General features: G+C 39.0%; 5 protein-coding genes across 7 annotated transcripts; 2 read left to right on the forward strand and 3 right to left on the reverse strand.

Moving 5' to 3' along the window:
- Positions 1–20,489: 20,489 nt before the first annotated feature.
- On the reverse strand, positions 20,490–39,237 carry PLRG1 (pleiotropic regulator 1). Of its 3 annotated transcripts, none has more exons than XM_074147366.1 (15): positions 39,157–39,237; positions 37,209–37,315; positions 36,833–36,975; positions 35,741–35,794; positions 34,036–34,129; positions 33,539–33,629; positions 33,241–33,342; positions 30,923–31,015; positions 30,445–30,594; positions 30,227–30,328; positions 29,632–29,734; positions 29,065–29,173; positions 27,400–27,539; positions 24,391–24,584; positions 20,490–23,405 (listed from the first exon to the last, which is right to left on the reverse strand). In XM_074147366.1, exons 1-15 carry the CDS (start codon positions 39,163–39,165, stop codon positions 23,346–23,348), a joined length of 1,551 nt encoding a protein of 516 aa, XP_074003467.1. In that variant the 5' UTR covers positions 39,166–39,237; the 3' UTR covers positions 20,490–23,345. The 3 variants fall into 3 exon arrangements, with proteins under 3 accessions (XP_074003467.1, XP_074003469.1, XP_074003468.1); XM_074147368.1 differs by having other exon boundaries at positions 20,491–23,405; positions 33,542–33,629; positions 35,768–35,794; positions 39,157–39,165; XM_074147367.1 differs by having other exon boundaries at positions 20,491–23,405; positions 33,542–33,629; positions 39,157–39,165.
- A 5,348-nt stretch (positions 39,238–44,585) lies between these two features.
- On the forward strand, positions 44,586–51,992 carry FGB (fibrinogen beta chain). Its single transcript, XM_074147792.1, has 8 exons — positions 44,586–44,710; positions 46,249–46,452; positions 47,722–47,905; positions 48,496–48,723; positions 49,338–49,451; positions 50,021–50,143; positions 50,329–50,614; positions 51,511–51,992. Exons 1-8 carry the CDS (start codon positions 44,636–44,638, stop codon positions 51,737–51,739), a joined length of 1,443 nt encoding a protein of 480 aa, XP_074003893.1. The 5' UTR covers positions 44,586–44,635; the 3' UTR covers positions 51,740–51,992.
- Positions 51,993–54,358: 2,366 nt separating this feature from the next.
- On the reverse strand, positions 54,359–61,134 carry FGA (fibrinogen alpha chain). Its single transcript, XM_074147969.1, has 6 exons — positions 61,084–61,134; positions 59,146–59,274; positions 57,864–58,047; positions 57,436–57,581; positions 55,416–56,496; positions 54,359–55,068 (listed from the first exon to the last, which is right to left on the reverse strand). The coding sequence occupies exons 1-6, from the start codon at positions 61,132–61,134 to the stop codon at positions 54,359–54,361; spliced, it is 2,301 nt and encodes a 766-aa protein (XP_074004070.1).
- A 6,849-nt stretch (positions 61,135–67,983) lies between these two features.
- FGG (fibrinogen gamma chain) lies at positions 67,984–73,317 on the reverse strand. Its single transcript, XM_074147994.1, has 10 exons — positions 73,189–73,317; positions 73,053–73,097; positions 72,464–72,647; positions 72,268–72,361; positions 71,168–71,298; positions 70,373–70,506; positions 70,062–70,246; positions 69,101–69,378; positions 68,573–68,742; positions 67,984–68,206 (listed from the first exon to the last, which is right to left on the reverse strand). Exons 1-10 carry the CDS (start codon positions 73,261–73,263, stop codon positions 68,192–68,194), a joined length of 1,311 nt encoding a protein of 436 aa, XP_074004095.1. The 5' UTR covers positions 73,264–73,317; the 3' UTR covers positions 67,984–68,191.
- Positions 73,318–82,041: 8,724 nt separating this feature from the next.
- Positions 82,042–143,631, forward strand: LOC141464970 (uncharacterized). Its single transcript, XM_074148145.1, has 20 exons — positions 82,042–82,245; positions 82,573–82,673; positions 83,050–83,119; positions 84,019–84,149; positions 85,817–85,905; positions 87,398–87,497; positions 89,184–89,227; positions 90,480–90,557; positions 100,210–100,406; positions 102,704–102,768; positions 104,960–105,066; positions 108,338–108,449; positions 114,541–114,640; positions 124,708–124,747; positions 125,833–125,884; positions 128,777–128,888; positions 133,726–133,809; positions 135,343–135,466; positions 140,455–140,545; positions 141,691–143,631. Exons 1-20 carry the CDS (start codon positions 82,080–82,082, stop codon positions 141,763–141,765), a joined length of 1,938 nt encoding a protein of 645 aa, XP_074004246.1. The 5' UTR covers positions 82,042–82,079; the 3' UTR covers positions 141,766–143,631.
- Positions 143,632–144,179: the final 548 nt, after the last annotated feature.

Here is a 144,179-nt window from a genome sequence, read left to right on the forward strand (position 1 = left end):
AGCAATGGGGAAACAATGGTTTCCGTTAACCCCAGTGATTTTTTTTTCCTACACTGGATTACAGAGATTCCGTATAAATGAGTTTTCTGGCAAAATTGTGGGGCGAGGAAGCACTAATATCTTCAACTATTGCAGCTGGATCTAAGAAAGGATGTCTGTCTACAGCCTTACTGGCTGGGGTCACTACGAATATTCAGCCTGGAATACGTGATGTATGGAGAAAGTGTTAACTTTGCAGAGCATCAGGTGTTTCGTTATTTATAGTTCCCCAGGCACATGTGTATTGATTTCAGCAACACCTCTTCGAAGGACTATCAGCTGCACAAAAGATTTGCTGGTGACCAAATGAAGGCTGGTCACAGTTACTATAATAGAAAGCTATGTATAGGACTGCTTTCCTTATAAATGCAGTGAAATGTAGTTAAGAGCGATATTCTTTTTTACTGGTAGCCGTCCCTTCCCTCTTGATCACAAACTGATTTGCAGAACTCATTTTGCTGTGTGATAGATGCTTAGCCTTCACTGATGAGGAATAATTTTGTTGCCAGAATCTGATTGGAAAAAACATACCTGAGTCTGCCTTCAAAAGGTAGGAAAGACTTTCATGCTGGTTTGAGAGCGGTGAGGCTATGCAATGAATAGTAGTAGCGGGTTTTTTTTTTTCCTTTCATTCCAGATGTACTGTGATGCCTTCACTCCATCCATGGGGTGGGTGTTGCTGCCTCCTTCTGTGGGCAATTATTTCAGAATTTGTGACTCAGATGTAACCATCTAAATAGGATTACCCAGATCAATATTTTCACATTAACTTTATTTCTAGTTCACTTATCTCACATGCCATCATCCAGGCCTAATCTTCTGTCCTGATGTTGTGTTTCTATGTTACAGATCTTCATTAATCTCTTTGCTGTCAATCCCACTCTTTCTACTTGACACCGTCCCAGCCACAAACCCAAATGTCACATCACTTGTCAACTTGATTGCTCCTAGCTGCCTCGCAGAGAGCACCTGGGGTTCACCAAAAGCCTCCTCCTGACTAACCTGAGGGAAAGTAGCAGTGTCATGAGTGTTCTCCACCACAGTATCACAAAGAACCCCAACCCAGCTCAAATATGTTTGGATCTGCCTCAAAAATTTGAACATATTTTTCTGTCCACATTATATTAATCCCACTATCCCCCTGCAGGATGAAGACACTTCTTATTTATGCATAACACATAACTGATCCTTTTTAATGAACAAAGCTTCTTGAAAATGGAAATAAAATAAAATATGAAAATAAATATTAGTGGAATTAAATGAGATGCTGCTAGATAGGTGTTCATTTAGATTTTGACATTGTATCCATTTATATATATACATATATATATAAAAATAAGCTTGGCCACAGATTTTATTACTCTAGCAAAAGGATTTCTAGAAAAGTAAAAGATGCTATTTTTGATTGCTGTTCACTTCCTCACGTAGTCTTCAATATATATGATAATTAAAATATTATAAAGTTACCTTTAACACAGAAGGCAGCTGTCTTTCTTCTGCTGTCTCTTGTTCTGACAAGCTGGTGCAGATTTGAGGCAATCCCTTTGAGATGGCAAAGGGTAAACCCTTTTGGGCCAGGAACAAACACACAAGAACTTTCCACTACATGGGGTTCATTTCACATAAAGCTGTCTTTTGCCATCTGCTTGCCACCCCTGAATCCAGAGCTTAGTGGTCTCTCTAAAACTTGGAGTTAAGCTCCAGAAAGCTTGATAAGATATAATACTAGGCCAGATTTAATACTTCCCTTGACTACTGTATTGAATTTTCACATAAAATGTATAAAACTATCCAGATTATCAACTTTTCTCACACGACAGGAGATCACAACCTGCAGTCAGATCCATCTGTCAAATTCCATGCATGTAGGAAAAGAACAAAAGAAAAAAAGATGAGGAAGCAAGAAACAAAACAGGACTAAATCTTGTCATCTTGTTTATCTGAACTGCGGATGATACCAAAAGTATGCAAAGACGAAATGTAGTTGCGGGAACTCTAAACGCACAGATAATCTTCATCCAGATGCAGCCTCTTAAGTCAGAGACATGAGTACGGCATTAGAGAAATTATTCCATGCCTAGGGGATACGGTATCCTAGCATTTCCTACCCTTCCAAAATCCCTCTCTCTATAAACTTTGAAGCTTTGAAACGCAAAAGTTGGCTGAGAGCAAGCAAACCAAAACCATTATAGCCATATCTGAAAACATAAGAAGTCATCAAATAGAGGATTGCTGTGAATTAGCTCTTCCCTGATTTCCCTTCCGGGATGTCAGTTAGCTGACATTAATGTTGGCTAACACAGTGCACAGCACCACTGGTGCCAGCAAGCCAAAAATACAGTAGTTGGGAGTTAAAAGTCAACACAGTTCAAACTGCAAACAAGATGCAAGTGTCAAGAACGATTGCAATGGCATGCCATGGGATAAGATGCATTTTCTGCCACTTGCAGTCTTTAAATCAAGGTTAGATGGTTAACAGACACGTACTATTTCAGCCATAAGTGACAGGGCTTTAGGCAGGAGTTACTGAGTAAAATGAAGTCAGGCTAAATGATTAGTTTCTCTCTGGCTTTCACATCTATGAAAATCTAGTTTCCCAGGGCAGCTGCCCTCGTTGCAGAAGAGCAGCCCACACAGCGTGCTTGAGATCTGGGAACCTGCTGCTATCACTTCATCAGTTGAAGTCCCTGCTGAGGGCTCAAGCTTGTGGCACTGAGAAGAGAGAGAGTTGACACATAAAGCTGTATCTTAATATGCTAAGCCACTATGCCAGCTGATTCCCTTGCCGTTTTGAGCTAAGTAATTATTTGAAATAGCTATAAATCGGAAAAGGACTTTACTTTTAAAAGCAAAATATACTGTAATCCATGTGTGAATTAAGGCCCCTGGCTATTTTCTCTCTCACATGCACACTCACACTAAAAGCAACTAGTTCACCAGCAGTTTTTGAGCCTTTGCACTCCTTTTCCAGATGATAATTTCATAAGGAGTTTGGATGCCTGAGTCTTGGCTGCTGTGCTGCAACTGACACTACCGCAATTACAGTCCTAAAAGGTTTGCCTGTTTTCTTAAAGAGCCTATTAAAACAAGGCTATAAATACACAAGAACAAAGCAATCCTCCTTGTCCCAGTACGCAAGCACCCTGACCTGCTGATTTTCAGGGCACACGGTGTTATGCAGTACTAGGTGCGTTTCTTCAGGGAGATGACAGCTTGGAGGTGCAGCTGTATGGGGTAAAACCCTCCAGAAGCCATAGGGGAGTGGATGTTTGTGTTACCTCCTGTAGCATGTTTGTTTTGGTTAGCAGCTGGCAATAAACTGCTGCTGGCTAATTCTGCCTATTTTGGTTCAGTAAGTGGTAGCAGAGCACCTAGCAGCTTGTGGCTAGGCACCCATTTTTACTACGTGTGAAAGTACATTTGTGCAAATCATAATTAATGGACCCTATTTGCTTGAAAGGAAGCCAAGAACGAGTGCTGGAGACTGAAGTTAATTCCCTATTTTAATTTAGGACATACAAGCTGCATCCAAAACCTGTTCTGCCAGCTTCCTCCAGTCACTCCACAGCTAGTAGGGGGAAATCTTATTTTTATGGTGCTCTTACTGAATTATCTAAGATCCTCATCCTTTTTTACAGAGTTTATCTTTACAGAATCTTTATGGGGCTGAGAAGATTCACTGTCACCATTCCACAGAGGCATGCACGCATATATTAAATCACGTGTCCATAATGCACATTTGCATCCTGCAACGGACAGAGAGCCTAGAGGTAATGCTGGCCCTGCTCTTCAGCTAGAGATGTCGTAGCACCACCTCAGGGTCCCAAGCCTGAAAAAAGAGACCCAAGGGGCATGTTACATGCTGGAAAAGCCCCAACTGTCTCACCATTGTGATTTCCAGTGCTAAACTAGTGTCTTTGCACAGTGAATGCACTGGGATGAAGATCCTTGTGCTGCACGTGAGCTTGGTGCCTGTAGACACGCAAGGAGTCAGCAATGCAACCTACACCTCCTGCATCCCAAGATAGGGCCTTGGGGCTTGCTTGTCCCTGCTTGCTTTTCCCAGCCTGCTCCAGCTCTATTTGACCACTGACTTTTTTTTTTTTTTCCCTGGTATGCTTAAGAATAGAATAACACAAGCTTTTACCAATTTCAGCTACGTATCTTCTGCTCTTGTAGCTGGAAGGTCAACTATCAGATGCTTGAGATCCCAGCAGCACAGCAGTTGTTTTAAAGTTTCAAGCATGGAGAGCACACTGTTACACAAAGCAGGTTGTTTCCCAACATAAAACTGTCAACGAAATCTCTTTTTTAATGTCTTTTCACCGCTCCTAGTTGTATTCCTGAATATTCACCTCTTTGACTACATTATCTTTAACTGTTCATGGGTTGTAACACTTTCATGTGCCACTCAGTAGTAGATATAGAAATCAGTGTTTGTATTTCAGAGTGAACTCAGCCAAAAAGGACATGTAGGAGAAGCTTCTCAAGCCTTTAAGTAAGGCTTTAAGATAAACTTCTGTAATATATTTAGAGGAAAAAGGAAGACTGCTAGGCATCTGTAAAAGGAAAGCTGCACTTCTAAACCCATATACATACATGCCCTAGAATGCAGCTACAGGAATAAGAAAACATCATAGGAAGACTAAATTCATACAGCTAATTTTAGGCAAGAGCTCTCTGTAGACCTAGCTCGCTATTTCATTTGCACTTGCCATGTGTTCATGCCTGACTTGACCACATCATTGCTCCTGAATTCCAGTGTCAAAGGCTTTATGGCTGCTTCTTTCAAAATAATACGAAATGCATCCCTTTGCTGAACTGCACTGAACAATGCCATTGGGAAAATGAAACCGGATTCCTAAACCCACTTGTCAGAGTGGGCGTCTTGGGGCCAGCACAGCTGGGGATGGACCCTCCCAACACCGGGATCCCGCTGGCCTCAATCAAACGCTGAAACTGGGTGCCAGCGCTTTGGGGATTAGAAGAGTGCATCTATTTTAAAATATATTTTTTCCTAACAAGAGTTACTAGCCTTTTTTAGTACATCGAGGAAAATAAGTACTACTAGGGTTTTCAGACTTTACCAATACAAAAGATATGACACTCTTAAAACAGAGTTGTAAAGTGTTTCTGTGTAGAAATGGGTGAGCAACAGATTGCACTCTGCAGGAAGCAGGCTTCAGGCGGAGAGAGGTGTAACTGCCCAGGAAAGGAGGAACATGTTTATACCAGCAATCCTGGTGTTGCTCACCTCTAGCAGAAACAAACCAGTATGGAGAAATATACTAGAGAATTCAAATGCCATCTGTTCCTGTGCACCAAAGTACTTAATTAACTGAAAATTCAGAATACAGAGAAACGGGCACTCTGCTGACTTTGTGCTGTGCCCAGGGCATCTTTTTCCCTTCACATGAACCAAAGACCATTCTGCAGCTGGTCTTAGGGCTGGTCCCCAGGAGGGGACCTTCCTCAGGGATGCCATAGCCACCCTGCGGCCCCCGCTCTCCACGGGAAGAGCGGCTGCTGGGTCGACACACATGGGCTCCCCAGTGCCACACAGGGGCAGGGACACCAGGCTCCACACTGTGCTCACCTCACTTTGCCTTTCAGCTTCCCAGCCTTGACCACCATGTCCCTCCCCAGGCCTACCACATCCCTACATCTGCCCACCACCTCTTGATTGAAAACAGGCAGGACTCTCAGACCACCACACAAACCCAAATGGTTACATAGGGCAAAATGTCATTGTCCCCTCATTAAAATCTGGATGTTTTACCTCTGGTTCCGTCTTCAGTTTATTGCATGGTGGGGAGGAAAGGAGAAGGATGCGGAGAAGACCATTGGGCAGCAGGACTCGCTGGGGGCTGTAGGTATTTTTCTAGGTCTGGGAGCAGTTCACAACTTCCTCGCTGATGCTAAAGAAAACAACATGCATGAAAGTGCTCCTCTGAGGCTCAATATAGGGTGTCTCTCAGGCTCAAATCTCAGTTTACACCCATAGAAAAAAACATATTGCCAGCATGAGCTCATGACACAGTGATCTCTCTCTGAATGCTCGTTTTGGCTTACGCGCTTGGAACAGCCTGATATTTTCTCTGTAGCTCAGTCGTGTGATATTTCACCTCGCTCTTCATCAAGAACCAGGAGGGGTCCGTATTGCAATGGAATGAAAAAATAACAGCAGTTTTAATTTAACGTGTATTTCTTTTATGAGAGGGCCTTTTTAAATGACAGCCACAATTTTTATTTTCATACACAGAGAAATTCTCTGTAAGGGGAAGAGTTCAGGTCTGCATTTTCTCTTTTTCTTTTCTCCTTCTGTCATGAAAGAGCTGCTCTCTGTTTTTGACACTGGCTGTCAGGATTTAGTTGCACTAAACAGATTGTTGGCAGCCAGTGGGAAGGTAAAATGAATTAATCTACACTGAAATAACAGTTTGTGCTTTAAAAAGTGGCATTTGTTTGCATGTCCTAAAGCTTTCTACAGATGTGAATAAATGAAGCTTTATAGCAATCCTGTTGGAGGGGTAAGCAGAGCATGCACATTTCATTCCCAAGCACAGAAGGCACCTGACTTGTCTGAGGTCAGACTGAATGTACCCGATCCAAAAATCTGCTGAAATCAATAAAAGGATTTCCTGCAACTTCAAGGCACTCTGAGCTGAGACCTAAACTAGTGACAGAAATAGAAAATAATTCATGACTCTTAAATCTCTCTTCTAATTGCTATTTTATGCTACTTTCCTTCCTTCTGTTTTAGAGCAGAATTAAACCAGAACATCAGCCAAACCATGATAATTTATTATAAGACAATATGATACAAGAGAACTTGTGTTAAAGCTTTCCAGCAAAAATTCATATTTCAAGGATAAATAATAGTACTTTGTGGCCAAGATAATCTTTAAAGGAAATCAGAATGAGTTGAAATATCCCCATGGGCTTCTTTGCTTGAGCACTAAAGCACTTATCTGAAACGCTTTATTTACTGCAACAATTTCATGCCATTATTGCCTAGATTAATTGCCTGACAAAGCTACAACAGAAGTACCAACTACAAGTTAGAACTCAATATTGTGGTCCAGGGAAATGAAAAAGCTGGAGCACTCAGAATTGCACACTGTTAACCTGCTAAATAGATGCAAGTCTTTTGCAAAGAGCAATTAAATCTTATTAAAATACACCTCTTTAATTGCATAAATAACAGCCATGTAGTCATAACTGTAGGATCCATTTGGAAATATAGACAGCTCTCAATTACCTAGAAGTAAATTATGGTGGCTGGGAATTAGTCATACCACAGGTACGAAAGACATCAAAGTTGCTCTGAAAAAATAAGCTTATTTATTTGCACACAGTACCACCCACCAAACAGCTTTAGTGCTTCCACACCTGAGCTGGGCAATGGGGAGTTGTCAGCAAAGGTTTGGGACTTCTGCACTTTGCAGTCAACAGCGTCACTGACATTTTTCTCCTACCAGTTTTTTGTAATACCTTCTCACACTCTAATTTACATAAGCTTTATATTAGCTATGTTTTATTTTCTCTGAGTGGCCGCTTCTTACTCCACTGAATATTTAAACTGATTGCAGTTATGGTAATGGAGGATTCCCCCAGTGGCCTGCCGACAATGGTCTTGCAAGAGAAAATAGCATGACATTAGCTTCATCCTCTGTCTGTCCTTGCCTAAGCTCCAAACCACATATTCACTCCACCCGAGACATTCTGACCAAGAGAAGAAAGTGAGTTTCCAAGTCAAAGATCTTAAACAGAAAACGGCTCTCCAGCTACCCCTTTTTTCTCTCACATTAGCAGCCTTCTAGGCCGAGGGCCAGCACTAACTGGTGGCTGGGCCAGGAAAGGACAAGCTCCCTCGGATTGCTGGAATTTGCCGGGCCAAAACTAACATGTTCAAATCAAGACAAGAGGTAGCCAAAGTAGACTGTGGTGTACAGGCACTACACTCTCACAGAGGGATAAAGCCAGCTCATAATCTCCACAGGTAACAGTTTCTGATCAGGTGGAAGATGCATCTTTGTAAGGAACATGTTGAATGAACCTGCTCTTGGGAGGTTTAGGCCTGGATGAAATGATAGGATCCGTCTCCAGAAGGATTCCTCAGAATCTCCTGGCCAGGCAACAAGCAGAAACAACAACAACAACAAAAAAAGAAAGGTTGTCCTGGCTACTAATGCTGCCCTGAGTATTTAGAAATCCAGCCAGAATGAGACTGGAAATCCAACCAGGCCTTTGGATCGCAGACTTGGAACAACCTAAGATAGACACGCTCAAAGGGCAAGATACTCTCTTTGCTTTCTCCTCAGGTTACAAGCCCCATCCAGACAATATCACCTCAGCCCCCTCCAGATCCGGTTGCAGACATTTTCTTCCCATCTGTGCTCCTTTCTCAGCTAAACTGTGTAATGCTGCTGTTGATGGATTATACAAAAGAGAGATATAAGATAAAGTATGTATCGTTAATGTAATAAAGACTCACCCATCTGTATCTCTTTCCAAGAACCCCAATATAGCAAGCAACAAATGAAGATTACTCCCTCCAAGGTAGAGAAGAACAATCCTTGTATATTCTCTACAGGGATTGTTTTAGTTCATTCATGAATTATCGTAATATATAAAAGCATATGTAAAAAGTATTGGGTGAAACGCTGGCCTAACTGAAGTTAATGGCAAATGTCCCATTTACTCTAGTGGGACAGGATTTCATCCACTACGTTCCAAAATAAACCTTTTTTGTCTACATTGCCTTGGATATGCAATAGCGCATATTAGGCAGATGCTCTGTGTTTGCTCAACACCTAAAAAAAGTTATGCCTTTCCCCCAAAACTTTCTTCTCTCCCCCATTAGAAAATAGATTTGGAACAGTTTCTTCAGAAAATAACACCAGATTGTCAGGGTTTGTGTTGTCTAATCTGGGTTTGGCATAACCAAGTGAACTCGCTGGCTGCTATCCCTGCCGTTAATAGCGTGTAGCAGCACACGCAGTTTGGGACCTGTCTTTTGGTTTTCCACTGGTACTCATCTCTGTGTCCAGTTTCAAACACAGTCAATCATGGAATACAGAATAAACTGTACAGTGGAAAGGTTAAGGGAAGGGAAACGTATTGAAATTTCCCTCAATGAGTAGAAGGGCAATTACCTGAGCACCAGGGAGAGTAAGTTGTGGCAGACAAAAATGTTCAAAGAAGATGCCTCGCCACCACGGCAGCAGCGTGAGACTTACCTCTCCCCACTTCCAGCTGCTCCTCCGCACGGGCCACTGCCCCACAGCCACAGGACGAGACCCAGGCCAGCATTTCATCTGCTCCAGTTCATGCTCCTATGAGTAAACATTTAGCACTTGGATTTTTACTAATAAATGGGCTGGGATGTAGGTGGGCTTCTGCCAGCATCTGACTCTGGCTGGGGCACTGCAGCCAGGCAGGTACAGGGGTGACAACCCAGGGACTGCAGCCCATTCCCCCATACACCCAAGTCAGGGGCAGCAATGTGGGATATCCAAGGACATCAAACTGTTGCAGATAACAGGTGAGCAACCCCCCAGGAGGGGGAGATCATTAGGAAAAAAATTATCTTTTGGGGAAGGAGAAAGAGCATTAAGATTCTCTCCTAGGAGACTTTGATTTCCTACTAAATTACTCTTCTCCAAACTCGTGCCTGGCTTTCTCCCTGCTCATCAATTCAGGTATTAAAAAGCCTCACCAGAGCTCTGGGAGATGCAATTCCCTCTTCAAAACCTAGATCTAAAGCAGCCATTTGATGCAGGGAGTTTTTGTATGCCTAAGTTCAGAAGCCACTTCATGTGATCTGACCTCTCTGTTAGAAAGGCAAAATGCTTGGGCTAATATCTCAGCCTGGGGATTTTTCCCCTCTTTGAAGAAACACTGAGAAAAGGCTCAGGCACAAAAATGAGAAAATGGTTCAAACTGGAGTTTTAAATAAGTGTTTAGACAGAACAAATATTGATCCCTGGGTCCATCACTTTCTGAGCTGGGGAAGGACATGAAAGAACAAAGCAGTACATTAATGCTGTTAGAACATTTTAAAAGGAATGAAAACATCCCATCCCAGCACTCCTAGCTTACCCTCTCTGCCTGCCTCACCTCAATTAATATTAACTGATTGTAACAGAATATACTTTGAAAAATGAAACCACTCACTATGGTAGAAATCAACTCCCCTGTTATTACTAGTACAGCTTCAAGGCACAAATATGACCGCAGAATTTGCTGCAAAGGGCTTATGACCAAAAGTACTGGCAGAGAAAAGACATTTTAGAAAATGCAGCCATGAGGACAATGTAACTTTTTAATTTCCCCGCAGGTGCATGTTGGGTGGATTTATTGACCTTTAGGCTATGAGGCAAGACTTATCTATTGGCTTAAAACTTTGCGAAGGGGAAAAGAGCAAAAATGAAGGGCTTGATAGAAGAAGCTTTACAGTATGAAATTTGGAACTCTTGATCCTATGGTCCTAGTTCTGTGGTGGGTTTATAGGTCACAAAGAACACATGAAAAAATCTTACTTCAACATTATTTCTCCATACTCATTCTCTTGTGCCCTCCGACTTATTTTTTTTATTATTATTTCGTTTTTTACTTCCTTCTGCTAAAGCAGCAAAACCCCAGAACAGATGTGGAAAAAGTAGAGATAGATGGGAAGCGTGTTAGGCAACCAGCCGAGGTAGATACTTAAAAGATGGTAATGCTGCTTCTTAACCACTACTTGCTCTTTTTACCTATCAACCTCTTGTCCCTGGTAACCTCCAGTGTCCTGTTCCCAGCACACGTCAGCTGGGCTCTCCCTGAGAGAGTACATGGCAGACTTGGGCTTACGGTGGGAGAAAACAGCAAACCTCTTTCTCACAGTTTGTGTGCAGCACAACTTACGTGAAAACACATTAAACTTGGTATGTGGGCAAGCAAGACTGGCTCAAAGTAAAGGAATGAAACAAACAAAAAAAAAGAACAACATGAAGTGATTAAATAATCTTCCAAAAATTTATCAGACCATTGAAGGAGTGTGTTATTTTTTCATTTAAAATGCAATATTTAAGAATAATAAGAAAGAAACTCATCATATTAACTGAGGCAACTAATGGAAAACAAATGCATGGCTCCAATGAGACAGATAAGGAGAAAATGCCAATGAAGAGATTTTGGCAAGACAAAGAGGACTTCGGAGCAGAGCATATACAAGCAACACTTCCTCTCCTCCCATTATGGGATGCAGCAGCATGGATCGCCACACACACACTGCAACTCTGTCCTGTTGCTTCATTTAAAATGAGAAAAAAAGAACGTGAAATAGGAGTTGCAAACTTAGCTTCCAAAAATTTATTTCCTCAGGAATGTGCATATGCTTTATTTTTCTAGCTCAATGTCCATCATGCAAAGTAGTTGGTTAAATTATGGTGCATGCTAGGTTTGGCATAAAGATCTCATGTCTTTAATGAAAAGGGAGATTGGGCTGGGCTTTTTGAGTGGAAACTGTGCTATTACAGACATTAGCCATGGCCAGTTGTGTCTTGGGGTTTCACTGGAGCCGGAACTGACCTTGTGAGAAAACAAAGGATTTCAGTCCTGGAGTCCAGAAGGTACACTGCTCCAGAAGCAGCAGTGTAAGTCCGACATGGTGCCCATCAGTGGCACTTTGGAACTTGGTGGCCACAGACTGTCGCTCCCAGGTGCCTGGTGGAGCTCTGTTCCCCAAACAAGTTTGGCAGTGCAGGCCAAAGCGGTGGCCTGGCTGGATCTGATGTGTTTCATTTGGCCTACTGCCCCTTTCCCAGAGGGGAGAGGGAACAGATGATCAGGAAGCAAAAAGCCCATTTCCAAATAGTTGACACTGCACTCCTAAAGTTGCTGTTGCTGCCGCTTGTCCCTAGGAAAGTGAGACAAGAGGTGAGACACGTATGGAGTAACACAGGTGGGCTCTACCTCTGTACCACTGAGGAAACCTCCAAACCGGAACATGGCCCTCAGTGCTGATAGGGTTAGACCACCCTCAGCCCTATAGGGAAAAAAAAAAAATAAACCTTTGAACAGCAAAAATATTTCAACACTAGCATCTTGGACCAGCAACCTAGGTGCAAAACCATCCTAGTAACCATCAGAGACAATGCAATAACAAGTTTTGCAGATAACTATAGTCAGAGCTATAAGAGCAGGATCCCCTGGTGCTGTGCTTAGTTACTGCTCAGGCTGTATGTTTGCTTGGAACAATGATTGCTGTAGGGGGGCAGTGAGCAAAGCCAGCTACATCTTATGTTCAGCTGTAGTTTCTTTTCCCTGAACTGTGCTCATCTCACCAAACAAGATTTATAAACCCAATGGAGTGAATCAGCAATGCTGCCCAGCCCCATTTCAAGGGCAGAAAACTGCATCAAACTCTTTGGAGGAAAGCATATGAAAATGCCAACTCCACACTCAATGCTCATTGTGGCAAATGATAGATCACAAACATTATTTTTATTGTTGCGATGCTTTTAGACAGGAGAAACAGTCAGCAAGGCACTTTTAAAGTTCACATTTCTAGGAACTCCACATTGAATTTTAGAAGATATGACCCTATAAACACAGCTCCAGTGTTTCCAGCAGGTGGTCCCTCTAAGCACCAAAGAAAAAAAGAAAACCATTCCTTCTTTCCCTGTGATATGCTTACCTCCCTGATGGTCTCCAGTATACAGGAGGGAAAAAACAGATTATCCTTTTATTCTGCTGATGAACAAACAGGAGACAAACAGGCTTTGGGCACGACAGAAGGAAGGGGAAGAGCTCTAGGTTGGGAGGAGATGGTCATGGCTAGGCTTCTGCCCACCACCTCCCACACCCCTGGAAGGGGCAGGCTGAGGATGAGAGAGGACATGGCATGCCCAGGAGGAAGGAAAGCAGAATTTCACTCTGCTGCACCAGTGTCCTAATCAGCCTCAGCATGGGGGGAAATTACAGCAGCCTAAAGAAATCTGAAAGCATTGAAAAAGAATTTTAGAAGCCAGAGACATCAAACGCATTTTTGCAAGGGGCTTATCTGATTATATCTACTTTATGTCTGCTTACCAACAAAAAATGAAGCTAATACTTTTTCATCTTTCCTAGGTAAAGTCCCAGGGAACATTACTTTTACCCTCCCTTTCGTAATGCTAATTTTGTTCCCCTTCTACTGGGGCAGAGAAGTGACTTTACATGAACTGCATGTGAGAATGTGCAGGAAAACATTTCAACAAAAGCCATGGGAGAGAGAAGATGAAAGAGTATGAGGTTTCCTGTTCTTGGCAAAGCATGGTGTCCATACGGGAAGATTTCTAAATTCCACCACATATTACTCCGGCCCTGTCTACACCAGAGAAACACACCATGTTAAAAAATGTGTGAACCGACATGTCTTAAAACTACGACAGTGTGAAAACACAGTATTGCCCTGAGGTATCAATGACAACAGCTGTGTAGTTTTAAAATGTGCTGGCTCCTGGTGGTTAATTGTAAGGTGTCTCCCACAGACAATCACCAGTTTTGTTTTTCACATCCAATGTGCCTCTCTCCATAGCTATCAGTTATCATCATAGTCATTTCAAATGAACTGCCTCACTACAAACAGGGTGTAAGGCATACATTTACAGAACAGCATATGGACATTTATGATCTGGCCATTCATCTTCTCCACACACCCCCACCCCACCACCCCTCCTGTTTTCTCTTTGAACAGAACAACAACATTCAGGCTTTTTGGTCTCTTTTGAAGACATGGGTGGAGATGCAATATTCCAACGAGCAGAAAGTTCTCCCATTTCCTCATTGTGACCATTATGGATAGTGGCTTTTTGTCTGTGATTTATTAAGAGATACCATGTTATTGCAAGCCTTAAATGTCCTCGGATATTCACAAGGACACAATTTTAAGATGGTTTAAAAGTTCTGACCACAACTTTAAGACTTGAATTGCCTACAATACTAGATCTCTTTACTACACTATTCATAGCAACTTTTAATGGGATTTAAGAAATTAAGAAGAGTAAAGAGCACCATGTGAAAGACTCAGAAGCTAGGCATTTTCCCATCACAACAGCCTTTCACTAGCAGACATATTTTGACATTCCTCCACATCTTTCCCTGCTCAGCTTCACCAATACAAAGGATTTGCCAGGCCAGTCTCAACTTATCCTAGAGGAAGCTGAGGCTGATAAACTGTTACCGAGCATGATGCTGAGCAGAACAGGAGGTTAAAGAGAAAAAGCCCACAGACATGATCTACTTGAACATCTTTCTGACTTTGGTTTAGGTCTCCTTGGTGTGCCTCTCATTCAGTCTTAGGCTTTACCACTTGCCTTTATTCTGCCAAGAATGTGAAAATTGTCAGATTTTGTTATTAAAACCAGTGTGGGCCATCACTAGCAACAACTAGAGCATTTTATATACAGTATGCTGTATCACTAGAAGGATCACTCAAGAAAAATAAAGCGGGGTGAGAGGAACTGGGAGGATGGAGGGAGAATAGTCATCTGTCAACATCAGGTTACCTATCACAAGAGAAAATAAGATTTTATCCAGTCAGTATTTTCCCATCTCCAAGAACAACTTCCCACCACAAAATGCTCCCACTGCATACTTCAGTCATTGTGTTTGATGCAGTGAGGCAGAGCCATGGAGGGGGACCTGGAAGAGCAATCCATAGCACTGCACACTGTGCCTGGACAACATGAAGCTCTCCAGAACAGCTAAGGATCTCACAGGCTCCATGGGGATGCTGTTGATGGAAGAAGGCCAGGACAAGTTTTGGGGAAAGGAAGAAAAGCAAGGAGTTACCATGTCATAATTAATCAGGATGGAGATAGCTTCCAATTTCTTAGCAGTGTTTTCCCCATTAAAGGCTACAGTTGCCTAAAAAAAAAAAAAAAAAAAAAAAAAAAGGAGAAACTGAAATCTGTGCGAGAGAACACTACTTCAAAAAATGCGCTGCCATAGACCACAGGGCTATGTTACTGGAAAGCGCATGGACATTTTCTTCAGGGTGTGAAAGTTTGAAACACACTGTGCCATTTTAAGCACAGTCACCCTATTTTAATGGCTGGAGAAAAACTGCATCATTGACGTGGCAATCACACATACCAACACCACTAAGAAGCCGGATAACACCAGAAGCAGTTTTCCTTCCCCTTAGGTAATTAAAGGACATTTACAACCTCACTTACAAATTAAAAAAACAGGTTTGCCCAGGAAGTGAAATACACTGCATTTTACTTCATTTGTTTTAATTAGCAGCAAGTACTTTTATCTAAAATTTCATTTACCTACCATGATGAGTTTGACTTGTTAGTTACTTTTGAATTTCCTGTTAAGCATTAATTTAGAGCAACATGGAATAATAAAACTAATTTAATGTGATTTTCAGTTCCAAAATAGAACAAAGTCATTAGCAGAATTGATCAATTCCGGTAGGTTTGCATCGCCAAGCTTTCTTTGAAAGAAGCATGTTCATTACCATGTTGCATGGGAAGAAAAGAAATTGAATGAGCAGGAAAGAATTAAGAATTACAGGACATGAAATTTGACTCATCTGGCAGCTGAAGCCATGTTCAAATTTTGTATGGAATTTTTCTATTCATGCTCTATATTGCTGCTTTATTGAGAGCAGATCTCTAGTTGTCAATGCAGGAAGCTTGCTTGTCAAGGGGATTTACTTGGAAATAGTTAAGTCAAGTTAAGATTCGTGGTGTCTTTTCCTAGAGAGGGGAAAAAAAAAATGCTGTTGGATGCAGCACAAAAGTTTTTTCTGATTGCCCAATCTACACCCTTATTTATCGTGATAGCCTCCCAAATGGAGACTCTGTGGCTATAAACTCATGCCTCATTCTACAGTTCACCGTTTACCTGTCAGAAAGAAGCGAACTCAGTGCTGTAAGGTAATCCTTACACTCAATTGTAAAATTAGCTTCACTATCTTCTTAAGCTACCCACAATGCAAATTTTGGCTTCACTCTTCACACTTTGCTCTTAAGCCTTGTTTAGAGTTGTACTTGCAAGTGCTTCCTCTGTAAAAATCCCACTGCAGCAGCAAAACCCTCCAGACTCCTCACTCTGCGTTGCTCTGCAATTCTTCATGTGCCAAAGAATTTTCTAAAGTATCTTGAGTTATACTTCAGAGCATGAGTCCCAGAACATGCAGATACATACAGCACCAGTGCTTCTCAGAAATGCATTTATAGGCTGCATTAGGATGCTCATGTTTTCATTTTCAGCATTGGCTTCCCCCACATTAGCACATTATCTTCTCCCATTCCTTCTTTTATACCCATTCAGCATTCATCTAATCCAGAAATATCTCCTCTCCTCCCACGTGCCAGGTAAACGTAGCATGTTTTCAAATATTTCCTTTCAGATGTAATAGCTCTGGTCTCTTCTAGTTTTAGTTTTTCTACTGTCCTTTTCACCTCCCTGAGAGATTGCAGTTAATTACAGCTCTTTCTTATCTAGTCTCTAGGAAGTCTCTCACTCCTCTAGGTGTAGCCCTTGGTATTCATAATTCATACTGATGCTGCATTGGCTCTCCCTTGCTCTGGAGGACTTAACCCTTCAGCCCTCCCCTTAGCAATGCATCAGCTGGAGGGAAAAAGAAGAAGGGGGGGGAGGAAAAAAAGCAAAAGACGTTTGCAGCATCCAAGAATTGTTCGCTGCAGCAGAAAGAGTAAAGTTGAGGTGTCTTGCAAGGGACACACGCTCTCCCTAAAAATAAAGCAGAAAGGTTGCAAAACATGTTGGCAGAAACAAGTGCTTCACACACGTTACCTGCTCTTCTCAAACACAAGTGCAAAGTGTGGGGGTTTTTGAGGAAAGGAAAAAACCCAACACAATAGATTTTTCCCAAGTCTGTGCCAACTTAAGATTTCTTATTTTCAACTGCAGTTTCCTTGTCGGTGATTGCAGCCTTCCTCACCCGGAGATAAACCTTTAGCTCAATTATTGTTTATGCTGTTGAGGTCTAGTTTGCAGGCAAGCGCCCCAATTAAACCATGCTTTAGATACACATTTGGGACTGGTGTACTCAAAACAAAAACCCCAAAGTTGGTTAACAGAAGCCTGGTGATAACATCCACCTGAAGTTAACATGTTACTGACTTAAAGGTTCACAGCTAAACATTACAAAGCTGGTGCTACCGAGTTTCCATACAAGCAGCCACAAGAAAACAGTAACACCTAAGGGTTGATCCATCAAGTGCCTCCAGGTCTAAATCTTTAAAAAGGTTTTCAAAAGAACATTTTGGAAAAAAAAACAATAAAGTTCACATCTAGAAACTCCACAGTTCCCATCCAAAGCAAACCCTATGGAGTTTTTCATACATCTTTAAAAATATCTGACTGCTGCTTTACAGCAATTGGTAGAATACATACTAATTAAGGAGAAAATTCTCCTGACTAGGTTTGGTCATTTTGCCAGAAAACCTCACAAGCCATTTCCAACATCAAAATTTGTCAATGCCTACACGGATATTTTTCAAGCTACTGACACATCCTAGATGAAATTACAATACTCAATGACTCCTGATGAACTTTTTTTAAGATAAGGAAGCATAGGAAAGATGCATGTGAAACCCTGCAACCAAGAGCTCAGTTACAGAAGCTTACTGAAAACCAAGACGAGAAATGCAGATTCCCCTCTGTGCATCATCTTTAGACAGGGATAGCCATTCCTTTTGCATTCAACTTGCCAGTTTTCAGCCAGCTTCTGAGCTGCTAAGCAAAACTGGTTCTTAGTGGCTGCTATTAAGGAAACATCAGATGGAGACTCCAAAAGTGACAAGCTCTACATAAATGACCACCAGTGAAGTATCTAGTTCCCCATCTGCCATCCCCATCTAGTTCCCCATCTTCCCCATCTGAAGTATCTAGCTCCCCAAGTTTTTGAAATACAGGCAAAAACCAAGTCAAAAAGCTTCTCTCTCTTCACACAGCTTTCAAGCTCATTTCAGCTGAAGACTTGCTTTCAAAGGAGTGAAGTGATTCACCAACTGCATATTCTGCTGATGGAACAGCTTTCATAGGAAGTCATACATATGCTAATCTAGCACCACATTTTATAGAACAAAATTGCAGGTTAACCTTTTTCAGCTGATCAGGATTACTAGCATTCATTAATTTCCAATTCCTCACCATTTTCTTAAGTGCACTAATAAAAATTTAGAAGCCTCATCTAAAAAAGGATGACGTACCTTGTGCACAAAATAATGCACCTTGTGTGGATAGTTACATACATGCTGCGCCAGACAGATAGTTTTTTCCAACTCACTTGAGGGAGAAAAAAAACACACCCCAAAACACCCCACTGTGGTGAGTTGACCCTGCTGGGATGCCAGGTGCCCAGCAAAGTCACCCTATCACTCCCCCTCCTCAGCTGGACAGGGGAGAGAAAATACAACAAAACGCTTGTGGGTTGAGATAAATGGAGGGAGAGATCATTCACCAATTGCTATTATGGGCAAAACAGATTTTGGGGAAATTAATTTATTGCCAATCAAATCAGAGTAGAATAATGAGAAATGAAACCAAATCTTACACCACTTTTCCCCCACCCCTTTCTCCTTCCCAGGCTCAACCTGACTCCCTATTTCCCTACTTCCTCCCACCCGAGCAGTGCAGGGGGACAGGGAACAGGGGTTGTGGCCAGTTCATCACACCTTGTCTCTGCCGCTCCTTCCTCCTCAGGGGGAAGACTCCTCACACTCTTTCCCTGCTCCAGCATGGGGTCCCCTCCCAGGGGAGACAGTCCTCCACAAAACTTCTCCAACGTGAGTCCTTCCCACGGGCTGCAGTTCTTCACAAACTGCTGCAGCGTGGGTCCCTTCCATGGGGTGCAGTCCTTCAAGAGCAGACCACTCCAGCATGGCTCCCCCACAGGGTCATCAGTCCTGACGGCAAACCTGCTCCAGCATGGGCTTCTCTTTCCACAGGTCCACAGATCCTGCCAAGAACCTGCTCCAGCACAGGCTTATCACAGGGTCACAGCCTCCTTCAGGTATCAGTTATCCTCCTACTCTGGTGTGAGGTCCTCCATGGGCTGCAGGTGGATATCTGCTCCACCATTAACCCCCATGGGTTGCAAGGGGACAGCCTGCCTCACCATGGGCTGCAAGGAAGTTCCTGCTCCAGCACCTGGAGCACCTCCTCCTCCTTCACTGACCTTGGTGTCTGCAGAGCTGTTGCTCTCATTCTCACTCCTCTCTCCAGCCGCTGTTCCACTGCAGGCTTTTCCTCCCTTAACTATGTTCTCAGAGGCAGTACCACCATCGCTGATGGGCTCAGCCTTGGAGCCAGCTGGCATTGGCTCTATTGGGCATGGGGGAAGCTTCTAGCAGCTTCTCACAGAGGCCACCCCTGGAGCCCCTTCCGTTACCAAAACCTTGCCACACAAACCCAATACATTCCACTCCTTGACTCCGTGAATCACATATTTAAGAATTATCATTAAAATCCACAATCATCACACAATCTTCACAAACTCCATTCACATGAACAAAAAAGAATTCCCCACACCAAAATCAAAACATCATCATCCCACCAAAAAAGTGGATAATTTACACACAATCTACTCTTCATCCCTTCACCACAATTGCAACAGGAATTCCCCACTGTAATTCCACTTTTCACTCTCCAGCTGTGTAAGTCCACATTTTGCCCATTACTATCCTTATCTCAAATTCCTCATCCCCCAACTTTTGGCACCAAGAAAGACTGTGATGGGTTGACTCTGGCTGGACACCAGGTGCCCACCAAGCCAGTGTCCTGGCTGTGTCCCTCCGCCAACCTCTTGCCCACTCCCACTCTACCATCCCTAGCTTGGAAAGACAGCACTGCTTAGCAGCTGCCAAACCACTGGTGTGTTCTCAGCTACCAATACAGAGCACAGCACCGAGGGATGCTGCCGGGGAAATGAACTCCATCTCAGCCAGACCCAATACACCCCCCAAGTGAAATCTTGACTTCAAAAAAAAAAAAAAAATCAGTGATAAAACCTCACATTGATTTCACTACGAACAAATTTTCAGTTGTGCCATGGACAGAAATATCCCTTTAATTTGCTCCCAGTAAGACATACTAAACTTAGTTTAACCGTAAGCTTTTTTCCCACTCACAGAGCTCCCATCCAGAACCTGTCCTAGACCTCATACTTAACTTCAGAGAGGTTTCAATGCTTTTTAAACACAGAGAAAATTAAGGAACAATTCTGCATTCATTTTGCTAATCCCTTCACCAGATAGGAAGCTCTTCATAAAACAGCCATCTACTTCCTCTATTACAGCTGATCTGCAAAAATATTTGTTACTGTACTATGGGAAACAGTCATCAATTTTAATCCTAAATTACTTTCAATATATATTTAGTTACTTTTTGTTCTTCTTACTACAAAACCCAAAATGGAAAAAAAAGACATGAAATCATATTGTATTGAGGGTTTTATTGATGGTTAAATTGCTGTCACTTAAATCAGGCATAGCACTTTTAATTCTTAGAACAGGATTAAAAAGGAACTGGCTATTAAAGATTTACTTCTGTAAGCCTTTAAATTGCCAAAGACATACCGTTCTGCACAACTTTCATGCTGCCAGCAAATGACAGTGTTCCAGCTGCATAGCTTACCTTGTATGTTATAGTATACAGCAGTGATCTTAAAATTTATCACTTTTACCAGTAACTTTTCTGAATTATGTTACAAACAAAAAACATCTTCTCACTTCTTTGCAATTATGTACAGTATAAAACAAAACCCAAGGTTTGTGGTAGAAATGCGTATGATTTGATCATATACAGAAGACATCGAATTCTATGAAATAAATGAAAACAATTGTTTTCTGAGATTAGACTCCCGTTCAAGACTACTTTAACTGACATTGCAGTGTGGCACTTTCCAGAAGCACAAAAAATACATCCAGTGGACCAAATCCTCCTCTTTTGCTTCACCTTATGACTTACATGGACATATCTACTGTGTGGCTGTCCTATGCAATCAGATATATGTGTATCACAATTCACCATCTAGGCTTACTTTGCACTAGAGAAGCACTTAAATGAAATCTGATAATGTATCATCAACAATATTTATAAAAGTATATGTAATGATATTCACATTACTGTCTAGTGAAGAAAAAACTGCAAAAACTGCTTGGGAAGGAAATGAACATGCAAATCAAATGTTAAAGAACACAATTAAAAAACCTCACACTTAGAACTGGGACAGCATATAATACAGCCATAAAGAAGTATTATTCCGAGTAATAGTGCGTAGCCTTTAAATTGCAAACCAAATTTTTACCCAGGGCACAAAAAGAATGCCCTGCCAAGCACTGCCCCATGCTGCCAGATTCCTGCAGAAGTCCAGGGAAGAAACAGGTTCTGCAGGAGACTTTGTAATCTCTCTTCAAAGCAATAAACAGTGGAATAAATGCAGTTTTTAAAGGGTGCCCGTAGAGAGAAGATGTGCTAGAACTGTGAGCCAAAACCTCTCGTTTCCCCTACCTGATTCCAAATTATCAGAAGAAATAGACACTTTTACAAAAAAACACAAACAATAAAAACCACAACAAAAAACCACCCCCTTTTTCAAGTAAGTTATTCTTCTCCACTCTGGTTTCCTACAGAGGATTCCACTATAAGCAGGAAAATTCTGTGTAACACCAATGCTTCATGGCTTTCTGGAATGAAGCATTAGCAGCAGTATAAAATACACATAAGCCACAACCTGTGTTTTTCCCTGTCATGTTAGTTAAAATGAAAACATATGTAATAAGGATCTAGAAAAATTCAAACTATCATCCAAATAAAAGATGTTCAATCCAACTTGTAAATACCAAATACTCCCCTCCCTTTTTTGTGAAGATGCTTCAGACAATAGCTGTCAACCAAAATTCAGTCATTTATGCAGCACGGAGTCCCTTAAAATGTCACTGTCAAGCATTCAAATTATAAATACAAGACCTGTGCACCATAAAAGACAAGACTAAAATTCTCATAATATAAACACTTAGTTTGACTAGCTTTTTGCAAGATACATTGCAAGCAACTGTCATTTCTCTAACACAAATCTCAGATTTGAAAGAAGTCAGACTGGCACAGAATTGAAATAGTTATTGTGAACTGCTTCCTATCAATGCCATGGCCACAGAAAAATTCTCAGCATCCGCCCACTACAAAATTTGCCACTGCAGCTATTAACACTACTAGCAAAGTTGCCAACAACTGAACGGTCTTGACAACTTAATGCTTTTCTCCTCCCAGTGAAGAGAAAGTGCTTTACAGCAGCAGACATCACAGATAAGCTGTAGCAAGGAGGCTTACATGTTTCCTGCATGTGACTGTAAACACAATGAAAGATTTGTCCCTTCAGGAGTACAAACTGTCTTTCAGTAATCTTTTTTTATTGATTTTGAATTCCTTCATAAGATCATGGGAAGACAGCAACATGTAAAGTTAAGGCTGGTATGATTTAAGAGCTTTTTCTCTTAGAGCTCAGTTTTAGAACTTCGCTGTACTCTAGTGTCATATATGCTTTGGATAAAACGAAAAAACAAACAGGGGATTTACAAAGAATATCAACTGGTCATAACCCTGTGAACAATGTGATCTGACAGTGGTCCTGGCTATAGAAGGTCCGCTCTGAAGTGAACTCAGTAAAGACAAGTAGTTGCATATGAAAGCTTTCCCAGGGAAAGAGACACTTTGAAGATCCATTACATTCAATAACACAGCACTGGCAATGCTCAATGGCTGTGTTTATAAAGCCAACTACATTATTATTATTATATTGTCCTGCTTTCTTGATTACTTTACTACTCTGTACTTCAGAATATATACTGTTCCATTACAGTATATACTTAACATATGTACAGTAAACAATACTGTTCTAAAATCTAGAAGTGTCACTCAAGAAACTTCCAGTAGATGGCTTCTATGCATAAATTTGCAATTAACTTTTGGAGTCAAGCAAAGGTCTTTCAGAAAACCTGGCTCAAAATATTTTTAGATTTACACTCAATAGATTCATATAAAAAAGTAACCACCTGCACATCTATCCTTTCCAGGAACTATACATGCTCCACAAAGAGAAATTGAACAGCTGCATCCGGTTTGCTGGGATCACACCAAAAAAAGACAAAAGGAAAGAGAAATAGAATTTATTACAAAACATGTTGAAAAAGCAATGACTTAGCCGACTTCCTGCTCTGCTGTTCTAGGCAGAACAAAATGTGACTGAATGCTTTCAGAAAGCCAAAAGAAAATTACAGCATAGGTGTGTTCCTGCACTAAAATCGCTTTCTCTTGATAATTTCTGGTTTCCAGCTGACAGGATGAGTTTCTTCAGTCTAAAATGAAAAAAAGAAATCTCGTAAGGATTATTTTTAACCTGAAATTTACCTGTAATTAGGGTTTAGTTTAAAATATTACTCACGAGTATATATACTCTATTTCATATGTCACATTAATTACCTAATCTATGACGTAATTAACCCAAATGCAACTGTATATCACCCCACTGTCTGAAGTACATGACAAGACTTGTTTTGGATTATTTTTTTTTTTTTTGCACAAGGACAAAAATCAGGCATTTCAGAAACAGCATTGTAGTGATCAAAGTACAGGAACAGGAATTCTAGAGACAGTCCTTCCAGTGATATCCACATCAGTACTGGCAGACACCAGTCTATGGTTTGCCCAGTTGCAAAATGGATAAAACATTCCTTTAGACTTGGAGCAACTCTTGCATACAATTCAATGCAAAAAACCCCAAGGTTTAATAAAAATCCTTACGTTCTTTATATTGAAGACATATTCCAATAAACTATACAATAATCTACTGTCTTCTCCATTAGTAAATGGATTCAGATTTGAGAATAACAGTAATTAATAGAGAATCAGGTATTTACACTGAATTCTAAAAATTGTCATGGCAAATAACTAATCTAGACCATATAAAGTAGTACAATAATTCATTCATATTTAATCTTTTTGCTAATCCTCGTGTTTTTGATGTGTACAACCACACACAGTCCTCTACTAGCTTCAAAACACAACATACATTATTGTATTAAGATTTCTCCAAACTGTATCATAAAGGACTTTAGCAGAAGAATTGATGGACCTGAGACTTATTTGTACTAGAGCATATAATAAGAAATTAGGAGTGCAAAAGACAGCTGCTGTCATCTTCACATTATTACATACACATTGCTTTCAAATGTTAATAAAATGGATTACACAAGTCTGTACATATTGCTTATTGATATGTGTAACATTTGTTTGAAATATGTTGATTTCATGAAAATACATTAAAAAGACACTTCGACATACCGCAGTATCATCTTCTTTGTATACTTTTATGGTTTTATCAGCTTCAGCAGTTAGCAATCTGCTTTCTGACTGGTCAAAAACACAAGCAAATATTCCTGATTCACTGTCCAAAGAGCCTGGCTGTACAGCTGCATGTACTCTCTGGAAATTGTATCCAGTTCTCCAGTCCCAAAGATGCATAGTACCGTTATCAGCTAAAACAGACAGACAAACATATTTTGTATTTTAACCACTTAATTTGCATTGATTTTCTAAAAACGGTATCATGAACAACTAAATGCATCAGGAATACATCAGCTATAAGGTTCATGTAGAATAGTTCAGTACACTTTACAAGGTTTCCCATTTTCTACTGGTTTCCTTCTTAGTTAAGAAAAGTTAACAGCAGCTTCCTCAATTTAATCTAGTTTTGCATCAGATAACCCAGAGAGATGATATACTGCATCACAAGGCAATTGCAGCAAGTTGCTTTGGAAGCAAAGTAAGGACTAGCATTCTGAATTTCAAGCTGCCTGTTCAGTATCTCCACAAAAATTGAACAAAGAGGTATCATCCTGTCGAACAGATGACAGACATTAAGGAGTCTGTAATGGGACCTAGAACCTTTGCAGAGGTTCTATTTCAAATACAGTTTAAATCACTGCCAGTATTACTGCTACTGGCATCAGCTACAAGGCATTCACAGCAATCTGAACTCTGTATTCAGAAGGATACTCTCAAAGCAATTTTTCAGCAACAAAAGGCAACCCCCTCCCAAAGCATTATCTAGCCAAAACAGATCTAACTAAAAATTCCTCCACAGCTGCCAGCTAGACAAGAAATCCACATGCTTCAAGAAGGGCACTTTTACAGTAAAATACTCTAAGGTAGCCTCAACTTACTTAAAATCAGCATCAACTTCTTTGAAGTTGCTGTAGATAGCATGAGGATGTAAAGGGGTGGGTGGGAATCAACATCCAAATTTTATCTTTAAAAAAAACCTCACAAATAATATTGCTGAAATGATAGGATTTTTTTATGTAGAGAAGGAACACATTTTTCTAAAGCCTCAACTACTACTAACACAAAAATGACCTACAAAGATATTCTAGAAGAGTCTTCAAAATAATACAGAATGAAGTATGAGCCCAGTCTAGTATTTTGTAAAGTTCTTGTTCTCACTATGAATGCACCAGTTGTCAAATACAGCTTTATCCAAATTGTAAAATCAAGAGCCACCTACATACTTGAAAACAGCCAAGTAAAGCTGACAATATAATTAGCTATCTTCCAACTCTTGCTTTGCCCATTTCCGTTCTACTCCACATCCCCAGCCTTCATGACATACTGTATCAAACAGGACCAAGAGCACATGGGATGAAATGGGACCAAACAGATTTCAGTATTTCAAAATGCAACTTAACTCTTACTTTTGTGTTTTGGGGTTTTTTTTTTGTTGTTATGGACTGGTTACAGAAATGTTTTTCATAAGTATCTGCTTCTGCAAACTCACAGAACCCATCTTAAACTGTTTCATCACTTGTAATACTGCGAACCGAGTCCCAGCCTTGTTTACAGCTGTCCAAAAGATTAGACAAACAAAATCAAGATGTGAAAACTCAGGCTCTGCAAGTCATGTGGAGCAATACAGTCTAGCCTCTTAATTCACTTTCCTCTGACTGCTAGAGCTCTCCCAGGACAATCTCGTAACTAACCAACTGGTCTAAGACCTCAAAGATTTGGATTTAACCTCGTGCTTTAATTCTGTCTTCCAATGCAATCTTGCAGTTTTCTCTAGAGCTCAGCTCTCAAACTGTAAAATTAGCACTTCCTTTTTCCACGCTATTTACTCATTTCCTGTTTATAACAGGATCCACCTTAAAAACACACTTACCATCTCCCTACTATGTAAAACAATGCCTTCATCAAAAGATCTGATTTCAGCTGGGATTTCTAGAAGGTACTTTTAAAAATGCTTGTATATAAAAAAATGTCTACATACTTTGTCTTGTACAAACGTGAAATTCACAGAAACATCACAGATTATGTTTTAGTAACACATAGTTCCAGCAAAATATTTTTATTACAGTGCTTGGGTAACTAATATATAGAAAAATGCTACCTGCAATATGAGATAAATGTTCCTAATGACATTATTCATGATCAGATACAGTAAGCATTCAGAATCCTCTTCTTACTCCCACAACACAGATATACTAACACAAGCTAGTAGTTCCCAGACTTTGGGGGCTCACAGGCCACTAACAATACTCTAATGTATCAGATGATTATTAAATTATTGAAGCTTTTGAGTGAAAGAATTAAATCTATGTGTCACAACAGACACAAAATCTTCGTATAGGCACTGCAGCCAAGTGGCTGGTTTCTTAGTTTCAGAACACTTGAACATATAATATTGCTGAATAGACATGGCTTTGATTCAGAGAGCCAAATAAAATTTGGAGATTAGCCATCAATCTTTTGAAAAATGCAAATAAAACGTAAGAAAACGCGTGCAAGTAACTTTGAGACAACAGAACCAATGCATTTGTGCTGCATAAAAAAAACAGGGAAGATTTCAGATTTGAATGGTACAGCAAGTTTTAACAAGATGTTTCTATATCCTCCATCCATTCTCACTGCACCAATGTGTTACTAAGAGAGCAGCCAACAAAGAGCCAGATGTCTCCCAGGCAGCTTCCAATTTCCACACCGCTCCTGAGGGGACACTAATGATTCAGACTCAGGAGATCACAGAGGATGGACTCTAGAGCCTTTTCGCAGCAGGAAGGAAACCTCTTCAGTGCTGCAGATTGAAAGTCCTTTCAAGTACATTTTTGTGCATGCAGCTTGGCAACACTCAAGAAAATGAAAGTGGCCCTACTCACTATAAAATGAAGTTGTATGCTGTAGCAAGCTTACAGGCCCGAATAAAGGAGAGCTCAGCAAGCATCTTTGTCTAAGGACCTCCATCCATGTCTACGTGGGGGAGCGGAGAAGGGAAATAGGAACATATATTTCTCATTTTACCTCCTGAGACCAGAACACCATCGGAATTAACAGCCAGCGTGTTGATAATAGCATTGTGACCAGAAAGGTTCTGAATGAAATTTCCATCTGGGAATTTCCACTGTTTAATATTATCCGGAGAACCAGATGCAAATGTGTAACTGAAAGAAAGTAAGTACAGTATATTAAAGTTCAAAATAGCTGTAGAGATAGCAAATATCCTTGATTGAAACTACTGCTAAATGCTAGTTGCAAAGTCACTTAATACTGAAACTGCTTTTCTGACATTTTTACTTTGCATAAAGTGAAGCAATTTTATGAAGTCATGAACTACCTGTCTGTTTCCTTTCTGTTCCACAGACCACCTAAACTTTATAAATCCTGTGCCACATAGGATGTTAATAGGCAAACAAACATTAAAAATGCACATTAAGTACATTAAGTCAGTTGTTATTCTGGCAAATTTTCAGGTATAAGGGCATCATCAGCAAGGTATCAGGAAAAAAATAAAACAAAAAACCCCAGTATTGACTAGTCCTCTAAAACTACACAACCAAGGATAAAGCATTGCAAAAAAGTGAACTATGAAAGATGATTTGTTTTACTGAGTTACCCTAAAATAATTGATTCCCTCATTTTAACACATGGAGGCAGTTAAGAAGGTTATTTGGGTAGCACATATAAAAGCCTGTAGGAATATTTTCAGTTGCCACTTCTAAGCCATTTGCTGTCTATTTAGATTCTTCAATAACAAAACAGATTATTAGGAAAAAACACTGGAATATTAAAAAAAATTGAAATAATAAAATATAAAAACATTAGGCTGACAGTTGCTCCTGCTTGAAAAAAACACTTCAAGTTCTTTTTCAAGGAGGTATGACTGATGAATCTGAAACAGGGTTGGTTTTTGTCAGGATTTAAGTAAAACTAGGTTTTTTTCTCTGCTATGGCTAACAGGCATAGCATAAGATTTTTACAGCTTTTTTCAGACACAGATTGGATCAGAATCAATTCATATCAAAGATTCTGAATTTCTCCACTGACGGAATTTCATCTTAAAATATTGAAGGTGCAGAAGTACTGCACTTCTACACGAATTCCTTTTCTCCATTGTCTTAATGGGGACTTATCTGAACAGGCAACTGTTGATACATCAAAATACAGTATCTAAATTCAGAGCACTTCCAACAATACCTGCTTTGAAGATTAAATGCAATAACTGACCTTAAAATTAAACTTAAATTAAAATGTCTTGTTTAGTGAACCACATATTAAAAAACCCCCATTCTGTATTAATCACTGTCTCAGCCTTAGTCACACACACACTATTTTACAAAACTACTTCACTTTCTGCTAACCATTATTCGGTTATATATTTATTATTAGCCTTACAAGCCCGGTGTCATTAGTTTCTCAATGACTGCATTAAAGGCACATACATAACAAAATCTGTGGGATATAAGACATTCTCAGGATTGCTAAATTACACCAGTGCCAATACTTGGGGAGCACAACCAGTGTAGTACGGGTATTTAAGAACCGATATGTACATTTTTACAGCATTCTAAACTCAGTAGCTTTTCATGTTATTTTGCCCTACCATTCCAAATCATCAGTCACATTGGCTTTCCATTGTCACCCAATGTTATGAGCTGTGAAAGTGTAAAAGGAATGAGGAAAGCTTACTGTCTTGGATGTAGCACTACTGCTCTTACAGATTTCTTGTGATTTGTTAAAGTAACACGAGTTTTTCCTGCCACTAAATCCCAGAGCCGTATGGTAGTATCATGACTGCCTGCAATGAAAATTAAAAAAAAATAATCATAGAAACCATCATATTGATTCTATCATAGTTATTATTTTGGTAAGGCAGCCAAAACTTTATATGTGAAAGAGACAAAAATAGTTAACATTTGTCACAAAAATACGATACTAATGCCACCTCAGACAAGAAAAATGTTGGATTGCAATATTCAGAAAATGCAAGTCTCAATACATTACAACAAGAAAAAGTGAACACCTGAAACAAAGGAAGGGCAGAAAAACATTCAAGCAATGCATAGCTATATTTTCTTAAACATACCATTAACAGTATAAAATAACCATTGCATGGCCCATTTTCAACAGAAAACTAGTAAGAGAAATTGTTAATTCATTCAAAGATAACATCATGAACCTCACATAATTACTGAATAATTACATTCATGATTATGTTTTACAATCATCTTGCTTATGAAACCATGCCCACTATACCTGTAATAATTTGGGGTTCTGCAGCTTGGCATTTCACTGTCGCTACTGCATTTGTGTGTCCTGATAGTGTGTGCACACTGGCTTTTGTCCTCACATCCCAAATCTATGAATTCAATGTAAATAAATCACAGAGGTCAGCAACAGGTGCATATTCAATGTATTTTAGGCAGTGGCATTGATTACATTAATTCCTTGCCACAGTTCTACAGATTTAGCAATTGCTTTTAGGTAGCCTTTTTCATCCAACAATTAATCATATAACTGCCTCAGATGGCAAATTTCAAGGGGAAAAGGGAACCTGCCACTGAATTTCTAGACATACAATAACTTAAAGTCAACATAAAACCATACTATCTTCTAAATACAACAAAGCAATCCTATATATACACTATGTAGTCTAGCTACCAAATTAAGAAATAAAACATTCTCCTGAAGTGACACCACATTTCTGTGTATTTGGGCTTCAGTTTTTATCACCAACAAGATAAAGATAACCCAAGCAATCTTAGTATTTTCATCTTGATTCATATTAACTTTTGGTGAGTATTCACTTTTACAAATAGAAGATGCCGAAACGTAACAATGCCATACTTACTCGTGCCGTTGAATCTCTGCTACATGTTACCAGTACATCTATTGTTGGATGCAAGTCCAAACCATAGACAGCACTTAGATGACCATGGTAATGTCTGATAACCTAGATGAATAAAAAACGCACACACACTAAGTAGATGTTTGAAAGAATATTCTAAATGCTTTGATTTTTATATTTGCCACCATTAAGTAATTCCAACTAAAGAAACTACAGTTTACCTTATTGTATTCAAGATCCCAGCATTTCACTTGTTTGTCTTCTCCACAAGAGAAGAGGTATGGACTTCTTGCACTTACTATCACCCCTCGTACAGTACTGATGTGTCCCGTCAAAGACAATTTCAATTTGCCACTAGCAAGGTCCCAAATCTGTATCAAAATAGGTATTGTGAGGTAAATAGGTAAAAGCTACACATTGATAGTCTGGGTAAACAGCCCAGATATCACTGATCCTGCTGCATTTTAAATTCAAAATTACAATAGCATAAACTTTTGCCCTCCAGCTACTAACATGTCATAAATAAAATCTCAAGTAGAAGTAATACTCCACTAATCCTTTATGATTAGGGTAAGAAATTCTGCAAGCAGTAACCAAGAAATTGTTTCCAAGAGCTGAAGACTTTTTTTCAATAAGACAAGGAAAAAACCCCACCCCCAGCAAACTCCAGGTTGTCAGTGATTTCTTCCAACCTCTTACCTTTATAGTTCTGTCAGCAGAGCCGGTAACAAACCACTGATTTCCTGGTTCTACTGCAATACATCTCACCCAGCCCAGGTGACCACTGATAACCTTTAGAAAAATCAAATTTTTTTCTAAATCAGAAATACACATATATCTGTCAATGTAATTTTTGTTCTCCAACAATGGAATTTGTTAGTATTCACCAAGAAACACATGCTCCCCAAAAAGTCAAACATCAAATTAGATACAAAGAGAGCTTGATTTCTACTTTAGTTAAATGAAGAGACTTCTAGAAATTTATGTTATACACCAGAGTTGGGGAACTTGCAGTATAGGAAGACCCTGCTCCTGTAAGCAACTTCTCCAAATGCTTTGAGAGTTCATAACGCTGTGGCTCAACACCTGAGGCTTTGCAGAGAAAGACTGTATTTAAGTACAAGTTCTTTACGCTGCTGTATAATGGTTATACAACAATAGTTAAAGAACAATTATATAAGATCTTGGCTATTAAATCACACTTACCATAGAATAGCTACCTCTTAAAGCACACCACCACCTCCTTTTCCCCAAACAAGGGATAATATGAGTATGTTGGAAACTTTCTGGTAACAAACCACTGGAGACAGACCTCACAAGAAAAGCTCTATGAATAGATGGCTTGCTTATAGCAGCCTGTTTCTCTAATTTTTCTTGACATCAGACAGCTAAAATCAAAACACATATTTGGTTTCACTGGATGTCATATTTCATGTACAGCTCATTTCAAAAGATCTAAAACACAACAAAAGTTCTTAGGTAGAAATACTTTGGAAAGCTGAAGTGGATTCTTCTGACCAGATGAGACCACAGCCACATACACTTGAGATAGCTGTCTAGATTCTTCATAGTCTAGGAATAGAAACTGGCATTTACAGGGAAAAAAAAAAAACTAAGAAATAATTTATCTGACCTATTTTAAGTCACCATCTTTCACAAATGGCTTCAAACCAAGCTTAGGAAGATCAGCTTAAATGTAGATCTTAAGCAACAAATAAGATGAAACCTACATTTGGTGATCCAGTTATGCTTTTATTTCTGAGTTGCTTGAACAAGCTTTTGTCTTGTTCAGCAAGCGTTTTGACAGCAAACCTCCACTACAACTGTTGACATGTAGAATTAGTACAGTGACTTGAACTGTATTAGCACTGTCTCTCAGAAGTGCTCCTAACAAGTAGGCATTTTTGTCTACCATAAGTTTCTCATGAGTTTACTTTGGTGCCTTTTTTTCAAATGGCATTTGCCTTTATTTTTATATACAGCATGTTCTAATATGACTGTATTTAGAAAACCTACATAGATATTCCTTTGAGCTCAAGAGTTTTTTTAAAAAAAATTACTTTTTGAGATTAACCTTAAGATATATGACCAATACAGCATTCAGGACTCTTCTGAAGATCTAAACACCTACATATGGTGCTCTATTTAGATGAACAGTGCTAAAAATAGAGTTCTGATACTAGAGTATGAGATTTTTAAATATCAGCAAAGCCTAACATTCCTAAAATAATATTCACTCTCTAACAAAATATGAAATTGCTTAAATTTCATAGTAATAATCAGCCCCTCAGGAAAAAAAAATGTACATATTCAAACAGATGCATCTGAGAGGTTAAAAAGATCTGAATCAATACATATGCTTTGAGATTTTCCCTTCAACTCAGCTACCCTGCCATACTCATCACCAATATGTTTGAAGATGATAGGAGACTTTGGAACAATGGCTATTACCCCCTAAGAAAATTAAAAGGAAAATTAGACTAATCCAAAAACAAGACCAGAAGTCAAGCAATCTAAATTGCAGAGATACTGTGATTAAAGTACTCAGGTTTTTTTTGCCCATTTTCACAGCAATTAAGAGAAGTCTGGCTGACTTAGACACTGACTGCCTTTAAGTATTTTTGGAGACAATTTCATTACGCTAACGTTGTTGGAGTATTTCTTTACCATGTTATTCATTTTAAATTTTGCACCTTGTCTTTGAGTTCCTCTACCAAAGAATCTAACTAGAAAAAAACAAACTCTGTAATGAATTTATAATACAGCTAAACCTATGTAAACAGAAAGGTAAAGTTTGTAATATTCACAAAATAAATTTACTAAATAGAATGAAAAATGTTTGTAATCTGATCTCTTTTGTTATTTAAGGAGAGAGTGTACATGTACAACTCAGCTGTGATCACATTTCATTTGATTTCATTTTTGTGAATGAGAAGAAAAATTATGCTTTGAGGTCTCTATAGAACATAAAATACTCACTTTTATATGCAAGTTCATGTCATACATTTGTAACTTACTCTGTACAGTTTCCAAGGTGGATGCCACTGAGGTTTGGGCATGGTTGGAGCCTTCTTTGCCATTAACGCAGAATTTTTGTTTCCACTAGCTTCCACCATTGCCTGTACAATAAAATGAAGATTACTCTTATGCTTTATAACTTACCTCTTTGCCTAAAATCTAAAGCCTTCTCGTTCTGACATCTCAACACTGATTAAATTTAGTCAGTCAGAAGATCTCCATACAACACACAAAGGAATCCAGAAGTAATCTGGTGAACACTATATACTTTTCACATTAGATGTGCAGCAGACTCACCACAGACATTCCAGGAGGCTGCGAGCGCTCAGAGATTCCAGCATGCCTGTAAATATCACCCACACCAGCAGCTGTCCGATTTGCATCCAACCTAGGTTGAATAAAAATGGTTAATGGATTGGAATCAACTTTGTCTTTCACTAAGGAAGTGCTAAGGTACACCTTCAAGCACGGAGGCTCCACAAGCTCTCCGGGCAACCTGTTCCAGTGCCTCACCACCTCAAGGTAAAAGACACCACAAACAAAACCCCACTTTTCTCTCTTGTATCTAAACAGAATTTCCTCTGCTCCAACTTCTTACCATTGCCTCTTAGGACATCCCAAGAAAAAAGAAAGTATAGAAAAATGATGCCTGGCAACACTAAAAGTAATTTCTTTAAACGTTTTATGAATTAGAGCATTCAGAATACTCAAAGTAGCTCTTATTCTGACTTCTGTGGTTTGTCTTGAAATTCCCCATAGATAACAAAAGCATTAATGACGTAACCCAGCAGTACCTGGACTGAGAAGCAGGAAGTGCTACGGCTAAGGACTGTGCTGCAGATTCACTAGGCATCCTCTGGACCTTAGTATCTGCTGTCAGAGCCACACCTTGAAAAAAAAAAAAAAACCCACAGCAAAAGCAAAGACAACTCTATTAAAAAAAAAATCCAGAAAAGAATATTACACAAACACATATATACAAGTATACCTGTGAACAAGGGCTTCTCACACCCTTGTAATATTAAATCCCATCATTCAATGACATTATTTTTCACATGCAAGTCAAATCTGCTGAAATTTTTGTTTTGGCCCAAGTTCTTTCCATCTTGATTCTACTACATAAGTAGGTACAGAATTTCTAGAGTAGCAAATGGTATGATTTGTCATTGGAAACAAAAAAAAAAGCACCTAACTAGGAGTAGCGTCCATCTTTTCATCCAGCTTCAACTACTATCAAAATCCAAATATCACAGGAAAAAAAACATGTTCTTGAGAAGTATTTGCTAAACTAGGTCCTTTAGTGCAGTTTATTATGCCATCCCTATGTGGTGGCTGGTATAATGCAGTAGTGCCAGAACTACAAAAGGCTTAATCCTCCTGAACTGAGAATTTCAGACTATCACTTATAACCTTATCCTAAAAACAACAGATCACTCTTTAAAAATCTAAAAACCCTTTGCCAAAGTGTAGTTTTGGTGCTGACTGGTGAATTTATTCCACTCTCATTTCTGTTTTTCTTTCCCTAACCAAAGTTTTGGCAATTGACAAAGACAACATTTGGACGAGATATCCAGGTTAAAACAAGAAACAACAACAAAAGAAATCTGATTTTTAACCATCATATATCTGATTCTATTAAAAGAACACTGAACTTGCAGAAACATCTGTGAGCAAGTCTTCTCCCCACAGTTACAGTTAACTAAGCATGTTTTTTTAATGGCTGAGGGTCCACCGAATACTCACGTTTGTTAACTTAAAAATCATGCCACAACACATTTTGCACCATACTTGTAATAAACTTAAACACTAACAGTAAAAGATCAACAGCTAAAACGAAACTGCTACAAGGAGAGAGCAGGATTGTTGAGTAACAGTGACAACTAGCAACGGCCAGTATCTCCAACACAGAAACATAACTCTTCAAAGCATAGACAAAACCCAAATGACACTAAAATTATTAGATCCTAATATCTCCCAGAGCAAGGTGGTGATACCTTTCTCCTCTAGTGAGGAAAAGCAGGATACATTCCCTTTTGTCATTCAACGTCCTTCTCCCCCTCCTTGTTCACAACAAAATTTTAAGACCAGCTCCATCACAACAGTGGAAGCACCAAGGGTCTGAGGGTCTTGGCAAGCTCTCCAAGAGAAAGTGGACCAAAATATCAGAGAGGCAATTCCTAGAATATTTTTTGATGATGTTACCAGAAGAGGTGAAATATCACAGAAATGAATGACATCTCACAGCAAGCTCACATCCACTGAGGCTTACCAAGAAGACACTATATCTGTACCTAAATCCTTCTCCTACCTCCTATCCCAGAACTTTTATCAACCATAAAACTCTCTGCATCAATACCATGAAAGACTTCAGTGGCACTTTCCACTACTATCAGCTATGGATTCACAGCTACAGGAAGCACGCCCCTGCTAGAATGGAGGATGCCTAGTTCTGACAGGAAGGCAAAGATTCCAGGCAAACCCTCACAGAATTTTACTTACCAGGTCCAGGTGGGTATGGATGTGTACCAGTTATCATATACTCAAGTTCTTGTCCTAAAGAACAACAAAATTTCATATTAATAATTAAATTTTATACTGCATTGCAAATGATGCACTCAAATAGGAAATACAGGAACAGAGCAGGTCATATACAGCAGGATAAACTAGCAATCACTTCTAATGAACTACACTTAAGACATTTCTTACATTTATTTAATTTGTTCTGGCCACCTCAGTTTTCAAAAACTCAAGAGCAAAATAACATTATTAAAAACAGTGATGCCACTTGTTATCAAGAGTGATTTACTCTCAAGAGAAAAATCATCATACTGCCAAAGACAACTTTTTAAGTAGATAACACAGAAAAGGATTCAAGTACTCAAAGTGCATGTGTGACTGAAGCTAATCACAACAATTGGCTCTGTGTGGTATCAGAAAAGAAAAAGGTTTTTTTCTTAAAGTATTTTTCACTATCTCTCAGTATCTTTTATTCTCAGAATAACTCCAAATAAAGTACCTTGAAAAAAAAATCATGTAAATAAGGCAGCATTTGGCATTCTTTAGAAAAGAAGTTTTTGTATGGGATCTGCCTAACACATACACCTTTTACATATAAACAAACATAGGCTGTAAAAACCCCAGATTTAAAATAAAGATTTTCCTGGTTTAATAGTTACACCCTAAAAAAAGTCTGAAAAAATCTATGAAACAAAATTAAAAAAAAAAAAAAAAAAACAATAAAAGAGCATGTCCTTGACCATCATGAACTTGTAAAAAGAAATACATTATTGATCTTTCTCCTTCTAGCACTTAAGTACAGCACACACTAAAGTTACCATAAAAATTACTCATTTCACTAATGAGTTAGTGCAAAAAAATTCACAGTACTCTACTACTCTTTTGTTAAAAAAAACTTCCTCCTTGTTCTGAATCACCTCCTGTGGACCCTAGCAAGAAAAATACCAAACAATGAAAAACATGGTATTTTGATTTCCGTCTTTACCTCCGATGCATTAACACTGGACTTTAGATTTTACATCAGTGAGACTGTCACAAAAGAAAGGACAAATATAGCACTAAGAGCAAACTAACCTTGATTTCCAGAATACTGTTTGTGTCCATAAGGATCCCCGGTGCTTGGGCCTCCTTTCTCTCTCAAGTTTTCTTTAAGAGTAGGCATGTGTAACACTGAGCCATACTCAGTACGCAGCTTGACTGCCATCTTTACTTTGTGACTGTTGGAAGAGTAAAGCATAATCCTGATTAAACCCTGAGTCTGGAATTAAGTTTTTAAATACTTTAAAGAAGGTTTTATACAACTTGCTTTACAATTCTAATATTTTTTCTTCCTTCAAGACTACACTCTTAACTCTACAGAAACATCTCAACTTCTGACTTGGTTGGAGCAATCACTAACATAATTTAAAACTCTGAGGCACACCAGTAATTCACTGATTGCAGTACTTACCTTTCTTCATCTAAAGGGATAGGCTTGGCGTTATCAGCTACAAACATATCATGGGTTCTCTTCAAAGATCTGAACACAAGTGTGTGCACGGAATGCTTTTGGACTTCCTAAAATAAAGAAAAGAATATTTCAATAAACGTGGACATAACTAAATGAAAAATTCAAAATGGAAACAAATTGAACTGAGTACAATTTCATATTTGAGTACTGTTAGATGATAGAGCACAATTTAGTTCACAGAAAACACTGCTCTTCTTGGAAACTAAAAAATTAAGTTTGTTTGTTAACTGTTTTAATTCAGTTCATAATATTCCTTTTCTTGAAAACCGTCAAGACTTTGAAAAGCAAGCCAAAAACTGTGATCAAACTTTCTGCACTGGCATCTACATGACAAATCCATGAGTGTGCAAGCTTTTTCCCTCGTGCTCTCCAGTTCTGTTTTTATATGTAGGCAATAAAGTAACAGATTCTGAAAACATTCCTGTATATTTTATTTTACTGCCACCACAAAAAGAACAAGGGGAATCACCAGTTTCTGTGCACAGTGTCACTTTACATAAGCACAGCACAGTTTACCGAGATAAAACTTGGGATCAAACCTGACAAAACTTGTTTTCCTTTTATAACTTTTATTTGTTACTAAAATCAAAACATACTTAAAATCTAATTCAGGAACGAACAAGAAGCATTAAAAACCTATTAACTTATATAGAATATTTGCTTATCAACAGCACAATTCAGTTTATTAATATTTTCCTTCCAATGGACAAAAAAATCATGAGAAATCTCAGCCTGCTTGCTTAGGTACAGAACCAAACTCTCTGCGTGCCTGTATTTGTTCTGTACATTACACAAATAATGACAATAAACTGGAAGCTACATTAATAACGTTTGGCATTGGGTATCACTCAGCTGCCCAGTCTCCAAGATGCATTACACAGATGCTTTCCCTCTTAAGCTCTTTGTAGGTTGTATTTTTCTGCCCGGGAAACAGTCCGCTCGTCAACCCATTTTGTGGTGACTGTTACCCTCCTAACTCAGTAGTACCTACACAAAGTTTTTGCTCTGGCTCAGTGAGCTCCTGCAAGTTCCAGGTATTAAGTGAAAGAAAAAACAAAAACAAACCAGCATTTGGAATGGGGTTAGGAATTTCATACAACTGGAGAAAGAAATAAGAATTACAGTAGCTAGTTCCTATTCAACAATAGCAGCCATCAAAATCACCACACAAATAATAGGTAACACAAAGCCTCCCCAATAGGGAAGAAGCATCTACAAACACGTTTTGACAGAGACACCACTCTGTAAAAAACAGCTAGTAGCGTTACATGGAGCAGCTGTCTTTGCATCTTCTTCCATGCTCCTCATAACAAGACTTACTTTTAGAGGTGCATGATATTCACCTCACAGTAACTATTCCACAGCCTATACAATCAGTGGCCTTCTCCCCAGCTTTACTTCCAAGCCCTCCAAAAAATGTTACCATATTCTTGACTAGCTGACAAAGCCAGTAAATCACCTGCGGCTGGCCATCACAGCATCTCCTCCCCAGCACCAATTCCGCACCCGGCGTTAGGTCTGGCAAAGTAAAACTGCCGCCTACAGCTTACTCCTGCCCCAGACCCACAGAACTAAGGCCGCGGCCCTCAGACCGGCGAGAAATACCCCTCTCGCCTCCTGCGGGCACCACGGGGCAGACTGGGCAGGGGCTGGGAAGGCGGAGGAACCGCCGTGGTCTGTTCCCACAGAGGCGTTTTTGTGCCAAGGGGGAACAGAGGCTGAGGAGGTGCGGTGCGTGGCTCGGTGGGCCGCAGCCGCCCGGCCCGGCCGGGCCCAACCCGCCCCGCTGCCCCGGCAGCGCTCTCCAGTCTCGCCCAGTGTGCCTCGTCGGGGAGGACGCGATGGACCCAGTGGCGGGCCGGGCCGATTCCCCCCTCCCGCCCCTCACCTCCACCATGGCGCCGGCGAAACCCCCCGCCACAGCTCCCTGCCGACCGCTATGGAGGCACTTCCGGCGCCTGTCCCGCGCCGCACCGGAAGAGACACGCGCGAGAGGGGCGGGTTAGGTAAAGGGGAGGGGACGTGGCCGAGCCGGAGGGGCGGGGCTTGTCAGCACCCGGGCGTCGGGCCAGGCATCGCAGGTTCGAGTCCCGCGGACGCTGTCGGAGCGCGGGGTCCAACTCGAGGGGGCGGCGACCACGCGGGACACATTTACGGTCCGACCGCCCCCCCAGGCACCGCCCCCCGCGACGAGAGCGCTGCAGTGACGGGTACCGACCAGAAGAGCGCAATATTCAGCTGTGTGACAGGCGGCTGGTGTCTTCCCAAGCCTGTCCCAGAGCCATGGGGGGGGTAGGTGACATCCACACAGTGGTTCCCCACGCTGGGGGATTGAACACGCTCTGGTCAGCCTGATTTTGTAGAAATCCGTGGCCTTTGCAATTGTTTTGTGTCGTGCGGCTACAGCTTTTAAGTGTTGTTTTCTTCCTGAGTTCTCAAGGATAAAGCCTGTTCAGGGAACCACACAAAATGAGGGGGATGTGGAAAAATAGTCCCAGGACTGAAATGCAACCTCTAAACAAAAGAAAACAGTGTGATATGGGTTGCTAACCGTTATACCAAGTAACTGCCTTTTGCAAAAAGTATCTTTAGTTTAGGTTCCACAGAACCTCCTTTTGATGGAGAATGAAGTTGTGCGTGGAACGAGCTGAGAGCCCCTGCGCTTCCTGGCAAGGTGTGTACGTTATGAAAGGGCAGAGGTTGGAGTTCTTTTCAAAATGTATCCTGATACTCTGACAGATTTTTCTTTTGCCTTCGTAAGCAGAATAATCAAATGCATCTGTGCAAATAGGCACCTACTTTCTTCACATATGCTCATTGGCTCGTAAAGTCAGGAAGTCTTGTCCTCCCTCGCTAAAGCTGGGGTTTGACAAGCACATCTTTTGCACCTCCACCATCATGTTGCTCTTCTTTACCACTAAAGCAGCCACTTACTACCTCTGTCTCGGTGCCTGAGCTGCGAACAGTTTGCAAACTGATTTGGGCTAAAAGTAATCCGGTGCAACATCTGTTGGTTCAAACCTCTCCTCTTTATTAGCTATAGGATGGCATTAGCCAGGGATTATTTCTGGCGCACGAATTGCCTGCTTGACACAATGACCATCTCTTCTATTTTCTGGAGCTTGATGGACCATTTCTGGTGGCTGTGCTGGTGGTTTATATTTAGTTATTTGAGATATGGTGGTAGCTAGAACTGTGCTCCAAGTGGCTTTGACACCCAGTGCCTGGTCCGGGGTCGAGGTGAGGGTGACATGTCCATTACTCTGTGCCACTAAGAGTGGAGGAGCATTGCCAGCTCAGTTTCAAGCCGAAGTAGTCAGGTTTCGTGTTTAACATGAGGACCTATTTCTGTAGTCCCTCCAATGATGCCGGGAATCCCTGTTGGGTTTCAGAGCCTCTGGTGAAGGTCAGCATGGCACCTCGAGGAGGGGAAGCGTTGTCTGTCCTTGCTTACAGTGCAACTTAGAGTGCAAACTCCACGGGACAGTGTGTCAAAATGGGACAAACCTGTTGTGTCCTCCAGGGCTGGTGAGGTTACATTGAAGATACACAAGGTTTAAACGGAGATTTGTGGGGAAGGGATTTCAAATAGTTGGTTTTTTAAAAAAGTTTACACACAGAGTAGTGTTTGCCAGTTGATTGGTCAGTTGACTGATTGGTGGATTTGATGTGTGGAAATGGTTTAAGGGCTAATCTCTGGCAACATACAGTGTCACAATACAGTTGTTTCCTTTCTATGGTCTATTGAAAGAAATCAGGCTTATTTTTACTGCCTTTTTAAAGGAAACCAAATTTGCAATACAGACTCTTGTAGCAGTCGAAGAAAAAAAATCTCCATTTATATTTTGCAAGGAAACTTCACTCATATGTACTGTTTATTATTATTATTATTAGTGTTCACAATGGCCCTGTAGTTCTCCTTTTTTTACAAGTCAACATTACCCTTAGAAATTTATAATCTCAGTTTATTTCCTGGTGTTCTTTTAATGCTTTAGAAAATCAGAGGACAAATTAATCTCTTAATATTTTTTTTTTTTTCTAGAAGATGTAGTCTAAGGTGAAATTTAGTCCCAGAACTTCAATAAATCATGTCAGCAATATTAATTAGAATATGCACTTTATTAATTTTCTTTATTATATGAAACTACTTGTTGTCTGCTTGCATGTCAGCTGCAGCTGCAATTCTGGAAATAACAAACTGTGATTTTTTTATATAAATCCCTACTTAGAAGAACGTGACTAGTAAGTTGCATGTGCTTTTAGTACAGTATTAAGGCCAAAGTGAACCAGCCCATTCATTAATGTTTAAGAAGTTGCTTGGTCCCAGAACATGAAGATAGCATTAATTCTCCTTTATGAGAAACCTTTGAAGTAATATTTGTTACCGGTAAAAGCAAGAAATGAGAATGTTAATCTCAGCAGAGATGAACATTTATGTTTACAGTATTCTTTTCATAGTATGACACTATTACAACACTAGTTGTTTAAAAAGGACATTTCTAAACCAACTGCTATTTTTAAATTTAATTTAGTAAACATTGCAGCTCATCGTGGCCCAAGAAGGTTCTGTTCCCCAAGACCACCTCGAGGGGCACATTCAGCTCCAAAGAGCCATGATCCAGTGACCGTGACTCGCCCGAAGGGGGTTTGTGTAAAGAGGGTTGCACCACTGATGGGCACGGCGGCACAGCAAACACGAGGGGCAGCAAGCAAATAGCCATTCCTCAAACCACACACATACGCCTATGCCAGTAACTGCCTTTTCAGTACAAAAATACTGTACAAAGGGATATCCTGGAACACCAGCAGGTCCATGTTGTATTATTTACAGGTTCTAATAGCAGGTGTGTTGTGGTATCACTACCACGTTAACTCCAGGAACATCTTGTCATTAACCATGTGAGTTGGAAGAGGCAATAAGATGGAAAAAAGAGTAGGTGTCCTGTTTTGAAGAAAAAGCTACTTTGATATAATTTTTTAGAAGAATTTTAAACCATGGGGTTTGATGTTCATAAGGCTTTATTCAAACCTTAGAAAGTGTCAGCCTAACTGTAATGGTTGCAAGCACGAGAGAAAAATCACATCTTATAACCAGCATGTTAACTAAAGTCAATTATAATCTGCTACCAAAATGTTTTTCTATATACGCGTATGTTTGTCAGTATAAGTTACTCTATTCCAGATTTGGACTTTTTTTTTTTTTCTGATAAAACTCTTCAGCCAAAACCTTTGCAGCTTAGACAAGGCCTCCGCTTACCAGAGGAGCTATCGCACCATCCCCATCCCGGGGCATCTGCTAATTTGACACAAAGCCTCAAACCCGCTGTGGCATGACATGTGTGCGTTGTCCCTGGTAAATCCCCAGGGAGACACAACCGCTCTTGGGGAAGCCAATGAAACTCACTGGAGCTGGGAGGGTCAAAGGCTGAGTTTCAAAGGGGAAATCCCATCTGAAGGCAGATGAAGCCTGGGGTTTTCCCATGCTGGGACTGTGGGGCAGGCCTGGGGGCTCCTGCGCCAACCCCCCGTCATCGGGTCCCCGACACCCTTTGCACAGCCACCCCTCTTCATAAGGAGGTGAAAAGTACTTAATGCTGGAAGAAGCACACCGAAGTTATTGCAGAGCACAGTGATGGTTTCAGAATAGATTTAGGACAAATATCATGCATTTAATTAAGATTTGTTTGGACTGAGCCAGGATAATTTAAGACTAAGTTTCTAGCTCAGGACTAGTGAGACCTTGTTTTAATTCCACTGTACCACGAGCTGCCTGTAAGCCCTGGGCAAAGGTTCAGCATCACTATGTCCCTTCCTTATACCTAAGGTAAGGGTGACTGAACTTCCCTCAGAGGTACACAACAGGGAAACTGCATTGAAGGTTGGGAGATGCCCAGAATTAGTGATAATATCTCGGCTAGCATCTTTAAGTGGAAATAACCTGTTAATGATGTCAGTTTTGGCCTTAGGCAGATTTCTTTAATGCCTGTAGGGAGAAGTTTGTATTCTTCCAAATCTAATAGTATTGGTGATGTCCTCATGCGAGGGATCAAATTCAGTGGAGTCAGAGCTCCTTGAGCCACGGCTGATTTTGGTCCAAGCTGTTTAATAATTAAACCAGTCAGGGTAAACAGTTTTCATGTTTCGGGAATCTCCATTTTTTACAAGAATTCTGACAACAGCACAAATACAGGAAAAAGGCCTAAACCAAGCAATTTTAGCTGTTCTCATCTTTTTTACCATAAAATCTCCCGCTTCATCAAGTTGGTCTTTGAAATGGAACCTCAGCCCATGGTTTGCGTCTCTTCATGTCTTCAGACATCTATATGAATAAGTTCAGAAAACTCTGCTGGCCCTCACTCAGCCCATTTTATTTAATTCAATATATTATGATAATTTATAATGCATAAGAAAATCACAGGGTATAAAGACACTGAAGTGTTAAAACTCTGCTAATATGAGAGCAGCGATATGCCATACTCTTATAAAGGATCAGAAAGCATGTTTGAGTATTCCACTATGATTACAAATAACTTCATGCTGTATTCTTTTAAAAGCTTATTAAAAATATTTAAATAATGTTTGACATATCCTTTTTGTATTAAGAATGGGAAGCAGCAAATTAATATGTAAAATTTAATTATTTTACTTCATTTATAATGTCATCTTGCTGAAGTAATGGAATAGCATTATTTTGTTCTTACAATATTCATCTGATCTGATCTTCATTTGATCTGAATTAGATCAAAACAATGTTTTCATTCAAAATTACTAATGTAATGAACATAATATGCTCTTTATTGCTCTTGCACTTAAAGAGACCCAAAGACTTGCATACCTATCCAGGCACCATCAGAACTATTTAGAAGAATGTAGCAATCTGTATGATGTGAATTTAATTCAAATTTAATATTATATTTCTGAAACATTCAAATTTTCAGCAGAGAGAAAATAAAGGAGACATCACAGTGTGACATCTGATGATGTTTGTTTTCTTTGGATGTTCACCTTTTCAGCTGTTTTAAAAGACTTGTAATTTTTGAGAAAATGGTAACCTTGTGTAATCTAAGCAGGAGGTACTTTTAAGGATTTAAACATCTATTTGATACCAGCATCAACAGAGGTCTCTGGGACACGTAGATAAGAGTTGTCCAGAGAAATTGCTCAACAACAAATGTATTCAGGCACACAGTGAAGAGAAAGGTTGAATATTAACAGAGATATAGTGATTGTTCAGAAAGGTTGGTCCTATCACTGTCAAGCTGGGAAATTAGGGCTGCTGCCTATATATATAAGGAAGAGAGGGGACCTTTCCCCGTCAGAGCTGCTGATGGGACAAGGTCACTGAGCCGTTCAAGCAAGCCAGCACCATGAAACTGCTCCTGCTGTTCCTGCTCTGTGTTTCCTCAGTTAAATCCCAGGCCTCTACTGACTATGACGAGGAGGTTGTAATACTGATCATAATTAATAATAGTAATAGTAAAAATTATTAATTTCATTTAATTGCATGCATGACTTACTCAGCTTATGTGAGTTAGCTAAGTTAGAAGCTGTGGGAAAAAATGATCCAAGTGCATGTTTTTTTTCTGCTTGAAGTGTTCAAAGAAATAACCTTTTTATTATTTATTCATGTATCTGTAACTGCACAATAGTTATTTTCTGAGTTTGGATATATTTTCTTCCTATTTCTTTTCTTCTTTTTCTGTATGGAATGAAGAACGTCTGATGGTAAGATTAGTTATTTAGCTGAATTTATTTAAGGATATTAATTTAGCAATGTTGACATATGATGTTACAGACAATTAATATCAGGTTCAGAGGAGTAGAAATGTGTAATTAATCGTGTCCTGTCTCAAAGACAGTAAAAACTTTTTTACAGATTCAGTAGACATTGAAAAAAAAATTAACTGCCCATTCATATAGTTTCACATTGGAAATGGAGAGGTAACAATTGTTAAACAAAAAGGCAAGCAATGAGGATCAATCTAAAATAACAGTTTAATCTATATTTAGTTTTATTTAAGTAAAATATTTTAATGGGAAATACAATTTAGAATCTCAGTACAAATCCCTGCAAAAATGAAATAGGTCAGGGTAATCAGAAGTGAGATTATTTTCTGTTATACTATCTAAGCATTTGTACATTGACTATTGACGACTCTACTATCCTAAATAATTTTCAGCAATTTTGTGATTTGTATGCTGCCTACTTTTGAAACTACTTGAAGCCTCTGATCCTTACAAATGGTTGTTATTTGTAGCTAAGTCTGAGTGGGATTGGAGATGGTCAAAGATCTTGATTCAGTAGTTCAAACAAGTACTAATTCAAATGGTTTAATTTCAAGAAGTGCTTAGGGACCAGGCCTGTTTTCCTTGCTCGGCCTCTTAGAGTTTTCCATTTCTGGCAGAGATGGGGAATGTAAGGATCAGAGGGAGCTCTAAAAACCTACCCTGAGCGATGTTCTTGAATGATTTTCCTAATTCCATCAATTCATAGCTGGCATGTGGCCTGTAGACCTGATGATGTATTTGACTGATTTTCTGAGACCTTACAAATTTTCCTGTAGCCCAGTGAAAAACTGGGACACTGATAACGTGATGCTGAATATTCTTCTTAGCCCTAAGAATGTCTAATTATCTTTTTTTTTTTTTAAATCCTACTGTTTCAAATTTCTTGGTGCTTAGTGGCTCTGAACTGTATAAATGTTATTCCTTGGTTAGAATGAGCTAATGAAATATTGTTTTGCTTTAGTTTGAAGGCTAGGTAGAGGGAATGTGACTAGTCTTACAAGGGAGGGCATAGCAATGACTTTTATGTAATGTCAGTATAATATTTCCATTATTGCTTTTTCCATTCCATTCCATGCTTTTCCTTGCTGTTTAAAACACTAAAGAGTGCTGAACAGATGCTTCCGCCCTGTGTCTAGCGTTTTACAATAGCAATTCCAGATTCAGAGAGTTTCCTCTCCTCCTGGCTTTGCAGGATGACAGCCCTCAGCCCGGGGTTCGAGGCCACCGACCCCTGGACAAAAGGCGGGAATTGGCCCCCACACTCCGACCCGTGGCACCTCCCATCAGTGGAAGTGGGTACCAGCCCCGGCCCCCAAAGCGGGTGAAGCCAGGTGACAAGAAGGAACGTATCATCTACCCCGACGCTGGTGGCTGCAAACATCCTCTAGAGGAGCTGGTGGGTGTCTGCCTGTCAATGCAGCTGATAACAGACTGTGCTTTTCTTATAGTGTAACCAACATGGAGTTTTTGTCGCCAAATAAGGGATGGTCGTTCATTTAAAGTAGCCCACCTTTGCTTCATTTTGCTTGAGTTTGATAGGACTGCATTCAGAAGAGTATTGCCCCAGAGTCCGTGGGATTAGTCCCAGAGTCAGACAGCCTACAGCGAAGATGGGGAGATGAGATTCAAACCGTAAATGAGGAAATGAAGTATCTGTGGGTTAGCCTGTGCTTTCCAATAGGTAACTATTAAGAAGGACAGAAAAAAGCTCCACAGAAGCACTGGCTTGAATTTCAGATAATCTCAAGGAACCCTAGGGATCAAACAAAACCACCTTGCATGTCTTTCTTAAAATTGGTTTCAAACTGTAATTGTGGTCTACCCTCATCCCTGCCCCAACTCTTATAGAAGAGCGTTCAAGCGTGCTGAGACCCAGCACACTCCTCACCACCTTGCAGTAGTCTATCACACTGTCCCTGCTGTGGTCTCTGCCAGAAAATGCAAGCTGTAGTGGTGATGAGAGGCATCTTAGTGTCTGAGAGCAAATTTGAGTATGGAGGTTACCAATAAATGAAGTCTGTTAAAGCTTAATGAATACATGGTTGAGGTAGAGTCCCACTGCTGCCTGGGTATTTTGGTTTTCACAGGACTTCACAATTCCCCTCCTCTTTTCAAAACATTGCTGTCCTAAAGGGTGCAGTGATTGTTGCAGAAACAACGGTGCTCAGCTTCTTGAGATGATAATTTTTAAATTAATCGTATGGCCATTTCATGAGAGATACATATAACAAGATGTAGAGAACATGGTTGATTCTCTGAGGCTAGTGAAAGAGGAAAGGGGTAGATATAAACATTCACAGACACCAGGTAGTTGCTGACAGGCTTTAATCATAGTTCAGGTAGCTTAAGACCGTGAACATTTAACAGTGCAGAAAAGTGAAAAGTAGATAGTAGACCAAAAAATGTGAAGAGAGAGGGCTTTTCCCAAGAGCTTCAACAAAAGAGCCCTCCTGGGGGACTCGGGGCTCCTTCCTGACCTTCAGACTGCAGCTTCTTTACAGAAGTTGAATGTCTTGAGTCCTTATCTAGATGCTTAAATATCCGGTCTCACATTTCTAACTGTTTAGTGTGTTCAAAATTATGGTCATTCACTGATGGGATTAGAAACTTTTTATCTTGACTTTATTCACAGTCCTTCTTGGTTTTGTTTTTTTTTTTTTTTAAGGGAGTGTTGTGTCCAACTGGATGTGAGCTGCAAACTACACTGGTAAAACAGGAAAAAAATGTGAAAGCAGTTGTTCGTGATCTAAAGGACAAAGTGAGCAAGCTCTCTGACAGCTCTACAACTTTCTATGAATACGTGAATATTCTAGACGATAAATTGGTAAAGACACAAAAACAAAGACAAGGTATGCTATTTCTATGAATTACTAGCGTAAATGGTGTCGCAATTCTATTGGCATTGCTACTGTTACTTGTTAATTGGACTTACTAAAAAAAAAAATTTAAAATGCAGTGGTATATCTAGCAAAGTAGGGTTCCATGACCATGTCATCTTAAATCTTAAAAAAAGTCCTTGGAGAGAGGCAGAGGAATGGATCTCATCCGAAGGCAAGATTCATATGAGGCCCCTAAATGGAAGGGTGATGTGTTCCCCCTTTACCTGCTTTCCCATGTCCATCCAATCCTTTTATGCCAGCTCCTGGCTTGGCACCATGGCTCCCTGGAAAGAAGCTAATTATAGTTCTTCAGCAGAATATAGCACCACTGATAAATCTACTAGCTAGCAAAGAAATAACAATACACATGTACCACTTCCCTGAGCATCTCTGCAAAGTTTTTGCACATTGTGGAAAAGTAGGCAAAATAAATCCCTGTGCTTCCTCTGTGCTAATGAAAGAAGTGGCTCTCAAATTATGCTTACAGATTGCTCTTCATTATTTCATAACTGGAAAACATGTTGAAAAACAATCTGCTTTTAATCTCTTTGCTTTTCTAGACAATGATGATATACTTTCTCAGTACAACACAGAAGTGGAATTGCATTATAATTATATAAAGGATAATCTGGACAACAATATCCCATCTAGCCTCAGAGTCCTTCGTGCAGTTGTGGATTCTTTACACAAAAAGATACAAAAACTGGAAAATGCCATTGCAACCCAGGTGGACTACTGCCGTTCCCCATGTGTTGTTTCTTGTAATATTCCAGTGGTTTCAGGCAAAGGTACTCATTCAACTATAATGACATCTCTTCTCCCATTTATATCACTGTGCAATTGACAGATGAACCATTCAATTGTTTTAAACATGCCTCTGAAGCTTGTGTCATTGATTAGGATAGCAGAAAAGAAGAAAAGTGATCCTAAATGAAAAAAATCTTTTATGGACGCCTATACTAGTCAGACCAAAGACCCTCTTAACCAATATCAGTCTTCACTAGTGGCCAGTAGCATTTTAAAGAAATATGTGCTTCAGGGTCTTTGTAAGACAGAAGTGATACATTTGTGACTATCATAGTTGTACCTTTCACTTTTTCAGTCAAGGAAGGTTCTTCTTTCACAAGCTTTTCCAGTTCAAAAAGTCATTGGAGAGTATAGTGTTCCATCACTCAGTTTGAACTTTTAGAAATTCCTATTTGGAAAAGCAGAACAATGTAGGTGCACTGTTCTTTGTTCCTTGGTTCTTTCACATGACGTATCATAGAAATCAAAATGGAAGTAGAATTATATATATATTTTTTCAAATTGTTCCCTTATAATCAGCAAGCTGAAGGATAAGAAGATTGTTGAAGAAGTTCACAGCTCTTTCAGTAACAGAGTCTCTGGTTTGTTCTTGCAGAATGTGAGGATATTATCAGAAAGGGAGGTGAGATATCCGAAATGTACCTCATCCAGCCAGATCCTTTCGTCAAACCATACAGAGTATACTGTGACATGGAAACAGATAATGGAGGTTAGTGTGAAATAACTGTGTTGTTAAAATATTAATTTATATGGATACTACAAAAAAATAATATTAGTAATTCGCATTTTATACAAACTAATATGGAGTTGTAACTTTTGTAATTACTTGAGAATTGTCTGATTGAGTCATTCAGACAAGTCTTGTTGGACATCTTCAGATGCACAGGGGGGTACAATGAAACTGGAAATAAATTGCTGGGATAGGGTTGGTAATTAAAAATGTGTCTTACTATGACTGGAATGGACAATGTACAGGTGAACAGACAAGGATGAACTGGCTTATTTCTTACCCTGCTACTATGTGCTAGAGAAAAGATTGGGTCAGTCCTTCAAGTTCTGCTTTTTCCACCTTTCCTTATGAAGCAAGGCACTATTTGAGTGTGAGTAAAAATGGCAAGGCTGAGCTTGTAAGCAGTGAAAACTCAGACCTGCTGCAAGGAATCCAACAGGAGCAGGAAATGCTCCGCTTATCTTGAGATGAAGATAAAAGAGGTGTATCTTAATGTTTCATGCTCTTTTCTTAATGGCAATTTAATCTAAATACTGTCGCTCCTGCAGGCTGGACTTTGATTCAGAACCGCCAGGATGGCAGTGTTAATTTTGGAAGAATATGGGATCAATACAAAAAAGGATTTGGAAATGTTGCGAAGAGTGGAGGGAAGAACTACTGTGATACACCAGGTAAAACACCGAGCATGAAACACAAAGAGCTCTTCTTACTGAAACAGTTTTCTTATATTTCTCAAAGTTCTTTGATTTTTTTAAATTAACTAATGCACTTCGGCAGACCTATAGGCAAATCATAAAGTTGCCTTGAAGTATATTGTGAAGTCTATCTCACAGAGCTCTCACTGGTTGCTTCTCAGGTGAATATTGGCTTGGAAATGACAAGATCAGTCAGCTTACCAAAATAGGGCCCACAGAAGTTTTAATTGAGATGGAGGACTGGAATGGTGATAAAGTATCAGCTCATTACGGAGGTTTCACCATACAGAATGAAGGAAACAAGTATCAACTTTCCATTAGTAACTACAAAGGCAATGCAGGCAACGCGCTAATGGATGGAGCTTCACAGGTGCATGGAGAAAACAGGACAATGACAATTCACAATGGCATGTTCTTCAGTACTTACGACAGAGACAATGATGGATGGTATGTACTTGCATTAGACATTTTAAATAAAAATAGAGCTTAAAATAGAGCTGAATGTAGAATATTTCTCTAATTTGCTGTTAGTTTTCACAGCATTTCATAGTATCTTGAAATATGTTTTATCCCTGCAAGTTACCAGCCAAAAGTCCATGCAGTTCTCTTGGCTTAGCCAAGGGCAGGTAAAACTATATATTAGGTTAGTGCTGCTCAACAACCAATTAAGAATCAAGCACACTGGATTTTATTGATTCCATGAATGAAGTTACCATAAACAATTTAGGAAATCCGGATGCAATAGGTTCGTTGTCAGAGACTGATGGTGGCAGTGCTGAGGACACTGTCTTGCTTAAGTAGGAATACTGGTACTTACTCCAGTAACACGAGTCCCGAGGAAAGAGCCAGGTAGCGTGGCCTGCTTAAAAACCAAAGTTCTGCCTACTCAGAAGACAGGAGCTCAGTGGTAAAGTACATAATTTAGCACTGTATCTTAATACCTGATTACATATGCATGAATAAAGGAATTGTTTAGATAGGGGAAGGCATACATTTCTCATTGGTTTATATCTTTCAGTTGCATTGATATTGCAATTATCATTATGAACTGCAGGTAATTGTAGTTATCAATTGGTAAACTGAAATGACACTCCCAAAGAGATGCAGCTAAAATTTGACTTGTTTTTCTGAGCTGCTTCACCAAGTGCAATGTGTAGCACACACTTGTGATGATCAGTCTTTTACAGAAAGTTCAGAGAGGATTTTAAATGTTTATTACAGTTTGAAAATTTGAAAGTTTGAAAGTTTGAAAATTGAAAATACAAGGGCAGGTGTATGTACTCTGTTGATATGTTTGCTTACAGTTCAGCTGTCACTCTTAACACTTGCTTTTCCCTCATCAGGTTAACCTCAGATCCAAGAAAACAGTGCTCCAAAGAAGATGGTGGTGGATGGTGGTACAACCGCTGCCACTCAGCCAACCCCAATGGCAGATACTACTGGGGAGGGACCTACAGCTGGGATATGGCAAAACATGGTACAGATGATGGTGTTGTATGGATGAACTGGAAGGGGTCATGGTATTCAATGAAGAAGATGAGCATGAAAATCAGGCCATACTTTCCACATTAACCATTATCAAAATGTACAGAATCAGGGATTTTCATTTAATATTTGTACATGGTTATCTTTTTAGCCATGGTATTCAGGCTTGTCTTTACATATGAAAACCAAATACTTATGTACAAGCATATTGTGACATAAAGTGAAAAGCCATGTCAACTGTAAATCAAAATCTGACCAATGAAAATAAGTCACAAATGTATTTTGTTCCATTTTTCATTTGTTCACAAGACAGAAGTAACTATTATGGAATAATGCTGATAAAAAAAAAAAAAAAACAAACCAAAAACAAAACACAAAAAACCCCAAACAAACAAAAAAACCCAAAAACCCAACAACCCAACTTGTTTCACTCTTTTTACAAAGGACTTCTCTGCCACATTTGAAGAGGGAAGGGATTATTTTTAAAAGTTTTCTAAAAATTAAATAAAGCCTTTAAACTAAAGTTTTCTTCACATGATTCATAAGTATTTATGCATTATGTTGGGAGAAGCAAACACATTCCACTAAATAAGGGACAGTCATTTTTTTTTTATATTATAAAGGTGATGGTAACTACCTCTGTAACATGTTGAGAAGGAATAAAGTGAAAATATAGTATCTAACAAATGGGTAGGTCACCAGTCACTTACTTCAAATCCTGGGTAAGATATGCCTTTCCCTGGGACCTGGCTCACATCCTGTGCCTCTTAATATCCCTTCCACCATCCCACATCCTCTTATCATAGAAAAAAATACAGTATTAGAAGACCTGGCCAGTATGTCTTTCACACAATCACTATTGTCGGACCAGAGCAATTAGTGACTCCAGTCATAGGGCAGGTGGAGGTTGTGTATTTCATCAAAGCTAGTGGTCTAGGCTCCTTCTGTAGCCAGGAGCAGAGGTTGTCCCAAAGACAGGACTTTCCAACCCTGGTAGGCAGGATCAAACATCTCTCAGAAGGGACTGCCTTCCTCCACAAAGGAAGGGACCCAGATCCCTAGCGACAGATGGATCCTATCTGAAGCTTCTCATGTTGATTTAACCCATGGAGCCTAGGAGGATAAGGAGGAGACACCATGGCAGCACCTCACTACATGAGCGCAAATGTTTAGCATCCCCACAGGCAGGCTTCCACTGAGGCTAGAGAACAAAAACACGAGGCATAAAACAGAAGCCCCTTTTCCAAAAGCACAGACATTTTGCTGCACATGGCTGTAAAGATGTCTTGGCTCTTCAGCAGACTCTCCAAAAAGGTTAGACAGTGGCTGTGTTTGAGAAGCACTGAAAAAAAGTCTGAAAGTGAGCTGCTTTGCCCACATTTGATGATATTGTTAAATGGTATGAAACATCCTGGCCAGTGAGATTGGAGGCAAGGAAAGTGTGCTCACGCTTGTTTCTCAATAGAAGCACAGACATATTAAAGAGAGTAAATACTTGTGTAATTTTATGTCATGAGGTATAAAGGTAAATACAGCATGCTCTTGTGTAATTGTGTAATCAATATATCTGTTTTTCCATGCACAGAATCACAGAATGGTAGAGGTTGGAAGGGACCTTTGGAGATTATCTAGTCCAACCCCCCTGCCAAACCAGGTTCACCTAGAGCAGGCTGGACAGGAAGGCGTCCAGGTGGGTTTTGGATATCTCCAGAGAAGGAGACTCCACAGCCTCTCTGGGCAGCCTCAGTGCTCTGGCACCCTCAAAGTAAAGAAGTTTTCCTGCTTCCAGATTTTTTCTAAAAAATCCTTACCACACGCTGTCAGCATGTTGCTGATTTAACCCCCTTATCTGTAGAAGAATCCTTGCTTCACATGTGTGCTGAGGAACATTCTAAACTGAGGAAATATATACTGTAGCCATCCAGGTGCTCCTCGTCTTGCTTGTACTGGTTACAGTCATAACCTTTTAGTGGTCACTAGAAAATAGTAGGCTGTTTTGGGAATTGTATTTTGATGAGTTATCGTGAACTGTCTTATTTCAAAGCTACAGTATGCGGAGTAAACTACCTAGAATTCATCAATGGGACAGAAGGTCCACCTCCATATTTGTAAAATCAAAGCTTAGGATATCCTGAAAAGTCAGTACTCATATGCATGCATCATTTATCAAAGTGTACTCCATGTTACGTGTGTCTCACGTCTCTGCCTGAGAACTGACTCCAGCTGCTATTGTGTTTCCCTTGAAATGGAACTGAGAGGAGACGGCCTGGAAGTGTGACTGTCAAACTCCATCAGACTTCCGCAGTTCCTGTTACTGAAGGCAGGAGTTCATAGTGAACATACTTCTAAATTCTTTTACTTCTTTAACATGCTTAAACAAAGTTAATAATTCAAATTATAAATATTTTTATCTCCAGTCAAGGTGTAAGCTGCCATAGACATAGACATAGACAAACACATAGTCAAAGGCATAGACAAAGTTTATATAAAAAGGGTTTTAAAATCAATATTTCCTTGAAAAGGTTTGTCAGTTATAAATAAGATGAAAGAACTGTTTTGTTAATGATTAATCAGTGTTTATTTTTTAAGCCACAGATGTGTCCAGTTGCTTTCAAATTCACAGGGTAAAGATACATCATACACATATACATATAAAAAAATCTTTTAAACTTCTAGTTGTGACATACGTATTAAAAGTCAGTCTTTCTACAGCATTGCTATGGGCCTGATTTTCATTCTAACAATTTTAAGGGAATAGTCAGAGGCTCTAAATGGCAGCCAGACCACACCATTTTCGATTTCATAAGGAATATTGTACCTGGGGTCGTAGTGGCCCCCCAGGTAATAAATGCCATTGAGGTTGGCTGCCTGGCAGCTGTTGTACCACCAGCCCCCCCCGTACATCTCCGCACAGCTCTCCTCCCAGTGGTCCTGGTCCCGGTCGAAGGTGCTGAACCGCATCTGGGCATGGGACGTGTATTCGGTGCCCTCCTCCAGCCAGCCAGTGATCAGCGCATCCCCGGCAGTCCCCTCGTAGGAGGACACGGCAAGGGCATACCCTTCTGCTTCAGACCCTACCTGTATGATATACTCTGCATAGACAGCATTTCCATCCCAGTCCTCCAACTCTACCCGAAGGAGAGTGTCATTCTGAGTCAGCAAGTGTATGTTTTCATTGCCCAGCCAGAACTCTCCTCGCCCTCTGCCATCCACGCTGCCGAAACCTCTCTTGTAGTCTTGCCAGGTCCGGTTAAAATTCACTGATCCATCCATTCTCTGTTGGACCAATAGCCATCCTCCCAAAGTGGTCTCTTGGTCGCAATAAACTGACAAAACCTTACTGGATCCGGCTGGCTTGATTTTGAAAATGCCACTTTTGGCACCAAAAGTGTGTTTCTGGCGGATATCATCACAGTCTAAAAAAAAAAGTTGATCTGGTTTGACAGGAGTTATCAGCAAAATTTAATAAAAGGTTCAGAGGAATCCAAGTACCAATAGCTCTGAGGAAAATTGTTAAACATGTCTTGGACTACCCTTGGTATAGTGACAGGCAACATTAAAAAGAATTAAGAAAACTTTACATACTTCTTAAATTGTGAATTGTCTATGTAATACCCGAGTATTAATGAAATATTTCCCTTTTTGTTTCTGAGGTGGCAACAAACGGACACAGTGCTTGCATTTTATCATTACACTGTCAGTTTGGTTATGGATGGAGTTTGGCTCCGCTACCTCAATAACTACTTGTGTGATGCCCGTGTACCTTTCCCAGTGCTGGCTGTCCTTTGCTTCACTCTTGGCGGTCTGAAGCTGCGTGCCTGAAAGTCTGGGGTATCCTCTGCACTCTGCTCATGTTGCACCCCACCTAGCTGCTCAGTTATTTCACGGGTCTTTAGTGATTTGGTTTCGAAAGTGGAGCCTCCCTTGTTGAAACTAGAAGAGGAGCTGGTCACTACAGCCTTGGAGTGACTTGCACTGCCAGATGGGAATCCAGATGGCTGAAGGTGAAGTCCTCCAAAGTCATCTTCTTCCTCCTCTCCTAAGTCTGTAAATTTGCCTTTGCCCCCATAAGCCCCTGAATGACTGGATACTCCAGTACTTAAGTGACTACTGCCTGTGCCAGTTACGTGGCTGGTAGATGAAACGCTGCTAGATGCACCAAACTGCCTACTAGCAGTGGATGGAGAGTCAGGGGTAAAAAATGCTTCTAGGCCGGGGAATGAACTCTCTAGCTTGTGGAAGACATCTGTCCCACCAACATGGTACCTGCTCTCTTCTGCCCCAACATTTCCTGCTCCTTGTAAGTAGGAGCAGTCTGAGCCATCAGAAGAAACTGTTTTCTCAACTATTTCTTCTCTAGGGCCATCAGGGCCAGTGACCATTTTTTTGGTGATAGTTTTGGTGCACCTACGAACAGTAGAGGAGGTTTTGTCTCCCAGACTATGGGTTTCTCTCCCATGAGTAGGAGTAACTGATATGCTGGTGTGTGAAGGTCCATCCCCCCTTGATTCTGCCATGGGATAGTAGCTGTCACCTCGGGAGGGATTCATGTCTGTTTCTGATCTTTCTAATACCGCTTGCATCTGCCTGATGTTATTAACTATGTTCAGAGCCTGCATTTCAGGCAGAGGCTTATGCTTAAAATGCTCAGGAACATTTGAGTCCTTAAGTGGCCTCATTTTCAGTGTGCTCAAGGTGGTTGTTTGAAGCTCTGGGTGCAAGTTGATGGAGTTCGCTTGAGTAAGCTGCCTGTGGATGTTGTCATAGCTTTCTTTATCCAGATGGTAATCAAAGCTTTTAGCACAGGTTCCTTTGCAAGCTCGAATCTTAATATCAATGTCCACCTATATAAACAGAGATAAATAATTTGGTTAGGGAGCTCTCCTGATTTTCTCAAGCAAGTGTATCCTTTAACTGAACTGGGAAAAGGTGGGAGCTGCCCTGGTACCTCCCACCTACAGCTGAGCTTTTCCAAAGCTCAGCTTTGAAATTATTCCTGGGTTTATTTCCACTGTAAATACGACACGTGCAATAGCACAGTGCACATGAGCTCCATGGAGAAGTACATTGTGGTAGGTTCCCAATTCTGCTCCCTTTATTCTCAGGGCGTAGGGGTGTCTTCCTGGGTTTGGAGGGAGTGCTGCAGAGCTGGGCACACTCCCTGGGAACTGGGGCAGAAACAGGTCCTCCAAGGAGAGGGGAAGTCACTGGACGTGTCCTAGAGCCTGTTGTGGCCCTGCTGTGAGGCCTGCCATCTGGGGACTATCATAGCTTGCCCAAATGATCCAAAAGCTGTATCTCTGATCCAGGGATCAAAATGGGCTTTTGAATGAAACCACTGCTTCTGCCAGGACTTTTTCTTGCATGACCATCAGCAGAACTGGCTGCAGCCTGGGAACACGGGCTGTAATGCCAGCACTGGCTGTGGGCAGCAGTGGCAGCACTGGGGATGGACAGAGCACATCCCCCTCATCCTAGCTGCTCAGCAACTCCTTACAGGAGCAGAAACACCTCACACAGAGCCAATTATCAGCAGATATAACATCCTTGCTGCCTGTCTGAGAGAGCAGATGGGACCAGGAGTCCTCCTGAGCAGGAAAAGAAAACCAAGCTGCACAGAGAACATCTCACTTGCGGATTTGCCTCAGCAAGTCAGGTCCTGTGGATGTTGCATCATGTCTTGTTCCAGAGGAAGCACTGCTGACCACGAAGGGTATAACAGATAGATGCTCTTTCTCTAGCTAAGCCCTGGAAAGAATGGAAATTACGTAGCAGCTACCTACCTCTAAGCGTTTCATCTCCACCACCTGTTCCTGGATGCTGCTCTGCAGAGCTTTAATTCTGTTTACTTGAGTGATAACTCTCTGCTTCAATGTCACAATTCTCCGCCTCAGTTCTCCTGACACGTGACCGTAAGTCTCATCAGTCTCTGAAACAGAAATGCATCACATTCACCTATGCACATGTGAATGCTGTAGTTTAAAATATGTAATTAAAACATGTAATTAAGAACCTATTTCTCATAGTACTGAGCAGGTAAAAATTTCATTACATTTTACTGGTTAGCAGTTAAGAGTTTTTTATTACTATGTTTATTCTGGCTTTTGATAATTAGGTCCAGTGCAGCATATATTTTTCATTACATATTGCTTATGCACAAAAAAAAAATATATTCAGCAATGGATAATAAAACTGGGTGTGAGATACTCACGCTGAGCACTGTCCAGGTTTGGTTTTAGTACATTTATGGTTTCCACAATTATCCGATTGGATTTTTTATAGTTGTTTTGATTTTCTGCAAGCAGCTTCTTGATTTTGTCAATTCTGTGTTTATAATCCTGGTCTGTTTCATCAATCAGTCCTTGCATTCTGCAGCCTGATGGACATTTTGTACCCTAAAATTGGAAGAGGGAAATAATTGTCTTAAAATCTTGAGTTTATTTATATAAAATATAAAATATATTAACATATATTAAATTATGAGTAAACCTTTTTTTAACATTATGTTTATTATGGAGACTTCTGGCTAACACTGAAAACACATTTAAAAAAAAAAATTAGGTCAAGATTCTGCAAGTTCTCTTCAGATGTCCTGTCCTATTCATCCAATGACTTCACCAAGGACTTATGTGACTTAGAACAAGCAACCTGGGGGCTGATCCTTTACCTCCGACACGTCTGGCATTGGTGTGATGGAATCAGTGAAGCGTATCCTCAGAAACCTGCCATAAGGAGGGCATGAGGAACAAGTAAATCCTTAATTTTTCCTCTCTGTTCCTCTGGGTGAAATAAGACATACATGGATATATATTTCCCAAAGGGCTGCTGTAAGGAGAAGCCTGTTGTCCAGTTTGAGCAAGGATGTTAGAGGCCAACTTATTTAAGCCAAATTTTTCCTCAGATAAGCTTAATGTTCTTACAGACTAAAGCTCTTTGCCAAGATGTTGTCAAATAAATGTAGAATAGAGATGGACTGAGATGCAAAAGGGAAAAGAAAAACAAATTAACAGTTTATACACAAAGATATCCAGTCAATCATCATGAATCTTTTCCTGAACGTTTTGTCATCTGACTTCCTAAAAAGTAACTAGTGAAGTATAAGTTATTTCTAGCTACTTCTTTTCTTTGTCACGCACCTTTCTTTCCATTGCCTTTCTTTTACCAACTCCAAAAGTGACAATATCAAAACGCTGAAAAGAAATCTTTCTTATTTTTTTCTAGGGATAGCCCCCTTTTATTTCATCTTTCTTTTCCTGACTTTCTCTTCTGATTCTGCACCCCTGCAAACTACTCCCTCTTTCTTTCTCCTCATTTTTTTTCTTTCTTCCCCGCAGATCTCTCCAGGATGCCCTGATGTGAAGCGTTACCTGTCCTCCCTCAGACCTAAAGCCCCACTGCGTGCTGGCTGCATGGCACCCATCGTAGTTGTCCAGCTGAGGTCCATGAGCATTCTACGGACGGACCCCGTTTCGCCCCCAGAGCTCGTTGCTCACCCAGTCATCGTCCGCACAGATGGGCCAGTTCTTCTCATACTGGCAGGTGGACTGGGACATGTGCTCCACAATCCTGGGACCACGCACTCCTGCACCCTCCATTTCAAAGGTAGTCCCTCCACCTTGTGCCTGCCAGGAGGAAAAAAGGGAAAAGTAAAACTGAGATTAACTAAACGGCTGCCAAGACAACAGAAATATAATGCTGATGTCCTCGAACACTCAGCGGCATAGCGGATGTGTGGCAATTACAGCCATCTGGAAAGCATCACACTGAACAGTGCAAGGATCTTATTCCTGGCATTTCTTGTAAAATATGATTTTGTTTGTTTTGTCAGAATAAAGTTTTTCATCTCTTAAAATCAATGCTGCTATGTAGGGAACTGGGGAAGCTCAGGACATGTTATCATAATATCATTCTACAGAAATCTTTTGTTCTGCATGTTAGTATACAATGAACTCAAAATTAGATTTAAACTGGTTACGTTAAAGCAAATACTTAAAAAATCCTATGTTCTATTTCCATTTGCTGCAATATTTCTAAATTTCTATTGTCATTCTACCACCTTCAGTCTACACAAAAGTGGCTTAAAGATGTATATGAAGAGAGTTTTCCTATTAGCGTTTCTGATTTTAATCACAGTGCAAACTGTAAGCTTGTATTTTGCCTGGCATAAAGAACAAGAGAACTAATAACATCATAATAAAAATAATAATGTCAGTGATGGATGGATTCCACTGTGCTAATGGAAAGAAGATAAATAAATATACTGAGATTTTCTTCAAACCTGAGAAGAATAAGTACATATATACGAACCAATTCTAAGCAAAAATACTGTAAGGATTCCTACTGTGTTATCACTTAGTAAAAGAATATCACTTAGGAAAAGAATTCTTTTTCATAAAAGAAAGCCCTGGTTTAGGTCTTGGGATGTAATTAGGTCTGACTGGATTCCTCTGCATACCATATGTTCTTTTCAAGCAGTATAATTAATTCTTGAAAATATTAATGATTAATTACTATTACAATTAATGCTTAATTCTGAGGAAGAGACAGTTTTCCTAATTCTAGCCTCCAGGGCCAGAACCTCAGCCCTGGAAAAGTGGAATGTGGTTACTAAAATCAGCAGATTGATGCTGGTTTGATCCATCCTGATGATCTGGCCCAAGTGCCTCTTAAAAGTAACAAATAAAAACTTTACTTTTAGGTGGTCTGTGCCCTTTCAGCACTGACAGCTCCAATGCAATTATTTCTCTTTTGTCCCATCTGCTTCCTGTAATTTCTGTCATTTGTTAAAATATGCACATTCTTCAAAAAACAGTCACAAAGAGAAACGTAAATAATCTAACATAAGATTATGGCCTGACACATCAATAAGAGAAGAGCAAGGTTATATTAGCATAGTTGAAAATCAAGTCTATCTCTTTCCTTATCTAAAAATTGATTCTTACTTACTGTTGCTGCCACAGGAATCCTTTTTTTTTTTTTAATGTGTATTTTATAATAAAGGTATTGTGTGTCATTTGTAGGTGGAAATCCCAACTGAAGTACCATCCAAAGAACAGTAGAATTCACTCTAATAAACATGAAAATTCCTGACTGTCTGGAGCCACAAGCATCCACCCAGTCAGTTAGGTTTAAGACTTACAGCATCACCTATGAATCTATGAATTCATGTTAATGTATATGCTTTGCTGCTCCTGAAGCCAGGCAGATTTAGAAAAACTGAATAAAGCAAAACTAGAGCACTGGATACTCAAGAACTACTGATGAAAGTCCAGCAGTGAAGTGGTTACAGTAACACTGTGCATATGTGTGTGCATTGAATTTTACGAGAGAGGTGACAACAACAAGGTATCTATCTAATGAATGAACATTAAATAAATGCTTACTCTTCAAAACAGAAAGATATGAAAACAATTAAGTAAGCAAACTCATACCCAGGCTAAGTTGAGGCACAGCAACACACAGAGGATCCTCATTGATATCATCTTCAGGAGAAGAGCGAGCAGAACTCTGATTGAAAGGATGCTCTTCACTGGTCCTTTGGTGCAATTTAAACCTTAATGTGAAGCTTAGATTAATCATTATGCTCCATTCTGTTTGGAGATAAAACAAGCCAAATGCTCCCCTCCCCCTTAGGTGATTACTTAAGGCCTCTTGCACAAGTTTCTGATGTTATTTGCTCCAGATAAGTTTGTACAACACCAACATGCAGGCAACAACATGTATTCCAGGAAAAAATGTGTCTAAAGCTCAGTTTCTCGTAACTGGATGTTCAACTAGATGTGTGCAGGACCTAGCGGGATCCAGCAATGCTTACCTGCTGGAAAACACACACTCTGTGTGATGGGCATTTAGCTAGCATAATCAAAGAGTTGATATTTGGAAAAGGAAGTAATTGGTTTGCCCCTTCTGTGTGACTGTGTTCCACTGCTGTGAAATCCACTGGCCTTTCCAAAGCCAGTAGTAGTCTAAGAAAGGTTGATACAGTCTGTCTGTTTGTGTGGTCATCAACCAAAATAAATTCCTGAGGAGTGCAGAGCCCAGTTTACATCAGCTCTTACTGCTAGACTTTACTGGCATTTGTGTAATGCATGATGTGTTTAACATTATGCTCTCTCTTACACAAATGGTATATTATAATTTTTTATCAAGCCAGATTTGTTTGAAATGAACACATATTTATGAAGAGCACAGTAGAGTGGTACTTGAAAATGTCCCCCCACAGAAGTTAAGCGTAATTAAATCTTCCTAAGGAGTCATATCTCCTTAAATTTTTGTATAATGGGTACAGTTTCTGTGTGGCAATAGATGATAATGTGCTGCTGCTGCTGTTACTGGGCAGTGTTGTACATGGCTGTCAGACACTTGACAGATGCTGCCCATCTCAAAAATTGCCACTGCAGTGAGCAGGAATGAGCAAGAAAACCCTTGCTTGAGCAAATGTGGGCCTAATCAGTTGAAAAAACAAAATTCTTTCTTGGCTTTTCAAAACCACATGACATTCACAAAAGTCTTCGTCATCTACAGGTTGCATATTCTGCTTTAGTGAGACATGTTTAAGCTTGACTCTGGCATTTTACAACATATTTAATTCAAAATAGATTATTTTAGCTTTGGATCCATTCCAGCAGCCATTCCTAGGTTTTGTTTTATCCTCCTTTCCTCTGCTTTTCCTCTTGTTTTCTGCCCTCAGGAGGCTTGAACCCTTTCCACATAAAGTTCACTGCAGTTGAACGGGAGCCTTTGTTTCCTTCCATTTCTGTCTTGAATTTCATGCTTCTCTTACTTAGGAAACCCCTCGTAAGCCTAACTTAACTTATACCAGTATCACTAATAGTGAGTTATATCCTCAGGTAGCAGAAGAGCTCAGTAAGATGGTGGTACATTGATTAACACCTACGCCACCAGTATTTGGTTTGGCATGACAAAGGATTTCTATTATATTTAAGGCTTAATTGTATCTTAACTGTGAATATTCTGAAACAAGATGTTTTGTTTATTTTATTTCCCTGTTACATGCTCTGTAAAGGCTTCTGTTGAATCCCAAATCCCATGCCAGTAATACTATGATGCTACAAACCTCTTCTGATTTCAGCAAGAAGACAGCCCAACTAACTTCAGCAACAAATGTCCAAACAGACCACATATTGCCTTGCTCAGTTTGAAGATCAGCCTGCCATGGCTGTGGTGTTCAGTTGATAACTGTCCATAAGGCAGCTCCTGAACTCAAAGCAGATAATAAATATACTTACACACCAAAATGCTCAGCTGCCAGCATCGGCAGGGGTAAGACTGGTGATGCTTCCACACTCCAAGTCCTACATAGTTTTGTTCAGGCTGTTGCAGCAGTTCTTTGAAAGAGCTATAAAAACCTCAGAGGACAATAAAATGCCTAAAGGGGGGAAAGACCACAGTGAGAGGAAGTCTTGCAGGATTAGGATTAATTATTTTACAGAACAGAGTAAATCTTCATCCAAAATATACTGGGGTCCACGGAGAGTCTCCCACTTCAACCAACAAGCTCTAATTTAGCCTCCACAATAGACACAAAACTCTGCTCAAAGATCACAACCTCAGGACCTCTGCGCTCAGGTACACAAGAATTGCTATTACAACCTTCATGTGCTCTCCTTGTGCGTACGCTTGTGGACTGTGATGTCTCTTCCACTGAACCCCTTCCTCCTCACATTGAGCATGGATGGTGCTCCACAGGCAAGCAGCTGCCCAGCGCTACACACTCTTTTAATTGTATGATGGTGCTCTGCAGACTGTTTCAAGTTTCAAAGATTTTCCTATGGTGCTCGTCACTCAGCTGCCCCAGTGCTTTACAAACATTCATTCCCTGGGCACAACTTTCACCTTTTCACAGCTGCAGAAGCCAGGTGAGAAGGTTAAGTCAAAAAGCAGTTATTAATTTTTGGGATACCTTTTGATAGTCTGAGTCTTCAGAGCATGCCATATGCGCAGCTGTAGCTTTGTACCTGCACTGAGCTGCACCAAGGAGGAACATCCAGCAGCCAGCTCTGAGACACCTGAGTGTCTTGACTCTAGTCCCAGATGAACCAGGTGATGAGAGCAGGAATAGCACGTAATTCTGCAGGGTATCAGCTGTAAGTTAGAGACAACTGTGCCCCACCTCGTCTTACTCACTATGCGCATTACAACCTATGCGACAGCTAAAGCATCCTTCATGATTCAGACATGATGTGACACGTCGCCTTAGTGCTGGCTTTTCCCAATTTTTAAGAGGTTGATTTTCTGATCTCCAATAATATATGAATGTTATTTTTGTAATTTAATAGGCCTTAAAAATCAAGAGTAGTCAGAGCACATCAAGCAGAAGAATTTCTGCCTTTTCAACCATGCTGACAGAGGATGCAACAACTTGCTAGGTGGTGTTCCAGGAACTGTCTACCAGTGTAACACTAGACACAACAGTAGCATGTGCCAGGCCTTCTCTGACCCTGATGGAGGGTGCAGATCTCTGGTGACCTTCAAATACAGAAAATTTAATCTCTGGTCCGAGTAAAACTCAGCCACCAAGGCTAGAGGGACTGAAAAAAGCCGACAGCTGATCATAAACATTCAGTAAGCTACGAGGGGTTTCCTGCTTCATGCGAAGGGAATTGCTGGGTAAAGCTGGGGTGAAGGAGGAGCTCCTTAGGCTTTCCAGTTGAGGGTCGTACTGGGCCTGACCTTTAGTCCCTACCTTTGCTTTCATGTTGCAATCATCCAGTCACTTCTCCCTGTGTTTGTTTGAAAGGCTAAAGGCCAAGAGCTAGATAAACTTTGGATTTAACTTTAATTCATGGTCAAAGGACAGAAGTGCAGTTCACTACTTCAGCTGCCCTGCTCTTGGCAAGTTGCCACAGTAATAGTTGAGGAGTCTGGGGTTTAACTCTGTTTTGTGTGCCCTAGATGTGAGGCAGCCCTTGTTCGCCCAGCACTGCCCCTGCCTCCGGTCCTACCACCAGTACCTGCCACCAGTTTGTAAGTGGTGCCTTCTTCTCCTCTAACCTGGTCATTCATGTCCATCCTCTGGATGCCTTGGCTGAAACTCCATTCTCCTTTAGCCCCAGCTCTCTACTCCACCTTCTCTTCATGTGCTGCTTGGACTACTTAACTCTTTTGAGTTTGTTACTAGCCAGTCCCAGCACCTGGCCCTGCATTTTCCCCATGCAATGTCCCAGGGACTGAGGGATCCAGCAAGTCCTTAACCTTTATTCTGCCTCTGTCCCCTTCCTTGTCCAGTTTTTTTTTGTGGTTTTTTTTTTTTTTTTTGCTTTGGAGGGAGCATTCAAAAGAGAAAGTAAATTCCTCTGTTTCGTGCTACAGTGGTCTCTGGAAGAGTGACTGCAAGCACAAGGTATGAAAGAGAAGCAAACTCATTGTAGCCACCAAGTCCTATAATGAACTTCTATAAAATCGGAGGGGGACGGTTTGTCTAAATACAGGTGACTTTTGCTACAGTATATGGTCTGAGGGTCATGTATGATAAAGACGGATTTAGAAAAGAGAAATATGACCTCTCAGTATACAAAATAGGGGCATTAAGTCAAATTGCAATGTATTTGCTTGCAAAAAAATAATCCTGAGAGTATTGTTCTCTCTCTAAGGGTCAGAAAAAAGAGGAGGTCTGTTCAGGCCCCTTTCTGGTAGCTAAAGGGTTGGAAACAGCAGAAGGGAGCCCCAAAAGTCGTGAGTCTTGCCAGTCTTCTTTCAGGGCCCAGAGAATCTAACTGTGGGCTGGGATCCTGCAGACTCCCTGATGAACTCTGGCATAGGACTTCTTTGAAAGATCAGGCTTCTTGGATTCAATAGCTCTGATCTTCCTGACCACTGGAGCAGATGGTCCTCTCCAAAGAGGTTAAAGCAATTTGTGAAAACTTAGGACATCAATCAACAAATCAACTGGAAGAATATGCCAATCTTATTTCTGATGAGCAAGCCATAAAATTCCAGCTCACACCAGGGAAATGTGTGTAGTTACAGCAGATTATCATCAAATAAATCATTGTGGCCAAAAGCTAAACCTTCGGAGAGGCAAATCACAGTTCAGACCTGGCAGAGCGTGGATACAGAAGTCAAAGTGACAGAGGGGAAAGAAACATTTTTAATGCCATGTTGCAAATATATAAACAATAACAAGCTTAAAGTCATGTCATAGGTGGGATAAACTGAAGGCAGAAAGTGGAAGGGACTTGGCCAATGCCGCTCAAGTGGCTGTTTGCAGAACCAGGATCAGACTGGGCTTGCCAGCCCTCAGCTCACATCCTTCCCCCAGGCCTCTCTGCACACACTGCTTCAGCTACAAGGAACCACAGCAGAGGCCTCATGCCACAAAACATTCAGGAAAACTGCTTTTCTTGGTGAGGAATTGGGTGTCGAGGCTGGCGGTGAGCTGTGCAGCAGGGCTGCTCACATGGGTGCAACAGAGCCATGCAAATATACCTGTTCAGTGGTGTGGAGGGGTTGTCCCTCATCCCAAAAAGTTGTTAACCCTGTGCTGAACCTATGCTAACGATGGCTTCTTCTCACCTACTTCTGAGAAACCTGCCTTTCTTTTAGATTTTGGCCTGTGGGAAAAGCTTGAACTAAGTCAAAACAAACTCAGTAAAAATGACAGAGGGACATCAGCTTATCATGCTATGGAGAACTCAGATCCAGGGAAAGAGGCTCTGCAGCAGCCTCACAAGAGAACTGGGCACTAAAACTGGAAAAGTGTTGAGGTGGCATAAACTGCCTTTAAGATATGTCTAATTAGTGTAATGTCCCCCTACCTTTAAAATAAAGCATTTGAATGTGTTATTCAGAAATAACAGGTGAACTTTTGGCCTCTCACTAGTAGCTAAAAATGTCACTTCTTAATATTTCAACTTCAGATAGATATAGAAACAGAGACAGAGATATAGCTAGAGATGAAGATGATAGAGATTCTAGTTCTGAGTGTATTTTTTGTTGAGCCATTTATCCACAAACCTAATTTGATTTCCTAATGCACCCCTCAAATGCACTCATCAGATATTCTGAGTGAGTACATTCAGACAGCATCGCAAACTCTTTGCTCTTCTTGATCTGTGCTGTGAGTTTGCTTATGTGGATCACGTGGGAAATTATTACTAGAACTAGAAAAAGAAAAAGCAAGTAAAATACCATTAATTTCTCCTGCAAATTTGAACTATTTTTTTGGCCAGACAATGGCACTAGATATGTCAGATTAAATTTTAAATATTTATGAATAAAAAGGAAGTATTCAGGAATAATGGTTGCACTGTGTTATACTACCCAGAAAGCCAACCACATCCTGGGCTGCATCAAAAGAACCACGGCCAGCGGGTTGATGGAGGTGATTCTACCCCTCTGCTCTGGTGAAACCCCACCTGGCGTACTGTGTCCAGATCTGTGGTTCCCAACATAAGAAGAACATGGACCTGTTGGAATGGGTCCATAAGAGGGCCATGAAGATGATCAGAGGGCTGGAGCACCTCCCCTATGAAGACAGGCTGAGAGAGTTGGGATTGTTCAGCCTGGAGAAGAGAAGGCTCCAGAGAGACCTTACAGCAGCCTTCCAGTACCTAAAGGGGGCCTACAGGAGAGATGGGGAGGGACTCTTTATGAGGGTGTGGAGCAATAGGAAGAAGGGTAACAGTTTTAAACTGAAAGAGGTAAAATTTAGATTAGATACTAGAAAGAAATTTTTTACTGTGAGGGTGGTGAGGCGCCGGAACAGGTTACCCAGAGAAGTTGTGGATGGCTCATCCCTGGAAGCATTCAAGGCCAGGCTGGATGGGGCTTTGAGCAACCTGCTCTAGTGGGAGGTGTCCCTGCCCATGGCAGGGGGGTTGGAATTTGATGATCTTTAAGATCCCTTCCAAGTCTAACCATTCTATGACTCTATGTGCTATATAGCAAACAAAACTTTTATTTTGGGTAGTATTTGAGAAAATTGTTGATATGTATGCTCTGGAGTAAAATATCTATTCTTGGTCATTGATAGTATATTTCCTAACACATCCTGATTGAAAATGCATTCATTACTTCACAGTAAGCTCAATTAAGTAGCCTTCAGCAGTAAACTAGGTTGCTATATACTTTGATCTATGTCAAAAATCAATTTCACCAGAAAACAGAACGAAAACTTTTGGAAACAAGCCACATTTTATGGAGAAATATCTCCAACACTTGCCTCTAAACAAAGAACAGCAATTACTGGCGTGCAATTCAGGAATGACTGAATCAAACAAGTTTGATCAGAGTAACCTTCCAACCATCATAAAGTTTACTTTGTTTTGTTTGGCCAACAGTCGAGCACAGATAACAAGTTCAGATATTTTGTAATAATCAAAAATTTATTGAGAATTTGTACAGAAAAAAAAAAACCATGTACAGATGTAAGCACTGCTCAGAGAAGAGGCTTGGGCATTTTACAGTGAATGGTGTTTTATAGTCAAAACTGAACTGTGTAATGTTAGGTAATTTCAGTGTCTAAGATATAAAAGATTTGTTTTCCCTGTTGAGACCAGTCTTTGTGAGATTGTCCCTTTACGAGTCTCCAACCTACAACAGAAAAAAAGAGAGCATTTTAATATTCTTCTAAAAAGAAGTACGTAAGGCTATGATGACATGTTGATAGTGTTCATACATAGTTATACTAGTTGGAAATTAAAAATTCAGCATTTAAAATACATGAAGGCAAGGGAATATTTCTGATCATGAGACTATCCACTTATCTATCTGTTAAAAGAAACAGTAATGTGGAAGTACTAAAATCAAAGTACAAATATTTCTCTGACAAAATGGCAATAAATGCCAACTTCTCTAAGATGCAGTGGGCTTAACACTTCAGCTGTCTATGCTTAGTGTTTGAAATTATAACTATGTTCTGTTGTCATTTTAAATATCTCCTTGGCCCTGTGGTCGAACCTGTTTGGCGCTGCCTAAGTTGTGCTGCTGTCCATCTACTGACAGCCTGTTGAATGGGATGATTTTCATTGCAGTTTTCTTCATGGAGTACCACCGGTCACGCCAGGTTGCCCAAATAATGCCGTTGTCATATCCAGATGGACCAGCATCTGTTGATGTGTACACACCATCTAAAAAATATCAGTTGGAGCAAAACAGTTAGTTGCTTTCTAAAATAGTTAATGTGGCCATACAATTTTCTGGTACTAACACCTCCATGGCATCCCTGAGCATGCTACCAGGCCCCGCTCACTGCCCTTCTCCCCCTGGTTTGCTTCTCTCAAGACTGATTCTCCCACTTTGGGCTGGAGAGCAGCCATAAATTCCTACTGCTGGTGTTAACAGTTATTGCAAAGAATGGGCTATGCCAGCTTTGGGAAATCCAGATAGCAAAACATACTCAATGAAAGTGACCTATTTTTCTTTGTCACTGAAATGTGACAAAGAACCACAGTGACCTGTGTTATAGGTATTTAGAAGACACTTCACCTATATAATATTTGCCATTGAGGTGGCCAGCATGGCATCTATTCATCCACCATCCAGATCCATCTTGCTCAGCACAGTTGCCAGCAAAGTTATCATTGTCGTTGTCATAGGTACTGAACCGCATGCCGTTGTGAGAGGTAAAGGACTTGTCACTGGGATCGTCTCCAAAATCAAAGCCATCAAAGGCATCCCCAGCTTCGCCACCAATAAAGTAGGCATAAGTCAGTCGATACTTGTCTTGTTCACTTCCCACTTTGAATACAGCATAGTCAGCAGTGCTGTTAATGAAGGATAACAGTGAATACGAGCATGCTGCATTCCCAGTACATGCACAAACAAAAAATACACAGATGTTAGCAGTGCAGAGAAGGCATTTATGGCATCCTAGCATTTGAAAAGGAATTGGTTTTGTGTGATTTTGTGCTTCAGTTCAATGACATACATCCAACCAACTTTTGCGCTCCAGCATCAGACATTTCCTGACTACTTAGTCTGATGAAAAATCTACGTTATATAAACACATACATATATATCTCTCCCAGGTTCATAATGCTTAGGGTTACTTAGGTCATGAGGAAATTCTTGTTGGGAGGAAGGAGCATATGTCTCAAGAAACAGCAAGGATAGTAAGCCCTCCTGGAGAATGGCATGAATAGACTAGACTAGACTAGACTAGTTCAGTTGGAAGGGACCTACAACAATTCACAAGATGCATCAGATGTGAGGAAACCTGAAGAGAAGAAACAGATTCCTTCTGCCAAATAAACTAGAGCTGGCAGCACATGACCTTCAGACATGCACGTGTGCCTGGCAGCAAGTCACACACAGTGCCAAGGCAGTGTCCTATGCATGTGAGCAGGTCTAAGGGCTGATCATTTTTTCAGAGAGCTGTATAAACTGATGCAGCAGTGGGAGCAGTAGGTTTTAAGCTGTCATTTTCATAAGCATCATGAGCAAGTACCCTTTTTTGCCACTCCAGTCCTCCAGTTCTATTCGTAAGGTGTATGGCAGAGCGGACTGTGTAGTTATTAAATGAATCTTTTCATTGCCCAGCCAGTACTCGGTGGTGTCGTCTGGAGACAGATGTCCAAATCCTTCCTTATACTGAATCCAACTTTTCTTGAAGTCCTCACTCCCGTCCAGTCTCTGGGGAAAACAACCCAAAAACAAAAACAAAACCCTCAATCAAAAAGTTATGTATCTTATGTAGGTAAATAAAAACAGTGGTGAGGGAATAAGCTTGCACATGGTAGTAATACATAAGTGGCATACCCTCTGTAATACTGTCCAGCCGTTGCCATATGAGTCAATCTCACAGTAGACTAGGAATGACTGCTTGGCTTTTTGAGGCTTGATAAAGTAAAGGCCACTTTTTCTGGCACCTTTATTTGCAACATCTTGACAATCTGAAGTAAAGATATTCAGAGGATTGTTATTAATCTAGCTACAGTTCTACATTCACATTTATTTGATACTGTAACTTTCTTCGCGCAGGAAATACAATTCATCTAAACGTCATTGTTGCAACGTTAGCTATTTAATCCACATACTTTAAGGTCATTTCCATAAAACCCTACCAAAGTTCACAGGACTTGTATAAGATGAGGAGGAATTTAGTCTCATATACAGCTTAAGCAACTTATATATGAAATACAGTCATTGCATTAATTTCTACAGCAACAACAATTTTTGGAGCTAATAGAATAATTATTAGTTTTTTTCAGGTGACTCAGTAGAAATGTGATACTTAATTACCTTCTGTTTGTCTTAAGTCCATAGAAACTCTTTTCCTGTCCCTCATGTTTAGCATATATTTTGGGATAAATATATTTTGGCCAAAAAGGCCAAAGGAGCAAACGAGACCTCTGTTCCATCTGAATGCTCTGCTTGCAGAGCATCTACCTAGCACTTATATTGATTCAAGCATGGGTTTCATAGCTTGCAATCTTATATACCTTTGCAGAAATCTATGGTCCCTGACATTATAAATAACTCATCGCCATGATGCCAACTGGTGATACTTATAACTGAATTAACCCTCCACTCTACAAGAAACATTTTGTGCACCTCTTCCAGTTGTCTCCTGTATTTCAGTCGTGTCTCTGCATGGCTCCTGACAGTGTGCCTCAAGCTGGGCGATCTTCTGTTTCAGCTGTGCGATCCTGTTGCTGTTCATTATATGTGTATCTGTCAACTGTCTGGACAGAGAGACATAAAAATGGCTTGTTGTTTCAGCTGTTTCTGAACATTTAATACACATATCCCTCCACTCATGCCTCACCTATGTAGCATGCTGCTACATACACCCCTGTAAAAGGAGGTGCCTCTATTAGCACTGGTATTTAAAGATAAGGAAACTAGACAAAATTAGAAAGCGTGCACTTAATCTTATGCAAAACTTGACTTGAATCTAGTCAGCAAAACCCAAACCAGTAGCTAATATATGAATATAAGTCTATGAAAAGTTTTTCTTTGTTCTCCTGAAGTAAATGATAAATTATTCCTCTTTAATTATGGATGCATTTGTAAAACATAAATGCTGTAAATAAACTGCTGCAAGTGTCAGAATACCTAAATTGTCTTTGATATAATATTAGACAAGTGGAGATTTTTCTACATTCAGGTCAAAAAACATATCCTTAAAATCTAGAAAAGTTAACGATGTTTTCAATTTTGTTTTCAATTTTATTTTCAATGTCAATTTACAAAAGACTAAGTTTATAGTTACTTATGATTTATATCAATGTAACTGAGCTGATGTACATGGCTATATACAGTAAAGTTAGCCAGAGTGAATGGTTGTACAAATATTCCACACACTCTGCATTACAGCACTAACTTATATTAACAAAACCTCCAAAGGTCTTGAAAAAAATTTTAGGAGTAGCTGGCACAGCAAAAGAAACATAAATAAAAATATCACTGTGCTTCCTGACATTCTTAGCTTGCACTTCTTGCGCAATTAATGGCTTATGCAGATGAGCAGAGAACGCAATATCAGATCCTCATGATCCTTCCTTGCTAGGCAGCTACTAATGACAGTGTGGGCGCAACGGTCCACATGAGCACAAAAAACCTTTATGAGGGAGCCTTAGCTGCACTTGCTAAAAGAACAGAAAGAAAATTATTTGGATTGTCAAGTGATACAAAAGGTGGAGGATACCTACTGTATAGTACTTTCATGGGACAAAATAGTGTTTTCATATCTGATAATTTCTTCAATTATTTTCTTGGACTTTTGAGTATAATCAGCAATTGTATCTGTGAAACAAAGGTACAAAATTTTGCAATTTGGCAAATTAAAAACCACAAAAACTACATAAATTCTATTTTTCAGTTGTGTAGTTATTTTTATATTCTCACTTGGTAGTTTCTGCTTCTCTGGAGGATAGAGGCCTTGGATGTGTTGAATCAAATGTTCTACAGTTGTTGTGGAATTAGTAATTTGCTGCAAAATTCTCTCCATTTCCTGCAGTTCATTATCCATAGTGAGGTGGTATTTATTAAAGAAATCTGCAATGCCGCAGGTTGTTGGGCAGTAGCTACCCTAAAGATGAAAAAATAATAATTGGCAATGTTTCAGCAGCAAAAAAAGGAGAGCAGATATTTGTGAAGGGGAACTTTCAGGCACTGCTTATACAAGCGATTGTGGATAAAAAAGGGCAGGCATTTGCCACTTTGCTGTATTTGAATTTACAGAGGCAGCTTACTTTCACACTGTGTGCACACATAGCAAGAAAACTCTATTACTTGTAGCATCTTCTGGATATATACTTTCATCAACAGTGAAATTTTCACCAAGCATATACCGCTATTAATAAATAACAGGTTTAAGCACAGCACATTTAATAATTATCAAAAGTGAGGATCAAGTGATAACGGTAGTTACTAATCAGCATAGAAAAGCTTTAATTAGACTCTAAAGATAGAAGAAAGTTGTTCAGGTACTTACAAATCGCTCATCTAATATGCAGCAGTTTTCTCTGGTAGCAATGTACTGAAGAGAAGAAAGAAGACCATTTTCAGTGAATTTTCTCCGGCAGCGCTTTCTGCGCCGAGGTGTTTTCTAACACCATCTCTTCACTTACCGCCACGCTGGTAGAAAACAGCAGGGAGAGGAGAGACCCCAGGGGAGCCCAGCTGCCTAACCTCAGCACCATCATGTCTGTCCCACCTGCTGCTCCGTGCAGTCAGGCAGCCAGCAGCCGAAAATGTTCAACCCAGCGCAGGGTGACAGCGGTTTAAGGGAGCAGACTGAAGCTGGGGGCGGGCACTGGGAGGTGGCGGGAAGAGGTGGGGTAGGGGGCTGAGGTGGATTCCCAGAATTTGAACACATCTCTTACTCCTCCCATTTTCAGAACCTGTTTCCCACTTGCCTGCTTGATCTCTGCTCCAGCTGGGAGGTCTCAGGGGAGATGGGAAGGTGAGACAGGGCATGGAGAGGCTACTTCTAGTAACATCAATGTTAAGAAAAATCACACATGGTTTTGGGATGGGGGCTGGCAAAAGTTTCACTCAAATAGCACAAGGAAAAGCCATAGTAGCTATCTGAATTATGTGTAACTACTGATCACCTAACAATAAATACTGTTTTGTGGTTATGTAGCACTTTCCCACCACAGAATGCTTTGTAAAGAGAATCAACCTCATTCTCCCTCTTCTGCACAAGACAAAACTTAGGCAGAGAAAGGTATGAAGTCACATTGGGCAGTGGCAATGAAAGCATGAATCTCCCTAGCCTTCAATCCAAGGAGTCCATTGGAACAACTTTGATCAAAGCTTCATTGCTGGGGAACTAAGGTTGTCAGTATTTGCCTTATTCAATACACCTAAAAGACTGGTGACGGGCTCCCTCTTCTGCTACAGCCTTTATCCCAACCAAATTATTTTATGCATGTGCTCCTGCTTACTATCTGTATAAATAGCTTTAATAGCATTCTACTTATGCTCTGCACCTGATGTTTATGCTGCGGCTTCTCCAGAGAAAGCCTGCTTTTCTGTCTGTACAACAACCCATGTGATGGGACAACATTCAGTGAGGCTTTTGATGTCAATACATTTGACCAAATGATGAAAAGAATGGTGGGACTGGGGCTCACTGCTAGATCTGTTGGGGATGGCTTTGTGATTTCAGGCAAATGACTTCACCTCTGCTCAGCGTGTTTCAACTTTACTTAACAGGTATTTCAAATCCATGGACAAAAGCACACTATAGAAGCTAGATGTTATGTTATTACAAAATTAGATATGATTATACCCTGAAATATGGAGTGTTCCTGACCTGTATATCCTCTTTTTATGTGGTCACATCTGGTCAATCAGAAGGTTCCCATCATGTTCAAGGATTCAGCCACATATTCCCAGAAGGAAATCTGAGCATTTATGATGCTAAAAATCAATTTTATGGGATACTTATGTGAAGCTGAACCACTGTTCACAGGAGAGTCAGCTTTCCAGTAACTGTACTGATGACAGTGAGTTAGCTGCCAGGCTGGAAAAAGTCCTTTCCAAAGGATAACCAATGCTAGGTTTTACCCTTCCAATTCTGGCATTAATTACCTCCAAGAGTCACATGCTGAATGTGTTTCTGTTGTCTTTACTGATACGAACAGGACATGGCTCCCCCTTTCACATGGTTAATTCTGTTTCCTAAAGAGTGAAAATAAAGTAAATAAAACCGGGTAAAAGTCTACCTGCTCTTGTGTTTTCTATTGTTGCTTCATTAGTGCTGTTAACATGGACACAGGAAACTACCAGTGGGTCTCCTTGCCACTGCTGCTTACACATTGCTTGAGCCTGCTTTGCCACTGCTTCATTGGCTGCAGGTCATGACACGGGGTCCAGAGGATCCTGGAGGTACAATTTCAGTGGCTATGCACCTCCAGGATTCCCTTAGATACAATTACATAGCGTGAGTAGGTTCCTGGTATCAGCTTTGTAAAATAACTGGCCCAGCTTCAACCACAGATGTACACTTGAGTGCAGATGGGCACGTAATGGTCATGACACGATAGGCAAACCATGTAACACAATCCAGGTATCCCTCATCCTTTAAAAGTAAAGAACAGCCCCCCTTGCCCCCTTTCATCACTAATAGTAGTACATATAGGTTTGAAATTCTTTCAGAGTTAACAGCAATAACACAAAATTATCACTGCATAGATTTACATTCATGCAGGAATCAATATTAAACATTGCTCTGATGATTACGAAATATCTGTACACTGCATTTAAAAGTGTTGCCTAGTTGTATTTCTGGTTGCAACCTCTTGTACTTCTTAGCAGAATACATAAATATTTAAAGGTCAGGTTTTTTTGGTTTGCTTTACTTATTACATGGTCATGATTTAGCCTTGAATAATCAATCCTTTTATATCTTTGCTTCCTTCTCTTTTTTTCTTCTGTGGTTTCACCTAGCATGACTTAGAAATAACTTATTCCTGCTTCTCATTAAGGTGAAAACAACTTGTATTCTCAGTGGGATGGCTATGTAGTAAGTTTTCCTGCCTTACATACCCTTTTGTCTTGGTTGGTCCTGGCTGCAAAGCAGCTGACCCATTTACCAAACGAGACCTAGTTGTACCCTAAGATGTGTCCAACATAAGTTGACTGTGTCGATTTTCTGGCCATTTTTTTCTTTCCAGTAAGTCTGTTTGCTGATTTGGTAACAAATGAGGAACAATTCGTGTAGCACAGGCAGAAGGAAGTGTTCTTAAAGTCAGTTTACCTTTTTTTTGCAGTTTATTTTTGAGTAGATAGTAAAGGTAAATCATTATTTGTTTAACAGAGCCTGCTTCAACTCAATTTTGATTAGTACTTTTCTCAAACAGCCACTGGGAAGCTATCCAGCACCTTCCCATTATTCCTAGTAAATCTTCCACAGAAATACAAATCAGAAGAAATATGCTTGTGTTTGTAAATTACTTACTGAATATCAGAGTATTCTTACGGCTGTCTTGGAAAAACAATTGTTTTTAAAACTTATGACTCATACTTGCATGCCTTAAGAATCTAACTTGAAAAATCAGTCTACAACATTTCAGAAATGCTTTTGTGATCCATTTCAACGTTTCCAATGGGGTTTTATTATTGTTTTAACTGAGAGTGTTCAGTGGACTTAACTTGAAGTTGCATTTTTTTTCAGATGTTCCAGAAGTTAATTTTCTTATGTAAAAATAAACACCAAAATATTTTTTAAATTGCCTATTTTGCTTTGCAATCCATCATCAATATGCATTACCCTGCTTGTACTACTAATAAACTATACAGATTAGTGGGCAAAATCCTCTTTGCTAGGTCAATCAATGAGTGAGTGATAATTAGGATGAGAAATAGAGATGACTAAATAGCTGAGTAATATCAAGGTTATGCTGCTGGTGTGCTACAAAACCAACTGCAGAAAAGTGAAAATGAAAAAAAAAAAGTTTTGTAACGCATCTTTCTCTTTCTCTTTCAATATTCAAAACTTGGGCAAAAGGTAAATGGCAACATTTTTCCCTACCCAATAGTCCACTCTGTGCAACAGCTTTCTTCCTCACCCTTCGTGAAAAGAAATGCCTGGAGGATATGTGAGTCGGCAAAAATCAGCTCTCAGTTGCTCTGCATGGGAGAGGCTTTAATTTCTCTTCACTTATGATGCCAGTACAGATATTCACTATGCTTCAGTTCAAATACAGGCTAGAAATAGTTGTTTCTTTGAAAACGGAGTGAGGAGAAGTAAGAAATATATGTATTTCATGTCAGCCAGGGCTTTCCATTTCGGAAAGAATTCATGGGATATTTTGCTGCATGCACACTGTGAATACAGAAGAGAGAGTTTCACTCGCTTTAGAGTATTCTTAAAAAATTATGGGATATTATATTTTCTTAAAACTAAGCATGGAAATTACACTGATGCATGGCTGCAAAAAATAATTTGGTTTGTTCCTTATGTCTTGTGGCCATTTTTTCCAGCACTTTTTGTGAATAATATACCAACATAAAAGACCCTTTGATTTCTGCAAAGTATAGCCAAGGGTTTTTTATGTAGCTAATGCATCATTGCTTTAACACGTAGTTCTTATTTTTACTTCAAATACTATTACAGAAAAATTTTCAATAATATTTAACAATTTAAAAGGCAAAAATCAAGGTACCTCATCATTAAAGTACTTCTGAAAATATCTCATGTTCATAAGCCAAATGTTTGGTGGTTTGAATGAGCTATTATCTCATTTTTTAAAAATCCTACAGTGTTTCTGTTTAGTGCTTAATTATTTTTATACGTTAAAGTTTTTACTTAAACATCATTCAAATCTTAAGGAATTCTGAGACAACATATCTTCTAAAACAACAGAAATGTGATATAAAGGAACAAAATCAAGATAGTCCAGAAGATTACACATTTTGTTGCTTTGTCACAGCTGAGGTTTTTCTGAGCCCAGAGTTTAGGATGTTATACTTCAACATGCTAAAAATCTACTAAACATACTACAAATGCCAAAATCATGCATTGGGACTATTTAAACATCATTATTGAGCTTTGAGTTGTTTGTGCCTTATATAGGGGTATTAGATGCAACATGGCAAATTCTCTTCCTTTACTGATTTACAGAGAGAATTTTCAGCTGTTGGTTCTCTTAAAAACAGTTGTTTTTTAGACTGTCTGCAAAAGAGAGATTGCAATGTATGCTTTACCTTCAGGGCAAGAGCAGTGAACTCCATTTGTTAAACAAAGAGATGCACTAATTTGTGGGAATGAGATAAGTAATACATTCAAATATTTGCTGAATATTTTGTAATTAGTTGAGAGGACAGAGCCTCAATAAACTAAACAGGGCCTACTCAATAAACTAAAATATTTGTCGGTATCTGCTGATAGTATAGGTTTGGACAGGAACTTTTTTTACAGTGACATTAAAGGAAACAGCAAAAATGTAATATATTTCACAAGAAAATCCTGGTCTGTGAAATACTTTGCTTGTACCTTTTTAAACAATCATAGAAAGCCTGACTGTCAGAAAAATCCTAGAAAAGTAATGGAAAGTGTATTTGCTTTGGAAAAATGTACTCCCTGACTTCCAGGATTAGCTCTGAACACTATTAATTCAGGATGATGGTAGTAGAAGAATGAATTTCACATTTCCTTTACACATCATCTGTGCTCCATGCTAGTGCATAAATGTGTTTACAGGTTGGGAAGCATAGGGTTACATTTGATACATTAATGCCACTAGCATAATCAAAGTAAATCTAAGTACTTGGGGTCACTGAAGGAAACAATCTCAGACTGACTTATATTTGAGCCATCACCAAGAAAAAAATTATAATATTTAATTAATTTTTTTACTGTGTAACCTTTTTCTTTCTCCAGCATAAAAAGTAAAGCCAGAAGATATTTTCCCCTTCCTTCTTACAACTTATGAGAGGAATTCAAAATCTGGCTTAGTCTTAAGAGCCAGTGGAGGTGGATTCCTACTGTGCAACAGAGTTATGGTGTCTATTATTGTTTACCCCTATCCCCTATATAGGCCACAAGTACAGTCAAGTTTTTAACTAGTGCCTCTGTGTATGAATTTCACATAGGCTTTTTACTGACTGTAGCTTCTTCTGGGCTTCACCGACAAACAGACAGTGCCATCTGATGTCCTCAAAAAGCAATACACTGTTTCTAAAATCTGTAAAATCACATAAAGGACCAAAATCTCAAAATTACAACTTGACCAGCACAGAACATTGCTTCCTCAGCCTACCTGGAAAAGAGCCTCTAAATAACTTGCCTCTGTTTTCATCAAAACAATCTTATCCTCACGTACAAAATGATGGGCTCTGAACTGATCATTACTGCAGCGCTGGCTTAGTATCTTACACATGTTGGATATTAATTCTCTCACGCATATGTAAACATCCATATGCAAATTTTCTAAAATTGTATTGATGCTCCATAAGGGCTTTACAGTGGTTTCTGACAAAGCAAGATCCAGCCCATCACAGAAGTATGAGCAGTTGCTGTCAAAATCCGTGCTACAAAAATATTTGAAAGAAGCTAAAAGGATGAAGCACCTTCTAGATTCCAAGACTGTCCCAGCAACGTACACATGTGCATGTGAATATTTATATCTTAATATGAATAAACTGCACTTGTTCATCAGGGGCGAAATGCACACCTTTGCCTCTCTGCATAGCACAGACAGTACAGGGGATGCTGGCGGGAGCAGATGACACTTTGGGTCCAGGGATTGTTTTGCATGCGAGGTGGGTGCGGGTGGTGGTGAAACATGGCCATCTACTGGCCTCTCGTCCGCTTTGCTGGAGCAGCCATGTCTTACTGCCAGAAATGCAGTTTTGCAGCATGAAATCCTGGCCCAACCCATTTCAGCAGGACTTTTACTTACGTTCATGGGTTAAAAATGATAATGTTTTTAGTGATTGGCATTTATTTTGAATATGTTTAAGCACAGAATTGAGTGAGGACTGCAGCACGTCGATTAGGGAGTCACAGCCGAGGTGAATTGCATTTTAATTTCACCACAGGATTTAAGCCATTGTAAGACTTGCTGAGGATTAGCCAAGCTTCCTGCTGCGTTGCAGGATGTTGGAATCTTACTGTGATGAATTCCACACTGAAACGCACATAGAAGACACTTTGAAATTTAGCTACAGAAAGGGTTGGTCTTTATGGCTGTACTGATAGCTGTGTATTTTGTACCAGACGGTGCTCTTTTTGGTTCTTGCTTCAAAGTTTACTTTAAGGAGCTACAATAAATAGACATCGGTATATTTAGGACAAAGCTATCTGGAGACAGCTATGGACACATAACGTGTTTTTCCCCATTGTGGTTATTTGGATGTTTACTCGTTTATGGGGACCCAAAACCTGCAAGCTTTCAACATATTAATTTAATAATTTAATAATTGAAAGTTAGGTCCTCTCCATGTGTAGGGAACCCAGCTTTTCTTTTGTTGTGACCTCCTTGGTTCTGCCTATTTAATAACTTGGTACAGTAATTGTTGATATTTTCTTAGGCATTTGAAAGGTTAGAAGATGGTGCTTTAGGGGCCTTTTTGCAATAGGAAAACGTTGCACCTCCCTACATAAAGAACCAAATTCTAAGATCACAGCATGACTATTTTCTATCTTCTCTCAACTACATAATTTCTAACTGCAATTAGAAATTAGTCTAATTGGACGCTTTATCAACAATTTTCAAAAGTACTTATTTAAATATTTTCAACATAGCTACTTTTTACATCAGTAAAGCCATGTTTCATCGTCATATACTTATCATTGTCAGTGTCACACAGAATGTTGTATTTTTCAGTATTCCTGCAAAGACCCCAAATTTTTCAAATGCTTCACTTTCAAGAGATTATTTGAAAGCACCTAGAATCAAAGCGTACCTGTTAAGGCAGACCTAGCCATTATTGCATCGGATCAGCACACAAGACTCTTGACTCAGTCACAGTCCTTGTCGTATCAGGTAAACAATGTGGATTTTCTCTAGACAGGGAGTCTGAAGTCACCACCTGAAGAACCTCTACACGATCAGCCCTCTGTGGAGACGTTCAACAACAGCCCTGCGATTCAGACCTCAGGGCTGGGAGATCGTTCCTCCATGTACACTGGGGAATTTGCTGGTTTTGGTGACGTTCACCTCATGTCCACTGACTAGAAATTCAGCCTGGGACCTGAGAAACCCTTCCTGTCAAACCTGAGACATGTACTCCCACAGACAGCCTTATTTTTTTATAAATGTATTTTTCATTTAGGGGAGGAGGAAAAGCTTTCATAAAAATTTCGTAGCCAGACTATCTGACATGCGGAAAAGGACCTGGGGGTGTTGGTCAACAGCTGGCTGAACATGAGCCAGCAGTGTGCCCAGGTGGCCAAGGCGGCCAACAGCAGCTCGGCCTGTATCAGGAATAGTGTGACCAGCAGGACTACAGAGGTGATTGTCCCCCTGTACGGGGCACTGGTGAGGCTGCACCTCGAATACTGTGTTCAGTTTTGGGCCCCTTACTACAGGAGGAACGTGGAGGTACTGGAGCATGTCCAGAGAAGGACAACAAAGCTGGTGAGGGGTCTGGAGAACATGTCTTATGACGAGCGGCTGAGAGGGAACTGGGATGGTTCAGCCTGGAGAAAAGCAGGCTGAGGTAGGTATTAGGCTCATCTTACCGCTCTCTACCTGAAAGGAGGTTTTAAAGAGGTAGGGGTCAGCCTCTTGTACCAAGTAACAAGTGATAGAACAAGAGGAAAAGACCTTGTTATGCCAGAGGAGGTTTAAATGTGATATCAGGAAATAATTCTTCACAGAAAGGGTTGTCAAGCGTTGGAACAGCCTGCCCAGGGAAGTGGTTGAGTCGCCAATTTGCCATCCCTGGAAGGTGTAGATGTGGTGCTGAGGGACATGGTTTAGCAGTGGACTTGACGATGACAGGTTAATGGTTGGACTTGATCTTAAGTGTCTTTTCCAACCTAAATGATTCTATGGTTCTACGATTTTGCTGTTACCACAGCCCTGAACGGGGTCTCCACGCTTAAGATTAACACCCCCACCCACACCTGGTGCTTCAGCCGGGACGCGGGTGTCCCTGCCAACCCCGCAGCACCTCAGGGGTGCGGCAGCCCCAAACCCGCCTGACACCCATCCCTGCCCGGCGTCGGCCAGAACCAAACCAGAACCAAAACAGACGCCCCGTTCAGGCCCGTCCCGGCGCGCAGCCACCACAGTTCTTCAGCTGCTTTCGACAGTGAACAAAGCTGGCCAGCCGCGCCGACCGGGGCCGCGCGGAGCTGCTGTCCCCTCCCTCAGCGAAACCGGGCTTCACACGCTCCTCTCCCGCGTGCCTCCCCTCCCGTCCCCCAGCAAGCTGTTCGGCCGCTGCCGCGGGGCGGGCCGGGCCGGGCCGGGCCGGGGCGGGGCGGGGCGGGCCGCGGGGCGGGCCCGGGCCGGGGCCTCAGCCGGGGGCGTCGCTCACGAGCCCGCCCGCCGCCACCATGAGCTGCGCCGCGCTGCTGGGATTCCGGGGGCTGCGGCTGCTGCGGGCCGCCGCCCGCCCGCCCCGCTGGAGCAGGCGGCGCAGCACCGGCTGCGAGCCCCCGGCGGGCGCCGCGGTGCGCATCGGCTGCGCCTCGGGCTTCTGGGGGGACACGGCGGCCTCAGGTAGGCGGCGGCGAGCGGCGGCGGCGGCTGCCCGCGGGGAGACTCGGCTGGGCGGCGGCGGCGGCGGTCGCTGGGGCACTGCGGCCTGGGGAGGCCGCCGGGCGGGCGGGGGGCGGCCGCCGTTACTGCCGCAAACAGCCCCGTTGCGTAAGCGGCCGGGCCGGGGCTGCCGCCGCACGCCCGGGCGGGACGGGGCGGGCCGCCCGCAAGGCCGTCAGCGAGGGCAGGGGCGGGAGGGCCCGACGGGCCTCAGCCCTGCCCCGCGGGCGGGCAGGGCCGAGCAGGGAGGGCGCGGTGCTAACGGCGGGTTCTCCCCTGCCCCGCCAGTGCCGCAGCTGCTGTACGGGGGGAAGCTGGATTTCCTCGTCTTCGATTATCTTTCGGAGATCACCATGTCGCTGCTGACGGCCGCCAAAGCACGGTCTCCCGTAAGTAGCCGCTGTCCAGCCCCGGCGTGGCCGGCTTGGCTGAGGCGAGAGAGTCGTGCTGGGCGGGTGTAGCCCCGCGGTGAGGTGGGTGGGCTCCGGGGCATCCCCGGCTCTTCTCCGGCCCAGATCACCCTCCGAGTCTGTTTAAGGCATGCCAGGTCATGGGGTCAAGTTTGCTTTTGTATACTTATTACTTGCATGTATTTATCTGTTTTCACATATTCAGTTTCATCTAGTAAAAGCGTTCATGTCCTTTTCTATATCCAAACATTTTGCTAGCTAGTTGTTCTTCCCTGCATTCACTTTTCTGTTAACCAAGAAAAGGGGTTGGGTTAACTTAGCCGTAACAGGCGGTTACAGCTTTTCGTTATTTCAGGTTTTAGGTTACACTCCAGATTTTGTCTCTGCTGCCATGGCTCCCTATATAAAAGATATTCACAGGAAAGGTATGCTGTTCTTTGCGTGAGCTTGTATGTTAATTAAGTTCACTTGCTTAGGTGAGTTTTGTGTGGCTTATATTACTATGAACGTTGTTTTTCACCTCAGCGTTTTGCTGTCCTCTAGCAATAATGTTTTAAACATAAGCAAAAATCCTGTCATAATAGATAGGAAGTGCAGGTCTGATGGTGACATTTAAATTGGGGTAATTTGAAATGTTTGTTATAATTATAAATAAATACATAGATATCCACGTATATCTTATTGAAGCCTTAATTTGTGAATGGAAGATCGTTTTACAGATCTTTGTTAAAATGTGAGATCCAGACATCTTCAATGCAACCTAGAAGTTTTTCATTCCCATATAGTTCTAGAATATAACTTATTTTATGATCACTTGCTTTTTTTCCTGTTTACATTAGTATAACTTCACAGTTTTCTGAGCTTGAGGGGAGAAAGGAAATTACTTTTAAGTACCCAATACCTTGTTAACACAGCCTGGAATTTATAGACATAGATGGATATTTCTGCTAAAATGCAGTTGTTTGGAGTATGGATGTTTGAGTGACTGGTGTCAAATACTGTTCCTGTAGGAGTTGTTTTGATACTGTCTACCTGCTTCTTCTGTCATCATTTATGTGTTTTTGGTCGCTTTCTCCTTCCATATGTAAAGGAAAGATTAGAAGTATCTATAACAATTATCTTTCTGTAAACGATTTTGCACTGGCATATTCCTGTCCTTTCACAGATTAGATGGGGTTCATATTTTAACGTGATTTTAGTACTTTACTTGATTAGATATCTGACACCTTGCAAAGATATCTTGCTTGTGTTTCAGCACGCTTTAAGTTTTTAAAATACAAGTGATTGTTGACACTGCTGACCTTAATTTGTCTTTTTTGTTTAGGTGTTCGTGTCATCAGCAATGCTGGTGGAATTAATCCACTTGCTTGTGCAGCTGCCCTTCAGGAGGTGGCAAAGAAAGCAGATGTTGATTTGAAAATAGCTGTTGTTGCTGGGGATGACCTAATGAGTGAGGTATATTACTTTGTTTTAAGGTGTAGTGGCATTGTGGAAATTATTATAGTCCTATATAGCATGAAGGTGGTATTTGCTGTCCTATAGGAACTTATTTTGTGTATCTTTATGCAGTAGCTTTTTACTGTTAAAAGCATTTAAAAATGGCTTCTTCATTATCTTTATTTTTTTTACGCATGAAAACAATTCTTGACACATCTTATTTGGTGTGTGATGAGAGTGAATTTTATGACTGTGGATCTTTGTGAAGCAAACTGTGAATCTGATCTAAGGTATGCTTGCTCTTCAGGAGGAGCTAGGATGTGCTGTTACTTGTTGGTTCTGTCTAAACTAAATAATCCTGAATGTTAAATCTCTTAAATTTAAACGTGTTGTAGTTACCATGTGTTGAAATGTTCATCCCTTCTAGCTGTTTTTAGTTGTTTACAGGCATTTCCTGTTGTTAGTTTGTTTACGGGTAACTGGTTTTCTGTTTTTTAGTAATTGGTTTATGGCCAGTAAGGAGATGTTAGTTGAAGGATTGAAGTTTTAATATTTCTAAAAAAAGCTTGAAATCTAGAGATGAAATATATGGCTTTTTTTGACTTAAAGTTTATGCTTTATGTATGAAGTCTGGTTGCACAAAAACCAGTGGACATACCTGAAACAATACTGTGGAAACAGTTTATACATTGATAGTGTTTAAGAGGGGATAGGTTTGCAATGTGGTTAAATCTCTGCCTGTAACTTGGAAAATTATTTATCTGTATAGGCTCTGTTACTCCTTGCATGACATTGAATGTGGAAGATGGTCAAGTAAGATTCTTTGTTTGTGAATTATGTGCAGTGCTTGGATTTCCTTTCAAGAAACTTCTACCCTACTGAAATTACTTTAGCATCAGCGGTCCAGATTTTCATTACTGGTACGACAGTGAAATGGTCATTATTTGAGTTTGGCATGGAGGCTTCTAATCTGAGATAGATTATTTTCTATGCTAATGTCAGTACGTAATTGACAGGACCAAAAAAGAGAAAGCTTTTACTGTATACAGACAACTTTTACTGTTGATACCAAACATCATAAATTACACTAGGAAATGTTATTTGTGGTTTGGAGGATTTCAGTCCTTAACATAGAATACCAAATTAATTCAAAATGGAAGGGTTTTTTTCATGCTATGGCATATAACTAGCATTAGACATTGTGTCTATGCCCCTCGATCCACTGGTCTCCCCAGCCGCCTAATGCTTGGTAAAAACACCTGCCTCCGTGCCTCTCTGGAAATACAATGTATTCTAAATATTACCTGGAGCTGCGGAATTAAGCTTGATATCTGGCCGTGCCACCATTGCCATTATGGCAGACACATTTCTGTTTGCAGGGTTTGATTTATTCAGTACTACAGCAATTAAAAGCCGAGGGAATATACTAGTTCATCGTAGTGGATCATCTATGAATAAGCTAGCATTCTTTAAAGATTGACTTATTTTCCTGTGTGCTGGAAAACCATGGTTAAAAGTGTGTCTACAGCTTTTAGCCTTTCAACTGATTTGTATTGTTGCTAGTCTTAATGATTATACTTTGCTTAGAGTTGCTACAAAGTGGATCTATTGTCTGATGCTAAAAAAAGGGCTTACAGTAGGTGCTACAAAATACTCAGATTTGATATTTTGTTTGCTTCTAACAGAAAGAGAACTTGAAAGGAGCTGGTATCACTGATTTAGAGAGTGGCAAACCATTTCCAGAGAGTATTCATAGCATGAATGTGTATCTTGGGTGAGTTATTTTAACAACTTGTTTTTATTAATGGAAAAAGAACACATTGACTACATGAGCTTTTTTTTGTTTTGAAAGTTAACCTACCTAGTATGTGAGGTCCACCTTTGTGTTATTCAGGCAACCAGAAAAAAAAATAGTTTTTAACTCCTAAATAAACTTTTAATATAGAACCTTGCCAATTGCGACTCCTTAGCATTCCATCTTCTATGAATCTTCAGGTTTTAGTTTAAGCCAAAAGTTGTAGTTTAATTACAAGAGTCGCAGAAATTGTTTTTCATATGCAGAATATCCTGTCGCTGCTTGGAGCAGTCATTTAGGATGTCGTCACTAGAGAAGTGCAGCCGAGGAATTAAAGTATTGGGATATCAATCGTGAAGTGTTTCTTCTGTCTCTTCTGATTTGGGTTGTTAGGAGTTCTGTGGACTGAGTTCAAGAGCGCTTTTAATAGTAAGAGCCAGTTGGCTTTGTTTACTGCCTTTTAAAGGTAGTTACACAGTTTTTCTGTCAGTATACTCTTATCTGTTATGCAGAAACCGCATTTGTGCTTTTTACCAGTGGCTCTTACTTAACACTATGCCTAGGGATGTAAATTGTTTCTATATGCTGTATATTTGCTTGTTGTTTGAGCTACTATGCTTTGGCTCATGTAGCATTGGGAAACAAAAACACATACTTGCATTTTATGTTTACATCGCTAAGAAAACTTGTGTGTCTTCTAACAGAAACAGGGCTAAGTCTATAGATAAACTGTAGAAAAACATTGCTCCTTGGTTTTGTTCTTCAGGGTTTATGGTTTACATGGTTTGTGTTTTCAAGCTGCCGATTTTGGGAAGAATAGAAGGAACCAGCAGATAGCATGGGTTTAGAAGCCAGGAGCCATGCACTCTGGTCAAAGCTTGCTTACTAAAGTGTATAAACTCAAGCAGTTCAGCTGGGTGAATACTTTGAAGCCTGACTAATTTTGACTGGGCTGACTCTTACCTGATCAATCTGGAAATCTGTTGCCTGAGTTTCTCTTCTTGAAGTTAGTTGATATTGCGAGTTCTAAAAATGTTTATGGAAATTGACCTAAAAGGTTTAAAATTGGAAGGCAAAGTCACCAGGCTTTGTCTGTGAAGAATATTGGTCTCTATACACTCACCTACAAATGAAATGAGTAATGAGTCTCTGAAAAACACTTACTATTTTCTGTTATAGATGATAGAAGTAACCCTCTATGCACTGTGTTCAAGACACTTGTCTTAATTGAAACAGTTTCTATGAGCATCATGTCATTTAGATACCTGAGTTTGATAGGGTGCTGTGATCATTGCTTTTTAAAATATTATTGTTGTATGTACAAAATGACAAATTGGTTGTTAAAGTTGATTTTATTGATTTCCTACAGGATTTTTAAGTGATTTCTATCCTTTGCGTGGCAGGGGACCGATTTTATTAAATGATGCTTTAAAAAGTAGAAGTACTTACTGTTGTGTTTTGTCATCTTCAGGGCAAGACCAATAAGCCGGGCTCTTGACCTTGGAGCCGATATTGTTGTGACGGGTAGATGCGTTGACAGTGGGATTGTATTAGGACCACTCATTCATTCTGTAAGTACAAGTTAATTCCTGTATGCTAATGAACATAACGAAAGGAATAATTTTCAGACTTGTTCCTTATGAGAACATAGATACTAAATTAAAAATAATGAGCTCCTTAAATTATTTTTTTCCCTTACATGCATGAAAAGTTGTGAGTTTTCACTTCTTCTAGACTTATAGCAGCCTATAAGACTTACAACGTATTCATGAAGTTGTGTATCGTGAACCTGGAAAGCATTTTGATGAAGTTAAGGAAGTCTTACCATGTTTCACCAGTATTTCATTCTTACTTTCCCCCTCCTGCTTTAAAGTTTGGGGTGTAAAGTTAAGAAACAAGTACGTTTTTCTCTACCACAAGGTGGCGGTAGTAGAGCTCTGGTTTTGGGGGGGGGGGGGGGCAGGCACATGAGGTGGTCTAAAACACTGGTGGGTTTCAATGGGTAAGCAGTCTTATTTTAAGTAGTTCGGTTTCAGTGCAACGTTTCTCAAATTCCTTGAATTTCAACAAATTATACAAGCAGGATATGTGGTTTTCTGAGGTATTTTAAATAGGCTGTACATTTTTGTGAATGACTACACAATGTGAAATACAGAATCTTTCTTTTGGTGCATATTTAAAAAATAAAATAAAATATGAGGGTACTTGTTAGTGTTTAGTTACAAAGATCCTTTCTAAAACGTCATACTCTTCTGACTTGGAAGAGTATGAAGTACTTGAAGGGGGCTTATAAGAAAGATGGGGACAAACGTTTTAGCAGGGCCTGTTGCGATAGGACAAGGCTTTTAAACTAAAAGAGGGTATATCTAGACTTAGATATAAGGAAGACATTCTCTACTGTGAGGGTGGTGAGACACTGGAACAGGTTGCCCAGAGAGGTGGTAGATGCCCCATCCCTGAAAACATTTGAGGTCAGGTTGGATGAGGCTTTGAGCAACTGGATCTAGTTGAAGATGTCCCTGCTCATTGTTGGGGGATTGGACTAGGTGATCTTTAAAGGTCCCCTCCAGCCCAAACTGTTCTATGATTCTAATCTAGAATTAAACTTTCCCATTTATAATTGCCATTATGACTCAATAGTTTATTCCTCGCTGTTTACGTTCTCACAATAGTTGTCAGTGTGTATTATCTACTCCAGAGAAGCCTCCTTATCTAATTTATAGAAAGGTTTTAGGGAGATTTCTACCCAGTTCTAAATAAGGAACAATTAATATATTGCACATAATGCACTGTGTTGAACTTGGGAAAAATAATTTCTAGTTAAACAGAAAACATGCTTCCAGTTTTTAAGGGTGACTGGTAGTACTCCAGGAAATGACAATTTTCAAAAGTTGAAAAAACATAGTGGATTGTTTACATGCCACAAAATAGGTGTTAGACTGTTAAATGTCTGGGTTATGCAAATTTTGAATAATACGAATACTGCACTTCAGTTTTTTTTAAAGAGGGTGTGACTTTGAGGATTTTTATTTGTTTGGGTGTATTAATAAGAAAAAAACTGAAATACAGCAGAGCTCTTTTACTAATTAACTGTATAGCAACTGGAATCCACATACAGCACCTACTGTTCTTTAGGTTTCTGCAGTTAAGTAAAAATATATCCAGTGCATTGTTACTCAAAGCTGTGAACATACTATATGCAGTTTTCTGTACTGTATGAAACTTTTATATATGTAATATTTGTATTTTTCTTCTAGTTTGGCTGGAATAGAGATGAATTTGACTTGCTAGCTGCAGGAAGGTAAATGGTATAAGAAAAAATGGGTAAATTTCTGTTGTCCTGACATTATGATAGGAAATAAAACTTTCTGAGCACTTTGTGATTTTGCATATTATTATTGAATTGAATATTGAATTAAAAAAGAATCCAAAACCTAACAAAAACATTCAAAATTTATTTGAATGTTTTTGTTAGGTTTTGGATTCTTTGTTAAAGCTCACTTAATACTCTCATTTGGAATTGAATTTATAGAAACTTCATTCTGTAACACACTTAAAATAACAAAATGAGGAAAGGAGTGAAGGATTTAATTCAGCAGCTTAACTTTCTCTTCCTGTCCATTTTGTGTCTATTTTGTCTCAAGAGATGAAATTTTACGGCCCAGACCAGTGATTGTCAGCTTTTTCTGTTTGGCCATCACTGTTGATAGTTGAGATGGTAGCAGGTCTTATCCTCAAAGATGCACAGGAGATTCAGTGAGAGGTCAGCGTACTTGTATGGTTTTGCAGAAGCTCAGTATCAGTACTCCCATTTGCAAACCCTAGGTGTGAACTGTAACTCCTAAGGTTAGGAATCTGGTGCAGAAAGCATATGGTAAAACTCTGTCACCTAGATTAACATTCTTCATCGTCTGACTGCACTGAAGTCCGTAGAAGTGAGTTACCACTTGGGTAACCCAGGTACACCTACTAGTAATATGCTTGGACCTCTTCTTGCTTGAGAATGAATGTGGAGAGAAACTCCAGCTCCACTGAATTGGGCATGATAAAGAGACAAGAGGTTTTCCCCCATAATTCTGTTGAGTGTTTATGGACTATCACAATGAAAGATTTGAAAATCATAATACGTAATCATAATACAATCTTTCCTTCACATATGTGAAGTGAGATTCTATATCTCTTGATTTCAAACTGAGCTTTGCATATTTAATTACACACAGTGCAGAGTGCTAAGATACTGAATTTAGATCAAGACTTCTTGACCAATGAAACTTGCTTTTTGGTGTCAAATAATCTTTTAGGTGTTCATTTTTTTCAGGAAATTAATTTGTTTCTTCATGTAAAAGCTACTCCTTTCAACTCTTCTTATATTTATCTTTGAGAATCCCTTGTTATGTTTAATGCGTAGCTTATAAGTGTATTAGATGCCTATGGAGGAAAATTAGCATATTCTGTTATCTAGCTTTATTTCCATTGTACTATTATATTTTAAAGCTTGATTTGTGAAACTTGATTTCACAGAATATTTAGTTATTTGAATGCCATTTTCCCAGCCTTGCAGGTCATCTCATTGAATGTGGTGCTCAGTGTACAGGTGGAATATTCACGGATTGGCATGCAGTGCCAGACTGGTAGGTAACTGTCACATCAGCATGTACGTTTGTAGTGGACAAAAGATGAAGTTTCCTACTATATCTGTTATGAAAACTACTTCTACTTTATTCTTTTGGGAGAGGCCCTCTTGATACTTTTCAGCTTTAATGTTACTCTTCTACAAGGTCTGTTCTCCGTGTTGCAGTTTTCCTTTCTGGCCAACTCAGGGCCTTCTTCGTTAAGGAGCAGATGATTTGGAAAAAAAAAAAAAAAAATTAGCTCTTTTATTTTTTTTTCTTTTAGATTATTTTTTGCTGTTTTCTTTTTTTTATCATATGCTTTTTGGAAAGATTTATTACTGGCTTTCATGTATGATTGTAATGGGAAAGACAGCATGTGTATTTTGGATGCTGTTTCATCAGTCTTCACTTAGATCAGAGCCACCTACTACTCAGTCACAAATTCTATATAATTTGGTTTGGGAGGGATGAATGTATGCCACGGTCCTCTCCTGCTGTATGACTTGATCTCCACAAGTGTGTTGAGCTGTCAGTCCTTTCAAAAAGTTACATGTGTATCTTGTGTTCAGACCTACTGAATTAGACTTTCACATAGATAGGGCCTTCTGCCTGCTGAGGAAGGACTAATGTAGCCAGCTTTTTACCAACTTGGTTTTAAGAGTAGTTTAAAAGCAGACAGGGAGTATGCTTTGCATAGGGTAAGGGATTCTGGCTGCAGTTTAGTTGTATTTTCCTTGGGATGAGAGGGAGGAATCTTGTCGGGTGCCCTGTCATGAGAAAGGCAGTGCTTGCTTTATGTGATGGAGGAAAGGGCTGAAGAGCAATGGGAGAGATGGAGGGGGGAGAAGGGTGTCTTTCATCGTGTGTGTTCCAGCTCCCCAGTTGACCCTGGGAAGGAGGCTGCTGCGGGCAGCCTGTAGTCCAGGTGGGTGAATTGGCAGGACCTTGTGCCCTGCAATCTGAGAGCCGCTCTCCTGAGTTCCTTCCCTAGGGCTGCCAGGCTTTTTTCTTCTCCTTGTAGTGACTGTTTCTGATTCGGAGCATGATCCTGAAAGATGTAGTCTGCTTTTCTGAGTTCCTGAACACTGCTGATTTACAGGTGAAGGCACATACAGCATTGAAAGAAACGAGGTTGGGCATTTCTTTTCACCCTTTAGAAGGCTAGTAGCCCTGAACAAACTGCACTCAGTCTTCACTGTTGTGTTCAATGGCAAATCAAATGAGAGGGTTTATAGTAACGAGACACTCTGATCACTTTGGAAATTTATAGCTACTAATCTTATTCTGATGTATCTCCTGATGATTTTATTATGCTTTATCATGAAACTTCTTAAAATCTCATGTAACTGTGACTGCAGAGGACCTTGCTTTATAAAAGAACGAAAGAAAAAAAACCAACAGAATACTAATTTTCTTATTAAAATGTTTGGTAGTTGTTTATTTTTGAGGATTTTTCTGTGAGACATGGCAGTCTGGTTTAAAAAAAAAAGGAAGTCTGAGTATATTAAGCTATGAGCTACTGGAGTGGGAGTAGCTAATTTTACAGACACGTATACATACATTGGATATGCAGAACTAATACTCATGTATGTGTATATGTAAAAATCATATAACTTTGTCTAAAATCATAGTAGTTTTATGGCTTAGAGCTAAGTGGTGCTGACTTGAATCGCTACTAAAGAATACAGAAGGTTAGCACCTGATACTGCTCTGTTACCTTGTCCCCATCGATCTGCATGCGTACTTCTGAACCATGCATGATTGTATTTGTGCTAATATAACAGTAATTTATTTACCTTCAGGTTAAGTCTCCTAAAGAATTAATCATGATGCCTGAAAACTAGTGGGTTTTTTTGACAATTCAAGAAGTCTTAGGGATTTAATTGATTAAATTCTTTAAACAAAAGCATGTTACACGTTAGTCTGCATGATAAGCTCCTAAAACTAGTCAAGACCAAAACAATGTGTGACCTTTAATTTTGTATTTGGAGAGGCAGAGTAGAAGACTGACGAAAGTGGACTTGTGATCCAGCACATCCATTTACGGTACGGGAGAAAGGAGAGAAGGGAGGAGATTTGTTGTAGATCTTTGCTGCCTTCTCCCTGGCCCTGATAAATAGTTGTTTACTATGTTAGGCCCAAATGCATGAAGAGGTAATACTATGGAAGCTTTTGGGCTGCAGAAAAATCCTTTTTCCATTTGATAGCTATTTAGTAACCTGTTGACTCCTTAAGTTAAAGAAATGTGATGGTGCGGGGGTTTTGTTATTTAGACAGTCTGTTTTCAATGCGTGCAGATAATGTATTGCATAATAATGCACAATAATAATATGATAATTCATAGTCTCTATAATGACCAAAACATGCAATCCCTGCTGTCACCAACATTACTTGTATTGCCAATAGGTCAGCTGAGCTCGGACAGAACTTGCAGAAGTTACTTGACTATAGTCTGTTACTGATTTCTCCTTCATTTAGGAAAAGCTACATTTTTAGCAGTCTCCTGAAAGCAAGCGTGTGTAATTTAGCTCTCAATAAATCAGTGTCTGTGATACATAATGTTAAATCCAAACCAGTCCAAAAAAGTCAGCAGATACGGGGGAAGGGGCCAAATCAAATCTCTGTGTTTGTCGTTAAAGTGCCTTTCACATAGGAATTTCTAACTGCTGTGAGTGCATTCATGCAGCCAAGGCCACTTACCATTCCGCTCTGCAAACATTTACTGGACCTTTACGCTGGAGGTTAAGACAACCTTTTACAGCATTTATGCTGTTCTCTGGTGACTAAATTTTTTTTTTTCATAGAATTGCTATGAAAATCTCTAGAATTATAAACGCTAGATGGCAGTCTCTCTTTTCCTCACATCTTACTGCAGAGGGTCAATACGTTGCACTGGTTACGATTAGACTCACATCATTTAGTTAGTTATTTTTTAACTGTCTTTGGGTTTTTTTCTCCCCGAGAAAAGTAGTCTATGTTGCTCTTCTGTCTTTTGCAGCTGAAAAAGATGTAAGTGTACTGCTAGGAAGCACTGATGGGTATAAGTTTATCTAACTTGTGAACAAAATAAGAAGAATGTATCACATTTTAGGCTTATAAACCTTACCTGTCTATTGTTTATGTGTAAGTAAAAATAATTAACTATGTAAGCAAGAGCACTTTAAATTAAACTGAATACAGCTAAACAAGTCAGAGCTCAGGTTCCATGCACATATTATCATGTCTCTGAGTATTGAGGCATTCAGTTGGACCCACTTCATTAATCCAGCACAGTTTTTTAGGTTTTTTGTTTGTTTTTTTTTTTTTTTTTTTTTAATTTTCTTGAAATGTTTGATGCAGACTGCTTTTGGGAACTCAACTCCACTGCAAAAGGCTGGTTTAAGTCTCAGGAATGTTCATTGTGGCCATTGGATGATTAACTATTAAAACTTAGGCTATTCTTTCTTTTTCTTTGTTGTCTTGGTAAAGTAAGCTTTTAATGTAAAACAAATAAAGTGCATATTCCAACTCACGACTCTCCAAATTACTCTAGTTCATAGAAGCCAAACTTAGCTGATTTCTGTCTGCTGACCTAAGGCACTGGGATTTCTTTAATTGTGCTGGGTATATCTCCATAATGTATTTGACTTAAAGGCAGGAATCTTGAAGCTGTAAAGTTTCATCCAGTTTCCATGAAAATGGTCAGACAGGTAGATGGGATAGATGCCGTGTACTTTTCCAGTGAGAGGAAGGCTGTTTGACTCGCCTCTTGTGTGAGTTAGGTAGAGAAAATGCAAGAAACCATCAGTTCACAGTTTATAGAAGACTAATGTGCATTCTTAAATGACTGATTTTTAAGTAAATATTATCAAAAAGATACTCTTTTCCTGTTATTTGAGTAGTAATATATGTCAGCAGATGGTCAGAAGAAGTGATAATACATCAGTGCTCCCTGTTTAATGTCTAGTGCACAGCACTCAATAGGGAATTCACACAGTGCATCAAAATGAACCGTGATGCCAGAACTATATTGGTAGTCCACAGCTCTGTATTTAATTTCATTTAACCCCAGACGTTGCTGTCTTTTACTATTACTTAGTGCGAGTGGGTGATTAGTACATTGTTTTGTTTTGTTTTGAAATGCAGGAGAGAATAAACTAATGCTGATCAGTAGAGTAATCATTTTGAGGAGATGATAAACACTGACATTTTGCCCTAAGCCAAGAGTGTGCAATGGTTGAGACTGCATAATCCTCTGGCCTGGGATGACCGAAAGGGTAAGTCAATAGCTGTAGTCTCTTAAGGGCTCTATCCAGATTGCTTAATTTGGGACTTGAACAGAATCCAGCATGTGAGTCCCAGTCAGCAATGTAGAATGCCTTTTTCTCTGTAGTACCATCTATTCCAGGCAGCCTGATTGGCCTGCAGTCATCTGTTCATTAAGAGTTTACATACAATGCATACTTGAAATGTCCTAGGCAGAGGAGATAAATGATGCAATCAGTAAATTTTGCCTAAATCGGAATTGCAGCAGACGTTAGGAACCGTGTCGATACCTACGTGTAAGAGATGCATATACCGTACCTGTAAGTTTGTGCTGATCTTGCCTGACACACGTTAGCAGTTTTGAATTGGTTGTAAAAACACCGCTAGAAGTGGTAGCACTTTCTGCTTTTTGCCTAATAGCGTTGTGGTTAGAATACATGTCTAGGGAGTTGAGAAGCTTGGCTTAGAGCTCTCCTCAGTGTGACGCTAATTGAGTAACATCCCAGGAAACTGCATTAGCTGTGAAGCTAAAAGTTCATACCACAGCCTGCTTGGACCCTGGTTCACTTCCATGTCATGTGCATTGCTGTGGCTTCTTTGTTTTCTTTCTTGCGGCATCTTCCCATGCAAGTAATGTACTACACTAATCGTCCCATCTTTGTTGCCAGTTATCTCCTCGGCCTACCAGTAGTGGCCAGAATGAGATACTTGAGAGGTTTGGCACCTTATGAAGGAAGAAATGCCCATTTTATCTCAGACAATGTCTTTCTCCCTGAGCTAAACAGGACCCAGTACTGATCATGGATTTTACTTTTTTTTTTTTTCCTTTTTGTAATGCAAATGGTGTAAGATATGTGACAAAACAAGAAGGAAGGCTACCTTCATAGCTCACCAAGGTTGAAAAGTGCATTGTCCCAGAGTAGACAGGAGATCTCTGCTTGGACAGTTCATGTTATCACCTGTGACATGCCCATAAACTCATTTCTGAGAGCCAAAACTGAAGAAAAAACAACATTTTACATGGAAAAAAATTAATCCAGGAGTAAGTCGTTGGCAGGCAGAGAACTGACAGGAGACTTGGTTTCAGAGCCTGATTCCTGTTAGAGTAAGGGGCAGCAGCTGTAGGTGGGTGATGAGAAGGGGGCTTCAGCAGCAAAACCAGTTTTGGAACTTTGTTATCCCTGTGCTGTAATTAGTGAGGACCTGCTTTAGCTGTTAACTCCTCACTTACCCCCGGCTTGGAGGGGATTCCTGAGGTTTAATCTTAGCTTGGATTTATTTAGTGCTCTGGTTTACTAATGCATCTAATTTATTTAATTGTTAAATGCCAAACACACAAAACGAAATGGGCATTTTGGCTAAAAGAATGCTAGTTATCATCTCCTTTCAGAAACTGATGTATATTAGTTCTGTATCTTAACTCTGTGTTAAAAGAACTGTTGAAAATTGTTTAAAAGTAGTACTTCACATGTATCTCTTGTATTTTATTAATTACACAATCATCTAATTTAATTGGGATTCATTTTAGTAGTTTCCTTTCAGAATTATTTACATTGGCTGATATTGCTCTATCTTACTATGGGATTTTATCGCTAAACAGATGCAATTCTTTTATTATTGAAGGGTGCCGCTTGGCCACTGCGCCGCTTTGGATGCCATGACTGTAGTTGTTGCTGAAGCTCAAATTCATAGTTCTGTGGTTTAACTCTCCTGCTACACTGTTAAAAATTACAATTTATGCTGGCGATAACATGCCAACTTTGGCTGTGAGTAACAGAGTGGATGTTGCATGGTGTGTAGTCATTCAGTAAAACCTACCAGTGAATCAGGTATTGAGTCACTTATTTCAGTGGCAGTGCTGATCAAGGTGATGGTGTGATCATGGTACCTGTGGTATGTGCTAGAATACCCCATCCAGGTTGCTGTTGTTGTTAGTGAGCTCTAACACCAGGTTTAAGTACCTGTCACTTGACTGAATCATGCCATAGGGGTGACTTAGCCCAGTTTGTTTCCAAGCTGAAAATTAATTTTAAGTAATGTATTCTAGCAGTATACAAAACACATTTTTCTCTTAAGCATGCATATGTTAATGTTGGTTATTATTGCCGTCTGCTACGAGGTAGTATATTTTCCCAGCCACCCATTTACAATACAGGTGGAGTCCAGGGGCTTCTTGCTCAATTCATTGCATCTCTATGTATTCTATTGTTAAAAAGTGATGGAAGCTTTTAGAGCTGATGTGATCTGGGAGAACACACATCTGCTGCAACTAACTGAGCATTCAGGAAAGTTCATTGGGTGGTGGTGGAGCTTGAGGAGGAGACATCCCTCATGCTTATCTCAGGTGAAGGCAAAAAGTCTTCCTTGATACCTTCACTAACTGTTGAAACAGTAGCAATGAAAGAGATGACCCAAGAGTGAGTCACTGACTGTAGTGTTCTTTTCATTGATCTTCGGGGTTCAGAATCTTTTAAATATAGCTAAAAATTCTTAACGTGCTAGGTCACGCTAGTGTCCTGTGTCAGCATGCCTTTCCTAGGAAGACTTTTGTTTTTACCCTTTGTGCTTTGGGGTTTTTCTTGGTGGGGGTGTGGGTTTTTTGTTTTCGTTTTGGGCATGGTTTTTTTGTGTGTTAGAGTCTCTTTTCTTCTTCATATAATTTTTTTTTACAAGCTTTGGTGCAAGTGGTTACTTTGCTGCAAGTGGTAAGAGCTGAATGTCTTTTTAATATAGCAAATATGTCTCAACCTTAGAGACTATTTAGAAGCTGTTCCAGAAAGTACATTTGTACCTATGTGGTCTCCTTCCAGTTGCTCTGGCAGCATAAAAAATTCCACCATAAACATTCTCTGACTTTGGCCCTAAGATTACAGGAAAATCAGTCTGTCCTTCCTTCTACATACTAAGGGACCTGAATAATAGTGTTGTTTATATTGTTACTGTTTATCTGCTGTCTTCCATGATCGGTCTGCTTTTAATGACTTAAGTGCTTGCCAGTTTTTAAGCATTTTAGGGGGGGAAATTTCTGTCTTTGCTTCACTATATTGTTGGGGTTTGTTGTTTTGTTTTTTTTTTTTTAATGGTTCAGGTCTTTTGAAAGTGGAGCTTGGGCAAAATTAAGTTTGATGTTAATAGATTCAGTGGTTCAGAGTAGAAAGTTGAGTGCCTACAGTTTACCTTTTCTTCCTTCGAGACAAAGATCATGGGGGAGTAGATGCAGGAATGCGTTGTAAGAGTTGCTGGTGACTTAGACAAAAGTGGGCTGCAGCAAGGATACTGGGTGTCACTGCAGTGGGATAGACTGCACTAACTAATCTCTCTTGATGGAAGTGATTTAGCTTTTGGGGAAGTGATTCGAATAAGCTGTGTTGAGCCTGCTTGCAAGGCACCTGCTGCTGTTGCTATAAGACAAGACAGATAGATGGTAGGGTCAAAGCACACAAGGGTGCCACCAAGAGGGTAGAAGCTCCTTAATTCTAGCCTTGTTCAGTCACTGATACTGCTGTGTAACAGTGGGCAAATCATGATGCTTCCTGTATCTGTCTCCCTACCTGTAAAATTGGGATAATTACCTATGTTAGTCTGTTACCCTTCAATAGTGTTCAAGACCAAGAATTGAGAGGTTTTTTGAGTGTTGGTTTCTTTTTGATGTCACACTTTAAAATGTTGAATGTTGCATATTTCTTGCCACTGTCTTTTCTTCCTCCTCTTCCCCTCAAAAAAGCCTCTAGGATAACGGGTATAAAAAAATTTGTTGGTTCCATCCAATTCTTTGTATTCATCAGGGTGGGTTTTTTTCTGTTTCCCTTTATCAGTTTAGTGGTTTAAATAGTTTCAAAATCTAATGAAGTATCACGATTCCGTGATAATCTTTACTGATTGGTCATGGGCTTTTCTAGATGTCCTCCAGCTACCATACTTTCAAAATTTTCTACACTATCAGTATTAAAGTTGCTGATCTCTGGTAACAGAGCTTGTCTCTTAATCCTTTTTTTAAATAACGGGGTTATGTTTGAAGCTTCCCAATGATAGGGACTCTGTTCAAACTCCCATGAACTTTTACAGATGTCACTTAAGAGTTCACTGGTTTCTTTGCTTACTTCCTTCAAAACTTTGTGGATTTATGTTATACAAACTATGTTCATCTAACCTTTGCTGATAACCAGTTTGGTTGTATGTTCAGCACATTGTTCCCACCAGCACCCAAAAATAATTACTTTCAGGGATGGACTTGATTTTAAGTAAGTATGAAGGACCTGAAGGTCATTGACTTTAATGAGAACGGTGATGTTCACCACCTTTAATTAGCAGGAGACCTTTTTAGAACAGTTTTGCTTTTGAGAAAGAGTGTATGTCCTTAAATCCCCTTTTTTGTTCTTTGTGTGTCTCTGGGACACTTCACTTGCACAAATTACCAACTTCTTGTGAGCCAGGTAGCCTTTTTAGAAGAATATTAAGTCTCTTTTAATTTTCAGGTAGTTTTTTTTTTAAAAAAAAGTTACTACTTTTCCTTGTTCTTTGTAAATAAAATAAACCCCTTTTAGTAGGGAAAGCAGATATATGGATCTCGTCCACATAACCCAGAAAATTCTGCCCTGCTACTGTAATGACTGGCATGTGCCTATTACTGTGAGTTGTTTGATCAATTTCAGTATATTACTTTTGTGAGAATGTGAGGAGGAAAAATATTTTAATTTAGAAACTTGTCTATAGTTTTCTGTTTTATTGCTTTTCTTTATGCTATGCCTCATAATTTTCAGTTCATCCTGTCTCTTATTATTGTTTTGGCCTGAAGATCTTAACTTTCATATATCTTTTGTTTTCTGATCATAACTTTTCTGTGTATAATTTATTATTAATATGTGAAATTGTCCTTTAATAGGTGTGATTATTCCTGTTTCCTACTTCCCTTCATCTCCGAGGCTTCCAACACAGTGTTCTTCCTGCTTTGGCTGCCTTTTTACAAATCCAGAGAGCAGGACGCATTTACATGTCTTCACCTTCACACTGTGTGTGCTGCTGTAGCCAAACTAGGCTAGAATTAGCAATCATGTTTTTTTTCCTTCTGAATTTACCTCTTTAATCATAGACCTCTAGTACTTTTGGTTTCTTTTTTTCTTTAACCATTTCTGTTAGTGTCCTTCTCCATTCCCTTCCGCAGTTCTGTCTGTTAACTTTTGGCATCTGTTGTTATATCTGCGCTCCTTTCCCAGGCAATGAAGTGCATCCTCTTATTATTTTCTTAAGCAGTTTGCTCAGTGCTTTTTCTTGTGTATGTTTCTGCAGAAACAATTAGATATGTTATAACTCTTGATAAGTCTTATTTAATTAGTCATTACCATAAAATTCTGTTGTGGTGTTATTTGTTTTTGTTTTCACTTTCCCTTCGTATTGATAGGCTTTTTCAATGTTTTTCATATTCTAGGCACAACATAGGCTTTCCCATTGTAGAATGTTCTTCTGAAGGAGAATTTATTCTTTCCAAACCACCAGACACAGGGGGACTAATCTCTTTTGGCACTGTAGCTGAACAGTTGGTGTATGAATTGGGCAATCCTCAGCGCTATCTCTTACCAGATGTCACATGTGACTTTTCCGAAGTTTCCATCACTGAAATTCCAGGTTAGTCCTCTTACGTGTTGAGAGAGCTGTGTCAATGAATGGGGTTATCTAAGTAAAGCAGTTACTTTAATTTCCATGTTTTCTCTGCATATTTCTTGTTACATCAGTTCCTTAGAGTGTGATACTGTATTAATCTGATTTTTTTTCAGGACTTTTGCTGGAAATTCCTTCAGAAATTTTAACCATAGTCTTATCTATCTTGCTGGCTGACTAATGTAAATCTTTGATCACTACTCCTTTTGCTTTACTTCTTAATGCATGCCTTGCATCTAACAAGTCTTTAAAGTATGTATTCTGTGTGAGCAACGCTGAGACAGCTCCACTACAATTTCAGTAGTGGTTACTGCAGCTCAGTTTCTTTGCTCAAAAAAAACGTATGTTTGTACATGTTTTTGCATATGGCATTTGAAATATTAATAACAATGGAAAGCTGTGTCTTTCAAAGCACTACTTGGTACTGATATTTTTCTTAGACATTTGGGTGGATCATCTTAAATGATAGAAGCGTGCTTATGTACAGGAGTTCTACCAGAGAATCTGTTTGAAAAAGTCCATTTGCTGTCCTCAAAACTCAACAGCCGGTAGAGTAGAGATGGGTATAACATATGTTCTGGATTTAGCTTTAAAAACAAAACAAAGAAAAAACCCCAGGGTTTTAACAGATTTGAAGATCAATAGATTGGATAAGACAGCTTGCAAAAATTTTTAGCTGCAGTCATTTGAAGTTTGTTTTTTACTGCATCTGTATTATATGTCCTTTTTCATTCTAATGGAACTGATCTGCGACAGTATGCTGTCTTCATAAAACTTAGAACAATTGAAATCTCAAACTAAAAATTAGTGATGAAACTCAAAACACTGTAGCACCAAAAATATTTTGCTTCAATAATAAAAGTACCTTAAAACTGTATGGTGAACCTTGTGCTTGTGCAACATAACCAAATGGCAGTGTGATAAGGCCAGCTTGCTGCTTTTAGCCACTAGGCTTTTTTTTTTTTTTAAAAAAAAAGAACTACCCTAACCTTCCTGTGAACTTTTAGCTTGCAAATGACCCAATATGACATGTTTGAACTTAAAATGAACTTTCACATGAACTTTCAGTTAGTCCTCTTAGAAATATAACAGATGGAAAATGGGCAGATTTCTTAAGTATTTTTAGTTTGAAGTGCTTTGACACGTACACCAGTAAGAACAGGCAAGCTATCTGTTTTTGCTGTTTACATTGCCGATTTTATTGTCCTGCTGGAGTACTTGCAGTGTTTAAACTGAGAGGTGCTTCTGTTTTCTTTTTGTCAATGGATGCTGTATGTTTTGTTTTGTGGGGTTTTTTTCTTCATATTACTCCTTCACTTGGAACATGAAACTTCCGGTTCTTCACCCTGATTGTAGGGATATTGTTCTGTATTGAGAGAGCTAAATTAACCTTATGTCAGTCTTGCAGAGAGTGTGATGATGATATTTGAGTGACATGTAAAATTTCTGCTAGTTGCATTCACTTTTTCAGATATGTTCTGATTTGATCTCCTCAGAGTATTTGTGTAAAGCTTTGAACTGCTTCCTAAATATTTGCAAGCACAGGTTACCTACAGGTGAACTGCAGTATAATTGTGTCTGTCTGACATGAGGTTTTGATCCTGCACTGCTAATTTTCAAGGAGTTGCACTTACTGATTTTTCTCCTGTTCAAGCTTGAGCCTGATGCCATGGCAGCAGTTTTCTCCATGTTCTTTTTGTCATTAATATTTCTAATAATGAACATGGTAGTTGCCCTGGAACGTACATTCAGGCTGTTCTGTTTCTGTTATTGACAACAAGGCTAAAGTTAAGTTATCCCTTCTCTTACTCAGCTATCAACAAACAGCTGCTCGCTGGTTTCTCATCTTTCTTGTATTGTTTCTTTACCAAGTGAAGGACTGTGCTCCGCTCCAGCCAGCTACAGTAAATTTTATGTTCTATGTGTGTGTTCAGTAACTGGCTGTTAAGTGGAAAATAACTGTTGGGTCTGAAGTCCTAAGGCTGCTTTCTGTGTTAAGTATTTTTTAAGTACATGAATAAACATTTCAAGCATTCAATTAAAAGGCTCTTTGAAGTCATAAATTTAGTCACCAATTTGCTGTTTGTGTTTCTAAGGCAGGGAGGACTGTTTTGTAAAAGGTTCTCTCTTCTGTGGTAGTACAGCTATCAATGATTTTCTTTTTAATTACGTGCATTTGATTAATATGTATCACAAAAGAATGTCTTTGAAGTTCTATTGAAGAAGCTTAAATACTGTTTTGTCTTTTTTTTTAACCACTATAGGTTTTGATGGTGGGGCAGTGAAAGTTCATGGAGCAAAAGGATCGCCTCCTTCAACATTTTATAAGGTACTGTCCCTTTCTATGGAGTGTAAGGTATTTTTGATTTGCAAAATTTTGTGTTTTGGAGAAAGCACTAAAATATATTCTGCCAAAAACTGTTACCACTTTAAAACCCTCATCCTCCCTGACCCGAGAATAAAAGAAAGGGGGAAAAAAAGAAAAAACCACAAACCTTACTTGATATATAAAAATACGTTGATTTGTGTAACAGGCTTATCCATAAACCTGCAGAGAAGTCTGGAATAGTTCTTTTATAGTAATAATAATATTTTTTAAAACATCTTAGCCCACTGAACATGAATTTTTGTAAACTTTCACCTAATATAATGAAACCTTGATTATTTCTTTTTTTGATGGGCAACCTATAATTTCAGTACAATATTGTCAGCTTTTTGCATTTCCTCAGAAGTTTAATTATTATTTCAAGACTTCTAGTTACATAATGCTGGAACAACAAATTTCCTTTCTCTGAGTGATTTGTGTCTGCATTATCTGCATCTGGGAATACCTGTTTCTTTTTAATGTGAAAATACAAAAAAGTCTTAAAACATAAATTATATGCACATTTCTAAAGGATGTTTAGTTTTAAAAGTCAGGCTTACAGTGCCATTGTATAACTGATGGAGAAGTCAGTTTAGAATTAATTCCTAAAAATGACATAGAATGGAGAGTATACTTTTGTACAAACGTCAAATTCCATCAATCAAATGATAGTTATGATAATGTTCTTATTATTCCTGTAGTAAATAGTGGAATTTGATGTGGTCAAATATGAAGGCAGTGAATGTACGAAGCAGGAAATGCTTTTCCTTTCTTGGTCCGAGTGCGCAACTTGAAGCGGAATATATTTTGCTGCTTCTCAGCAACTTTCAGAAACTATTCTGTTCAGCAGCCTTGTCCTCCTGCAGTCTTGGTTCTTGACTTTCCATTTCCATACTTATGAGTATCTAAAGGAAATAACTGAGATTTGAGATTTTCAGTGGATGAACAATGAAATGGAATAAGCAAAATGTAATTGCAGCTTGTTTTTTACATAGCAGTAAAATAAAAGTAACTTTTAATTTATTTCGTATTTATTTATTATCATGCCTTAAGTAGGGCATTTGAAATGTACGTATTTAGGAATATTTTTTTAATATATCTGGGTTTTTTTATATTTGTGTAATGGTATTCTAAAATATGAGAGACTGTGAAATATTTCTTTTTAGAAACTGGCTGTCAGCAATAAATGGGTATATGCTTTGTACACCTGTTTTAGAAGTAATTTTTAGGAAATGAACTTAGTGTGTTCAATTTGGCTAGAAAGTGACTGAATGGGCATTATAACAAGCTAGAAATATTTTAAGGATGTGTAACATCTTTCAGTAACTTTACAGTAAGTGTAGAGGAAAATTACCTAATTTCTGCGTTAAAGGTGAAGTGTAGTTAGTAAAACAATGATAAGAGAAAGCCAGATACAAGGTAAATTTCAGGGAAAATAATGAGAAATAGCTTCTCAAAATAAAGAGCTGAAACACAGGTTTTTTGGGCGTTTAAAAGTAGACTGGGTAAAGTGTTTGAAAAGTTACTGTAGAAAAAGCGTTTCTGGTTGTAGAGTTATGCTGAATGTCTTACCAGGTAATTATTCCATTTCTGTTTTTGTTTTTCTGTTAGGTGACAGATGTTGAAAATGCTCATCACCGTTAATTTAGATATATCTGTTAAAGCTTTTCTATCATTTATGGCCACGCGTTATGGTCTTTACTTTCACTGTATTACAGTTCTGTTAAGCAGCTGTAGCACTGGAAGTGTAGTAAAATGCTTATTAGCTAAACGTTAGCAATGTACAGCATGTTCTTTTGTGTGCATGTGATGTTTTCCCACACTTATTGTAATACTTCTGGGAAACTTAGGTGTGGTCTATTTCGCTGTGATAGGATATTCAGCTTTTCAGTGTTAGAATGTGTCCTATTTACCAAAATAGAGAAGCACAGGAGAACTTAAGGATGACAATGAGAAGTGAGTCAGAGTTTGTTTTGCAGATTTGAATCTTCATCCAATAGAATTTAGAATTCTAAATAATGGAGTAACATTTTGTGGTGATGACAATGGTTTCTTGCTAGTCCACTTCTGCTTAATGTATGAATAATGATTGTCAGAGCATTTATAGCATACCAGTACTGAATCCCATGTAATTTCGTAATCACTTTATTGTTAGGTAAATGCCACTTACCTTGATGGTTTCAGAGCTACTGCTGTCTGTCCGGTGGGAGGTCCAAAGGCAATAGAAAAAGGAAAACGCACTGCAGAAAGTATTCTGCAAAGGTTAGTATTTGAGCCTTGGAAGGGGTTTTGGCTTTTTGTTTTCAGAGGTGATGAAAATAGAATTGTGACTCATGATGGCAACCATATTAACCTTTTAGGAACCCTAGAAGGTTATAATTTTCCAATTGGGAGGACATTTTAAGACTTAAGTAGCCTTGTTAGGAAATCTGTTTTCAACATCTGACTACATTTCAGCTACATTTGACAGAGCAAGAAAGGTCTCAAATATTGTTGAAAATAGATGGCTCGATAGCAGAGACAAACCAAATTAACGAGGGGAAAAGCTGTGATTCAGATGAAAATTTATTAGATGTCAGAGAGAGACCCACGTGAAACTAGTTTTCACTGATTTTCATAGAACTTTTTTAATCAAAAATCTTAGTGCTATGACATGTAGGCAGTTTACCGAGTTTGCGTTTCAAACAAAATTACCTTAGTGCCTTGTAAAACATGACTAGTGATTTTGTTTCCTATAACAATTTTACAATTGTAACACAGCCTGATAAGCCTTTAGTCATATTGTCATGCCAGTACATTTGGACAAGGAGGGATTCCTCTTAAATGTAATTCCATATCCTCTCATAAGTCTCTGAGCATTTATTCCAGTACCCCCAATCTTTCTAGTTACGAGGTCTATCTCTTTGTGCCTTATTTTTATACAAAGCTTCACCCCATCCTGCTATAGACCCATGCAGCAAGTACACTAGGATAGACACCTGTCAGAAGTGTAAGGTTTACTGTGGACTTAGAGTGACTTATTGCTCCTGTGCCCATGTACAGCACTGGGATGAAGGAGGAGCTGTGTGCCTTCCCTCAAGAGATGCAGCAGATGAGAGCAGGCTGATACAGGATGCCTATTAAGTTATGGAATCCTTTTCCTCATACTGGTGTGAATGCTAAAGTGTATGTGTCCAAGAGCTACTGAGAAAATCAATGAAGAAAAAAACCCTACAAAGGCTGAGGGACTCAGAAGTCTCCAAAAAGCAATCTTTTTGGAAGCTGGTTGATTATTTTGGAAATGAAAGGGAAATTATACCATCCCATGTTTGCTCTTGAACGTTATTTCAGACTGGACTACATGAATCTTTTGTCTGATTGAAACAGCTTGTGGTGCTGCTGCCTCTGTGACCACTAGAAAATTAATTCAGCCTCCTTACTATGCTGTCCTGAGTAATCCGCAGAAAAGAGGAGCCATGGGAGATAGCCAAAAGCTGGTTAACTGGCTCGATAAGTGGCCATGAGGCATGCCTGGAGCAGCTGTGGCTTGTTCTATGCATTAAAAATAACAATATACATTATTGCCCATCAATATATTCTCCATCTCAAACACAATCTTAAACAATTTAATGTGTGGAATTGTTTATTCAGCATGTTTGAAAGGTTTGTGTATGTCAGCCCAGATATAGAATAAGAGTTAAGCTATTCTCATCACTGTCAGAGAATGCTCTACCAGAAACTACATCTCTTTAGGAAGCTCTGACTTCAGTCCTTCCTCCAATTCTTATTGTAAGAGAATGTGGTAATGACACGATCTTTCAGCTAGCTATTTTCCAGTCCGTTTTAAATTGAGTTCTGCCCAGTAGCCTATTGACGACAAGTACAGAGTAAGGTGCACAAATTTAAGGTGCTTCAATTGTACAGGTCAAATTAGTTGGCAGCCTAAGACATTAAGCAGCTTTGGCAGCTTGTAATATGACTTCTTTCATTTCTTTCTTGTGTGCTTCTCCTTTATTTATTCATTTTTGAAAGCAGGAGAGATTTAGCAGTATGTGTGTGAAGAAGTCTCTTTGGATTAGTCTTTGGTGTCCTTTTATTTTTGATGGTTCTCTGTTGTGATACCAAGACACAGGAAAGGGCTAAAAATTACCCACAGAATATTTTTGGATCTCTATTATCTCTATTATCTCTAACTCTAATGTTTGTAGATAAAAAACTTGCAAACTGTGTCTTTAGGTACCTTAAATGAGGTACCTGTCTTACTGTAGTCATCAAAATAAAGATGGCCTCATTTGTGGTACATGGACCACCTTCATCTCTTTACAACAATTAGAAAATTACATTTTGTATTTGTCCTGTACACTGCTTCATTTTTCAGGTACCATGCTAATGTTTACAAAAATGATGATACATTAAGTGTCTTCCAGATGTTCTGTTGATGCAAAGTATTTTTCTCATCCTAACATAATTCCAATGTTTCAACTGATAAAATCTGTTATACAGCTAGAAGGGTGCTAGGCCAAGATTATTGGGGAGCCAGTTTAGGTGCTTCAGAACTTGATTTATTTTTTCAATCTGTAACATGTTAATAAGTTGGACTATTTTTAGTGGTTGGATTCTTTTAAGATTTTTTTTTTCTAACTCTTTTTACTGTGATTTTTTTTTTTTTAAATTTTGGACTTCACATGATTATTTTTTCTTTAAGCTATAGTGGTCATTTTTGGTTTTAGTGCTTGAGAGATGGGCTGTTTATTTTAAGAGTTGTTGCAAACAGTCTATTTAATACAAATTTAATACTTGTGGAAAAAAAAGTACTAAGTCCTGGCTATCTTAAAGCAGTGTGTTTTCATGGTGTATAAAAAGAAGGTAATGTTCATCCCCATTATTAGTCATTATTTGACAAACTTGACACTCTTGACATCATGTGGTTTTGGTGGAAATATCCTTATAGGAAGAGTTTGAGGGATTTCAGTGCCAGACTGGAATGGCACAAGTAACGAAGAAACATTCTCTTTGAAAACTTTTATCTACTTTTTGGCATTCGAGTTCTATGCTTGTTAATCCCAAATAAATACCTTCAAGGTTTCAATAAAAGTTCCTTCTTGAGTTTGATCTTTTTTTCGTTGGCTCCTGTGATGTAATGAGGTAGTTTCATGTATGTGTTGATAGTTCATAGTGCCTTACAGTAGAAACAGTTAAGAACCAAATTACTAGTATGAAAATCAGGAAGAATGCATATACTGTAATTACATTTCAAGTTATCCTTGTTTTAAAGTTAAAGTAAGACCTGAAATCCATTTATTTCTCTTTGCCTGTCATCTTCCAAGTAATTTGAAAAAACAAAAGGCTCAATTTGAAACCCGGGGATAAATTCAGAGGCATAACTTCCTTGTCAGTAATCGCTTGATTTGTAGCAGTCAGATATATTTGTTTAGCGTAAAGTATTCATAGTCCAGTTTACATGACAGGGCTAACTCCTGTGGACCACACAGGACTACTTCAGATAATCATTTTGAGGCAGTTTACTAATAAAAAAAATAATCATTTGTTGCAGGACTCGTCTTATTTTCAGTCAGCTTGGGTATGAAGATTACAGTGCAGTTAACATACAGGTTTTAGGGTCTGAAGATACATATGGACCTCATGCTAGAAGGAGTATAGATGGTGTAAGTATTCAGTGGAGTGTTCCTAAACTTTTACTGACCTCTTTTAATCTCTCCATATTGTTATCTTTCCACAACTTTAAAGGAAATCGCTATCATCTTGGGAATTTCATCCCATCATCTTGCAAATAATTCAGTATCACTACTTAGTATACAAAATTAACACTGACAAGGTCTTTGCAGTATTGGGTTTTCCAGGAGCACTGATATGCAATCTTACAAAAATGTTGTTGTAGCCTGTTCTAATGTTGTTCATCTAAAGAAATATCTTCTTATAAAAGTTCTTATGATGTAGACTTAAGTTGCATTAGATGTAACTCTAAAAGACCACATTATAAAGGTTGCAGAGTCAGGAAATAGCAGAATTATTGTTGCCTGTGGAACTTTAAAATTGAGTACTATTTGTGAAATAATCTTCAACTCTGTAACTCTGCATTGTGTTTTGTGTCTGAATAAATTCATACATAAGAATATGAATCAGCTGGTCTGTTTTCCCAATCTAGAGTATGAAAGTCCTGTTTAAAGGAAACAGACTGTAAATTTTGCCCTCACTTACATGCACTTTAAATATTTAGACAGTTTAGTTTGTTCCAAAACAGTAGCATCTAATTCTTGTTTGTCAGTGGCAGTCTTGCAAAACTCTCAAGATACACGTGGCAAAACTCAGCTCTAAGTTTGATTTTAGGAGTACCAGCACTTGAAATAGCTGTCAATTTGTATGTATAGGAGACAAGAACATGATGTGGAGAAAGACAGTGAACTTATTACTATAAATATTAAGTGTTCTTAGAAATTGGGCAAGTTATAGCAGCAGCTTTTAGTGCTTGAGCTTCAATTTCATTCTGCACAGCAGCAAGAGTTGCTTCCTGATGAACCACCTTTATAATGCGGTTTTTTCCTTTTTGGACCATAAACCCTGCAATGTTAAACGTGTTACTGAGACTGCAGAATCAAAATTTTGATACACAGGAATGTGTTCTGTTCATACCAGCTCCTTATGATTATGCATTGTAATAGTTCTTTAATTAAATTGTTACATAGAAGATTTTCTGACTCGTTGTATACAGTGAATAATCATTTGAAAAAGAGCAGTTTCTACTTCCTTATTGTTCAGTTTGCCTTGCTTTTACAGTACATTAAATAATTTTTCCAAATTAAGTTGAGTATTTATAGTATTTTCTGTATTTCCACCCTCAACTCCCAGGTCTTACATTAAAAGTAAATAGAGCGTTACCTCAATTCTATGTGCTTTCCATACATGCCTGAAATAAGATGTGAGAGCTGAGGCTGAAACGCAGGAAATCGGTCTATGGCCTTCCCACTTCACCCGGTTCCTGCAGCAATTTGGAAGAAACCAACCAGAGGAGTTTTCATCTGAAAGCATCCGTAGAAGCTTGAGAAAAAGGGGTGGGGAGTGGGGTTTGCTTTTCCATTTAAAATTCAAAGTCATAGAATCCTAAGGAGAACATCTGCCTGTTAGGCCTTCAGGTAGGAATAACGTCATCTCTTAAATGGTCTTTCCTACCACATCTTTCCATACAAAATTAGACATGGTTATTTGCGTTGCAGATAATAGAGAACAGAAGATTGCAGATAATAGAAAACAGAGACATGTTATGTTAGGTAGTATGTCAAGACACAAAGAAAACAGTTCCTGCTTTGAAGATTCTACCATCTAAATTTAAAGAGGAGAAGCAAGTATGTATATGAACACCAGGACAGGATAAGTTAAATAGTATTTGGAGCTCCATGTAGATGTCTAGCGTGGCTGGACTAATTCTGACACAGGTCTGTCAAACTGTGTGTGAAGGTTTGCCTTTGCAACTGTGAAATCACTGTATATCCCAGGCTTATCTAGGCCTGTATACTGTAGTCTGAGCTGCTGTGTAGAATATTGCCTGTTCCTGATAACACAAAGTATCCCTAGAAATCAAGAAATGCTTGCCTTCTTTCCTTTCCCAGTCTTCCCCATCTATTTATGTGGTTGTTGCTTGCAACTCTGGTAGCTCGCTTTGTCAGCAGCAGCTCAGCATGAGAAAAGGAACCTGAATCAGCACTGAGTAACCCTAGTGGTGTTTAATATCTCCTGCTCTGTGGGTTTCTGTCGGAGAGGAAGAAGGGGTTATCACAGTGTCACAGTGTCAATGAGTTCATGGTTTAGAAATACTGGATGTGCTTCATGTGAGAGGTATCTATTAATAGTGCATCAGGTATTACAGTTTGCTATATAAGAACTATATGTGCTGTGTCTGTCAGTTTCCTATACTAACCCTTTGTTAATCAATTTACAACACCTTGTTAAGACTTGATTAATGATAACTTTGTTTTGCTATTTTTTTGTTTTAATTATGATACTCTTAAGATAAATGACTTTAAAATAGTCTATATGTCCAGTTTTAATAGTGGTTTCACCCACTCAGAACAGGATTCAGCTTATTATTTTCATAGACCATTGTGTCTTGCATCTGTGGGCAAGGAAGTAAACCTAGAACTTAAATGGAATATTGAAGACATGGTACACTTTAGAACCAGGAAGTAGATGTGGATGCCTAAGTATGTTTTCTCCAAGGATATTTCCTATTAGTTATTATTTGTAGTAATTTAATGAATCTCTTGGTAGCTTTGGGAATACTGAATGTTTTTGTTTTTTTTTTTTTAAAAAAAAGGCATTTGTTAAGTTTGTGGCATGGCTGCATATTTTCTGTGTAGCAATTTGTTTACACTAATCTAGTGAAACTTTAAATTGGAAAACTGGTTTCTTATTTATATTGTCTTGATCGGGACATCTCTTTCTCTATTTATAGAAGAAAATTTCTATCCTTTCAGTGATACATGATCTGGTAGAATAATACAGCCTCTCCTACCTTGACCCTTAAACTTTTATTTTAGGCTTTGCCTACATGAATATCAAGATATACTAATGAAAACGTGAATCACGTTTGCAGGATTTCCTACATGGTAGTATTGTGGCAGGTATCTTCCAGGCTGTGAGCTTGGAGGCTGAGAAATTAACTGTGTGTGTCTCCCTGTGACAATGTCTACATAGGGGTACTTAAAGATGAAAGCAATTATATTTACCATTATGGTACCTCAGAGTACTGCTGTGTGGATATACCACTAGAATAGGAAGTAGAGAGAATTCATCTTTTGACTTCATGAATATTTAAGATTTAGGTTTAAACATAGTAAAACAAGAAGGCCCTTCGTTATTGGGTTTTAGCTGATCACCAGCTATAAAGTTGGGAGGTTTTCCTCCCTTGGTACAAGCTGACATTAGCGAGCTTGTTCGTGTTGGGGTATTGTTTTGTATTTGAGTTGGAATAGAGGATTTAGTAGTCTGGTAACATAATGGTCTCTTTGGGATACTCTTACAGTAACCAGAATGCTTGGTGCAGCATATGACAATATTTATGATAAACACAATTTCAGCAGCTGCCACTAGGAAATGCATCCATGTTCCTACATTGCTGAAGTTACTTAAATTCCTGAAATTGACTTGAGATTTTCAAACGTTGGTGTGTTCAACAGTATTGCTTTTGGGGAAATGTACTGTATATACACAGGAAAATGATAATAATATATAATATCAGTATTTCAAAAGGTAATACTCCATTTGCTGGTTAATGTAATGTTTTTAAAGAATGCAGCTTTACAGAAATGTGGGCAATTAAAGTAATACTAGAGATAGGAGATGTATTAAAAGATGGGCAGTTTAGGAGTTCAGATCAAGCATGTAGTTTCTCAAGTTATTTTGAAGAGGAAAAAAAATTTTTTAAAGTTTAAAATTTTTACTCAAGTTGGAAAAGACTGTTTTATTGTGATACTGTTAAATTTACTAGAATTCTAATGAGTAAATTTTATATTTTGTCAGGCATGATAGCCTAGCATTTTTCACTGCCAGCTGAGTAAATGGACAATTGCTTCAAGTAATTTTAGAATTGTTTTTGACATGACTTCTAGTTCTTGAAATCAGGGACAGCTGCTCACTTTGGATAGTGAACAAACATCAAAACGTGCAAGAAGGATGAGATGTGGTTTTGTTTGATTACAACTTTAATTCAGTTCGTCTATCAACTGCCTGCATATAATAACAACTTCAAGGTGTTCATCTTTCCTCTCCTGTTCCTATCTATTAGAGGAAAGATGCTGTTAGCATGAAGAAAGTTCCTCTGTTTTTTCAGTGTTAAGTCATGAAAAATTTGGTGCTGTGTAGGATCATGCTGTTCCTTGGCCTAGAGGAGGGAGGACTCCTTTAAGGAGTGGTGGTTCCGTTCTTTATATCTGACCAAAAAAATGTGTCCCCTCTGCTCTCCACTCCTCAACCCCTATGTTTTGAAGTTAGAGCTGTTGAATTCTAGCAGTGTCTGTATCCTGCCTGTCTGCTGAGTATTTCATCTCTGATGCTTTCAGAAATGTCACTGGTTTCTGTATTTGTGAAGAAATAAGCTTTTTGCTCAAATCTGTTAAAAGTGTTACACTAGGAGGAAAAATGCTATTTTAAAATATTCTTCTAATTTTATGCACAATTGAGAAGCTATTAAATGCTTCAGAAATTACTATATGTAAGGAAAAACGTTGGAATAAATAAAAAATACATTATTTAGTCATGTACATTTGTTTCCCAGCATAGCAAATGTCTGGCATAGCTTCAGAAGGGCTTGGATCTTCCAAAATCCAGTTGTTCCTTTCTTTCAGGAAAATGTCCCCTTCAGTATCCTAGGTAGTTATATGTTCAGTTTTCCTTTACTCTTCTACATTTTTAGTCGAACAGCTACCAAATCCATAAGAATTCTTTAGGCGGGGTGTTTTTAGAGAGTTATGAAATCCTCGGAGCTCCGTAGAATAACAAAAAAAAACCCTAACAACCCCACAAATACCCAAACTTTGTTATGGTTTTCATGCTTTCATGAAATGTATCCTTTCCTCTTGACATAAAAAGAGGACATAAACACCGGAAGAAATCCCCTAGTATCTTGTAGTCAGACTCCTCCTTTTTTGAATTTCACATTGATTAAGTAAGCAAAGAATTTTCTGTAAGGTTACCAAAGAAACTTTCTTTATGTTCATTAACAAAAAAAGCTGACTTCAGAGAGCTGACTACCAGAGGGCAGAAATACCCTGCTGCAGAACTCCATATTTGGAGTAGTGCTGTATGAGAAACTCCTGACCAGTAGGTTTTGAGACCTTGTGCAGTTCTATTTCATACGTGGAAATGGGTGTGCTTCTGCTTTGGGACAATGAAGAGACACTTCGGGGCAGACTTGTATTTTGAGCAGATTTCACATCTTTAGATATGCAAAGGTAGACTAAAGGTAGTTCTTACTGGTGGATGTAAATTCTTGAATAAATACAGTCTTTGCCCTCAGTGGGACCTAATGTTCACTCTAAGGCTTTTGCCAGAGTGTATTGATTCCAAAGGTAGATCTTTCAGTGGCAGAAAAGAAATTTTTAGAGAAATAAAACCTTAAGTGAGAGAGAGTACTTATCTGCAAGGGCAGGTGTATTAGTTGACTTCAGAGTAGGGAGCAGAATACTGATTGGGTTTACCTTTAGAGGAGCGTCTATTTTCTTCTCTGGAAACGTGGCGGCTTTTACCAGTTCCGTTGTCCCATTTAACTCCCAAGGATTAGGTTTGAGTTCTTTTCCCTAGGCAAATCTTCTTACTTCTGGATGCTAAGAGAGGTAAACCTGGCTCTCTAACTTGACCCCAAAGTATTCTCAGTGGACTTAAAATGAAGAAGAAAGTTCGTTTGCCAGTTCCATTGAGAGTGAAGCCAAGCATTTAGTTTCTTATAAAGTATTATTAGTTATAATACTTGATTCTTCAAGAATGCTGGAGAAGCAGCACAGTGTCCTAGCACTCTGAGATACCCAATAGTTGATTTCATGGTAGCAGAATAAAAAAGACAATGAAACATTAACAGAAAATTCCACTGATGCTGGATGAAAAGTCGTGAAATGAAAATTATAGCAGTGAGCACTAAACATTTCCATTAGATTTAATTTGAATGCTGAGCTACCGTTATTTTTTGATGTGGTAAATTTAACTGATGTTCTGCATCTAAGCTAATCTAATTTCTAATTTTTGAAGCAGGGTCTTCGGGAAGCTGTTATTTGGCTTGCTGTACACCATAAGCAAAAGGAAGCTGTAGAAATCTTCTCCAGAGAGATTGCACCAGCTGGAACTGGCATGGGTAAATATTCACATCATCTTCTAAGGATTTTAAAGTTTCATTTTATTTTTTTTCCTGAACATGACTAGCACCCAAAGACTGAGCTGTGTTCGGTTTCATTGCTCTGTGCATAGTGAAATCGTAATTTTTTTAAAGTATTTAATTTTGGCATAGAAAAGGGACCTGCGGACATCAGCAAAATGATAAAATGGAAGTTCTGTCTAACCTCAAGTTAATGTGTCTTTATTATTTGATTTTGTATGAATTTGTGGCGTACTGAAACTATTGCAAGATTTATTTTTTAATTGACTTGCGAGGTAAAGTCAAAATGCTGGGATTTAATTATACCATCTTAGTTTTGAGTTTATAATTGGCATAAGGGTGACCAAGTGTGAAATGATTTATGCTTCTACTGTTTACCAAACGTTTGTTCAAAAAAACCTTCACATTTGTTCTTCTTACATGTCATTGGATTCTCTTCACTTTCTAGGAGGACTTAATGTTTGATTATTCTGAGCAAACTTTTTTTTTTTCTCCTTCCGTTCTCCTTCCAAGTCACTTAAGTGTCACCACTATATCCATTTCAGTTGTAATTAACACATTCATATATTATGATTTGCTGCTTACATTATGGATACTTATCCCACTTTTATTATCCATTTAAAACTTGGACAGCTTATTTTGAGGACGAGAGCTCAGATATTTTGCAACGGCTTCTACGTACCTTGTGGAAAAATATGGTGAGGATTTACATAGATCTTCAAAATTAAAATTACATGAGTTTAATCTGAGTTTTTCAACTTCCATAGCAATTATAGAATCCTGATAAATGGAGGGGCGGGTAGGTGTTGCCTTGCAGTTAGGGAACTAATAAACATTGTATTTTCAGTGGGTTCCAAACTGTATGGAAGTACAGCATGGTTGTCTTTTTTTTGTTTGTTTGGTTTTTTCCCCCTACAAGATAGAATATGATCCCGTAGTACTAATTGGGAATATTCATTGAGATAATTTTTAAAGATTTTGCAATTTTGAAGGCTGGTTAGTAGGTCTGCATTTAGCATAGATGTACGTTGCATATAAAGACTGTTTTTTCTAATGAATGAAAGATGGTGTTTTCACAGTTGGACCAAACTATCATTTCTATAGTTAGTTAAGGATTCATAATTGAAGTAGTTTCTCCTTTTTCATTATTCAAGTAGACTATATAACATACCTGAAAGTAAAGGTCTATACTTATTCTTTATTTTATATGTGTATAGACAGTCCCCTAGCAAATATCTTTTTCAACAAAGGAAAGCTGGGTAGATTTTAAAACAATTACTTGTTTATAAGATCCAAAGCTAATGAATGTATACTTGTCTCTCCAAATTCTTAAGTCTGTGCTGCCTCTTTCATAAAGCAGCTGCGGTGTACATAACCTTGTTTGAAGTCTGAAATTGCTAGGTTTATTAAGGTTTCAGTTTTTTCCTTTCACCACCAGTCTTCACAGAATGGAAAAAAAGGGTAAAAAAATCTGTGCCACCTGGGTTGGGTGGGGTATGTCCAATATTGAAATTGAGTTACCAAAATATATGAACATCTGTGTCTTAACGTGGCTAGCAAGCTTTCAGGTCATGTTATCAGGACTCTTCGTGATGAAACAAATGCATTCCTGTGTAGAATCTGGTTAGCTGGTCTGCGTGGACAATGGTGGGGATGTTGGTTTTGTCTCCTAAAGGAACAGCTTAAACTTTTTAGAACATCCTGTAGCATTTTTTCTCAAAAAAAAAAAAAAAAATCTGTTTCAATTTATAGAATCACTGCTAATGAGCAGCAATGGGAAGGAGTGTATTTCTGGAATCATCTGGGTCATATGGTGATAAATAACACTTTTGCTTGCCAGGTACAGGACTTCAACAAGGTTTTTGGCCTCTGTGATGTAAATGACTAGTGTCAGAGGGTATCAGAGCTGTTTACTGACATGCTTCCGAGTGCTTGAACAGCCCCATAAATAGTATTTTCTTTTATTTTGTTGAAGATATATTGAGACTGCTTCATACAGTCACTTTCAGTTGATGTTGTGCTGTAGATTTCTGTATTACCTGCACAGCTAAACTCTCTGTATGCAGAGAAGGGTCAGATTTGGGATCTAAATTCTCAGTAGGCTGCTTGTTGATGTGGAATACTCTTAAGGCAGTGGTTATGAAGAGTCTTTTTTCTTTTCTTGTTTTCTTCAGTGCGACTTGCCCAACAAAAAAAAAGAAACTTGTGCAATACTGCCAAACAATAATTAGCGGTGTACTAATAACTGAATCAACTTAATGATGCTTAGTTTCTGACAGTGGTGTAGGCTGCCAGAATTTGCTGTGAAGAGCAGAAAGAACAAGGAATGCCCGCTGCTTAATCATCTTAAAACAGACAGCTCCATGGACAAGACAAATTAAAATTCTTGTTGGCTAGATATATAAATGATCTTGGGAACCAGAAGCCAGAACCAAGATGATTGTTCTTGTCCTAGGTGAATTCTCTAATCACAGCACCTGATGTTCATTTCCCTCCCCCTTCTCCCATGGCTTTTTCCTCCCTCTGTGTTTCACTGGGCCATTTTTGCAGATGATTACTGTTCTAGAAAGGGTAACAGCTTCAGCGAGAAGCAGAACATGCCTCATGGGAGTTTAGTCACTTATGGAGGGATGGAGTGTCCTTAGGCAGAGAAGAACCATGGACTTGAATCTCTCATACCCTATTTATGGTAGATCTTTACTTCTGAAAATTAGTAGAAAGACAACCATCTCAAGGTGGTGTGCTGATTTGAAATTCCCTCTTTCTTATGCAGTCTCACCCTCTGTGTTAGAAAGAAGAGATAAAGGAATGCTACCTATGTGTTGGAATGGGCTGAAGCATGTGTGGTTTTGTGCTCTGCAATATAGACAAGGACCTGCAAGAGAGAAGTTTGGGAAGGTGGCATCTTCTAAAAAGCTTCCATAATCAAGAGTGGAAGACAGATTTTCATAGCTATTCCCTAACATTTTTTTCTAAGGCTTTTTTTAATTCCCATTGGTTTTGTTGAAGACCAGTGGAGCACATGAGCGTACTTGCAAGTAAATTTTCTGAAGTATTCCTAAAACTGCAGATGAAATCCTTAAGCCCAGATTAAAATTTGAAGTTACTGTATATAGACATGCCATACATCAGAGAGTGATTTGTTGTTTGTTTTCTGTTTGGAATGGAAGGCTTTTGCTGTAGACTTCTGTTGAGCATGGTATTTAGTTTGCCTGTTGGAACGCTTAATCAGTTTTCATTTGGGTTATGGTCTTCTGATGGGCTTAAAGGGATACAAGCTATTAAAAAACAACAATAAAAGACAAAGGCACCTAATCCAATCTTTTAATCTTTTTATACAACTAACACCTGAGTTTGTTAAACTTTCAATTGGTAAAAGTATGCTTGCTTTTTATTTCCCAGTATGTTGAAAGTTGATAATAGACAGGGTTTTTTTAACAGCAACTAACAAGTTTGTTTGGGTTTATGTATGTACAGTCTCCTGAAAAAAAAATAAAAGCTTTAAATGTGCTTATAATGTTCAGTCTTAAAAGCGGGGCCTTCGGAGCTCTTTTCCTGTTCTATGAAGTGAGTGAAGAATCTGAGACATACAGAATCAGATTTTTAAATCTGTAGTAGCCTGTGGGAGTTCAGTGCAGTTCTACATTGCCTAGTCTATAGTAATTCACCGTCACTTCATAAAATCACAGAGCAGGTTTGTACTACTCAGGGAAAATACCTTCATTATATGCAGTCTGGTTAGCATTTTAATAACTTGTGTTGATACGGTGTATTTATTTTTTTGTCTTTAATTCAGATACTTTATTCTGAATACAATGCAATGTAGAAGACACTCAAGAAGAACCTTGCTGTGGGAAACTGGCATTTATAGTTTTAACAGGGGTTCAGTAGCTAAAAAATGTTTTACTAATAGCTGAAATCATGTACTGACCCTTATTTCACTTTAAAATGACCGGAGTTTGACACTAAGATGACAGCTGGTTAATACAACTTGAGATTTTAAAGTGCTTGAGTATATGTAAATATTATGACTGATGTCCTAAGTGTGTTGGAAGATACTTCCAGAAATGTCCTAGTTCTAACAGTTTACTGCAGTCCTCATTTTTGAGAATAATATTGCAGAAGATAGTTTATCTTCTGTATTCAGAGGACATAGAATAATTAAGATCATATAGTTGACCCCTGTAAACAAAGCTTTGTATGTATTTTGTACTTCTCAATTGTATTGTAAGAACTGTTGAGTATAAAACCTTGAACATCAGATTGGTCTAGTTTGATCACTTAAAAAAATAATGCTTGAGAAGTAGACTTACTTGATGTCTGGTTTTTATGTGTAAATATATTATATATAGCATTCCTTAGAATATGCAGTAAATAGATCAATAACCTTTTGGTTGAGCTAATTCAGTCACTAAAAATATAAGGGACAAACCATTTATGGTCAAAAACTGTAAGCTGGTGAGCAAGAGACATCATTATATTTTGGAACTCAGTAGTTTCAAAGAAAGAAGTGTCACCTAATGAGTTTAAGGTACTTAAAGCTTTTTAGATTTCCACTAGTCAGAGCACTTCCATGCTTTTTTACTCCAAAACATTTTACAAAATGTTTCATGCAGTCTAACATCTTTCATATATTGCATAATGTCTTATTCTGTTGAAAAATACACAGATTTGCAGAGAAATATTTACTACTTTTTGACAGAAGTAGATTAAAGAACAAGTAATAAGCCAAAATTTGTGTGTGACCGTTAAAGTAGGATTTGAATAGGATAGAGGAACTATTAAGGAGACAAAACATAAGGCTGTCCCACCATCAGAAAACCCAGTGGGGAATTATGAGAGCTGGGAGGAATGAAGCTTTTTTTTGCATCTCTTAAGTTGATTGCGGGTTCCGACTGGAGCTTTTCCTGCCATGGGGCATTTTACAGGTTGTCATACTGAAGGCATAGATTATAATGTATTAAAAGATGGTGGTTCTACATATTGAAATTGGTGCTTGTTTGGGCTGATTTTAAGCATTCTTTTTACTATTGCTAGTTTTGAAATACAAGTTGGGTGGAGAATGGCTGGAGAGCAGCCCCGAGGAGAAGGACTTGGGAGTGCTTATGGATGAGAAGCTCAACATGAGCAGGCAGTGTGCACTGGCAGCCCAGAGAGCCAACCGTGTCCTGGGCTGCATCAGGAGAAGTGTGGCCAGCAGGTCTCGCGAGGTGATTCTGCCCCTCTACTCTGCGCTCGTGAGACCCCTCCTGGAGTACTGTGTCCAGCTCTGGAGTCCTCAACACAGAAAGGACATGGACCTGTTGGAACGGGTCCAGCGGAGGGCCACGAGGATGATCAGAGGGATGGAGCACCTCTCCTATGAAGACAGACTGAGAGAGCTGGGGTTGTTCAGCCTGGAGAAGAGAAGGCTCCGGGGAGACCTTATAACAGCCTATCAATACCTGAAGGGAGCCTACAGAAGAGCTGAAGAGGGACTCTTTGTCAGGAAGAGTGGTGACAGGACAAGGGGCAATGGTTTTAAATTGGAAGAGAAGAGATTTAGATTAGATATAAGGAAGAAATTCTTTACAGTGAGGGTGGTGAGGCACTGGAACAGGTTGCCCAGGGAAGTTGTGGATGCCCCATCCCTGGAAGTGTTCAAGGCCAGGCTGGATGGGGCTTTAAGCAACCTGCTCTAGTGAGAGGTGTCCCTGCCCATGGCAGGGGGGTTGGAACTAGATGATCTTTAAGGTCCTTTCCAACTCTAGCCATTCTATGATTCTATGATTCTATGATTCTATGAAATGCTCGTGTGAACACCAGAGCTGGTGCAGGGGAGGAGACAAGAATGAGTGAAAGGATTGGGGTAGGGAGGGGAGCTGTGACAGCCCTGACTGAGAGCAACATTGGTTTTCCCAGTACTCTTCTGTTTTCCTAATACCACATTAAATTCATCAGAAACTTACTGTCTTCTCCAGCATATCATATATGATATTTTTAAAAGTATTGGTATTAGCAAGTCCATCCTTGGATGAGTTTTGTAGGATGAAAAGAGGGACAGCTGGAGGGAGAAAGCATACATGAAGGATGAGAAGTGGTGGAACTGCTGTATTGAGGAGTATATCTTGAATGCACTTTACCTTGCATTATCTGCATGCACATCTGTCACTACACTGCCAAATCACAGGGGATGGTGGTCGTGGGGTGTTAGCGTGCTTTGATATTCTTGAGATTCCTCTCTATCCTTCAGATTTGGATGAAATTTTTCATTGGACCCAAAATTTGGGGTCTTGCAGGTGTGCTGGAAGAATCATGAACACGAGGAGAAAACCTGACAAATACATATATACATACGTGTACACACAGAAGATGATGGTTTGTTTTTCCTAAAGTAATTGGGCTGAAAATAGATAAGATTGGAAGTAGGCTAGAGGGGAGAAGTCATAAAATGAAAATACAGGATAAGACTGTATGAAGAATTGCACATATTAACCAAAGAGAAGCACTTGTTAAATAATAATTGATTCTTTATATCATAGATTCAGTGTAGTTCAAACCTTTAAGCACAGGATTTAAAGGAAGGGTCCCACATCTAGAAACCTTAGAAACTCACTTAGTCACCTAGAAAGAAGTAAATTTAATGGACTTAGTGCCTGACATTTCTCCAATCATGCCGTATGCTTGGGAGTTAATGAAATCAGTGGAATTCAGGTGGTGTAATCCCCAGGATTTATTCATTGCTTTTAAATGCCCAGCCACTTTGAGAGTTTGTATTTATCGGGCTAGATCCTCAGGCACTGTGAGGGAAAACATTCTCAGAAATGGCAGGCTTTTGGATCATACAGAGTTGAAGCAAAGTAAATATGATACTCAGTTTGATTACACCAGACAAATACTGTGCCTACAGATGATCGTGAGCAGAATATAAATGGATTGAGAGGAAGGTCTCCAACTTAAAGACCTTCAGCTCATTTTGTAATGTATCAGTTTTGTGCTGTTCTGAGGCACAGAAGCTGGCAAGTAATGGTGTGGAGTTGTTTGTCAGCTTGAAGAGAAGCAACTTGTTCAGGAGTGTGACTGTTGGCAGAGTGGATGGCACTGTGCGTAATGGTACTTCATCTGCCTTGAGGAACTAATGAATGGAGCTCTGATAGCAAATAGTGGTCATGTAAAGTTTCTGGGAAAGGAAATCAACATCTTCAATTTAGCCAATAATCTTATCAACTTGATATTGCAGCCTGACTGAATTTCTCTACAAGTATGATAAATCACTCATGTCATTGTAGATAAAGATAAGTCTTCTTCCAGAAAGGAGGGAGGGAGAGCATCTGCGCAGGTTTTTAAGCTAGCAATGTAAGGTAAGCATAAAGTACAGCACGAGGAGATCTTTTTAAAGAGGTGTCTTAGGACAGCAGATGGAGTTCACAATTAACTTTGCAGAAGTAGGTCTGGCCACAGTGACAAGACCATTGTTATCTGGTTGTGCTTCAGGTTCTATTCCCTTCTTTCAGTTTTACTGGAGAAACGTAATGGGTTTCTGAGTTGTGAGGTGAGGTGGTGTGCTCTGGTGCTGTGTGTTTGCACAAATAACAAATCCCTGATTGTAAACCATGATCAGTTTAGGATTTGCTTCATCTTCTCTGCGTGAAGTCTAAATAGGAATTGCATATAAATAGAATTAAATTGTACTTACAAGCACTCCCATCTTTTCTGTGTTAACATAAACAATGGATTGGATAATTGTGAGATAAAAATGAATATTATGTTGCAACTGCAATTGCATTTACGTGCAGGGGTAGCTGTAGTATCTCCAGAGGCAGACCTGCTGTTACAGTAGTTTATGCTGGAGAACTTCGCAAGACTAGCAATAGCAAGCAGAAGTAAAAGGTCATCGTAGCCTCGAGGTGTGAGCAGTAGTTGCTCTTAGATGGATTGTTTTCTTGTCAGTGTTTAGAGAACTGCTTTGTTGTAGGAGCCAAGTTCCATTGTGTGAGAGTAGGCAAGTGAAGAGCTTTCTTTGAGAGCTTGCAGGAAGTTGAAATTGATGTTGGAGTGAAATCTGGTATCCTTAATGAGCAGTTCAGCTGCCTAGCAGGAAGTGAGCCATGTGACAATCCACAGATAATTTAAATTAACTTTATGAACCTATATTTTCAACATGACCTTACCATATCCAGTCTCCTCCCCAACAACCTAGATAAACGCACTAGGCGCATAATTCAGTAAAATAACTGCAGTTGGTTTTAAAGGTGGATGGCAGTTTTCTGCTTGAATGAGTGCACAGGTTATATGTATAGGGCTCAGTCTTCACTGGATCATTTAAAATTGTGTAACACTGATGTAAGGGACTCTTTCATATTCTATTCGCTACCACATTTTTTTCAGCAGAACTTACTGGGTAGGAAGGTGGTTATTCATGGCTTTTTTGTTGTTGTTGAAGGCATTGGTTTTTTCCTGTACTAAAAAGCAAACACCATGGGCTTTTTTTGGAGAAAGAGGAGTTAATACTAACACCCCTAATCCCTTTGTTCTCAACTGTAGCAACTTTTGAAGGTAGTTGTGTTTTGAGGTTGGTTGGTTGGCTTGTTTTTTCAGTCTCTGGCTAAAAATATAGTCAGTGAAGTCTGTTTATCTTGTGAATTAGTAATAATGTGCAATTACTGTACTACTAGCACACTGGCCAAGCTGGCAGAGTGATACTGGACTAGCCTTGGGCAGAAAACCTCCTCTGTAACTGTAGGTTTATTTACTATAATTACCATCTCTGAATCAATCATTCAGATGTGCACTGAATATTAGTTTTGTTGATTCCAAATGTGTCTCAGATTATAGAGCAGTGTGATCAAGATGAGGACTATGTAACAGCATCCCTCTTCAAAAACTTCATTAGAACCCTGTGTTAATGACTGTTTCAGTCACTTCCCATGAAGGTGAATGTAGCAGGACTCTGTAATCGATGCTGTGTTGTACCATCTATGCTGCCACTGGTATGTGTCCACATTACCAAGGCACTGAATCCAAGCTAAACCAAAAAAGCTTGCTGAGAAGTAGAGGTTATCAGTGTGAGCTTAGTACCACAACAGTATGGCTATGTGGCTTTTAGTCTGTTTGGAGCACAAAGAAAGAGAATTCACACTTGGAGGAAGCAAGAAGCCCATTTTTAGCTAGGATTAATTTGGGTAAATACACCATGTGGGCAGCTTTCCACCGCATTTATTTTTAAGGGACTGCATAACACACTTGTTAATTCCTAGACTGATTTAATGTATGCACTTTACTGTTTGTTTCCCCTGCAATGCTATACGGAGCTATGTATCGTGGATGCCTGCTATCCATGCCAGAAAGAAGGGCGAGAAGCTATGCTCTGGATGAGAAGAGCAGAACAGTAGATGGGTTTAATGGAAGCAAAGCTTGGCAACCTGCTTCTGAGAATAAACACGAGTCTAATCACAGTGCTGACTTACTGCAAATCTGGGATCATGCTACTGACTTAAGCTCCTAAATAACCTATTTAGCAGAGAGAGAATGGGATCTACAGTACCCAGCACCTTAAAAAAGCAAAATTAGCAGTGAAAATTCTAAGAGAAAGATGCAAGTTAATCTGAAAGAGTTTAATAAGCAAAGTCATATTAAACAAGTACTAAAACAAACCATGGTTTGGGTCAGAATTGTCTCTCTGCTGTCTTCAAAAGTAAACACAACAGCAGCAAAAAAAACCCCAAAGCTAAGATCTTTTTCTATCAAATGTATCACCTGAGTGGCATCCGTGTACAAAATATTGGGAAGAACCACCTAAAGATTTAGATGATACTTTGCATATTTGAAACAAATTCATTTCTTTGTTAAAAGTCACAGTAGCTTTTACATGTTTTGTCTTTTTAACTGTTGTATAAAACGTTGAGTTTTATTATGTTATGTTCTCATAAATCAATTTGCTAGGTATTTTCGAGTATTTATTAAATACGCCTATATATGGGGACAATTCAGGCTATGGTAAGCTATGAGCTCTAGTGTTTTGAAGATTGCTTTAACAGTTCTTTTGTGAATTTTATTTCCATTTCCAGCACCTGGCCTCACTGGAATTGTTGGAGGGCGCCCCAGAGTGTAAGTTAACTCCTGATCATTAACTTCTTGTAATGTCTGATGGTAGTGTTCCTGCCACGCACCATCACAAGCTTCCCCAACTTCAAGCAGTAGCCACAGAAGCAACGAAAGTCTTTCCATTGTACATTATGCATAATTACTGATAACAAGATAATAGTGCTACAAGATATATATGCAAATAGTAAAATTCTGTATTGAATTACTGAATATGAGTTACATGAGTCTCTGATCAGGTCATAACAATGTCTTTGCTTAATGAGCTGTAGGGAGAACTTTAAATGTGGCTTTATGGCAGGGCGGTAGCTCAAGTATGTGCCAATACATGCAGATTTCTGGACCAGATTTCTCTTATACCTGTTAGTTTGGAATATGGGCACAGCAAACTTACGTCTGTACCAGCCCACTTCACCTAGAAGCATGAGGTCAAATGCTCCAGAAGATCCCACAAAATGTTAGCATGAACCCATTATGTGAGCAAGATGAACAGATATAAAAAAAATAATCCTGGTTTGATTTGTTATGTTTCTAGATATGGCTATAACCTGCTGGTGATTTATATGCTCCCCTTTCCATACTTATTCATGAGAACATCTAAAAACTTTCCAGTCTCTAAGCAAATTACTTCAGTATGTCTGGCTTACATACGGAGATGGGGGAAGAAACTGTAGATGTATTTCTAGTAGCTCTGTGTAACTAGCCTCGGTATCAATGTGGGGCAAATGACAGTGGAATAGACTTCAATGTCATGAAGTGCGTCCTTTGTCAATAAAATATTTTTGGTGTGTTGGCTAGTGTCATTTGTCATGTCCCGTCCCACCCACCCCCACCCTGTCCTCCCAGGTTTTTTTCTTCTTTTTTTTCTTTATCTTTAAATAAAATCTGTCTTTCTGAATAATGAAATTTAAGGAATTTCTGCACTTTTCAGTCTTTCCACAATGGTTTGGGAAACTGTTGCTAATCATGGCTAAATAGCTTTCAATTTCCTAAGTGTTTGTCTGGTGTATGAATAGTCTAAATATGTATGATCTGACATTTTCATTGATTTCTGGTTAAAGGCATTTGTGCTTGTTGTTTTGTGTGTATAGGTCTCCAGTTTTGAAGCCATTTTTCTTCTATTATCCCAAAAGCAATGTTCAGGTAAGACTTACTGCTTAAAGCCTGCTCGGTTCTCTTTGAAGTCATTTGAAAAATTCTGACTCTGGCATTTTTCAGTGACTTTGAGTCCTAAAACTGCAAAGTATTCTGGTAACTTTGATTAAAAAAATATTTTCCCAGAGACTAATGTTATTCATACAGGATGTTTTACAACAGTTGAACTTGCCAATATTGCGTTTTAATTTCTTTGAATTTTGAAATATCTTGGATCAAAACGGAGCTTCTCTTTTCAGGTTCCTAGAATTGTAGGTTTGAATTATTTTTACTGCGGTTGCAAAGAGTGCTTATGAAAATTACATATTTTTTGAAAGTTAATGGTCCCTCTTTAAAGAGAAGGCAATTGTGTGTTCAGAGAGTTGACCAATGATCTTGTGAACATGTCTTCTGACTTTTTGGGGAGGTCTGTATTTTGTATATTCTACTGGAAATAAGTATTAAAATCAGTGGATTTCCTCTAATTCACCCAGTTTTTACCTTAACAGCGAGTTGGGCCTTTTCCCTCCAAATACCCTGTCTATAAAAATAGGAGTAATAATTTCTGCTCTTGCCTATATTACAAAAACTGTAAAATTATGAAAGCCTATGCAACTATTGTGGTAAGTATCATGGAGAAGCCTGTGAATGAGTTCTCTCTCTGTGGCACTATTCAGTTTGTAACAATAGTTTCTTTCAGTGTGAGAGTTATGGTTCAGCTGATTAGGCAGTCCTAGGTGAGAAATTACAGTGTAAGATGAAACGTTGAACTACAGTCCTACATACTTTCTGTTACACACGTACCTCTGAGTGGATGGAAGTCTTCAAGATAAACGTGAAGAAACTGGCATTACTGAAAACATAAAATGTTTGGATTTATAAATGTTAGTCTCTGCTTTTTGAATACTATCAGATAGTTAATTTATCCTTTGGAGACTGCAGACAAAACAAAACTTCACATACGCCCTTCTTTTTCCAAGGCTTTTAACTGACTTTTAGCTATTGCATGCATCTCAGTATGCCCAGACATCCTAATAATGATGCTTCTCACTCAGTAGGAGCTTTCTCATTCATTCACCATCAAGAAAATGGCTAAAGGCCAGAACACCGGTCTCTGTTAGACCACAGGTATTGTGACAGGGTTCTGCTTAGGGTGGTGAAGGGAAGCCTTAGGAGCCCAAGCAGCAAGTGAAAGGGCGCGGGGGAGAGAAAAAAACCCAACCAAACAAAACCCAGTTGATTGAAAAAAACAGTTCTGTAACATGATTATCAGTAATATATTTAAGCGTTCCAAGCATTTCAGAAAAGAACTGTTTCATTTTCCTTTTTTAACATGCATACAGTGCTTAGCTCAAATAAGCCCAAATGTTACATTTGTCTTTGAGTAGTAGTAGAAATAATTTGATTAATTTTACAGAGGAGATGCTATTTAGTTATTAAAACTAAGTTTATAAACTGTGCATAGTGGAGAAATATTAAAAAAAAACCCCACCCTTCTTGTCATTTAAATAAGTTTCAGTATTTACTTTTATTCTCACTTACCTTTTGCTTTACACAAATGGCTTGTCTTTGCCAAGTTTAATGTGAAATTACTATCTTTGTGGAAGTTTAACCTACCACTGTTTAGTTCATCAGATTAAATGTAAAGTTATTAATTAGCACTGTGTTCCAGACTTTGTAAAATGCTGTTGAGATTAAATAGTAACCTAATTCAGCAGAGAAAGAAAGCAGTGTCTCATCTACTCTTTTCAATAAAGAAAATCAAAATCCTTGCTCTAGGTAGCTAATCTGATGAATGCACTGTTAGGCTATTAACAAAATGTCATGTGACCTATCACTGTTGTACTGCAGTAACATGGAAGGTTACGTAAAAGTGTGATGTAAGTGATTCAAGTCCTTGATTCAAAGTTTTAGCCATGTATTAACAATGGTCTACCTAGATTACAGAGTAAGTAAGGTATGAACTAACTGCTTTTCTAGACTGGAAGTTCAGTTACAAAGAGTCTAGTTCCTCTAGTTCAGCATTTGACCTAAAACTGAAAAAACTCCATAAGGAGATTTTCAAATATGTTAACATTGCCACAATGGGTTCTTTTGTTTTGTGTTTGATAACACCTTTCTTCTGGGTGTCCATTTGGATTCAATATCTCATTTGTTGTTTCCACTGCTCTTATGCAATTGTCCCAATTTTATCACAGGTCACCAGTAGTTTTACAGTGCAGTCAGTAGTTATTTTCTACATGTGTTTTTTCATGTTTAAAAAGTAATGTAAAACTTTATCTAGGGAGAAAAATTCCAGCAAAGCTACTGAAGACAAGAGCAGCTTTTCTGTGATAGTTCATCATGCAAGATGAACAGTGTGGCATTTTTTATTTCATATTTTCATCTCAACATAAACCCAAAATATCCAGTATTCATTTCTATTTAATAAGATGCTTTCACAAAATGTATTTGTACATAAATTTAGGATGCAAAGAGAAGTTTGTCATTAATACAGACAGTGACATTAAGAAGAAGAAAAGGGGGTTATACCATGGAACAGCTGGAAGCTTTCAAGTTTTGGGATCCAACTGTCAAGAGCTGTGACACGAAATTCCATGTAGTGCTGCTGTATATAGAAGGAGATGGAAAGAGAGAGATTTGTCTTCCTTTAAAACATACCTGAATGGATAGAGCATTTCTTTGATTTTTATGCCTTTTTCCCCTACACAGAGATTTCCTTTAGGTGTATAATGGATCATTATTGTTACTGTCACTTTTTAAAAAGGAAGGACAGAACCTTATCTGTAAAGCTGTTACTGAAAATGTGCCAGATCAATATTTAATTACAAATATGCTTTACTTATTCACGTCACACTGGATTCCTAAATTGATGGTTTGAACATGTGTATTTCTTTCCAGATCAACCTATTTTTAAATGGGCAGCATGTTGAGACATTTGAGGAGGATCTCACGTTTACATCAGATGAGGTTGTTTTGTCTGATCCACCTAAGATTAGCAGTGAATTGAAAGGTATGTTCATCTTTCTAGTTGTGAATGTATCTATTGTTTGCTGTTTTTGTCTTGGAAAATCGTGCTAGATTTTGTCCATGAAATATATTTTACCTCTTTATACTATATATTTTTAAGTCTGTTGCAAAACAGTTTAGCTAAGTTTAGCTAATTTTCTTGAAAGGAAGGAGGTTAGCATCACACAGTCTAAAAAGTATTTGAAACTATAACAAGCATGTAAGTAAATCGTTATTCAAAAAAAACCTAAGTCTTAGACACAACTGAAGACAATTGGACACTGGCTTGAAATTGAAACATGGTTTCAAAGTATATTGCAATCTTACTTTCTTAATCCCAGAAATGGTGGGTTTTACTTTACAACAAAATAGTTGTGTTCTGATTGGAGGACAGACTTACAGAATGCTTAGCATTTAGGTAATGGAAATTTGGCTGTATTCCATACGGCACCCTTTACAAAATAAACAAGAATAAGATCAACCTGGAACTGGTGACTTTTAAAGAAAACACACTAGGCTAATGATCCAGCATGATAATTCCTGTGTTGCTGTTAAACTTGTCTAACCAAATTCTCTGAAGAAAGAAAAGAAGGAACTTGAGAAGAGAATACCGGTGGGCTGAATGGAGCAGGTCAGGATGCCTTCAATGAAAAGGAAGCGTTCAGAATTGTTTGCACAAACTAGGTATTACATTACAGATTATTGAAAGTGCTAAACGTTTGAAGATTTTTGTTCTTTCTAATGGCAGAACTGTATACGGTATTTTTTCAAATATAGCACACTTCATAAATCCCTTTTGGTCCAGACAGTCTTTTTTACCTTCTTCCTTCCCACCAGAGAAATAGGAGAATTATTTGAAAGCTGTGGATAGATATTTTCAAAACTAAATCAGGTGGTTGTACCTAAACATTACTTGTTAGAAATACTTCTAAAAATAATACTAATGCTGAAAGACTAATTTAGGCATTTAAGTCTGTGTATACTCAAAAAATGAAAGTTGTCAAGGCACCGATATGTTAAGATTTATTCTGGATTCTAGATACAGGTGAGTAGCATTTCTCAAAACTGGTAACAGAATAGTGCATGACTAATTATAAGTTAGTAGGGAATGTTCTCTATCTTATAGAGAAATTTTTAAATACAAATACGACAATGTGTTTGTTCCTGTTTGAAAGTCACTGATACTAGAGATGCCTGGTAGCTGTGCATGAGTTTCATTTTCCCCATCTATTCAAAACATCCCTTCAATGCCATGATTTATGTATTGCAGAGAAACAAGTTAAACTCCTAAACGTTTTCAGCTCTTATGCCTGTTGCAAATCTAATGTCACACCGGAATCTCTCTCATACCTTGGACTGCCCAGGAGGGCAGTGGGGGATTCGCACCATCCAGCTGGGCAAGTTAAGCAATAGGAAGTCATTATTCTGTTTCATAAAGGGGTTATCAAAGGTCCTGTTTGTTTTTAGTTTCATTTGTTGTTTTTTTTCAAGATGACTACAATGATAAATATTGGAGAAATAAAAAGCTGATAGATTCCCTGTTGCCTTCTTATCATTTGAAAAAACTTTCTGAGGTGCCTGACACCAGCATTTATGTACTGAATTCTTCAGGTTTTATTCAGGCAAAACCCCACTTTTGAGGGACAGCAGAGCTCCTCTGGTTGTTTCCCCTGAGAAGGATCTCTCAACTTTTGCCCTTAGTTGTAAATAGAAATGTTTTCTGTATATGAGTAATACTTAACCTACTTCTGTGGCTTAACACATGGACAGCGTGGATGAGAAATAGACAAATGGGTTAAACTGTAAAAGGAGTAACTTCTGCTAAAACATTTTCTGTCAGCATTTAGTAAGGAGGGAAGTATTTTTCCTAGTTTCCTGGTTATCTCAAGTGTGAGGGACTGTTAGTTGTCTTTGAATAGATAAGAGAAATATGCGAAAATGGATTTCAAAAATGCTGCTAGATGTAGTTCTGGGAGGGTGGAATTTGAATTTACCATTTGCCCTAGCTTTGAAGGGAATTCTTTTGTAGATTTGTTTAAGATGTTTATTAAATGAAAACAATTTCCTGATAAACAGATCATGAAAGATAAATCAATTAGGGTAATAATAAATGAGGACACCAGAACGCTGTCTTGAACTGGCTTTGTTTAAAGGGAGACTGTCAGAGACTGTCTGTGCAAAATATCTGGTGGAGAAAAGACTTGTACAGCTTATTCAATTTAAACATTGTCATACTTCAGTCTTTGAATAAGCACTACATTTTTTCTTGAATTGAATGAATTGTATTGAATCAAATTATTAAAAATGATGTGATTTCTGTGGTGTATGAAGTGTGGTAGTCTTGTCCAAAATGAACAAGAAGCTTTAGCTGGACTTTTTCAGATTCCCACTCCAGTGAGTTGTTTAATCAAAAATAATATCCCCAATTAAATAAATAAACCCTCTAATATTTTCTGCCAAGTTTCATGGCACAGGTCTGCTTGCATTTTTTGCGGAAGTGAACATGGAAAAGCCTGTGAGCATCAAGCTTGAAACAAACCTACTGCGTCAACCTCTTTCATTGTAGGCTTTCCCCATTATTGTTTTCCCTGTTATTGCCAGTCCAGTGTGCCAGCAAAGCTGCTCTTGTAAGTGTTGCCTGATCTGTTTCAACCAAATAAGTACCATGAACTAGGATAGACTATACAGATTATGTGTGATGTTGTAGTGAGGCATTTTTGTCATCCACAGTATCTCCTACCCCATACCCAAATGAACTCTTGGAGTCTGTCCATCTGCCACTGCCATAGACTTTCAGCCTCCCTTTCTGAACGGGACAGTGAAAACTGCAGCCAGCAGGATCTGGACATAGTTTCTTTCTTACCCAGCTTTGCTAAAGCTCTTTAGGTCAGCCTGGCTCATGTCTGAGGAGTCATCAGTTCTCTGTGGGCAGGAAGGAGTTGAAGGTAATGATGATTTGGCTAGGGCTGGGTTTACCTGATCGATCACCTGATGGTGATGAGGTATGCTGTGAGTATCTACCCATACCTTAATAGCAGGTGCACTTTAATTTATATCATACTTGAACTTACCACATTAATTTTGTTTGTTAATTTTGTTCTTAAGTATAATTTAAACATTCATTTATCTTGAGGGTGAATTTAAATTGGTATATTCATGCTTCTCAATACAGTCTGCCTTTGGCCAGCATTTAGAGCATAACATCTTTAGTATAAGGTCTCTTACTCCCTAAAATTAAAAACAAAACCAGCACAATAGTTTGATATCCTCAGTAGAAGCAATAACTATACAGAAAAGATAGGCTGATGCATTTTCAAATTGCATTGTTGCAACATGAAATTAGTCCAACATAAGAGAGGGTCTTGAAAATCAATTCATCTCCTTCAAAATTGACAGTATTTAACACATTAGACTGAAATTTTCTATGACAACCATGTGCCCAGGGCTGAATTTTTGGTGGTGCTTTTTTTTTTTTTTTAAATGACTAAAATAAATTAAGAAAAAATAGGACACTTGTCAGTTGCTTCATGTGGCTGCCACCAGCAGCTATAGCACCAGCAGTTGTGACAGAAAGCAGGAAGGCTGTCACTTCCCTGCTCAGAATGTTCCCCCTACTGGTGTCCAAGGAGCAGAGAGGGGGAGAGCTCCCACTTGTGTGCAGAAGGATGAGAAAACAACAGGAAGGGGACAGAGCAGAGGGCAACTGAGGGGTGAGGAGTCTGCATGTATGTCAGGAGCGTAGATGAGTCTGTCAGTGATGCTGGGACTGAAAAGCCAGGGATGCCAGGAGAGCTAATAGGGCTGTAGGGAAGTTGGATCAGGAGGAACACTGGCTGGAAATTACTGTATGCTCACTGCCTAAAAACTGGGATATAACCTGTGCTTCGAGTTTCACTATTGTGCTGCTATTGGCAAAAAAATGAAACTAAGTGACAAAGTAAGTGCTTAGTCTCTTGCTTTGGGGAACAGAAATGGGATGGTGACAGCCTACTATTCTTAGTAATCGATTCCAAGAGCTCTGTACTGTGTTACTTTTTACCCACTTACATATCAAAAAAAAAGTTATACTTAATATGAGCTTTGTTGAATGAAGTTCAGCAATCCTTATGTTTCTGAAGGCTTGAAAGTCTAATACTCAGACACTGACAAGTTAAAAAATTAAGATTGGCTTCCTATAGAGCATGCATTTATGACCATTTGTGACCTTTTCCTATAGAATACTAAGATATTTACAAAATTAGTCATTTGATAAAAGAAATCTTGGGTTTCTTCTATGCAGCTGGATAAGTAACTGTCATAACAGTGCGCATGAAAGTGGGACACGCATGTTTTCCTGAAAAGGAATTTTAAATTGTGATTGTTTTCTGCAGACATTATTGGAATATACAGACGTTACAGAATTATGAAAGTAGCAACTACATGTATTTTCCACCTACACTGGAAACAGAGAGATCTACGTGTTAAGGGGACAAAAGTTTTCAGCTAGTCGAGAAATGACAAGTAGCTGCTATGAGATAGTAGCTTCAGAGATACCACACTGCTAAGACTAAGATGAATTTTCATATTCAAGAGCGGTGGAATAGGGATGCCTGGAACAGCATTCTGCTGTAAAAACGTAAAAGGAGTTTGGGAGATGAAGCAGGAGGGATCAATTTCGTAATTTTGGCCTCCAGCCTCACTTCTTGTTGCCTAGGTGTTCCTGTGGGAACGAAGCTTTGGAGATGTTTTCACTAGTACTACAAACAAGGCAGAAAGTATGTAGTTAAAATGACAGTTACTTCTTCAAAATATTTTATTGTTTGTAGATGTCATTAAAATGTATTCATTTTTATATTGAATAGATCTCCCAAGTGGTCCACATACTTACCGCTTAGAAGATCTTGCTTATACTAGAAGTGGAGACAAAGGCAACTCTGCAAACATAGGTATTTTTCTTTTTCTTGCTTTCTGAAATGATATAAGATTTTCAAATAAGAGTTACATATCAAGTGTTCTGTTGTTTTTTTTTTTAACTCTTGTATCACTTCATTATTTTTTTTAATTGTCTGTGCTGAAACAAAAAATAATCCATATTAAAAGGATTTTACTAATGAAATATCTGTAGTTTTCTTTTTAGCACTGTTGAAACCTGAGACACTAATCAAAAATACTTGAGTGTCATACTACAAAGAAAGATCTTTGTTTAGGATTGCAAAGTCAAGCTCCCCGAAGTTAAGAAATGCCTTTTTAAGGTTTCCTTTATACGGTAGTCACTACTCCTTCCTGTGTGTGTTATGTAATACAGTCTCTTGGTTGTCTGATCATATATAGTATTTCCATATATGAAATTTGTAACATATATATGGCTGAAACATCGACAATGTTAGGAAAAACTGAAGTTGCTCTTGTATGTAAGAGAATGTGTTTATTATATTGTTAATCCAAATGGTGTATTTCAGTGTGCAGTCTCTTTACAATGATTGTGCTGCTTCTTGCATTGTTTAATAATTCCTTCTATTCCTTACTTCTGCATGCAACAATTGGCTCTCTTACTTGTTGGAAGATGAGAGCGTGTGGTGTTCAAAGCTCAGTATGAATTAAAGGTGCGTTTGGGATTTGATTTGCTACTAGCTGTCATGCTAAAACTGATGAACTTATATTTAGGAATATAATTTTCTTGTCCTTGTTTCTGAAACTTTTGGGGGTTGAAGAATGAAGGAATGTTGATTTTCTTTTTTTCTTCATTTTCCCTTTTTTTTTTCTTTTCCTATGGTTGACCACTGTTGCAATGTAGCATTGCCAAATCATGAATGGTGCATAGCTAATAGACTTCTTCAGATATAAAGACACTATTTATTAAGGAACAAAAATAATAACAACAAATTTGACCTGTAAGATTACATTAGCTTTGAAGTCCACAGATAAAAGGTCTCCGTGACACAAATCTGCTTCATGATCCTGCTATGGAACATCAGCTTCAGCATGAAGTTATCTGAAGCTTATGAAAGCATATCTACAGCAATAAAAATGTAATTGTGACTTCTCACGCTTGTGTCAGGATCTCATACAAGGCGTGGGGCAAGGACCAAACCTTCAGTCACTGATCATGCCTTGTTATGGTTAATTGTGATTACTCGAGTATGTCACGTAAGCCATTTAGGGAAAGAGAACTGCATGTGGGTTTTTTGTTGCAATGATGATGATGTTCTTTAGGTGTCTTTCAGTGACAGGGACTGCTTGCAGACAGAAAAAGTCCAATAATCACTTAGTCTGGGAGCATTCTTTCATGCCATGCTCCATACTACCTCTCTACTGACAGAGAGAAAGCTGTCATACTATTGTTTTTTATTCAGAAGCTCATTAAAGAGGATACATACTTACAGTTTGAGTTGAGGAGGATCTCAAAATGGTTTTGAAAGGATAATTGCAAATTGGTTTTAATAGCTCCTAATCCAGCTAACAACAGTTATATCTAACAGGTGTGATAGCACGGCATCCCCTCTACTATCCATACCTAAAGAAAACTTTAACTGCACAAGCCTTGGAGAATTACTTCCAACACCTTTTAGAGCGAGAAAAACCCGAAGAAGAACTAGTAACAAGGTGAGTAGCTTGCTGCTCAGTCCCCAGTTGTACGGTAGATACATTATGCTATTCAGTATTTATCTGAAACTATGTTAAATATTGCAAACCTGTGTGTATTGTCTTTGATATTTTTTATATATCTGTCCTCTAAAATAACTTGAGCAATAGTCACTGAAAAAGAACGTGAACTTGGACCTCTCCTGAAGCTGGACAAAGGTAGTGAATCTGTTTAGTGAAGGCATTTAAATTCTCAGAATTAGCATATTAGTGTTGGGGCTATTTCTTTGTTTTGGTCCGGTACAGAATGTCTCTAGAAAACAATATTAACTTCTTACATACTTTGAGAAATTTCTTTCTAGTGTTTTTGAGCCATTTAGCCTGCAGGAGCCCTAGTAACTGAAGCTTCCGAAGCCTCAGAGGTTCAGAACCGGGAGTCTGAAATCCCTAAAATGCCACCTGAAAGACATGCACACAGCCAGTACAGACTGGAGCCCAAACTTACATGATCTTCCATCAAAAGCATGCCTCATCCTGTCACTGTCTGGGCAAAGCATTTTAATTTTTATGAAGTTTACTCAATTCAGAGAAAGTATTCGTTTGAGTATTCTGCTCTAACCCACTTGCCACATGCACCAAGCCAGAATTTAAAGGAAAAAACCCATAGATAGTTGCCCTTTTTAAAATATGGATAAACTGTTGTCTTTTCGCTTGTTCAAAGAGCTTGAGTCAGAAAGGTGCAGCTTAAAGCTCAGAGCAAGTTTGGAGTTAACTACTGCTCTTTTGAGTTGCAAGTGCTGTTCTTTGTCTTCATAAGCGGCTCAGTGCAGATCTCACCCACTGTTTCATAAGTGCTAACAAATCTGTGTATCTAATAAATTCTGATAACAAGAAATGTAATTGAATTTCCTTTGAAACAGAGCAGGGAAGGGAAGAAATAAAAAATGTCATGCCTCCTAATGATACTTCTAGAAGTTGATTCATTGTGGTTCCTTAATGCTGTTTATGTTCATAAATAAAGGTTGAAATTTGCTGTGTCTGGATGAAGCCAATTTATTTTGATTAATTAGATTATCTGTTCCTGGGTTTGGCTTCCTCTAATGATGTGATAATGGAGCTCTGTGAGTGAATTGAAAAACTACTGGGGAAAAAGAATAAATCCTTTTGTGGAAATATTTAGGATTATAAGGATTATGCTCATGTGCTTCAGATTGTTTAGTTTCTTTTTAAATTGTTTATTTTTAGTTTTAACTGTCATAAAAAGAGCTATCTTACTCTCATTTTCCTTCATTTCCTTTATTTAAAATGTGAGTGGTTAAAAAAATACGTGTTAGTTTTGCTGCTAAAAACATACCAGCCATGGCTCTGCCTCACTTTAGAACAGAGATTGCCTTTCATTCTTTTCCATTAAAGTTATTAAATAGGTGTACTAAACAGAGAAAAGGTGGGATTATTTTTGACAGAGAACACTGAAAACTTACAAACTTCATTTTCAGGTAACATAGTAACAAAAGATGGTTTTTCAACCCATCTCGCCTATGTCCCAAAACCCCAAACTGATGTGATTGCTCCCCGCCCCCGGCATGTAGACAAGAAGTCCCCTTCTTAACAGTTAAGCACAGTTTTTCTTGGGCATAGGAGTGATGCACAAGCTCAACGTGAAAGATCAGACCAACGTGAGTGAGGGTAAGGATGAGATAGATTTATCTGAATAGACAAATCTGCTCAAAGTTTAGATAAGGATGTCAGTCTTTTGAATTCTGACTGGTACCACCATTAAAAATAGCCTCAATACTGTAGTAAGATGAATAGCTAGACCATACTGCATATGTAAGATTTCTTTCTTTTTTTTTTTTCTTAAGCCATTTTGCCCTCTGTGGTGTTAATACTAGGTTATCTGCGTGATGTGGCCAGCCCATCCCAAACCACAACAATACAAGCCTTTAGAAATTGAGATCTGATACTCTAAAGATATGGAATAAGAAGAAACTTTTCATTTAGTAGATCAGTCATTTGGGAAGGACAGTAAAATCATCCTGTGAGAATTTGTTTGTTTCATCTTCTGAAATATGGTTATCTTCTTTATGTTTTAAGAATGTTCCAATGCTCAGAAATAAAAATATGACAGCTGGTTTCTTCTCCTGGGATATTTTTTACCAAGAGCTGAAGAACAAGAAACGTGGATACTAATGCTTCTAGATTGCTTTTTTTTTTTTTTTTTTGTATGTGTATTTATTATGAGGGGAAAAATACTTCTCTCCAGTATATCTCATCCACAAACACCTCTTTTAGCCTGTGGACTCAGTTCCTGCTTTCTGCTGATGGGAGGAATCCTATCTCTTTCTTGATTTAAATGCATTAAACAATTTTTGTACCGTTATTACTTCCATGCATTTTAACAGGAAGTTCACAGGGAAACCTGACTTCTTTGAATATGTACGGACAGCACTTTAAAGGAAGTAGTTAAGCAGGCACCCCATTGTGCATAAGCATAGAAGTTCAGCTAGAACAGTGAATTTTCCTTGGTTTATTGGTTTCTGTCACAGACTTCATATTCTTTGAAGGGTTTATTTGTTTTCTGTGCTTTTTAAAAGCAGCTCTTAAAACTTTTGATTGAGTTGTACAATTAGATAGCATTTTCTTCCCTTAGATCTCAGTTAATTAAACTTAAATTGTTTAATTATGCTGGGTAAATGCATGCCAACGTTTTGGTTGACTGCTTTAAGAATATTATGATGGTTATGGTGACTTTTCTTTTTTTATTGTAGGAGTGTATTTTTTGTACATCGAAATATTTTTCGATGCTCAGATGCTTCAAACAGGCTTTAAAATATTAAAAATGCTGACCTTTGTATATTATTTTGTAATCCTAGTTTTAGCTAGAGTATCTCACTGTAAAGAGTTCCTCAAAATACTTGAAGTGAATGTGCCATTCTGTGATGTTCCAAATTAAGATCTATTGCTTGTATTACGTACTCCCTCTGCCAGAATTACTCCAGAAAGTGAAATTCTTCCATTCTTTTTGTCATTTGCTTCTGCTTTTGTACGCTCTTCCGTTTCTCTCCTAATTTGTTGAAATGATTGATTTTCATGGAACTTCTTTTGAGAGCTGAGGTATTAGCTTCTGGAATACATATTCCATTAGTCTAGTTCTCATGGAGAGATCTGCCAATTGTGAAATCGCTTGCTGCCTGGAAGTCTTTGCCAGTTTTTCAGACTAAAATTTATAGTGTAGTGTTTTGGTAGACCTCTAGCTCTCATGGTATATGGTTAGTGGTAATTTGTATTGAGTTCTTCAGTTGAAAATTTTGTGGGGTTCTCTGATCCTGCAATGTAGTTGATTATGCTATTAAATTTAGTAAATTATGTAGATGACTTATTTTGGAAATTGCTTTATTTTTCATGGTCCTGTTGTTTAGTAGAACACTGTTGGATTAATCGGAATTTTTCTGCCTTCCCAATGGATTTGCCTTTAACTGTGATAATGTTACTTGGTAACTAGTTTTCAAGGAAGGTCAACAGAACGCTAACACCAGTTTTCTTTTTAATAACAACTATTAGTGTTAATTCTGAAGTAGAGTGTGGTAATGGAAGAGTGGAAGGAACAATGAAAACTCCTTGCCTGGGAGACAGGTGCAGACCTCCATGACTACTGCTTGGAAGAGCATATTGAGAACTGAAGCGTTTGCCAGGCCACTCAGCAGAACCATAGGCTGACCACATCTCCTTCCATGAGAGGTTTGAATTATCTGCCCAACATACAAGGGCATACAGAGTTGTGAATATCAGCAACAGCCGTAATTTTCACAATGCTAGAAAGGAGCTGAAAAAGAGAAACCTCAGAATGACAAAACCAGCAGTACAAGAGCACTGCAAGAAATTCCAGCTATTTTGGAGGACAGATTTGAAGAATCTGTCCCAAACAGATGAAGATCTGATAGATGACTAAAGAAAAATAGGTGTTGTTGGAGGAAGCTTGATTTTAAATTGCAGCAGTCAAACTTCTGGAGACAGAGCAAGAATTGGGTATTGCCTTTCTCCTTTATTCCTCATGTCTTGCTGATGTTCCGATTAAATCCTTTCTGTGGAAAAAAGGAAAGCTGTTGAGTCCCAAGACAAAGAAAATATTGAAGGAGAGGAAAATCAAGAATAATACAAGGAAGATGACAAAACGCTGAAAAACTGTGCAAGGAAAGGCAAATGGAAATATGCTATAGGCCTATTTATGGAATTTGAAACAACTTTGTTAGGAAACTACAGAGCCATTTGCCAAACTTCTACAAAAGTTTCCAAATTGGAACTGAACCAGTTAAAGGCAAGGATGGAAAAATGCTTACTGTGGCAATGGAACAGAAAAATAGGTCCGTCACACTAAAATAAAATGTTACCTGAACAAAGTACATGGCTCCAAGAAGGCGTTGAAATGTAGCTCTGCTTTTCATTTGTTATAAAATTATCTGTAGTTGGCCGTAAGATTGATCTGGTGACTCATAGTTATATTTCTCAGTAATAAAGAGGATGCCTTCCCAATTAGCTGGCGGCTTTTATTAACAAAAGTGAGTTCCAGGAGTTAAGCAATTGTATTTTTCAGTATCAGAACTAGGAGATACTAAAACCACTTCCCTTTGCCCACCGTGTTCTCTGAGTTCATATTGGATGTTGAACCTCTTGCCTACGGAACTTTCTATATGGGCTTTAACTCTTAAGAAAAAAAAAAATAGAAAACCTCCTCATTAGACATGAATGAGTTTTGAAGGTGAATAAGAGCAGAATGATTACTTTATGGTCCTACTTTAAAACTATTAAGAGCTGTTGATTTGGAGTAAGGGGAAGGAACAGAAGGCAGGGAAGGCCGTGGGTTAATCTTCAGCTGGCTTCTAGGCTTGACTCAGCAGTGGGGGATGCCATCACAAGCATGAAGTTTTTGCACACTGTCTTTTGCTTGATGCTCTGTACAAGTGTTTCTTCCAAAATCTTGTGAGAAACAACTTGAAGATTTTATCTTACAGGTACGAGTTGCCAGGAATCCATGGATTAAATTTTGTTCTGAAGAATTCCCTTGGTGGTGGTGGCATAGCATCCCTAAGAAGTGACCCACAGGCATGTATCAAAGCATTTATTTTATTGATTTTAACGTAGTTTTCTTTTATAACTATGTACACAGTCTCTTCATAACCAGCTTTTGGGCTGGAACTGTAAGCTTTTAGGTTTGACTCTTTAGTTCCTTTCAGTTTCCTGTTAATATACATTATCTACTGAATTGTTTTAAGGTTTGAAAACCACATGGGGAAGTAGAAAGTTGATTTAGAATATTTGGTGAAAAAGATGAGTACAAGAAACTATTAAGAGAGTCTTCAAGTCAGTTATGTTCTCTATGATGTGCTACCTGTGTTTTTAGATGCAACAGTATTTTTGAGAGGCTAATTTTGCTGCTATGTTTTGGAGAATGCAGATTTACTAGGCAATTACGATTAAGTGTTTCCTAGTACATACAGGAACCATTAGCTGTACAGCAACTCCTCTAACTTAGCCTATGACTCCTATAGTTAAAAATACCAATAATAAATATAAATCTGAAAGAGAAAAATAGATGGATGGGGTAGCTTTTGTGTTGACCATATTATGTGAATCTGAAACTAACTAACATTATTTGTAAGTGTACAAGTTGAGTATTAAATATTTGAAATATCTAAACCTGAATATGAGATCTCTTAATATGGCAATCCTATGGCTGCAGCAGACCACAGTTCTGCCGCCATAAGCTGATAAATGCTTAAGTGTACAAAGAATCTCAGCATAGTCAGGAAGACTGTTCACAAAATAAAAGGATGCTGTGTATAGCAGAATTGAACCTATAATTGATCTTAGCACTAAGTACCAAATAAATTATTTTTAGCACTAGGTACCAAAGAAACTATTCAATCTGTTCAGGTTTAGATCCTTGAAAACTCAACTGTATAGTTTTCCTTCTTTAATTATATTGATTCACAAGTGAGAGAACCAAATAAATTGAAAAGGTAAATATAATTTTGGATAACCTACAATCCCAGGCTTGATAAAACTCACCCAAAGTTTATATATATATATATGGAGAGATAAACTCATAAAACTTACAGAACATACTGAATTCTTACCGTGATTATAGGGAAAATACCCTGTTAAACCATTTTTCAAAACTCAATGTACAAAGGTGGTATATTTAGATTGTATAATGAAATGTTGGTTTGTTTTTTTTCCTCTTACAGGGCAAAGCACTTGGACAGATGCTGTTGGATTTCCAGATTAAAAATGTTCCTGATTTAAAATCACTGATAGAGTAACAAGTGTTTAATACATATGCTTTTAGCACTGAGTGGTATAAAAACATGTTATAAACAAGAACTGGCTTCTTGAGTGAGGTTTTCCTTTTTAAAAGAGTCAAAGAGTAGAAATTAGTGACAGTTATCTCTCAGAGGTTTAGCTATATGGCACAGATTAGCAAATGTTTTGAGTAATACCAGACTAATAGCTTTGTCTGTGACTGATAACATTTCCTGTCTAGTTAATACATTGGATGAAGAATTAATTTATTTCCTGTAAAATAGAATTAATCAAATTGCAACATAGCATTTAATTATGGGACAAGATAATCTTTGTTCCAAGATGGAAATTGCCTCCTGCTCAGTCCATCTCTCTTTTTCTTCTCTCAATCTTTATTTGAAAATTAAATGGACTGGTGTAGTTGAGCTGCTGTCAGCTATGTTTGTCCTGTGCACAGAGTGAGGCTGGGTAACCCGCCGTGCATCGGTGTGAAGTCAGTGCCGTCTGGTACTGGGGAATAGCTTTCCCCGTTGGGCAATAAAGAAAAGTAATAATTGTTACTGTTGTGGAGTGACTGGTAGTAAATGCTGACCTTTGGTCGTGATCCACCAAACTTCCATCGCTTTGTCCTACTAATGAGAGACTTTATTATTATAATCTCCAACATCTCTTACTAATTAATCCATTGCTTGAAAGCACCGACTAGCAGGAAATCACAGATCTGGGGATGGGAATAAATCTGAAGATGAGGAAAGGAGAGTGCTGTGAGCTGGTCTGCCTGCTCGCTCGGTCTTGTGAAGGTGCAATGCTGGTAGGGAGGAAGGGGGCCCGAGTGGTGGAGGGATGCCTCGTTTGGTTTCAGGGCTGTTAAATCTTCGTTTAGTGTGTCAGAGTCCTGACTGGATTAAGTTTATTTGACTGTCGTTTGGGTTGCCCTTCCCACAGAAAGGTCTGTCTCCTGCTGTGAAGCAATACCATGTTGAATGCGGTGTGCTCCGTCTCTCTTCTGACTCGCAGTTATCACCTCCCTGTCTCCCTTCCCGCACAATATAACTAGCATGTTCAAATTTGGGTACTCCTAAACTTCTTCACCTGATTAAGCAGAGACTTAGAAATCTGTATCGTACTTCCTGGGACAGTATGAAGGTGGAAATTCTGGCCCAATAACTTTCTGTATTTCTTCTGCAGGAGCCATATAAATATTACTCCACGTGTTCAGGCATTTTATATTTGGAAATGAATCTCTTCCTTTATTTTGGGGAGACTGTATTAATTGTTTAGTGCTTACAATATAAGACATTATTAATATCAGATAAAATGATGAGAATATAAATATTTTGTAATTGTCACCTAAACTATCTGTTAGTTGTCCCTCATATCAGTCTGTGCTAGCACTATCATTAATTTCCCTTTTTGCTCATGAGGCCTATACAATGAATTGTTCCCACCTTTTCTGTGCTTTTGTTGATTTGAATTGAAGGTGCCGTAAGTGAATGCTTTATCCATCTCAACATACTATTCTCTTAGCGAGTCATAAGTACTATGTGTATACAGCATGATTCAGTCTAGTTGTAAAAAAATGAGTCATGACTTCATTGCAGAAAAGTATCCAACTTAATAACTTCAAAGGGAAAAGAGCATGCTGGTTTTATTATGTTTACACTCATGGTTCGTTAGAAAACTGTTGTTAATAATTTGGAAGCCTATTAGTTTAGTAAAACAGACAAAGATATTGGGAGGAAGTAAAAAAGTAATAGACCTCAGTAGCAAACCTACAGGGATAAAAATGCTACAGTAAATATTTGCAGTTCACTCGATATGCTGCTTAAGCGACTCTGTAAGTGTGTATGCAATAATTTTTGAATAAAAGCGAACATTTATAAAGTATACATTTGTTTTAGTAATTTACGTTGTTTCTTCTACTTGAAGAGAGTGAGACTTAGTTCAATAAGTCCTTTGTTTTGAACTTGTTTCACTTGCCTGCAATTTCATGCATTGTCTTGCTGGTTCCCTTCTTCCTTCAGATTTTGTCTGTTCTGTCCCTAGTCTTTGTTAAATACAAAACCTGAAAAAGTAAATGATACTATTTGCTGGAGAGCCGGTCATTTACTGCTCTACAATGGAAGCTGTAATTTTCTGAAAAGAATGGTACAGTGTTCAAGTGGATTGGATATGGGAATACAAAGGCGTTATTTTTTTATTACTGGAACTGTCCTTTTGGATGCTGTGAAGCCATCCTTCACAAACATGTCTTCTGTCCGTTATTTCTTTCAGTGCAGCAGCTTAAACCAAGTAGCATTGCTTTTCGGATACTTTACTTGCAAATTATAGCCTCCAAAAATCCCTGTCCAAAGATTTTATCCTCCTTGACCTCCTTAACATGTTTTGAATTCATGAACCTGTACTTGTTCCAGCAGTCCCAGCTGACCTGAAA

This window comes from Numenius arquata, chromosome 5 (genome assembly GCF_964106895.1).
Source record: "Numenius arquata chromosome 5, bNumArq3.hap1.1, whole genome shotgun sequence".
NCBI lineage: Eukaryota > Metazoa > Chordata > Aves > Charadriiformes > Scolopacidae > Numenius > Numenius arquata.

Excerpts from the sequence above, each read along its gene's own strand:
- PLRG1 (XM_074147366.1), bottom strand. Across the intron at positions 27,540-29,064 it reads GTAGTGCTACATCCAAGACA|TTACACATTTGCATCTGGTT; the intron begins GTAAGCTTTCCT and ends ACTTTCTTTCAG. Across the intron at positions 23,406-24,390 it reads ACAAAGAAGATGATACTGCG|ACTGAAGAAACTCATCCTGT; the intron begins GTATGTCGAAGT and ends TTTTCATTTTAG.
- FGB (XM_074147792.1), top strand. The coding sequence starts at position 44,636 with ATGAAACTGCTCCTGCTGTTCCTGCTCTGTGTTTCCTCAGTTAAATCC. Across the intron at positions 47,906-48,495 it reads GACACAAAAACAAAGACAAG|ACAATGATGATATACTTTCT; the intron begins GTATGCTATTTC and ends TTGCTTTTCTAG. Across the intron at positions 50,615-51,510 it reads GACAGAGACAATGATGGATG|GTTAACCTCAGATCCAAGAA; the intron begins GTATGTACTTGC and ends TTCCCTCATCAG.
- FGA (XM_074147969.1), bottom strand. The coding sequence starts at position 61,134 with ATGATATCAATGAGGATCCTCTGTGTGTTGCTGTGCCTCAACTTAGCC. Across the intron at positions 56,497-57,435 it reads TGGAGATGAAACGCTTAGAG|GTGGACATTGATATTAAGAT; the intron begins GTAGGTAGCTGC and ends CTGTTTATATAG. Across the intron at positions 55,069-55,415 it reads GACAGCCAGCACTGGGAAAG|ACTGTGATGATATCCGCCAG; the intron begins GTACACGGGCAT and ends TTTTTTTTTTAG.
- FGG (XM_074147994.1), bottom strand. The coding sequence starts at position 73,263 with ATGATGGTGCTGAGGTTAGGCAGCTGGGCTCCCCTGGGGTCTCTCCTC. Across the intron at positions 73,098-73,188 it reads TGTTTTCTACCAGCGTGGCG|TACATTGCTACCAGAGAAAA; the intron begins GTAAGTGAAGAG and ends TCTTCTCTTCAG. Across the intron at positions 72,648-73,052 it reads GCATATTAGATGAGCGATTT|GGTAGCTACTGCCCAACAAC; the intron begins GTAAGTACCTGA and ends TTTCATCTTTAG.
- LOC141464970 (XM_074148145.1), top strand. The coding sequence starts at position 82,080 with ATGAGCTGCGCCGCGCTGCTGGGATTCCGGGGGCTGCGGCTGCTGCGG. Across the intron at positions 85,906-87,397 it reads AGCATGAATGTGTATCTTGG|GGCAAGACCAATAAGCCGGG; the intron begins GTGAGTTATTTT and ends TGTCATCTTCAG. Across the intron at positions 125,885-128,776 it reads ATCCCAAAAGCAATGTTCAG|ATCAACCTATTTTTAAATGG; the intron begins GTAAGACTTACT and ends ATTTCTTTCCAG.